General features: G+C 39.6%; 1 protein-coding gene and 2 long non-coding RNA genes across 4 annotated transcripts; 1 reads left to right on the top strand and 2 right to left on the bottom strand.

The window, feature by feature from the left end:
* Nucleotides 1-51,511: 51,511 nt before the first annotated feature.
* Nucleotides 51,512-133,199, bottom strand: SLC39A8 (solute carrier family 39 member 8). Of its 2 annotated transcripts, none has more exons than XM_058721798.1 (9): nucleotides 132,958-133,199; nucleotides 131,732-132,210; nucleotides 104,606-104,768; nucleotides 95,871-96,040; nucleotides 94,657-94,779; nucleotides 94,009-94,176; nucleotides 56,127-56,334; nucleotides 55,522-55,706; nucleotides 51,512-53,024 (listed from the first exon to the last, which is right to left on the bottom strand). In XM_058721798.1, exons 2-9 carry the CDS (start codon nucleotides 131,948-131,950, stop codon nucleotides 52,875-52,877), a joined length of 1,386 nt encoding a protein of 461 aa, XP_058577781.1. In that variant the 5' UTR covers nucleotides 131,951-132,210; nucleotides 132,958-133,199; the 3' UTR covers nucleotides 51,512-52,874. The 2 variants fall into 2 exon arrangements, with proteins under 2 accessions (XP_058577781.1, XP_058577780.1); XM_058721797.1 differs by lacking the exon at nucleotides 132,958-133,199 and adding an exon at nucleotides 132,638-132,773.
* On the bottom strand, nucleotides 68,139-70,940 carry LOC131507267 (uncharacterized). The gene is made up of 2 exons (XR_009259425.1): nucleotides 68,411-70,940; nucleotides 68,139-68,290 (listed from the first exon to the last, which is right to left on the bottom strand). It is a non-coding gene; the product is annotated as an uncharacterized LOC131507267 (long non-coding RNA).
* LOC131507266 (uncharacterized) lies at nucleotides 121,908-127,358 on the top strand. The gene is made up of 3 exons (XR_009259424.1): nucleotides 121,908-122,061; nucleotides 122,162-122,264; nucleotides 127,267-127,358. It is a non-coding gene; the product is annotated as an uncharacterized LOC131507266 (long non-coding RNA).
* Nucleotides 133,200-144,179: the final 10,980 nt, after the last annotated feature.

Here is a 144,179-nt window from a genome sequence, read left to right as displayed (position 1 = left end):
GGGCACCTGGGTGGCTCAGTCGGTTAAGCGTCCAACTTCAGCTCAGGTCACGATCTCACGGACCGTGAGTTCGAGCCCCGCGTCGGACTCTGGGCTGATGGCTCAGAGCCTGGAGCCTGTTTCAGATTCTGTGTCTCCCTCTCTCTGACCCTCCCCCTTTCATGCTCTGTCTCTCTCTGTCTCAAAAATAAATAAACGTTAAAAAAAATTAAGAAAAAAAAAAAAAGAAGAAGACATCCAGATGGCCAACAGGCACATGAAAAGATGCTCAACGTCGCTCCTCATCAGGGAAATACAAATCAAAACCACATTCAGATATCACCTCACGCCAGTCAGAGTGGCCAAAATGAACAAATCAGGAGACTATAGATGCTGGAGAGGATGTGGAGAAATGGGAATCCTCTTGCACTGTTGGTGGGAATGAAAACTGGTGCAGCCATTCTGGAAAACAGTGTGGAGGTTCCTCAAAAAATTAAAAATAGACCTACCCTATGACCCAGCAGTAGCACTGCTAGGAATTTACCCAAGGGATACAGGAGTACTGATGCATAGGGGCACTTGTACCCCAATGTTTATAGCAGCACTCTCAACAATAGCCAAATTGTGGAAAGAGCCTAAATGCCCATCAACTGATGAATGGATAAAGAAATTGTGGTTTATATACACAATGGAATACTACATGGCAATGAGAAAGAATGAAATATGGCCCTTTGTAGCAACGTGGATGGAGCTGGAGAGTGTGATGCTAAGTGAAATAAGCCATACAGAGAAAGACAGATACCATATGGTTTCACTCTTATGTGGATCCTGAGAAACTTAACAGAAACCCATGGGGGAGGGGAAGGAAAAAAAAAAGAGGTTAGAGTGGGAAAGAGCCAAAGCATAAGAGACTCTTAAAAACTGAGAACGAACTGAGGGTTGATGGGGGGTGGGAGGGAGGGGAGGGTAGATGATGGGTATTAAAGAGGGCATCTTTTGGGATGAGCTCTGGGTGTTGTATGGAAACAAATTTGACAATAAATTTCATATATTAAAAAAAAGGAACTAAATAGAAATAAACATCATCATTATCTCCACCCTTTGTAAGCAGCTTTTTTTTTTTGTTCATACTTGAGTAGGGATGCAGTAGAGAGGTCTCAGTTCCTACTCTCTGTGCTGGTAAGGTCCAAGTCTAATTCCCTGCCTCATGTGACCATTGAGTCCGGCTCTTTTAGTCACTTTGGCACCACGAAATTAGCTGTATATTAGTTAATTCTTTGTTTTGGTCATGTTGGTATCACTAAATTTCCTATAAATTCAGCTATACATTCAAAAGAATGTTTATTGTACCCTCACTGTTTTTTTTTTTATTTTTATTTATTTTAGAGAGAGAGAGAACACGCAAAGGTGGGAGGGGCAGAAGGAAAGAGAGACAGAGAAAGAAAGAATCTCATGCAGGCTCTACACTCAGCACGGAGCCTGACGTGGTGCTCTATCCCACGACACTGGGATCATGACCTGAGCCAAAACCAAGAGTCAAACTTTCAACCAACCGAACACCCAGGCACCCCTGTCAATTATACCTTAATTATAATTTCTAATTGTTTTCTTGTAGGCAAGTTTGCAAGTTACACTTTATGAAAATCAAGTTGAAAGTAAAATCAATGGCCATACATGTAACGTTAGCAAATTATAAGAATCTCCTTTACAGTCTTCTCCAATATCGTTTCATTTCTAGCTTTTCAAGATAATGTTATGTGCGTTATTTAGTGACATGGTTTATGTCAGTTTGTGTTAGTTAAATGTATGATTATTTTTAGTTTTCAGTGTGATTCAAAAAAGAGTAACAAAAACACTTTTCAGTTCTAATTCAACCTGTATAATGAATGATTACAAAATAAGGGCACTTTCCTAAGTATACTTACATGTTATTAATAACTTAAATCCTTATATTCCTGTGAGATAAGTGCTGTTATTAGCTTCCATTTTAAACAGAAGGAAACTCACACGCAAAATGGTTAGAGGATTTGCTCAAGGTTACACAGTGTTTTAGCTGAGAATGTTTCTAGTAATTCTGATATCTGATATCAGATATTGATGTAGCAATAACCACATCAATGCATTAGTTAATTAATTACCACATTAAATACAATTAATAACTACATTAAATACAATTTAGTCTTGTAAATTAAGTAACTACAAAAATCGTAGGCTTTGATGAGTCAAGTGAGGAAAAAGTAAATTGCTTTTGGATTTCAGAGAATTTTAGGTTGGAGGAGAGGACCAAGAACAGTAAAACAGTCTCCACGTGATAGTACTTAAAAAACAACAGAATATCTCAGATTCACTAGCATCATTGACCATCAGGTATAACATATTGCTATAATATTAAGTGTGCCATATTATCATATTATGCACTGCATAGACTAAGTTTCTTGCAGCTCTGAACAAATATTTGTTAATGAATTTATTTGCCTCTGTATTTGTCTTCCCTTGATATTACTTCTCAGTCCTTGACAGTAACTTTGCACATAGTAGCCACTTAATAACCTTTTGAATTGAATTCAGTTGAAACAAGCTTAACTACAGTTTCCTTTCCTTGGGCACATAGTCCCTGGATAGTGAGGTGAGGGCAACCTGGAAATTGAGTTTCTAGGAAAACTCATGGGAATCCAAGCAAAGGCTTGCAGTTTTTAATAGCCGGAAGAATTAAAAAGGCAGATCATTGTTTGTTTGTTTGTTTGTTTTTGTTCATCAACAATATTATAGTTTGTATATAAACAAACACACATGTAGTATGTTAAACTATCCCAATTTCTTATTAGTAATAGGAGGACAGATTCAAAATAACATTATCTAATTTTTAGATAGTTCCTGGCAATTAAGAACGCCAAGCTCTTTGATATCAGTATTGTTTGATAGACTTATACAAAACCAACTCTAGTGTTTTGAGATTTAGAACTTACTCTTCCAGGTAAAAATACTGTGATTACCTTACGAAAGTCTCAAGCGTCTATTTCTGATCATCAGGGTACCTTCTTACAATACAACTTATTTCAATATTGGTAAAAATGTTCAATCCTGTATTCTTCAGAACTCTGGGGGTTAAAGGAGTCCACTTCCCTCAGAATGTCTCCTTCTTATTTTAGAGTAAATAATCTGGCTTAAACCTTAAAAATTCTCATTGCTAAAATTTGAACTACTCATCCCAATGATATTGACCAGCATTTGAAAGCGTTAATCCAATCCTGTCAACAATCTTATGAGGCAGGTATTATTACTATCACCATTCCCATAGTATAAATAATAAAACTGAGAAGCATAAATTATCTAATGTGTCCAAGGTTGTACAACCAGTGACCGGTGACTTACAGCTAAACCCAGATAGTTTAGCCCCAGAGATGTCACACTTAATGTCTACATTCACCCTAGCATCACTCATAGGAGAAATGTGTACCAGAGGCCAATTAGGACCTATACCTTTAGTATTTTAAAAGATGGGCTGAGAGCAGCTATGGAAATCATCTTTGGGAAATGCTACCTGCCACTTTACGTAAGTATCAAGAAAATTATTGTCACTTATTTTATGGAGACGCTAAATCTGGCTGAGCAATTGCTCTGTCTTTAATGCTAGGTAGGTCTCCAAAGATGCTCTTGAGTTGGAGAATCAGATCCCAAGTGAAAAGAGAATGTTGCAGCCTGTGCTAAGTCAGCAGGATAGCCACTGGGATGCATAAATGTAAGAGCAGAGGTCATAATTCCTGCCTTTTCCGTGAGTCCTTCGGGCCTGTATTGCTTAATGTATAAAGTATTCTAAAATGGAGGAAGAGTAACTGATGTGCCTAATAGGAGTCCTTTTTCTCTCTCCCTCCTAACTGTTCCTTCAAATTCATTTCCTAAATTTTGGGATCTTCTGTACTTTGCCTTTATTTGTTTGTTTGTTTGTTTGTTTGTTTGTTTATTATTGTGTGGGGGGCCGGGCCCCGGTGCCAGGCTGAGACCGGGTCGAGCAACGTTCCCCGTTGACTCAAGCCAACCCGGTGGTCCCCCCTCCCATTCATGTGGGAGGCCGGGCCCCGGCGCCAGGCTGAGACCGGGTCGAGCAACGTTCCCTGTTGACTCAAGCCAACCCGGTGGTTCCCCCTCCCATTCCCCCACTCTCAAGGGCATACAAAAGCCTTGTCAAGGCTGAGAAAGTTAATTCCCGAAGCCTGTGGTCTGCAGGTGTTGGCAGTAATGCTACCTCCCTTTTTCTACCCCGAGTCAGATAGAAACAAACATGGGAATTGTGTTTTGCTAGCAATCTTATCAACAAGGTCTTGTGACCCGTCTAGAAAATGCAAGAAACACAGAACTAAATGTTTTGGTGGGCAGCAATTATGTGAAACCTGTTTATTCTTAGAATGACCTAACCCATAAGAGTCTGGTTATAAAAGATTGTGTACAGCAACAATAAAGCCGTCACCTGGGCCATCAGCCCAGGGGACCCTCCTGTCCCCAAACTTTCTCTTCTCTCTTTTTTTTCTTGCATTCCCCTACCCTCAGGACCCTGACCTCGGTGTTTGTCACGCCGGCCACGACATTATTGTTTCTATTCCTGAAGGTTTTCTCAGTGGTGTTTTATTTCAGAGGGCCCACGTCATCTTCTTTCTCTCCTTTGATAGATCTCTCTGGAGAAGAGACAAAAAATAGTTAAGGGCCGTCATTGGGGGCAGACAGTGTGTTCTCATCAATATTCTAAGAAACATTATGATTGATTTGGGAAGTTCCAGTGTGCAAGCTGCCATAGCAATTCATTTTGAATATTTCTGTTAAAAAAAAACGAACACCATGAAGAAAACTTTGCAAAGATAGCTAAAGAATAGCAAGGAAATTTTTTCTAGAATATTTATCTCAAACAAATATCCCCAACAGGGTGCAATAAGGAGGAAGAAATTAATCAGAACCAGCAACTAGAAACACAAACTTTTTTAGTAATAAAGAAGCATTCAAGATACTAATGCAAAATCACCGTATCAGTTGATGCAGGAAGTTTGACGTGATCTCTACCCAGGCTGCAAATTTTACTTTTCTCCTTCATTTTTATGGGAGATCAAATTGACAATTTAATCAAAAGAAGTCTTGTCTGTAATTAAAAATTATTTTAGTGTATCAAATTTAGCCTAGTGCTATTACTCTGGTCAGGAAGTATCAGGTATTTGGGATGTATATAAAGGAATGCATAAAATATTTGTGGGTTGATGTCTGCCTGCCTACATAATCAGGATATAGTGCTCCCGGGCTCTTATTCAAACCACTAAAAGTAAGTGTTAATACAGTTTGATAAAGTGAGTATAATCTAAATCCAAGCATATCTGCATCTACCTTGACCAGAAACATATTCAGAACATTTTTGTATTTGGCCAGTCATGGAAAGCAATTTGAAATGCTGCTATAATTTTTAAAGCCAGATGACTTTCCTTTCTTCTTAAAGAATGAAACATCTTAGAAACTAGGATTGAAGAAAGTTTGTACTTGATAGTGCATTTATCCAGGAATCTATAAGGTATATAAAGCATATGATAAAAGTATGAAGATTTTGCCTGCATGTAAAATAGCAGATTCTTCAATTTTGTACACCATGCTTCTGAGTACAGTGTTCCTTATTACAAGACAACCTCCACCAGTGTTATGTAGGTCTTGAGGTCCTGAAAATAGTTTATAGACCAAAGTGATAGCAGTTAAGGTGTTGAGAAGTGACGAAGTCTGAATATATTTTAAAGGCACAGCCACAAGATTTTCCAACAGAAGGGATATGGGGCATGAAGAAAAGAAGAACTCAAGGAAAACTATAAGATTTTTATTCTAAGATCCTGGGATGATACAGTTGACATCAACTGAGATAAAGCAAATCACAAATGGGACAGGTTTCAATGGGAAGACCAGGAATTCAGTTATGAGTATGTTAGCTTTGAAATGTTTGTTAGACTTTCACATAAAGATGTAGAGGAAGTAGCTGGATACAGAAGTCTGGAATTTGAGAGATCTAAATATAGCGATAAAAGTATGGAAATTGTCAGCTTATGAGTGATATTAAAGCCTTAAGAGTCCGTGAGGTTGCCAAGGAAGTGAGTATAAATACTGAAAAGCAGTGGACAAAGAACTCTTTGGGGCACTCTATCATTATGTGCTCAGAGAAAATGGGGACACCCAGCAAGGGAGACTTAGAAGTAGTCCATGAGACAGAGGGACAGCTGTGAGGGTGTAATGCCCTGGAAGCCAGGTGAAGAATGGGCATTAGAGAGAAGTAAATCATTCATGAATCAAAGGTTAAGTTGCGAACTGAGAACTCTCCATTGTACTTTGCCTCATGAAAGTTATTAATTACCTTGATGCAATTACATTTGAAAAACGGAAGAGGGGCACCTGGGTGGCTCAGTCAGTTAAGCGTCGGACTTGGGCTCAGGTCATAATCTCACAGTTTGTGAGTTCAAGCCCCATGTCAGGCTCAGTGCTGACTGCTCAGAACCTAGAGCCTGCTTTGGATTCTGTGTGTCCCTCTCTCTCTGTCCTTCCCACAATTCACATTCTGTCTCTTTCTCTCAAAAATAAACGTTAAAAAAAATTTTTTTTTAAACTTTAAAAATTAAAAAAAAAAAAAAACAGAAGAAAAACCTTGACAATTAAAATGCTGCTTAATGGGATTTCATAAGCCTGGTATTCAGAATAATGATCCACCCACACACCCAAGACACCCATGCCCTAATCCCTGGAATCTGAGTGTGTTATGTAAGTGGCAAATGGGAATTAAGGTTGCAAATGGAATTAAGGTTACTAATACTTAATCTGACCTTAAAATAGAGAGGTTATCATAGACTATTCAACTAGGCCCAATGTAATCACAAGAGTCTGCAAAAATGGGAAGAGGAGAAAGTAGAAGAGGTCAGAGTTATACAGTGGACTTGGCCCACGATTGATGGCTTTGAAGATAGAAGAAGGGGACCTGAGTCAGGAAATACAGGTGTCTCAGTTGGTTGAGTGTCCAACTCTTGATCTAGGCCCAGGTCATGAACTCACGGTTCATGGGTTTGAACTCCACGTTGGGCTTTGTGCTGACAGCGTGGAGCCTGCTTCAGATTCTCTGTCTCCCTCTCTCTCTGCCCCTCTCCTGCTCATGCTCTCCTTCTCTCTCAAAAATAAATGAACATTAAAAAAATAGAAGAAAGAAGAAAGAAAGAAAGAAAGAAAGAAAGAAAGAAAGAAAGAAAGAAAAAAAAAAGAAAGAAGAAAGAAAGAAAGAAAGAAGAAAGAGAAAAGAAAGAAAGAAAGAAAGAAAGAAAGAAAGAAAGAAAGAAAGAAAGAAAGAAAGAAAGAAAGAAAGAAAGAAAGATGGTTTCTAGAAGCTGGAAAAGGAAAAAAAACTAAAACAATAAACTTACGTTGTTTTAAGCCTCTAAATTTGTGGTGATTTGTTAAAGTAGCAATAGGAAACTAACACAATAAGAAAGTTGGTAATTGTGTCAAGGCTTTCACTCAGTTTTCAGCCTTTAAGGCCTCAATGTTGTCACAAGTAAATGACAAGAGTATTTGTGGTTGAGTGTAGCCGATGCTAATCTTTCACAATCAATCTAAAAACAAATTTTCAAGCAACTGATGCATCATGGCAATAAAGAGCTCAATAAGAAGACAATTATTGCTAAGTACCTCAAAGTCCTAAATGGATTAGAAATGCAAATTTAAAGTAGAGATCTGAGAGAGAGCACTGAGGGAGCCGTTGGTAACAGTTTTCTCATGCTCCTGGGGCATCTGAAAACTTACAGAGTTGGGGCTGACAACAAAAATTTTGACCAGCAATATCCTTTAATGAAGTAAAAACAAAACATAGCCCAATAAGGGGCACCTGGGTGGCTCAGTCTGTTGAGCATCCAATTCTTTATTTCAGCTCAGATCATGATCCCAGGGTTGTGGGATCGAGCCCCATATGGGGCTCCACACTGAGCGTGGAGCCTGCTTAGGATTCTCTCTCTCTCTTTCTCTCTCTCTCTCTGTCTCTCTTCCCCTCCCCCCTTCTAAAATTAAATTAAATTGAATTACATTACATTACATTGCAGCAATAAAAGTGGAAACATATCCCAATGAGAGACAGGGAAAATAGACAAAATAATGGGGGAAGTCTTGTAATGAGAATGAAACTGTGGAATGTGAAGGAGGAACAGTAAGAATCCCTGAAATAGAAGGCAGCTCAGGCACAATGGCAAACATACAATGCTGTTTAAAACCTCTCGTGAGATGAAAGGCTCCTTTTGATTTTCCCTGTCTCCAAGAATATCATCATCCACCAGTTGCCCAAATCACAAATTTTGGCAATCAGCTTTAACTTCTCTTTCTTCCCTTATGTCTGACCAGTCATCAACTCCAATCATCCCCTCTCCCTCTCATGTCTCCATTCACTCAACTACTTATATGAATTGAACCACCTCTATTTCTTACCTGGTTTACACTATAGTATCCCAATTTCTGGTCTGGCCCCCCAGGTTCCTCCTTTCCAGGCCATTCTTCAAACTTCTTCCAAAATGACTTTCTTAAAGTGCAAATAACCTTATATCCCTAGTTAACCCCTCCACTGGCTTCTGGAGCCTTTGTCATGAAGTTCAAACTCCCTACCTTGGATTACAGAGTAGTTCTTAATAATATCTCTTTTCTCCCCTTCCTCCAACCTGATGCTCTATTCCTGAATTATAATGAATTCCTTATAGTTGCTTGGATGAACCACAGTGTTTCTAGCAACTGAACCTTGCACAGGCTGTTTTCTCTGCCTGGAATACACTTCCACACCTGCTACCTACCCCCACCAGCCTTCATGCTTTGGATGCTTTGGCTAATCTTTGCATGCTTTGGATTTCAGCTAACAATTGCACTTTTCCAAGCAGCCATCCTTGGTAGCTGCAATTGGGTCAAGTGACACTCCTATGGGCTCCCAAAACATCTTAGAACCATATGCCGTATTGTAATATCCTATTCATTTCCCTGTCTTCACACTAAAATGTTAACTCCTTGAATGACGGGACTTTATTCTAACCAGAGTTAACTAATGCACCAACCAAAATGCCTGACATATACTAGGTTTTTAATAAATACTTTTTAAATGACAAAAAATATATTACACATGTATGTAAAGAAAGAAGATACAGAACTTGCTCTAATTGCTTTCATCTCTGATTTAACACTGATACTGTTTACTAGAAAGAGGCAACCAAAATTTAGCCTAATTAGGAAGCCAGAGCTGTTAGAAATTTTGTAGTTACTTATGAGCAGCCTAATGTCAAGTAAGTGTGCTGCACTTAAAGCTACCATTTTTCAAATAAGTCTCAGCAATATTACCAGTAATCACAAGGTTTCCTGCTGTGTCCTGGGTAAACAATGCTAAAATGCCAGTAGTAGAACAAAGAGGACCTCACTATTGCTCTCCTCCTTCCTATTTTCCTTAAGGTTTAACTCACTGGATGCTCTGCCCTCACCAGCCAATCTATTTCCTCTCTTCAGTCCTTCTCATTGTCCTGGGCTCAATCTAACTCACTATTGGACACAAGATATTGCCTATATAGCTGAATCTAACATATTTGGCTTCCAAATTCTTCTAAGCAGACACAGATAGTATGTCTTTCTTTTGGCATTTTTAGTGCATTAGCCAAAAGGAATAGCTTTATCCAGCTTCTAGTTTAATGTCCTTTGTAAAGCCACCAAAACTAATTTCCTCCCATTTCTCTAGCTATAAATTTTCATGACATTGGAATATTTGGAGGTTTAACAATTTTGTTGTAGAAAACATTTGTAGATGAACAAGATACTGAAATGGTTACTATTACAATACGACTATTCCCTGAATGTTATCATTCTCTCCCATTACCAGTCCAGGTGCAGCAAAGCAGTGGAAATTTTGCAATTCTGCAGTGTAAACATTCTTAGATATTAAACAACATTATGAAGGACCACAGTGGTGATCAATCTCAGTAATATTGTTTAGAATGATTTTTGTTTCACCAACTCCAAAAAAATAGAATGTACCATGTGTATGACTTTACGTTTTGTCACTAAGATGCATTTTTGGAGTAGGTGCTTATTGTTTGTGAAAATTAGTAGTTCTTCTCCAGTCTCATATTACCCATTGTGGGTTTCAATTCTTTTGTGTGATTTTTAATCATAGAAACAGGAGAAAATTTCACTTCCTACCATCTGGAACAAAACTACATCATATTCAGTAGTTTGCAACTTAATGACCCAAAGTTAAACAAAACAGTCAAGTTTACAGAAGAAATCTACCAGTACTTTAAACAAGTAGTCGTGTAATAAAAAAGCTCATTGAATTATAGTTTTTCTGTTCTTCATAATGACCTAGTAAACTTTTATGCAAAATATGTGAGACTGTGAATTTCTTTGTGACGCTGTACACATTTTAATCACCCTTTTTATCACAGCTGACCGTTCTTTTCTGACAAATTTGGTTCCGAGTAAGTTAACCAAAATTGTCAAAATTATGATATTTAGTATTGTTTCATTAAGTTTTATTTTTAGTAAGGCAAATTTTTTCCATGTAAAAGGTTCTCTTGAGAATTATCCTAAAAGTTTTCTTTCTGATCACTAAGTCATGTTAAGACTTTACTAAGCAGAGTCACTGCTGGAACAGATAACTAATTGGAAAGTAAAACATTAGGATGTCTACCTTTGACTCCAGGATATCAGATATTGCTTTGATTCTGAATAATTAACTCAATACAGAAAAAGCACAGTAATAATGATCACTTGACAACTACTATGTCATGTCTGTGTTTCCATGGAGATACAGTCATTTGATTCTCTTGCCTAACAATTGCCATTTTAAAATCTGATCTGAGTATCTGTGTCTTTGGATCAGTTTTTTGCATTTATATTTATTGTAATTATAGCTACATTTGGATGTATTTCTTACAGACTATTTTGCATTTCTATTTACCATACTTTCTGGTTCCCCCTCATTTTCTATCTTCCATTGGATGGATAGACTATTCTTCTGCTGGTCTATTTCCATGCTTCTGGTGGGTATCACTAATTTATTTATAGCATATATCCATTTACTTTCTTCTATTATTTTTAAGCCTATTCATAGCTAGATTTTTCCCTTTTAAAACACCAACTGCTAGCTCAGAGGCAAATTTGTATGAGTTAAGGAAAGACAACACTTCCTCAAAGAAAAAAATCATTTTTAACTAGTCAAGAGGATTTTCTAGAGCCTGCCAGGCAGCAGCCCCACTAGCTGTATGCCCACAGGTGCTGCCCTCTCAATATCTCAGGCATCACAGTGTGGCAACTCATATACTTCTGGCCTCACCCCCACTCCACCCTTCAGCAAGAAAAGTAGGAATGTGAGGGCCGGAATTCAAGTCTTAATGATCTCTCTAGATGTACCTATAATGTAAATGATGCCTCCTTAGGTGTGATGCCATCGTGGAACACAAACCTGAGGACCCTTTTGCTACAGTGCTGCCTGAACAAGCCAAATACTTTAACATCAACTTGCCTTCTCTGGCCTTTCCACAACAGTGTGATCATCAGATAAAACACTTCCGTTCTGGATTGTTTGGGATCTATTCTGGCTTGCTTCCATCCTTTGTTATTTAAACAGTGAACCCAACCAAGTTAGTTACTCATCCTAACTTCTCTATTTTGAAGCAGCCTAGATTTGTTTCTCTCCTTGCTTGAGTACTTTGTCCTAGAGCAAGAGTTGACAAACCTTTTTCAGCAAAGGACCAGAGAGCAAATAGCTTTGGCTTGCGGATTATACAGACTCTTGCAACCACTCAACTCTGCCATCATAGCTGAAAAGAAGCCACAGATACTACATACAAGAAGGAGCAGAACTGTGTTCCAATAAAACGTTATTTACAAAAATATGTGGTGGACCAGTTTGGGCCTATGGTCCATGGTTTCTGACTCTTGTCCTAGAGTGTTTTCAAAAAGGGTCATTATGTGGTGAGTCTTTTGAAGCATTGTGCACATGAGGCTTTTTTTTCCCACACATTTAAATGATAATACAGCTGGAAAAAATTCTAGATTCAAATATCTTTTTATTCAGTATTCTAAAAATAGTGTTCCATTATCCAACATTGCAATTGCACAAACTGATAACAATGAAATTCCTGTTAGATTGAGGCAATCAGCTTTGAATCTCTGGAAGCTATTGGAATTTTTCTTTTACACTTAGATGTTCTTACATGGCATCATAATATGCAGATGTATAAGTTATCATTTACCTATTTTTTTTCACACCACATGAAATCTGTCAATTCATTGCAGGAACATGTTTTGTTAGATTAAATAAATCTTACTCATTATGTTTTCAATTATTTTGTCTCTCTATTTATTGCTTGTCTTGCCATCTGAAATACCTTATTTTCCATAATTCTTAAATTTTTGTCATATGGTCCGTATCTTTATCTCTTTCTGATGCTTCTTGAGAAAGTTCTTGGACCTCCTCTTCTAGCTCTTTAGTTTATTTCCATTGTATCCATTAAGTTCTTTATTTAAGCTGTATTTTTCATACTAAATATTTCCAATGAATTGTCTCACGACTAATTTTTTTCTTATGTCCAATTTCCTATCTGCATCACTTATACATTTAAGTAACAGAAAATCTGAGTAATAGTGTCTTAAACAAATTAAACTGCTTACATTTCTCAAACAGCAAAAGATTCAGAAGTGGTTGCTGGCAGTTCAAAGTGTTAGGGGCAAAGTCTCTCCTCCCCTTATCTTTCCCTTATGGAAGGTATGTGGTGAATGCCCTCCAACCATCTTGCAGCTGGTAGTAAGAAGAAGGGAGGGCAAAAACAAGGAAGAAGAAAAGAAGCAATACATTTATAGGCAAACAAAGAGTTTCCCAGAAATCCTTAACAGACTTCTTATATCTCATGATCTACCATTGTGTCACATATCCAACCAAAGTTCTGCAAGGCCATCTTGATGGTAGGTTTTGAATTCCCACACTCTTATAGTAGATGAAGACAAAGCAAAAGCTGGTTGGCAAGAACATTGAATCAGCCAACCTTCACTGTCTGCCACAATCCTCATTTCTCTGAGATTTTATTTGCTTATTCTAAATTCTTTGTTTGGTTCATGTATCTGTTTATCTAGTATACTTTTTTTTTTTAACTTCATGGTGTTTTTAAACAATGTCAGACTTAAAGTGTCTTATTTTCTGCCTGGAAGAGAGCAGTGTTGGAGAGCTCAGCTAATGATGGATTCCTCCAAGGAGGGTGTGAGCCCAGGGTCTTTACTTAACGGAGAGGGGAAAGATACCCCCTCAGAATGGAAAGCCTCTGGTGTTAAGGACTACATTTCTGTCCTGGCACTGTTCCTTTGCAATAGTGGTTTCTCCCAGTTAAAATCGTGTCACCTTCTTCTTAGAAAGGAGAAAATTGGGAAGAATCCTTAGAGGGTGTCTGCATGTGTTTCTTTCCACCCCAGCTTGGTGTTCTTCACCTATCCATTGGTAATGCTGTCATTAGCAGCAAGCAAGCTAAAGACACGTTACATAGTTAACTCTCTGGAGTTGTTGAAAACCAGCAACCTTCCAATCTTAGAGAAAGTTAGACAGTGATGGGACAGGGAAAATTTTAAATCCACCAAATTCACGGTCCTTACCAAGCTTCTATTGAAAAAATACTTGAATAAATCCTCTTTAGATTGTGGCAAGCTTTTAGTTAATTTTCAGAGTTCTGAAAAAGTCGATCTTGATAATTTTTGCACTGTTCTTATTTATCAGGCAAAGGAAGAGTTTGCTCTTGTTGCTTTTATGGAGGAATGCATTTTTGGAGATCCATTTTTGGTCCAATTTTCTGGAAGTGCTTCTTACTACATCATTTTAAGAATAACTTTATATAAACATAAATGTAAGTGTCACCAAGATAGAAATAATATATCATAACCTATTCTTCTCCATGTCAAATATTATTAGCTTTGTGATTTGAAAATAGTAAAACAAAATAAAGTGATTTACCTATATCCAATAGTAGACATAAAAGGAAAACAAGAAAAACTACATGAGTCAATACACAATGTAGAGTATAATAGCCATCTTTTGATTTTCATTTTTTTAGAACCTTTCAATTTGCTTTTACTAGTGTGCAAGTCATTTTAGAATTATTCAGATTTTATTCAAAATTATTACATCTTTGAGGCAAAAACATATTTCATACAAGTTTCCCCCACTATCTGAAAGGAGAGAATTCCTATGAAAATTTTCATAAGCTGAAATGGCATTAGGCACAGAAGCAATTACCATTAATTTATATGAAAAAAATATTCAAGCATCCTCAGACCCCAAAAATAAATTATCTTAGGATTTTCTGATAGGACACGTTTTTCTAAAGGATGCACAAAATAAATTGAAATAAAGCACAGATGCTCACGACACAGTTCAAAGCTATGGCAGCTTAAAGCTGAGATACTGAGTGCAGTTCCTGGGGAAGGGGCTAGGTGGGGCCACTCTTGCTGCTCTGGGTGAGGGCTGCCTCTATAACCGCTCGCTGCAAATATAACACCGAAAGCTATTTTTCACTTTTCACCTTTCTTTGTAAAAGGAGAAATCCTCTTTGGATTTTTTTCAGTGAAAACAGGTACTAATGTAGGTCTTTCATAAAAGCGAAGTGGCATAATGCAAACTTTTGAAGAGCAGGGAATAACTGAATTAGATTCTAAATACTTAATGGGCGCCTGGGTGGGATGTTTGGTGAACCTTCCAACTCTTGATTTTGGCTCAGGTCATGATCTCACGGTTTGTGAGATCAAACCCCGGGGGGGGGGGTCTTTGTACTAAGCATGGAGACTGCTTAGGATTCTCTCTCTCTATCTCCCTCTGCCCCTCTCCCCCATTCATTCTCTCTCTCCCTCTCTCAAAAATAATAATAATAATAATAATAATTTTTTAAATATTCTAAATACTTAATATGGTAGACACGAAATGCATTTTTAAAAACGTTTTACCAACTGACAGTTGACAAAGGGAAGTGAGTGGGGGGTGAGCTAGATGGGTGATAGGTATTAAGGAGGACACTTGTTATGATGAGCACTGGGTATTGCATATAAGTGATGAATCACTGAATTCTGATCCTGAAACTTATATTACACTGTATGTTAACTAACTAGAATTTAAATAAAAAATTTGAAAAGAAAATAAATAAACAAATAAAATTACTGGAGTACAAACAAAAATATGAAACAAAAACTCTTTACCTTCATTATAAAAGGTATGGAGTTTTGGGATGCCTGGGTGGCTCAGTCAGTTAAGCATCCATCTCTTAATCTCAGCTCAGGTCATGGTCTCATGACTCACTGTACTTACAAGTGACAACTTGAGCCTGTCAATTAAAGAGGAAGAAGCTAGGGGTGCCTTGGTGGCTCAGTTGGTTAAGTGTGTGACTTCAGCTCAGGTCATGATCTCATGGTTTGTGGGTTCAAGCCCCACATCAGGCTCTGTCCTGACAACTCAGAGCTTGGAGCCTGCTTCAGATTCTGTGTTTCCCTCTCTCTTTGCCTCTTCTCTGCTCATGCTCTGTCTCTGTCTCAAAAATAAATATATATTTTTTTAATTTTTAAATTAAAAAAATAAAGAGGAAGAAGCTCTTTGGTCCTCTAGCCTCTCATGCTGACTGCCATCAGAATCAGTGGGGTTGGGGCCCCTGGGAGGCTCAATCGGTTGAACATCCAACTCTTGGTTTCAGCTCAGGTCGTGATCTCATGGTTTGTGAGTTCAAGCCCCACATTAGGCTTTGTGCTGACAGCTGAGCCTGCTTGTGATTCTCTCTCTCTCCCTCTCTCTCTCTCTGCCCCTCCCTCCCCTGCTTTCTCTCATGTGTGCATGCTCTCTCTCTCTCTCTCTCTCTCAAAAATAAACAAAGAGGGCGCCTGGGTGGCGCAGTCGGTTAAGCGTCCGACTTCAGCCAGGTCACGATCTCGCGGTCCGTGAGTTCGAGCCCCGCGTCAGGCTCTGGGCTGATGGCTCGGAGCCTGGAGCCTGTTTCGGATTCTGTGTCTCCCTCTCTCTCTGCCCCTCCCCCGTTCATGCTCTGTCTCTCTCTGTCCCAAAAATAAATAAAAAAAAAAACGTTGAAAAAAAAAAAATAAACAAAGAAACAAACAAAGAATCAGTGGGATTAAGTCATGTAAATTCACACTTTCAGTGTCACATCTGGTCTAATCCAGACTTCTTGGAAGGAATTACCAGATGCTTGGGAAGCCCAGAGGCACTTTGAGCAGGGATTCAGAGCAATCAGTAAGTTCACTGCTGAACTTGTGCTCCCTTCCCAGGCTTTCCTATCACCCTAAGGAGAGGGCCACCCCAGGGACATGGAAGATGAGGGAGGGGAAGCCAACAGGAAATCAATCAACCTATTCTCTAAAAATGTAATGCTTTATCTTTTCAAACTTGTGGAAGGTAAATGGAGACACATTTCATTCTAAAACAGAACGCTGCTTTCAGGCGTCAGAATACATGTGGATTAAATGCTAATTAAGTGATTTCTTATTCCTGTCTAGTTCTCCCAGAGACCCATAAAATCCTTTTCTCTCCTTGACCTACTGTTAAAAACCTCTCCCCACACTCCCTTGTAAGAACTTAGGTATAAGTATGTAATTTTCAATAAGTCACTTGAAGTTGTACATACTCAGAAAAATGACATACTGTCTCATCCTCAATTGGCCCTACTAGAAGCTTCTATCAAAGATACTTTGATCCACTTTATGCTTCCTTCTTTTTTGGTGTTTGCCAGAAGACAGCAAACAACAGCGCATCATCACAATGCAGAACACCTCTAACTCTGCCAACACGCCCAGTAATGAGGATGACCAATCGATAAGTCAACAAAATGGAGTCTTATATTTCAAATGTAAAAGGCACCTTAGAAACATGGAAACTTAAAGGATTCAAGATTCCTCTAAGATGGGCACAAGCACTTTTTAGAAAACATACCACATTATTATCCATTTTAATTACAAAATATTGGGGTGCCTGGGTGGTTCAGTTGGTTGGGCGTCTGACTTCGGCTCAGGTCATGATCTCACGGTCTGTGGGTTCGAGCCCCATGTCGGGTTCTGTGCTGACAGCTCAGAGCCTGGAGCCTGCTTCCGATTCTGTGTCTCCCTCTCTCTCTGACCCTCCCCTGTTCATGCTCTGTCTTTCTCTGTCTCAAAAATAAACATTTTAATTACAAAATAATAAATATTCGCATTTTTATAAATTCTCCAAATTTACATTTGTCCTACTTACAATGTGATAACTTGAGTGAGACATTTATTATAGTTTTATGGAGAGTGTATGTCATTACAGTTACTCACCAATGTAACTGCACACCAATGAATATGATTTCTTTTTGTGGAAGGAATATAATTGTCATTCCCTCTTCAAAAGAAAGACTTCGGGGAAATAATCGAAAGATCCATGTAATAGAGACCAATTATTTCTTAAAGCATTGAATTGATTCTAACCAATTTGGAAGAGAAACTACCTTAGAAATTCAAAGCTCCCTTGAAGCAAAAGTCAGGGAATAAATAAAGAAAAAAAAATTTAATGAATGAATGAACAAAGAAACATTAATTCTAATTCTAGAGCAAGGAGAAGTTTTTCCTTATTTTTAGCACACTAGTATTAAGAAGATCAATATTCTTGTCATTGCTTACAAGATGTAAAATCTTTAACCCTCAAATTCTTTGAAAAGGAATTCGATCATCTTCTTTCTAAAATGGTCTTAGAAAAGCAAATACATGAATCCAGTGAACTAACACTCTCTCTTCTGGGCCTGGGAGTCTACTTATTTTTCACAAAACATAATTCAATTTTTACAATGTGATAATGCACTGCTTTTAATGACACTAGAATCAGTGTCTACATAGCTGTGTATCTCCTACACGAGTAAAATCTAAGCATTAGAAGTTATGATTTTAATAAATATCCAGTCCGATCTACTATCAAAGCTAAAAAAATTTGATGACACAAGTTTTGGGGCGAGCTTGGAAAAACCTGGAAAGATTAAATTATCCAATCAATCAAATTCTCTCCTATATACCACTTTTATGTTCAAGTGTTTCTTTCCTAAGACTCCTTGGAGAAAGATAGGTTGAAGAAAACCTAAATTCAGGATATAATTTTCTCCATTGAAAGGTAAAACTAAAAAAGGGGTCATATTTCAGCTAAAGGAAGATATTCAGTCTCATTTCAACAAACGTTTATAGTACAATTATCATGTATAAAACTCCAGGCAAGGGCACCATGAAGGGTAAAAATATGTACAATATATGGCCCTGCTTCCCAAAAACCCTTGTGTGAGAGAAAGAGTCGTGTGTAAGAACTCCATGGCATACGTAAAATATTGACAAAATATTTAGAGTATAAAAAAAGGAAGAAATTTTCTTCTGAGAATACCTAGGAAAAGATTCTTGCAAGTGGTAGTATCCAAAGTGAATCTCAAAGGATAAGCCAGCAATCAAATGTTAACACTGACATACAATTAAAACACAGCTCCGACAAGTATTGGTGTTTTCAAGCATAAGCTTCTAGAGGCAGGATTTTTTCCTAACACCTTGTCCAATATGATGCACAGATGTGAACTTAAGTTACTTTGAAGATAATCATTTTCAATCATTTCCATCAAGTACCCAACTCCCTATTTTATACTTTCAAGTAGTAGCTAAAAGCAAATGGAAAATATTTTAGTGTATGAATCCCCAGGTTGAAATAATCTTGTATAATGATTAAATCCACAGGATTTGGAGTGAAAGCTGAGTTCAAATCCTTTATATAACCTAGCCATTTGACCTTGGAAAGATGACTAAATAATTTCTATGTCCCAATTTTCCCTTGTATTAAAAAAGTATTAAAAAATGGGATAGGATCTGCTTCATACCTTGTTGTAAATATAAAAGAAATAATATGTGTAATCCCATCCCTGCTTTACAGCTAGTGATTTGTTAACATTTCTCCAAGCACATATATTTTATCGCAATTTTTACACATTACCTGTGTTTGTGGTCTTATACTGGTTATATTTGTTATTTACCTTCCAGTTTATGGTTTCCTAATATAAGGAAATTATACACACGACACTCTGCAGAAGGTTGTAAGAGGCATTTCTGAAAGACACGTAATGAGAAGAGGAAACCAAGAGCTGCTTTTAAAGGAGTTCATTCGTCTCTCTGGGCTCAGAACTGGTTTCCAGTGACATGGCTAAATGCACCAAGAAAGTAGGAATTGTAAATACAGGACCCACTATGGTTCCTCCTTCAGAAAAAAAAATGGTGAAGAAAACTGAAATAACCCAGCATACAGAGCACACTTTCTCCTTCTGTGGCAAAACCAAAGTGAAAAGATGAGCTGTGGGGGTCTGACACTAGGGTGTAGGTGGTGGTGCCTGAGCCTATAACATCACTTCTGCTGTCACTGGAAAATCTGCCATCCGAAGGCTGAAGGAATTGAAAGGGCAGTAGAAGCTCCACCATTTGAAACATTGCTACCCTACAATAAATGGGTTAATTTAGGTAACAATAAATAAGGAAAGGAAGAAAGAAGAAAGAAAGAAAGAAAGAAAGAAAGAAAGAAAGAAAGAAAGAAAGAAAAGAGGAAGGAAGGAAGGAAAGAAGGAAGGAAGGAAGGAAGGGAGTTCATTTGTGAGACAGAAGTAAAAATTAAAACAAAACCCAGCATGGTGGGCAAAAGATGCAGTGGTGCCATCAGCCTAATGAGGAAGTACAAAGAAGTGTTGGACTATGTGGCATCAGTGATTTCAAAGGAACCTGACAAGTCACACCCCCTACGGGACGATTCATAAGTCCCCACTCAAAACCAAGCCCTGAGAATGTCTCCTTTCCCAGAGCCCCTTAACTGTTCTGGTCCTCCTCCCCTTCAATTGCAAAAGCCTCAGGCTTTCTCCCTTAGAACCAGTCACCGGGGAAATGAATATGCAAACGAACTTCAGATGAGATGTACTGTCCACCCAAGTCTGAAAATCTTGAATATTAGAAACCTTCCTTGGTGAGCCAGTATCTCCCCCTTCTTTTGTTTGCCTTTAGGCAGAGTCTCTGTGACAGTTTATTTTTCCCCCCAAGAACATTTTGCAGCTGAAGGGAAGAGGGGAGTAAAGAGACCACAAGATTACTGGTTGATACCTCCAAAGATAAACTTCTGTTTGGGAATAAAGAAAGCATTCATAAGTTTGCTTTTCTTTGCTTTCATTGGTATCTCCACGTAACACTTTATTTACAGTGAAACATAGGTTATTGGGGTGATGAAGGGGAAAGTTATCCCAGATTGGAAGCTATGCTCCAGAGTCCATAGTCTCTTCTTCTTCCTAGGCACCCAGACTGGATTTCCCACTCCCCTCCAATTAGGTGAAGCCACTGAATATGAATGCCTGTGATCCAAGCCTGGCCCATAAAGACAAGCTAAGCCTCTCCTCTTCTGGCTTACTGAAATAGAAACACCCTCAGGATGAACTTGGAAGCCACTCCTTGAAGAAGGTAGGATTTCCATTAGCCTCAAGCCTAAGGATAAGTGGAGAACAGCATCTCTGACCTATCGACCCTTTGAGGCCTATGACATGAGTCAGGAATATTCTTTTATTGTGCTTAAGCCATTACTCATTTGAGAGTGTATTTGTGATAGCAGTTCACCTACCCTAAGTATAGAGAAGGACTAAAGTAAGAAAGCATATTGCAGTGTGTATGACCTTTACCTGTATAAAGCGGTGGTGCTTTGCTTTGGTTTTAACTCCTTTAATACCCATTTCACCTTTATGGCTCTATGCACTTTCAGAAACTGAGGGCCCGAGACCCAATACTATGTTTCTGTTATTTGTATCACTCAAGAAATTCCAAGAGTTTGGGGAACTTTTAAGCCAGGAACCTTGGATGATTTGGTCATCTGAATGACAAATACATATTTCTTATAAATCACAATATTTCACTACCATCTGAGTTACTCTGAGAAGGATATATATGTGGCTATAATTTAACTTCAGAAAACTTTTATGGAGGAAAAACTGCTGCAGGGGGGAAAAAACATTGAGGTTTGGATAAGGGCAGAAACGGAAGACAGAAAGGAGAGGAAGAGGACCCACGTTTAGCACTCCAACCTGAGCTCCCAACAGCACCGTTAGGATTTCTTCCCAGTGGCAGAGGAACTGACACCCAAGTCTTCTATTCTCTTCCAATATATCTCTGGGCTATGTCTTAGCAGAAAAAAAAACAAGTTGCACAAACAAGAGTTCAGGAATCTAGTTCCATTTTAATTACTTACTATTTGTATGACCTTAAACAAATTTGTCTGTGCCTCTGTGCTCTTTGTGATACTGGTGTCGTATGGCCAAGACCGCCTGTCTTATAGAATCAAATGGGTCAGTGAACACAAAACCCCTTGGAAATACGGAAAGAGCAATTCACATGTAAGTCATTATTATTGCCTTCCTCACTACGTCTCCTGTTATTTGCAAAGGCAGAGGAGGGAATCGACGCATAGATGACTTCTATTATCTTCAGGGTCATATAGCTGTCTGTGAAAGATAAGCTTTCTCTTACCCTTACCTAGATTTAGGGCTGCACAGTGGCACAGGGCATCAGCTATGGTTATGCAGCTCACTTATAGTCAGATGGCCTTTGGGGGCAATTTGAAGACTTCCTGGATGAACACATATCTCTTCACTGATTGGTTTTACCACCTGTTTCCATGGCAACTTTAGATCCATTTCACACTCACCCACTTTTGTTCCCATTCACTGTAACATCTCTTTAACAGCAAGAGACAGAAAGTTTAATAAAGTAGAAGCATTTTAATAAATGGAGGTGTAATTTACATAGAAGCTCTTGGCATTTTGGGAGTCTCTAGAGTTCTCTGTATGTTACAGTAGACTCAGAGTTCTTTTGTCTAAGCAGAATGGAAGAAAGCAGATACTTTTTATAAAATTCCTTATAAGAATGTTGAGACAACATAGACTTACAAATCCTCTGCCGTATTTTATAAACAGAGATCACTAGCCAGCATTTAGTTTTCCTTATTCTCCCAAAAAAACAAAATGCATGTTCTGAGTGCTGATTTGTCACATGCACATCTTCATGACTATCTCACGCTCTCCCTCCTTCCCAGCTTAGCATCACCTAATACCTGGTCATGAGGGGTGGGAGTCCACAGGTGGGACAGGGTAACAGCCACACCAAGACTGGTCTGTCAGGGTTCTGAGCAAGCTCACAACAATTCTACAACGTAGTAGTTTTTTTTCCCAGTTTTTCATTTGAGGTTACTGAGGCTCAAAATATCTGATTGACAGTGTTATGAAGTGTATAGTGACAGAGCCAGAATCCAAACACACACACAAGTGTGACTTGAGCACATGGACTTGATCATACTTTGGTTCTATACTCTCCCTATAGCATAATCATCACAATTTTGAACACTGATAAATGACTCTGTTTCTTTGTTTGGGTTCCTTCCAGAAATCAGAACCTGAGACAAAGACTTGGCTGTACATAGTTGATTTAGGAACTGATCCCAGGAAACAGGAGCAAATAAGTGGAGAGAGTGAGACAGGAGATAGAAAAATTATTGTAAGTTGTCTTTTCGAGGTCACAGATGTATTCCTCAAGGATGGATTCCTGTCTCTACCAGGACCTTGGAGAAGCATATAAAATGCCTTGTGGAATTACCCAGCTGTCAATAGGAGGCTGGAGCATTTACGCACTAATCTCCCACCTCCACCCCCATTGTCTAAGAGTTGTCCCTAAGCACATGAACTCTCCTGCAATATCTGGATGCTCTTGTGCACAACATAAGAAGCCCCTAGAGTCAGAGAAGACCCTAGGATAAAGCACAGAAAGACCCATAACTGGGCTCCAGGTGGTGGTTGGCTGGGTTGAGGTGAGACTAAGCTACAGCAGACCTGCCCACCACAACTACCACTGAAATGAGAGCTGGGCCCAGAGGCTGTGGTCCAGGCACCAGGGTGTCAGCTATACCAGAAGTCCAAGATATTTCACAACTTGCTGGAATAACTATTGATTTAGCCTTGTGACTTACACACTCATATCTAACACGAACATGACCTTGGTTACAGTTATAGAGCAGCGCTATCACAATACACACAATGGATTCAGCAGTAGCTTCTCTGGAGCAGTGATCCTAGTCCAAGTGTGGATCCTCTGTGTCCCTTACTCTTCTTCTGGTTTCCTCACTAGAAAGTCTGCATGCACAAGTCCCTTAAACTCCGTGTGTTTCAGCTTCCTCACCTATAAAATGGATATAATAAAATTCACCTCATAGTCTGAGGTAGGGTTAAATGAAATAATACATGTTAAGTACTTGGAAGGGTGCCTGGATATAGTAGTCCTCAAAGGGGTGGATAGAATTTTATCAAATAATTTGCAATTATGAACATAGCCATTTCCTTCTCTCATAGCAGGAGGTGAGTGCTTAAAAGCACTCCACGTCTTCCCACTCATGATTATAATATGCTAACCAAAAGCTTAAAACAAAATAACTACAAGTCCAGAAACCAAACACCATGATGACAGGAAATTTCACCACCCCAAACCCAACATTTTCTTGGCACTTTGTCTCAAAATAATGAAAAGTGATCTGTGGCGTTCCTCTCTCCCTCAAGCTACAGCTAAAGGAAAAGGTTTCAAAGGCTCGTATTTCCACTTGGTAAAAACCTTTTACTCTGGTGAAATAACAGCTGGTTGGAAAGGGGGGGTGGGTGGTGAAACAACCCACATAGGAGCTGAGTAGCTTCTGGTCTCCATGGTAACAGTGTGTCATACTCTGACCCCTTTCATCACCTGATTCCCTTAGGACAAAGAAAGAGCAAGGAGACAAAACCCCAGGACCAAAAAAATGCAGTCATTTGTGGAGTAGATCATGATAAGTCAGCAAACACGGCTAGGAGGTGATTCTAACCACCTACAGTTATGTGACATTTCCTCAGAATTATTTTTTCAGTAAAGGTGATAGGTTACTATTGATCAAGCAGAGCTTAGTTGAAATTACTGCTTTCCCCTTGTATGCCACAGCACGTATGTAAGATGGCACCCTGGGGATTGGGGACAGTTTGCAGACAAGCCACCATTCATAGCAAGATAATTGGTCTCCACAGGTATGAAATTTATGATACTTTTCTTCTTACCATGAACCTTTGCTTGATTTCTAGGAACGACACTAGACATCTTTTGAATGATCAAAGCTGCATATCTCAAAGGCAAGTCCAGGAGCTCCTACATCAGAATCCCTGGGGGCATTGTGCAGATTCCCAGGGCCGGTTGTCAGAAATTCTAGAAGAGCAAGTCTGAAGTGGAACCAGGGAAGTTGTATTGAACGACCAGCCCCAGGGGGTTCCTATGCACCCTACAGTTTGAAACCACTCAGACCTGGAGAATTACTCAAAAACCTAACTTTAGCTAACTTTCCTCTACTCTGCTATCTGTGTTGGCATTCAAAAGATCATTTATAAATGTGACAAATTCCACTTTTCTACAGATGACCTACAGAGATAATCCATTTTTGAGCCAAAAAATATAGGGAAGCATTCAAAACCACTGAAGTGACAGGGAACAAAAATTTATTTTGGAAAAAGAGTTATAAATGAACAATGAAAAGTGTAAACTTTGGCTTGACTAATTTTATTTAATTCCCTATATTGGCTCACCAGTTATAATAATGTCTATCTAATCAATGTGAAGAATACCTTTTACTTTTATAAGATAGAATTCATATGTTAAAAAACAGAAACCTAATGCTCTACAACACTAACTTAGTTCATACCTGCTGGAAAATTGTACAGGTCACATTTAGATGACCATCCAATTTTATTCATACATTCATATATTCAAATATTTACTAAGCACCTATTAAGTGCCAGGCACTGCTCTGTGTGCTGGGTTCAAAGAAGTCAAAACCCCTACCATGACAGAGCTTACATTTTAGAAGAGAGACAGGCAACAAACAATTAAGTAAAATAGCTACCAGGTCAGGAGGTTAAAAGTGCCATGGAAAAATATAAAGCAAGGCATAAGATGGTTGCAGTTTTTTTGTTTTTGGGTTGTTTTGTTTTGTTTTGTTTTGTTTTTAGAGACAGAAAGAACACGAGCACGGGAGAAGGGCAGAGGGAGAGAGAGAGAATCTTAAACAGGCTCCACCTTCAGTGCTGAGCTCAACGCTAGGCTCGATCCCATGACCCTGGGATCATGACCTGAGCCGAAATCAAGAGTTGGGCACTTAACCAACTGAGCCACCCAGGTGCGCCGAGGTGGCAGAAGTTTTAATAACTGATAGGAGAAGGCCTTTAAAAATGACATTTAAATAAAAATCTGAACATGATGAGGGAGCAAGCCTTACAAATATTGGGGAAAAGAATGTTCAAAGCAAGGGAAACACCAACTGCAAAAGCCGGAGGCAGAAACATACTTGGCCTGTCAGAGGAACATCTGAGTCTACTGTGCCAGAAGGAAGTGAATGAGGGAGAAAATAGATGAGGTGACACATAATAATTCCAGCATGGGAGGCACATAACATGACCTTTGACTTTTAGTCCAAATGAGATGGGAAGAAACTATAAGAAAATTTTGCACAGAGAATTACATGAACTGACTTACATCTAAAAGGACCATTCTGGGCGTGCCTGGATGGCTCAGTCAGTTGAGCCTGCGACTTCAGCTTAGGTCATGATCTTGCAGTTCATGAGTTCAAGCCCCGCATCACACTCTCAGCTGTCAGCACGGAGCCCACTTCAAATCCTCTGTCCCCCTGTTTCTCTCTGCCTCTACCCTGCTTGCACACGCTCTCATTTTCTCTCTCAAAAATGAATGGACATTTAATAAAAAAATTTTTGAGTAAATAAAAAGATCATTCCAGCATCTGAATTGAGACTACCGGAGACACAAGAACAGAAAAAGGGATACCAGGTAGAAGGTATTCCAGTATTTCATTGTGAAACAATGTTGGATAAGACTAGACTGGCAGTTGTGATGGTCGTGAGAAATGGTAAGATTCTAGAAAAAAATTTAAAGGCCGAGCCAAAAGAATTTGTGGAAGAATCAGATGTGGGATCAAGAAAGAGAAGAGTCATGACTTTTTATCCAAGAAATTGGAAAGATGGATGTGGAAGAGTAGGAGAAGCAGGTTTGGGGACATTAATATTAAATCATCCGTTAGATACCCAGGTAGCATTGTCCAGTAGAGGCAGTTGGGTCTATGAGTCTGAAATTCAGGAGAGATATCTGGTCTGGAGACAAAAAACTGTGAATCAGCAGTCTCTGTGCTGACAGCTCAGAGCCTGGAGCCTGCTTCAGATTCTGTGTCTCCCTCTTTCTCTGCCCCTCCTCCTCTCACACACTATTTCCCTCTGTCTCTCAAAAATGAATAAATGTTAAAAAAAATTTTTTTGAAGAAAAGAGAAGCTCAATGTCTAAATACTGGAGTACCTCAATATTTAAAGATCAGGGTCTGAGTAGGAATCTTCAAAGAGACTGAGGAGTGGCCAGGGAGGTAATCGGAAAAGACAGATAAGTGGAGTGTCCTTAAAGCCAAGTGATGAGCACATTTCAAAGAGTGGGAATGAACAAGATGACAAATGCTTTGAAGTCAGCAGCATGAGAGTTGGAAATTGACAATTTTATTTAGCAACGTGGAGGTGAATGATGGTCTTCACAAGGGCAGCTACATGTACTGGTGGGATCAAAATCCCGATTTTATTGAATTCCAGACAGAAGAGAAGAAGAATTGGAGAGAACCAATATCAAAATTTCATTTCAAAACCTTAGCTCTAAATAGGAGGTGAGAAATCGTATGAAAATGGAAGGAAATGAGAGGTCATCAGAAGTGACTTCATTTTCCTTCCTTTCTTTTCTTTTTTCCTTTTTTTTTTTTTTTTTTAATATATATGACACTTTAAAGCAAATTTACAGTCGGGGCACCTGGGTGGCTCAGTTGGTTCACTGGCCCACTCTTGGTTTCGGCTCAGGTCATGATCTTGAGGTTTGTGTGTTCAAACCCCACATTGGACTCTGCACTGACAGACTGGGGCCTGTTTGAGATTCTCTCTCTCGCTATCTGTTTCTCTCTCTCTCTCTCTCTGCCCCTCCCCTGCTTCTGGCCTCTCTCTCTCTCTCAAAATAAATAAACTTTTTTTTTTAAAGTATATTTACAGTCTTAGAATATTCAGGTAGAAAGGACCAATTTGATTACAAAGAACAGGAGGGAAGAATTGTTGAGCAGTCTGAATAGACAAGGGGAGGCATTAGAATTTTTTTCCTTTGGTAACATCTATATAACATCAGAAGAGAAAGAAGATGCATACAGCTGTGTAGAAGTGGTTGTGGCACCTTAATGGAAGTTCTCTGTTGTTTTTCTCAGGAAAACAGGAAACAAGCTCATCTAGAAGAAGAGAAAGGGTTTTGGAGGTTTCCGGAGAGGCACAGGCTGAGAACTGTGTGTAGTCTAGGAGCCAGGGAGGGAATGGACTTGAGCATGGTGATGTGGCTGCCAGCAGCCCCAGGGGGCATCTTGATGTTGTAAGGTGAGACTAGCCAGCCTTTGTGGCCTAAATACCCAGGAGAAGCAGGAGTTTAAGAGTCAAATCAAGAAGTCTGAATTAGCCATCATGAAAAGCTTTCCAACTCAGTTAAGAAATTTCTCCAGTTAATCTTGAGAAAAGTCAGTTTGAGTATTTCTCATTCTTTCTTAGAAGTGCTGAGTCATGATTATTACCCCTGCCTGCTAGATGTGAATTTTGGAGAGTTAATTGCTGAATATATTGGTGTTTCCCTTTATAAGATAGTGAGGTATATATATATTTTTAAATACCTCACTGTTTCCAACCCCCTCCTTTATTCTACGGTATAAAAGTCTCTATGGTATGATTTAAGCTGACATACTTTCTAAGTTTATTCCTACCATTACTATGCTAAATGCAACTCAAAGGAAAACATTCTCAATCTCGAACTTTTGAGATTGTATGGGCCAAGGGCAGGATGCTCCAAGATGGTCCACTTTGGCATGCTGATTTATTTTATTTTGTTTTATTTTATTTTTGAGAGAGAGAGAGAAAATGAGACAGTGGGGACAGAGGAAGAGGGAACAGGAGAATGTTAAGCAGGCTCCGTGCCCAGGGCAGAACCCAACACAGGGTTCTATCTCACAACCTTGAGATCATGACCTGAGCCAAAATCAAGAGTTAGATGTTTAACTGACTGAGCCCCCCAGGAACCCCCATATTGATTATTTTAAATAAAAGTTACTTAAAAGACAGCCTGTGCAGAAGGACACTCAGATCCTTCTCTGTCTTCTGGAAAGCAGGAAATAAATCCATGTGATAAGTACACTCCCTGTACCAGGAGGAAAAGAGATGTCCCAATCACCAGAGATGGAAAATTTAGAGCCAAGAAGGATATAAGGATATATAAGGATATATAACAAACAACTCTTGTTACTTTTTACTAGTGTAATACCCCAGCCCAAATTTTGTTTACAATTCCTTACTAATTGAAGCTTCCAACGTTAAGTTTCTTTTGTGCTGTCAATTCCTTACAGATTTATTATCGTTGTCTTTGTCTCCTCTGTCTAAAAAGTATTAAAAACTGCCTGCCTTGATCAATTTATTATTCAATTTCATTATTGGGCCTCTGTATGCACTTAATAAAACTCTGAGTTTTTCCTGTTAATCTTTCTTATGTCAATTTAATTCTTAGTCCAGCTGGAAGACCTTGAAGGATAGAGGAAGAATTTTTCCTTCCACTCAAGGTCTCAGATATTTATACCAAAGAATGATACAAAATTCTTGAAGCTGAATTAATTTTAGTTCCAGACCATATGGCATATTATATATAATTTACTAATGGCAAGAGAAATAAAACTCAAATTAACCAAGAAAGGATTTTATAGCTCAGAAAGTCAGGATGTTTTATATGAATCACAGGAATTCCTACAGTCAGTTCTGCTTCTGATTTCTTCACAAATCATGAGTTTTCATTCATTGCTACTAATTAACACTCTGCTTCACATCTTGCTGCATTTCCCATTCATCCATTGGTTCTGGGCAGTGACTCAAGTAAGCTGTGAGAGAGAGGTATAGCTGGCATTCAGGGAAAAAACCTAGACTTATAGCTGCATTGTAATTTCATAGACACTACGTGTTTTCACCAGGAACGACTGATTCTTCTGCATCTTTTCCATAGTATCCATTATATGCCTGGTACCATCTTTTTGAAATTTAGGGGTGCCTGGGAGGCTCAGTCAGTTAAGCATCCAACTTCAGCTCATGTCATGATCTCACAGTTCATGAGTTTGAGCCCCACAGTGGGCTCTGTAAACATTAAAAGAAATTTAAAAAAAAGAAAGAAAGAAATTTAAAGTTATTAAGAAGGGGAGGAACGATATATCAAAGCCCACTTCATGAGACTTAGACATATATTATTTTTATTTTAAGATATCTTATAAGCATCTGAGCCCCTTGTCCCTAGTTCTTTGGCTCTATACCTAAAAGTTGAATGCTGGATCTTATGGTGAATCTATATGTAACTTGTTGAAGAACAGCAAACTGTTTTCCACAAAGGCTGCAGCATTTTACAATCCCACCAGCAATGTGTGAGTTCCAATTTCTCCACAAGATCACCAAACTTATTTTCCATTTTTAGAGATTATATTCATTCTTGTGAGTGTGAAATTGTACTTCATGGTGGTTTTGATTTGCATTGCCTTGATGACTGATGATGTTGACTACCTCTTCATGTCCTATAGTCCATTTGTATGTCTTCATTGGGTTGAATAATATTCAAGTCCTTTGTCCGTTTTTTAATTGTTTTTTTTTATTTTTTTAACATTTATTTATTTTCAAGAGACCGAGAGAGACAAAGTGCAAGTGGGGGAGGGGCAGATAGAGAGGGAGACACATAATCCAAAGCAAACTCCAGGCTCTGAGCTGTCAGCACAGAGCACCACGCGGGGCTTGAACCCACCAACTGTGAGATCATGACCTGAGCCAAAGTCAGACGCTTAACCAACTGAGCCACCCAGGCCCCCCTAATTGATTTTTTTGTTGTTGTTGAGTTGTAGGTGTTCTTTATATAGTTGCAATATTAATCCATTATCAAATATTTTGTGAATATTTTCTCCCATTCTGTGGGCTCTCTTTTCACTTTTTTTTTCAATTTTTATTTATTTATTTTGAGAGAGAGAAAGAAAGAGTGGGGGAGGGGCAGAGAGAGAGGGAGAGAGAGAATCCCAAGCAGGTTCCATGCTGCACAGAGCCTGACACAGAGCTTAATCTCATGACCATGAGATCATCCTGAACCAAAATCAAGAGTAAGATGCTTAACTGACTGACCCATCCAGGCACCCCTTTTCACTTTCTTGATAGTGTAATTTACATAAAAGTTTTTAATTCTGATGATGTCCAATTTATGCATTTTTTCTTTGAATGCCTATGTCTTGGGTAGTATAATCAATAAACCACAGGCAAATCCAAAAAAAGAGGGGGGAGTTAGTTTCAATATATAAAATTGGGGTGAATACAGTTCAGCCCATAACATTATCCTTCATCTCAGATAATCCAACTACCAAACAAACAAACAATGTAAAGTTGTAGGGGCTTAAATGCTCCCATTAGCACAGCCCAAAGAAATAGATAAGTTTGTGTGTGTACAATAACTTTCTATTCCTGCAATAAACTATAATTTTTTTCCCTTCCCCTACTTCATTTCTTAGATCTTGAAATTTTAGGTAGTGATTCTAAAAATACACCTTAATAAAATCCATGTTAAAAAATATCATTACAATAAAACATTATATATTGAGTCATATGTTTTTAAAATATTTGATTTGTTGTCTATAAATAATGAGCTTGATAAGAAAATTAATAATGTGAAAAAGAATTAGAATACTGTGAGTTGAGAAGAATTTTTAGAAGATATAAGAGTCAAAAAAAATTTTTTACCAGAATTGGTAATATTAACTGGCCAAAAACAACTTTGACAAAAATCAGCAACCATTCTACCCAGCAACCATTCACTCTCCTTTGTGCCAATAGGAGCCAAACTGTGTCCATCCTTCTTCAAGAAGCCTTTGGTCAACAAAGGAAGTTAACTCTCTAGACCTTGGGGGTGAATCATGATTGGCCTAAAAGCCAAACACAGTAATTCCACTCCCCTTTATAGTGATTGGCCTCAGTGTAGGTCAATGAACCTGAAGGGAAGTGTCAAAGAGCTCTGGAGAAAGGAATACAAGAAAGGGCCACATTCCTTCAAATACTGTGATAAGAGGTCATGATTCTTAGAGCTTCTGCAGCCATCTTGTCCTCCAGAATTAATTTCCTTTTCCCCCTCTGAGACTGTGCACAACATAAGAGAGCAAAGTCCCCAAAATCAGACTAATTGTTCCCCAAACAGAAATTATTTTTTCAAGAAATTTATTTTAAAGAACTACTAATTGTTAAATGAATGGGAAGTAAAAAGACATCAGAGCTATGTTTATATACTAGCTCCCTGTATCCTCTACCCCACCTTCAATTACTATACTTACTATTTATTATTCTTTACTGTACAACTTGATTTATGCCTACTCTAAAATGATTCAGAGTGAATAATGACTACTATAAGTTCAATTCAATATCTAGACTTATAATCACTTTTAATTTACCGGTGTTTCAAAATTCCTCATGTATCTCCTGCAATAGTTTTACATGGCCCTATCTGTCTATCTGTGATCTGGCATCATTTCACAATAGGCCATTTCCCCTGCATCTTGCATTCAGTAAATGAAGCTATGGTTCTTCATAACTCCTAAGAAGGATAAATTTACCCATCATCCTATTTTCAAGGAGCTGGGAACAAAAGATGTGACAAAACAGGTCAGGAGAAAAAAATTGATCATGTTGACTGTGCTCTGTAACCCAGTAATCACACAAACCAAAGTGGCAAGATGATCACAGACCTTTGGTGACAGGACTCATTATCTTAAAGAGCAATTTAGCAGGAAAGAACAGTTCATCTTGTTCAGTGAATGGAAAATGTCGGAGTTTAATAGTTATCATTTTTATAACACCGGTGGCCTAGCATACAGAAAAAAAAAAAATCATGAAGTTTGAATCCAGGTGATAATTTATGCCTGATAGACACATTATTAAGTAAGCACTTAAGATGTTAATTTGAATAAGTTAACACTCCCCTCCTGGACTAATGCTGTTCCTATTTGCTTTTGAGGGAATGTAGTGAGGAGGCGGGGAATAGTGAGGAAGTGAGAGGAAGTTTCTTGGTCACCAGGCGACAACTACTCCCACTTCTTGCACTGATTCTAAAAAGCTCTTAGAGTCAGATGGTCTCTTGGAGCAAAGGAATTTACCTTTAGAGTATGGAAGATTATTCTTCATCTTGGAAAAAACAAATTTTTCTTGGCTTGGTTGTAGACTTAGAAGCAGCTGGAGCACCCATTGTTTACGGTAGCTAGAGTAATGACTTCTGTCCTCCAAATCTTCATGGAAGCCCTGAGCCAATGGAACAGACAGGTAGATGGAAATGCCCAGAATCAGCAGTAAAGGAACAAGAAACAGTTAAATGTTCCACATGGCAGTTTGGTGGTTTTAGTGTAATTGCACCCAATGTTCTCATCCTCAATTTTTGTAAAAACAGCACTGATACTTTAGAGCAAGATTAGAAATAGAAATTAGCATGAAGAAAATAAGAGAGTCAGTATGGCATGCGAGACAGTAGTACAAATTCCAGGATCAGACGCCTCTGAGAACAAAACCCAGACCCGTCATTTCCAACTGTGTCAATTGGGGAAGCTACTTAACTTCTCCAAGCCTCAGCATCCCCATGATATTAGAGGATATAAGCATTCCTGTTTCATACCATTGATTTAAAGATTACAAGAGATTATGCATGTGAGGCATTTCCCAGAGTGGCTGCGGTTGCTAAACACCCAAGAAATAGTACTGATTATTGTGCTACTACTAATAATGATCTATATTCTTATCTCACAAATAAGTGCTATTAATGTTTTGGCATGGAGTGTTTCATTTTGTTTTGCATGTATGCTTCACATATTTTCCATTCAATAATGGGATCATACTATGCATAATGTCCATAGCTTACTTTTTGAAAACAATCTTTCCATGTCAATAAAGTTCCACAATGTAATTTCTAGTGGTTGCCTAATAATCTCTTTTATAGCTCTACAATAATTTATTTCACTGATCCTCTTATTGCTGAGCATTTAAGACGCACCCAAATTTTCGCTATGATAAGCAGTACCATGATGAATAACCTTGCCCATAAATTCTTCAATATAATCCTCATTGGATTAAATCCCTAGAAGTTAAATCACCAGATCAAACAAAGTGAATGTGCACTTTTTTAGGTTTTTTGACACATTTTGACAAATTTTATCCTAGATAAGACTCCCACTGAGGAAATGTGAAATTCTCTTTTTCTGACGATCCACAACACTGGATATTGTAATTTCACCTTCAAAGAGAAAAAGCATTGCCAATATGATAGCGGTGAGAAAGTGTTTCATTGCTGTCACTGTAAAATAAAAGCACTTTAATGGCTAACTGAAATCTCCTAATTGCTATTTTCCAGTCGAAGTTTATTCTCAAGAAGGAATCGACAACCTATGGCCCACAGACTAAATCTCACTCGTTGCCTATTTTTGTACATCCACAAGCTAAGAAATGTTTTTACAGATGAACACTTGCAATTGATTTGCTAACTTGATCTCCAATTAAGCAAAATGTTATTTTCAAAAATTCAATTCTTCCCATTAGCCAACCTATATTATAAAAACTTGTGCCCAATAACCATTATTATTATATTTTAAATTTTTCCAAAATATTTTGTGGAAACCCATTTGCTTTCATGTTATATAATTATCTACACAATATTTTTAATGTTACACCCTGGCCCACTAAGCATAAAATCCTTACTATCTGGCTGTTTATCGAAAAAAAAATGCCAACTCCCATTCTAGAGTCCCAATTACAATTATGAAAGTTTAAACGTATTTTTAAGTCTCCCACTTAATATATTAAACTGACAAATTTATCAAGGATATGATGTCAAACCTGGAGCTGTCAGCTTTCCCAGAGATAATCTTGGGAGAAAAAAAATGAGGGCAAGAAGAAGGCAACAAGTCCCCACACTTCAATCAATCTTATTGTCTCTTCTTTCATATCTCGCTTCCAAATTAGATTTCATGTAAATAATTAGTCCTACTGTAAAAAAAAAAAAAAGTGTCTGAAAACTGCTTCCTAACATGGAATGGGGCTTCCCTTATGCCAGAGGCTTCTTTGTGTATCTTCTTCCAGTGACTACTCACAGTAGGCACTTCCCAAGAGACCCCAGCCAACCTGCTTTCAAATCTAACCACTCCACTTTTTAAAAGCTTGTATTTCCAGTTGATGAAAATAGCTAATGACCATTACAAATAAATCCAAACTGGTACTGGTAATTTTTTCTCCTTTCAGGAGGAAACAAACTTGACTCACAAAAGTATTTCACACTTAAAACTCTTCAGCAACTATTCCCACAGTAAGAGAAGCAAAATAAAATTCAAAAGGAAAAATAAGCAATGAACAGAAGATGTAGGCCTAAATTCCTTTCATTTTTCTGGACCATTTATTTAGGTTGTGAGAGTAAACTACACTAAAGCTATTCCTTCACTCTGTGGCAAATGTCATGAAATGGTTAAGAAGGAAAAAATAAACACAGGAATAGGGACCAGGTTGTTTTTACATTAAGTGTGACTTTCTTGATGATTGTGCATTTCCAGAAGGTTTAACATAATTGCCTCTTCTCCCTTCTTGAAGCTGGTTTAGATGCATCCTGACACATTCACACACACATAGTTTTTCTATCCCTGGGTCCAGTTTGGCAGGAAAATTCTTTCAAACAAGCAAGAAGAAAAATTGTTCTTTACTGGGTATAAGAGCTCTCCCAAAAGGGTGGGGGGAGGTGGGAGGGGGGGAAGGCTATGAAGTTTGATAACATGGGGAGAAGCAGGGTCAAAGAGTTACACTGGTTTCTTTACTGAAAGACTGCCAGGGCCTTTGATAAACTCAAGTGAATCTCCATGAGACGACTGTAATAGGCAGCATTTCCTAAGCCTTTCTGAGTGAAACATTCCTTTTTCTTAGGAAAAGATGTTAACATTTTGTAGATTACCCATTTTCCGTAGAACACAGGATGAATGAATTAACCAACCTTTATCCTTCCTCTTTGGTGAAAGCTAACAGAGCGCATTATTGGGGGAAGGTTTTGTGCTGTGGGTCTCAGGTACTCACATCCCCGCACACTTACATGTAACTCAGTATCATAAATCAGCAAAACCAGGCTGCCTTAGCAGGTTCCATGCAATGTGAGCCATAAGTGGACTATTAAAACCAGAGGTTTATGAACTACCTGAATTGGGGAGGGGAGATGAAGTACAGACAATCTGTGCGTGTATGTTTATTTCCACTGTCATGTGGAGAGAGACACCTCATGTTCATCAGAAACTCAAATAACTCCAGCATCCAAAAAAGCTTAAGAACCAACTCTATCTTATGCAGGAAAAATAATCTTAAAAAGGTGATATTAACATTGGATTCTAGATTCTGCTTATAATTTCAGACAAATCACTATTTCTTTGGGGTTTGGTTTCCTCATCTGAATATTCTTGGTCTTGTGTACTGTATAGAGTTAATATGATAATGAAATAATATAATAAAGAAAAACTTTGAAGAGCATCAGGTATTATAATATTATTATTGTAACATAGAAATCATATTTCCTCCCTTCAGAGGCTATATAGGAAAGGAAAAAATCTGTAACACTTTGAGTAACATGTGTCTGAAAACCACCACAACCTACAAAGTAATGGAAATCATCGAAGAACCAAAGCAAAGTTCTCTGTCAGGTAAGGTCAAGATGCCAATTAAGTCATTTGCTGAATCCATCTGAATCAAGGCAGGAATTCTATTGATCTTAAGAACCTATTGCAAAACTCCAACATTTTAAGTGAAAATGGCATTTAAGGATTGCTCTTTTAAAGTTCCTGCTACCCATATAATACTTTCAAGGAAAGCAAATCTAACATGATGGTAGAACCCTAAAAATACCTTCAATTACAATGTTTTAAATAAATGATAACAGCTCTGTGGCCTTGTTACTGTGAAATAGAAACAATTCACTATACCTAAGTGTTAGAGAATAAAGCAGCTTATAAAATAATGAGTCAAGTGTCCACCACTCACCAGATATATTTCACGGATGGTCCATTTAACCCTGTGAAATAGAAATTATTATCCCTGTTTTACAGATAAGGAAACTGAGGTTCAGAGATGTATGACCAAATTCACATAACAAATGCATAACAGAGTTAGGACTAAAAATCTGGCTTCTTTGGTTCCAAAATCCTTTCCCCTTCAGTAAGTCTGCTATTTCTATGTTATTTTTAAAGAAAGAAAATAATTTTAAAAATTAATAAACCAAAAACAGATGTTTTTGGTGATAGAAGGAAAAAAAATCTAGTGTACAAAAGCAGCTGAAAATAAGTTCATAGTAAATTTTTAATACAAAAAATATTTCTATAGTTATCCCCAAACCTCATTTTTATAATTATATACATAAGAGAAATTTCAAAGGGAAAATTACTTTTAACAGAAGTACTACTTAGTAAGTGGTGTGTGTAAATGATATATGAAAGAAATAGTGTAGCTTGTAATTTAAAATAGCAGAAGCAGTTAATGGCTAATATTTATTGATTGATTGACAATAGATCAGCGCTAAAAAAAAAAATACAAGTGTTGTATTTAATAAAATGTTCTCTGCTCAATATTATCTATTTTTATACTGATCTTGAAATAGCAATAGCAAGTTCTGTATTTTAAAACCAGGTTGAAGGATGATCTAGTTTCTTTGCACCCTCTGAGTCTTTTTTAAGAAAGTTTTTATCTTCACAAGTTCCGTGTGGATACCTCACAAATCACTCATTTCAGCTCCGATAAACAAAGTATTCAGGGAAGACACTTCCCACTGTTTACTTTTCTGCAGGAAAATACCCACCTTCAAAAATACCTTTCTCTGCATATCAATCTACCACCATGTTTTCTTTTTTTTTTTTTAATTTTTTTTTTTCAACGTTTTTTATTTATTTTTGGGACAGAGAGAGAGCATGAACGGGGGAGGGGCAGAGAGAGAGGGAGACACAGAATCGGAAACAGGCTCCAGGCTCCGAGCCATCAGCCCAGAGCCTGACGCGGGGCTCGAACTCACGGACCGCGAGATCGTGACCTGGCTGAAGTCGGACGCTTAACCGACTGCGCCACCCAGGCGCCCCACCACCATGTTTTCAATGAACGAGTAAATAAGATGAAAGTCCATACCAACATCCCAGGGTAAAAAATCCAAAGTTTTGTCAGGCTTGCAGGTTAAGATATCATAGTGAGATGTAGGGGGCCACGTCAACTGGTCAGTGCTGGCACTGAGATGCCCCTGGCTCTGCCTGCCCTGGCTCTGTTTGCATGTTACCTGCGCAGGGTGTGGGCATACTGGGCCACTGTGTTACAGGCCTGACAAAAAAAAAAAATGGAGTGGGAGAGAGGACCCGGGCGGGGCAGGGTGTCCATCATCTGATCCCTGGGGCCTGTGAAGATGTCACTTACATGGGACTTGCCGGTGTGATTGAGTTAAGGATCTGGAGATGGGGAGAATACCTTTGATACAATCACAAAAGTCCTTATGAGGGGGCAGGGACGAAAGGAGACTTGACAATGGACACGGATGTCCGGGAGGGTGCCAGGGTCCTGGCCTTTGACGGAGGAAGGGGCCTCCAGCCATGGACTGAGGCAGCCTTTAGAAGCTGGAAAGGAAACGGGATCTCCCCTTGAGCCTCCAGAAGGAACCCAGCCCAGGTGACACCTGGCTTCAGGCCGCCAACACCGACTGGTCTTCCCACTTCCAGGACTGTGTGATAATTTGTTTTTTTTAAGCCAAGTGGGTGGTGATCTGTTACAGTGGCAAGGAAACGAGGACCCAAAGGGGAAGCTGAGGGGACGGAGGCGGCTAGGCACTGGGGGCCGCAGCCCTGCCCGGGTGGGGCCGGCCCATTCACCTTGATCATCTCAGGTACCATCCAGGAGGGGTGGCCCAACACCATGTATTGATTTTTGCGGTCTGGCTTCTTGAGGCTTCGCAGGTCTCTGGGCTATGTCTTCTCTTCTACCATGAGCCGTGCCAGCCCAAAGTCAGCCACCACCACCTTCTTGTTCTGGGGTAAGGATGAAGCAGGGCTACACTAAGAGAGGCTCCTGGTACCACCCGCCCACCCCACTCCTACTCTGCACCAAATGGAAGCTGGACAGCTAACAAGGAGTTCCACATGGAAACCAGGGGCTGGATAGCTTATGTGAGTATCTTCTTCCTCAAAACCCATGTCCCATTTCCCTGTGGAGGTGTGAGTCAGCTGAGCAAGTTAAGGACCTGCGGAAGCCATGTGAAGATGAAGAAGTCATAGGAATCCATCCTGTCAGCAAAAGGCAGAGGGGCTGCTGCACGGTCATGGTCCTGTGGCCCTTGTACCTGTGCAGAGACTGCTAATGTTGGCAGCTAACTGGGCTGTACAGGGAGGGGAGTTCCAACTGGCCGGCATTCAGAAGCAACAGCCCATCTCAAAGACTTCTTTGATTTTCTAGGCACTTTCTTCTCTCTTTTCCTCTTGGAGATTATGTCCAACCACGCAGCTTTCCAAAGCTTCTCTCCACCAGAGCAGTGTATGAAAATAGCTACTTTTCTTCAGTCCTAGAGAGTCCGGCCCAAAAGCCAACTCTAAAAACTGAGGAGCTAGAGCATAGGCTTGAAATTGCTTTTCTTTCTACCTTGCAACAATTGGGCACTGCCTAAAGCATTAAGTAAAGAATGTATAACAATGAAAAATTTGAGAGGCAGGTCTGTTTGGGCTCTCCTCATTAAATGCTGCCGTCTAAATGGAGGAGCAGTGATCATGGCTACACTTGACTCCTACTGGTGGGAAGAGAAAGGTACCACCCTTCCTTCTGGGTTTTTCAGAAGCAGGGCAATCTCAGGGGGGGGAAATGATTTATCCCTCTTTCCTCCTGGATTTTTATTTTATTTTATGGTAAGAACACTAACCATGAGTTCTACCCTCTTAACAAGATTTTAAGTGTGCAATGTAATATTGTTAACTATTGGCACAATGTTTTATCACAGATCTCTAGAACTTACTCCTCTCGCTTAACTGAAACTTTGTGCCTATTGATTACCCACTGCCTATTACCTCCTTCCCCTTGTACCTGACAGCCATAGCTCTACTCTTCAATTCTATGATTCTGACTGTTTTAGATAACTCTAGATAAGATACCTTTAGATAGGTGGAAACAAAATATAAGTGTTGGCAGGGATGTAGAGAAATTGGGGCCTATGTACATTGTTGGTGGGAATGCAAAATGGCGTAGCCACTATGGAAAACAGTATGGAGGTTCCTAAAAAAAAAATTAAAAATAGGGCTAGTATATGATCCAGTGATCCCATTTCTGGGTATTTATTCCAAAGACTTGAAATAAGGATCTTGAAAAGATATTAGCATTCTCATGTACATAGCAGCATGATTTACAGTACCCAAATATGGAAACAACCCAAATGTCCATTGGTGAGTGAATACACAAAGAAAATGTGGTACATAGATACAGTGGAATATTATTCAGCCCTAAAAAATGAATGAAATTCTGCAATATGTGACAACATGAATGAACCTGAAGGACATTATATTAAGTGAAATAATCAAAAGCCACAGAAGGGCAAATATGGCATGATTCCTCCTGAGTCAGGCATATGGAGAGACATCTCGGGGAGCTTGTGGAGAAGGTGGACAGGAGGCAGTGTTGGACATCAAAATTTGGGTTGCAAAAGAGAACACCAGAGAGGGATGAATCAGTTAACTTCCTTTAATTGCTAGTAATTGAAAGCAACTCAGAAGGATTTGCACAACTAGGAAAAGTGATATTGCACACATCAAGAAGTCCCAAGGAAGTGGAACTGCAAGGTGTAGGTTTGTTAATTCAGCTGCCAAGGATAGCACATTGGACGACATTGCACTTTCTACTTCACCTCTACAGCACTCACCTTCACTTTCATGTTATTTCCTCTCAGGGCGCCTGCATTAGTTTGCCGAGGCCACCATAACAGAGTACCACAGACAGGATAGCTTAAACAGCAGAAATGTATTGTCTGACAGTTCTTGAGCTAGGAGTCCAAGATCAAGGTGTGCATAGGTTAGTTCATTCTCAGGGCTGTAAGGGCAAAATCTGTTCCATGCCCCTCCCCTAGATTCTGGAGGTTTGCTGATGATCTCTGGCATTCCTTGGCTCATAGAAGCGTCACCCCAATCTCTCTGCCTTCATTTTTTCATGGCATTCTTCCTGTGTGTATATCTGTATCCACACTTCCCCTTTTGGTAAGAACATCAGGCATACTAGATTAGGAGCCTACGCTACTCCAATATGTCCTTGCTGTAACTAATTATATCTGCAATTATATATATCTGCAATTTTACCCTATTTCCAAATAGGGTCACATTCTAAAGTGCTGGGGTTTAGGACTCCAACATATCTTTTTGGGGGGGAGTGGAGGCAACAGAGACACAATTCGACCTATAACAGTAGAAAAACAGCTTCTCCAGATATCACATCTAGATACAACGTCCCAAAGAAATAGAGCATATCTCTTCCTCATGCCTTTTAAGAAAGTTCTCAGTACACATCCTGTCTTATCTCAGTGGTCAGAGCTGTTCCATATGCCTACGCCTAACCGATCTCTGGTGAAGGGGTTGGAATTGCAGAGATGTGAAGGCAAAATGCTCCAGAGAATGCGATTACTGCCTCAACTGATAGACAAGGAGAAAGAGCATAGCAAGATGTTACACATGTAATATGTATGGACCCGTAAATTTTCCCATCATCTAAGTTGGGAGCATTTCTCTTTTTTTGCTAATTGCATTTATTAGCTTTTTTAGACTAAATGTTCACTGGGGAAATTTAAGAAAGTATTAATAAGGACAAATTTTGAATGATTCAAATTTACAACACCTGAGATTTCTTCTCCTAAAACACTGTTATATACATGTTTATTGAAGGAAACTGAAAAAATTTAATATTTTACAAAGAACCCATTTAAAATGATTCATAATCCCACAGAGATACCCCCTGCTGATGCATTAGAAAATATATTTCTTATCTGTGTATATTATACATATATATGTACATAAACAAAAATTGGGATTATAGAGTGTATACTGCTAAGTAGCCTGCTGTTTTTAGTTAATATTAATTTAATGTTTACATTTACTTTTTCATTAAAGTGTTAGTAGTATTCATCTTATCTGGAGCACTTCACCTCAAATGTATTTACAGTCTACAGGGTAAATGATACTAAAAAATATACATTCAGTATCAATGGATACCATCATCTTATCTGGAACACCTTACCTCCAACATATTTACACTCTGCAGTGCAAATATACCAAAACATATGGGCACCTGGGTGGCTCCCTCAGTTAAGTGTTCGACTTCGGCTCAGGTCATGATCTTATGGTTGGTGAGTTCGAGCCCCATATTGGGCTCTGTGCTGACAGCTCGGAGCCTGGAGCCTGCTTTGGATTCTGTGTCTCCCTCTCTCTCAGCCCCTCCTCTGCTCATGCTCTTATCTCTCTCTGTCCCTCAAAAATAAATAAACATTAAGTAAAAAAATTTTTTAAGTATCAAAATATATACATTTGGTACCAATGGATATCCATCAGGTAGATACAGGATAAGTGATACCAGTGTCATGATACCAAAAAGTATTACTCTGGTGAAACCAAATGTATCATTTGATATCATTGATTGCAAAAGCCTTCCGTCTCAAGTTAAGTCACAGAGTGAAATTCTGGGTTCCAGCCATGGACTGGGAGAGAAAGTCTGTTCAGAAAGGAATTAAGCATTACTCACGAAAGCTGGTCCAATAGTCAAATATTACCTCCTCTGTGAATTATTGCTTATCTGACTCTAAGTCCAGCCTAAGAATTCCCCACTGTGCTTAATTATTATTTGTCTATGTGTCTGCTTATCTGACTGCCCGTGTCTACTATCATAATACCTTGAAAAGTGTTATCATTGTTTGTGTGTGTGTGTGTGTGTGTGTGTGTGTGTGTGTGTGTTGTTGTTGTTGCTGTTTTATGTGACTGCATCCCCATGATCCTCCTGAGAGCAGACATGAGCTCTCATCTTTGTATCCTATGGACCTAGCATCAGTAGACATCAGATATATGTTTTATTAAACAAATGAATGAGTTCATTCATTAACAGGAGAACAAACTCAGATTTTTTTTTCTTATTCCCTGCAATGATTCCCTGCGGTAGTTTACCTTTAAAAAAAAGAGGTAAAGTTTGAATGGTTGGTTTTTAAAGTATCTTTTGGAAGAAAGTGAAATGTAATTATTCCAATATTAACCTGGATATTATGTTTAAGTATTAGAGAGGCATGTGCCTAAAAAAGCCAAGTGTCTATAAAAATCAAGTAAGAACTTGACAACCAGGTGATGGTTGCTAAGAAACTACATTTTTCTGTGAACACATGGTGTATGAAGTATGGCCTAGATTCATATCCTACATAAAACATCTTCCTTGGAGTTACCTAAAAAGTCTGATTTTGCATGGCTTGTCAACGCATATGAGTTATTCCCTCTGTTATCCTGCTCCTGGTATTAAAAATCATAATTCTATACATAGAATATGACTTCAACACCATTATCTCTTCTGAACCTCAGCCTGTTTAGATTACAGACTGAGGGCCCCTGAGTTCCAGAGTTTCGGTGTCATTGAATGCTACCTTCTCCTTGAGTCACTGCTGAGGAAAAGTCATCACTTTTGATGCACTAACAGAGCTAACCACAAAAATTAAAATACCCACAATGTTTCTGTGTTCCAAAGTGAACTAAAAAATAAAGTGGATATTATCTGCACTTTTTGAAAGACCTCAGTTTACCGCTGGTGGAACATAATGGAGATTTGCTATACTCTGCACCAAATAGGAAGTCAACCTCAAACCTTGACAATGGAAGGTCCCAAAAGTACTTAGGGTACGCTAAATGCAAGAGCTAGAAAAGCTAGAAATTGTGCTTGATGTATAAATATTAACTGCTGTATTCTTTTAAAAGTTTTTAAGAAGGTGAGAGAAACTCAAATTACCTAGAGCAAAAAAAAAAAAAAAATGGAGATATTAGAATAGAGAACATTAGACTCGATAGACATTAGACTTGGATAACTCACAGAATCGAAGGAATTGCAGAAGAATGAGGATGTCAGATGCTAGAACCACTGAGGAGGGAATAACTCTCCTTCCACCCTAGTCCCCAGCTCTCCTTCTCTCTGGGCATCAGCCTCAGTCTGCCAAGTTTCTCTGCATGCTGGGGATGTAACCACCAGTGGCTCTGGAGTCATGTCAAGGTGAGAGCTCCGAATCTTCACCCCAGCTGTGGGAAGTCGTGTGGAAAGATTACGATTGACCCAGCCGGGGCCACTTGTCTAGCTCCTGGCACAGAGGTGGGGTAGGTGCTGTGGGTGAAAGACCCTTCAGAGCCCCTGGGGAGGGAGCAACAATAATTTCTAAGACGAAGAGTGAAGCCGTGACCAGAAGAGCTGACGGCAACATCAATAGAAGTCTGTTGCTCTAACTGTGTTGATTTTAGTACCACTTTCACTGGTTTTGCCAATACAAGACTTTAGGGCAACTCTACCCCTATCTTATACAATCTTATCCCTAGTATTCACTATTCTAAAATGTTGTTGGGGCGCCTGGGTGGCTCAGTCGGTTTGTTCATGCTCTGTCTCTCTCTCTCTGTCTCAAAAATAAATGCAAACATTAAAAATAAAATAAAATAAAATAAAATAAAATAAAATAAAATAAAATAAAATAAAATATTGTCAACTTCTTTCACCTTAAAACAGCAAGGGATCACTATGACAATGCAGCTGATTGCTGTCATGTGTATCTACAAAATGCTCACATAGTTTTCTGAAGTTTCTCTTTTTGTACATTAAGACTTTTTTATCGAAAGACAAAGAGCAAAGGTAAAGAAAGATGCATTGGAAGTACTTTCCAGTTTCTAAGATTTCTAAAATCAATGTTTCCAAGTTCATTGACAATTCCTTTTTTAATGACAAGAATCGCAACATTAGGGGTGCCTGGATGCCTCAGTCCGTTAAGCGTCCCGACTTTGGCTCAGGTCATCATCTCACGGTTTGTGAGTTCAAGCCCCGAGATGGGCTCTGTGCTGACAGCTCAGAGCCTGGAGCCTACTTCGGATTCTGTGTCTCTCTCTCACTCTCTGCCCCTCCTTCACTTGCACTCTGTCTCTCTCTCCTTCAAAAATAAACATTAAAAAAAAAAAAAAGAATTGCAACGTTAAAGCTAACAAATATAATGAATCCCATTACAGGTTTCTGTGGAGAATAGGAGGAGCCCCCCATCTGTGGTCATAGGCTGGATTCTCTGGTTTTCTCACTCAGATATGCTTCATAATAATTCACAGTACATTTTCGATGAAGGAATATAATACATCTACATGGGAAAGATTCTCATAAGGCACAAACTGCTTGTTCAGTAAGTATTTATAGAAATGTATTCATTCACTCTTCCCCACCTAGAAATCTATCTTTATTTAAAAAGAAGTGATGCTTACAGTTAAGAAACACTGTCACACAGGTAGTTGGGATTTTTTCATCTATTCAAAAGATATTTATCTGCCAGAAGTGTGGTACATCCACTTCATACCGAATCTCTCAAAACATCCTGGATATTCTTCTCTGTTTGCATAGTCCATCATACAAATTAGTCTCACCCAATTCCACTCTGTTAACCTAAGAACATTAATGCATGTCTTCTAATCATCTTTAGCCTGAAACTGAATTTTCAGTTTGCTTCCAAATTGCACTAATTCTACTCCTATTTTACCAACTTCAGTGTCTTACTCTCTCTCCCTAATTCACAGAGTGGCCTCCTCTTGCAGGCTAAGACATTTACTACTGATCATTCATAATCACAAAGGAAACAAATGGCCCACTAAACCCAGGGTAAGGTGAAGTGGGTTCATTTATTTACAAAGAGTCCAGTTGCAAATATGCAAGTGGGACCGAAGGGCAGCCTGCTGTGGGGATCTGAGGCTTACAACAGCTGAGCTATTACTATCCCCAGACCAAGGGTACAGGGATAGTGCTTGCCAGAAGCAAAGGAGAAAGATCCACAGGTTGTTCTGGCCCAGTAGCTGTTAGATGAAGCAGAAATTGAGGGTAAGCATTTACAAATTCCACTGGCAATTTGATAGAATACTTGTATGTCACCAGTATCTAAGAATAAAAATGGTTTGGATTACCTATGTCTCTATTTTAAATTTGATTTCATTTTTTTGGTAATTCTTTTGCATCTGATTTACAGAAGTACCAACCTGTGACAAAATGGAAATAAGAAAAGCAAATTGGCCCTTCACTGTGGATAATGTAAAAAGCCCTGCTGTGGAGAAGACTGTCTAGAGAGGATCTGCCCCTCGGTTACGCACCACGGACAACTCAAGGGAACCCAGTGGGAAGAGAGTCAAGGAAACTGACAGCCTATCCTCATGCTCCTCTCTCCCTCCAATCTCCTGTTGAAGTTCCCCATGGATGAAGCCCTTTGATGGCCATACAACTCAGTCCCCTGAGACAAAGAGCAGGATACAGAGTGTAGAGTGTGGATCTCCTTTCTGTACAGTTTCCATCCCCAACAACAAATGCACAAAGGACCATCATACAGAGTAATGTCATTTTGGTCATACTCCCTCTGCCACTTACCAATTTATTACCCCTCAGCTCCAGATTCACCCTTCAATACATGCGCTGCCCTAGTGGACAGAATTCTTTACACACCTCTCTGTACACTAAACACCATGCTGAGCTCTCTCAGTAGAAACCCCCGGTGGGCTACTGCAGGGGGAGGGGGCTCTTCTGCTCTTTGCAGCTGCTGCATGGGGTCCGCATTGAATGTGGGAGGACTTCGTTCAGGCTCTGCCCCAACCATGCACCCAGATCATGTGGTCCCTCTGCAAGCTCTCAGCTTCAGCCTGACCTGGTATTAAAAACAGAAATCATTTCAGGGGCACCTGGGTGGCTCAGTCAGTTAAGCATCCAACTCTCAATTTCAGCTCAGGTCATGATCTCGAGGTTTGTGAGTTCAAACCCCGCATTAGGGGCTGTACTGACAGTGAGGAGCCTGCTTGGGATTCTCTCTCTCTCTCCTCTCTCTTTCTTTCTGTCTCTAAATTAATTAATTAATTAACTAAAAATAATTAAACAAATAAATAAATAAACTAAAAAAAAAATAGAATTCATTTCCCAGGGTTGTTGTGAATACTAATTTTTCCAGTGCTTATGTAATCGTTATATTGACATGCTATTCTCACAGGGCAAATCAAAAACAACTTTGATTTTATTCCCCACCTGCTGGAACCTGGGGCTTGGGGTCTGGGCAGCCCTTCTACACCTGAGTGAAACCAGGGCTGGCAAAATGACTGTTATGACACAGGACCTGGGGGTGGGGGACATCAAGTCCTACAATCATGCAGTCTCAGGTCAATCATGGAAAGAATCTAGTACAATATACGAGTCAGTACTTCCATCTTTATTCAGATAAGACACGTAGGAAGAAACCATTGTCTTTTACCTCTCTTACTCCCCCTGTCCTCTCACTGTGGCTTCTGGCCCCTACCAAGTTAAGTGTTTGGATGGAGAAGAGAAAAAGAGGCATAGAAAGTTCTTATTTGGTGGGTACAAAACGTGTGGCTTCGTGCCATCGGGACTGGCAGGTACTTAAGGTTAACCCTTTCTCTTGTTGGTGTTTTAGGATTCTTCAGAGGGGCTCCTCCCCAAAGACATGTTCTAGTTCTCCAGCTGTCCCACCAAAGTCTCGGTTTTCTGGAAGCCCACCCAGTACTAACCTTCTCTGTTCTCGGGATGCTACCCCTCTTACTCGTGACCTTAAATTGTTCCAGATCAAAAGGATCTCTTACCTACCACGTGGTTCACACTAGGTCAAGGGAATATTCATGTATCTTTTGTCCAAAACCCTGTAGGACTGAAGGTCTAGCTGAATGCAGCAGCAACTCTCCTCACATGGCCTCCAAAGCCACTTGCCAGCAAACTCTCAGCCTCTCTGTTCCCTGGGGGGTGTCACACTCCAGTCCCCCGGGTTCATCATGACTGCAGCTAGTTCATGCCCAGCATTCTGCAGGGCCCGCTGGTGCAGCTTGCCACAAAATACAGAAAGACACAGGTTTTCTACACGTCCTCAGTGTTTTGAGGGAAGGAGCCATTTCTGACTTGAACTCTTCCTACAGGAGACTTTCCCCTGTAATTCATAACTTTACATCTTTATTTTTCTTTTTCATGACCCTGCTCAACATCCCTTTGGTGACCACAAACATGGTCATAAATTACCTACCTGTTGCCTTACTGGAGTTTTACCAGATTGTTCTATACAGTTGGGGGGATAATGTGCACAGTCACTGCAGTAGGAATTAAGCCATCATATGAAGTTTAACACGTGCAAGCCCTACCATTAACATTGTTCTTTGGTAATCTTGCTGTGCACATCCAAGCTAAATAACCTTGAGATTTGAGGTCTGCAGTGGCCCATCTAATTATCTACAAAATCAAGTAACAGATAACATTTTTGTTCCAAATTTGCTTATGTTAAATAGCTGTGAGGACCTGGGTGGAGGAGAGAATACATAAATGATTTTTTTATTTTATTTTTTCCCAAATCTGCTAATAGTATTTAGTTTCATAGTTTTGGATATAAGCATGGTAATGAGGCTTAATCAGTCTGGTAATCAAGGGTTTTAAATATCAAAGTCCATATTAAAAGAGTTTTGTTTCAGTTTCCTTAGAATTTAGACCATCCTGTAAAAGACCTAGGATGTCTTCAAGGTAAATAAATAGTACTCACAATAGACTGAGACAGAGGAACTATGAAGGGAAGTACAAATGTGTATGAACAATACTGTTTGTAAGGTAAGACCCATCAGGGGCACCTGGGTGGCTCAGTCAGTTGAGCGTCCAACTTTGGCTTAGGTCATGATCTCATGGTTCGTGAGTTTGAGCCCCGCATTGGGCTCTGTGCTGACAGCTCAGAGCCTGGAGCCTTCTTCAGATTCTGTGTGTGTCTCTATCTCTCTCTGCCCCTCCCCTGCTCATCCTCTGTCTCTCTCTGTCTCAAAATAAATAAAAATATTTTTTAAAACTTTTTAATAAAAAAAAAGGTAAGACGCATCAGGTGGGCCAGAAAATGGTCAGGGTGACAGGGAATTAATCTGAAAGAAGTCATGAGAATCCCTAAAAGAACGATTTCCCCAAACTGGTTGTGTCAGAACCATCTAGAATATTAAGTTCTCCAAGACACAAACCTGTCTATACCTGAGATGGTCTCTAGTCTACCCAACATCCCTCTTTGCTTCTTCTTGGTAACAGACCCTGATCTTATTGGTTATAGTGTATCCAGCTAAAAGCAATGTTTCCCAGCTTCTCCTGTAAGCTAATGTGGCCAGTGACTAATTCTGACCAGTGAATGTGAGTAGAAATTGTTGTATGTTCTGAGAAAGCTCGTTTAAGGGGAATGAAGAGCTAGGTGTGAATTTTTTGGTTTTCTACCTATTCTTCCTCCTGCTATGTGGACTTTAGAATTTAAGACTGGATTTCTCTAGCAAATATCTTAGAACATGAAGTCATCTTGAAGTCAGAAGCCACAGATGACAGATTGGATTCCCAACGACCAGGGAACTGCCACGTTAGCCCCGCACTGCTTCTTCTGCGTTCTATAGAAAGGAAAGTAAACCTGACATGTGTAAGACGCCTATTATTATTACTACGGTTCTGGCATTTTTGTGGCCTTACCAGATCCCAACAGATGATTTTCATTTTCACTCAACTCTATCTCAACAATGCCACCTGGTTGCCAGCCACAGTGGCATGGCATTTGGAAACATTAAAATATAGAGGGAAATGCCCCTCTTAAGAATTAATGAATGGGGGGCGCCTGGGTGGTTCGGTTGGTTAAGCGTCCGAATTCAGCTCAGGTCATGATCTCACGGTTCGTGAGTTCGAGCCCCGCGTCGGGCTCTGTGCTGATGGCTCAGAGCCTGGAGCCTGCTTCCGATTCTGTGTCTCCCTCCTCTCTCTGCCCCTCCCCTGTTCATGCTCTGTCTCTCTCTGTCTCAAAAATAAATAAACGTTAAAAAAAATTAAAATAAAAAAAAAGAATTAATGGATGGGTATTTGGGGTTTTTAGTTCATCCTGCTGCCGTAGCTCACCTAAAATTTTACTAGTAAAGTTGCCGATTATGAGATATACAGAGGTGGGGAGCCTCCCATATAGGAAGTGAAATGGCCATGAGAGAATGTCTTGAGTGTGTTCAGCACAGAGAGGCAGCTAAGGGAAATGCAATTTAGCACAGTTATTGCAACACACACACAGCTGGGGAAGGCAGAGCGTCAGTGAGAAAGCAGCTATAGCAACATCAGTGTTAGGGACCTGATTTATTGCAGGGTTAAGAACCTTTTGTCCTGTAATGAACCTTAAATAAACACGGAGTCTGGAAATCACGGTAGCCCACTGAAGAAGACCAAGGGGAGACCCAAAGGAAGGCAATGCCAATCAGAGCATGGAGAGCAGACTGGCGATTCTTCCCCCGGCACAGGCCATCAGTAATTAGCTCTGTTAATACACCTACGCTAATTGCCTGGTAAACCCATCGTGTTGTCTTGGTTCTTGTCAATTAATTCATTTTTTAAAAATTTGAGCTCCAGTTGCAGAAACTTTTAGGCGTGGTGGGGTTTACTAAGCATCTCCAGATCATTGTAAAATGCCTTTCAGGGACTGTTACATAACTGGACTCTCGTGTTGGTTATGCTAAGCAGCTGCCCATAGAAATGAGCATGGCAGGATTCGACTCACAAACTGAAGAAAAACAAATTATCTTGACTTGGGGTAAAGCAGTGTTGCATCCACACATTTACACATAATAACACTGAAGGGAAAGAAAATAATATTCTCCTAGAAGGAATAATATTCTCAAAAAAGTAATTCTGGGAGCTTTGGGTGAATTAGTATTGATATAAGCTGTTTTCTACCAGGTAAAATAACAGTCTCTGGAGAGCACTTAAAGCAAATTGAAACCGTTTGTACTTCTCCAGTCTCCTGTACCAGAACGGCACGTCTGTGCCCTCTGCCACATGACTGCAGCACCTCCCGCCACGGGGGCCCAACCTAGACGACCCCCAGTCTGAAATTGAGCCGTCCAGCAGAGCCCGGGCTGGACCAGCTGAACGTCACCGGCAGACCTGTGAGCATGAGAATAACCTGTTGTGAGACTCGGGTTCTTCGGTGGGTTGTTTCTCCACATCGGCATGGTAATAGGGGTCTACCTTGTCCCCCAAATATTTATATGTTGAAATCCTAACCCCTAAAGATGAGGGCAGGAGGAGGCAGAGGCTCTGAGAGATGCTTAGGTCATCAGGGTGGAGCACCTCATGAATGAGATTAGTACTCTAAACAAAAGGCTCCAGAGAGTTCCTTTACCCTTCCACCACGTGAGGACACCAAACCTGAGGGTGCCTTGGACCTGGACTTCCAGGGGCCAGGACGGTGAGAAATACCTTTCTGCTGTTTATAACCCCCCCACACACAAACACACAGTCTGGTAGCCTGGAAGTACTAAGACAGGGTCTGATTCGGTACTCAAAAAATGCCAGCTATTGGTAGGCATTTTTAAAAGTTCAGTTATGCAAAAGTCAAAGTACATAACCCCAAATATAATGCGTTGAAATCATCTTTGGTGTGCCATAGTAGCATCTTTAAGGTTTAAAAATTATAGAATATTCAAGGAGTATAATGAATGCCTCAGTATAAGATATGTTAACTGATTTTTTGAATTGTTCCCTGGGATTTAAATTTACTCACAGCTTTCTATATATCCTACCTTCTACCTGCAACCATAACCTCAAGTAAGTAGCAATTTTCTTTTTGCTTTTTGGGCCTTCCTGCCCTATTGCCTCTGTTCTCCTCATAGTTGAGGAAAACGGCCAAAAGATAAACACACGGAAAGTGTAATATAAAGCACCCGGATAACCCACATGCAACAAATGAGAGTTTGTTAAACTATCTTGTTTTAATTATCGTGTTGTAAATAGCTTCTTAACCCAGACACACAGTCTGTGCTTTAAAAAGGTAACGATTATTCTTAAGACTGAATGTAAACAGATTAAATGATAAAAACAGATTCTATGTTTACTGATTAATCTTTCCGTATTTATTTGCTGAATATCTTTGCAATAAACACATCACCAATTTCCTATTTTTCTCTCTCCCCTGTAACACCAGGTACAGGGAAGTCACTCAAAAAAAGATATATATTAAAATGAATAACAAACAACACAATGCATGGCTTCAAAGGTGTTTACTATTTGGTCAAACAAACATTTTTTTAATTGTCAGTTATAAAGAGAAATCTACATTAACATACATGTTAAATATTCATCTACTCTGCATTATTGCTAGGTGACACCATCGCATGGTCTGTGGGAAAATGTTAATTCCTGAGATCATTGTTGGCTTTTATCAATCACTTTCCTCACTGTCAGTCATCTTTCCTGAAGTGACTTGGGAGTGTGAATTGGGGTTAGGATGTTCAAGTGCAGACCAACTTTCTCCATCTGCTAAATGAGCAAGCAGGCTGTCTCACCTCCAACAGGCACAAAAAGAACTGCGGTGTGTGGAATTTTTTTTCAAGGTATGCCATGGAGGAAAAATGTGGACTGAGCACAGAAGAGGAATGTTATGATTGCTCTCAATTGCCCAGAAGGAATGTGTGTTTTCTAGTTAATCAGTCCTTGAAGTACAGCAGTCCAGCTATTATTTTGCATCTATTTAAAATACACTCTGCTAAACAGTTATGTTGAATTTTAAAAGTAAATTGCTTAAACTTGCATTCATTTTCTTCCTATAAACCAACATAGTCTTTCCCTTCACGATGCAAATACATGATACGTTGTAGCTGAGTGGTCCCCGGCCCCACGCTTTCTGCCCTGGGTTGCGGTGCAATTACACCTGAGCCATAAAAAAAGCAATTCTGCATTTGTGTGGGAGCAGGGAGAGCTTCCACTTGGAGATGAGGTGTCAGATAAAGTCTGAACTTTAGTAGGGCTAACAAAACTTTACTGATTGCATAACTCATATTATTTTAGGCTAATTTTTTAAAACGAGCCTACAAATCCCTAACTGAGATATAAAACAGAAAAAAAGCTATGAGCAATCTTTCTTTCCTGGGTTCATTAAGGCCTTGGAATCATTTAGATCCGTGTTGCATGCATTTTGCTTCTCTTCCACATTTTAATGTACTTGCCTGTGAAAGCACTAGGACAAATTAACTGAAAGAAAACCACTCTGAAACCACTTGAGCTTTTGAGCCTGCCACAGAGGTTTAAAGGCTTATACAACCTAGCCTGTGTTTCTCTCTCTGGATCTTCATGTCTAAATGATTGTCGAATGCATAAAACATGAAGAAGTGGGTACTGACCAAAGATCTCGTGTACCTGCCTTTTCAGACTGGAACCGAAAACCCTTTGAAGCATCTTTGACAACAAATAATGGCCTATTTCACAGATCTGAAAACAATAATCAGTTTTCCTGACCTACAGTTGAAAACAAAATTATCTTTTAACTAAATAGGATCAGCTTCAAAATCCCTTTGGAGATGTTTTTATTTATTAAATGCCTTCCTTGACAACAGCATCTTTCATTTCCTATTACTCCAATTCAATTTCTCCTGCATACAAAGTAATGAGAAGAATGGCTGTGAATCCAGTTAACATTCCAGCATTCTGAATCATGAAGTAAGTAAAATCGGTTTTTCTTCCAGTTACCTTTTCTCTCAGCATATCGTTCATCTCTGGAAACTAAGAGAAAGATACATTGTTAGATAACTGTCGCCATCTGGTGGTAAAACATAAAACAGCCGCCTAGAGATTTCTGCGGGGTTGGGGCAGTGATGACATAATTCAGATGTTTAAATGTTTTATTTAGCATAGCATATACATATAGCATAGCATAGATAGCATAAAAGGGATATCTAGCCCTATCAGACAGCAACAAGAATAAAAGTATAGAAGTAGTGCTCCCCACCTGAGTTAATCAGTGGGACAGGATTTACCTCATTTTATGCCTTGTGCTTCTCTTTGTCCGCCTGTCTCTCTCTCTCCCGCCTTACTCTCTATGCTCCATTCACACCCACCATTCTTTCAGGATCTCAAATGCATCCAAACTTTTTCTGTCCTCAAACTCATCACACCCACCCAAACCGCTATCTGACCTCTTCCCCCTCTAATTTCTCAATAAGCTCCATCCTTCAGGTTCCAGCTTCAAATCATACTTTCCAACAAGGCTTCCCTTAGCCCCTCCTAACTTACACTAGAGTCCCCTAACTTCATCTCTCGCCACATGTACTGCTTTTCTCCTTAGCTCACGGATTTTTTTTTATTTGTAATTATTTAGTCATGTGTATGATTTTATTCATTGAATTTCTGGTTTCCTGTCTTTAAAGACAGAATGCCCCACAGATGCAGGGAGTGTGCCTCTTTTTGCTCACTCCAGTGTCCCCAGCACCTTGCAAATTCCAGGCCAGGCACAGAAATATCAATCAATAGTGGCTGATTAAGTAAATCTTTGGGAATCGCTATACATTTAATTCTGTTCTCTTTAATTTGTGTCTTTCTGCTTGCTCTACCCCTCACAAAATCATAACGTTTTCAAATAAATTATGTACTGTTCCAGGATTGAAGGCTGTAACAATCTCATTACAGTGAGTGCAATTAAAACTCCAGCTTCTGTTCTTAAAATCTACCCTTTCTCAGCAGATAAGCTCTACTGAAAAGGCTCCAATAGATCTGTAAATGCCAGCTTTTCAAAATGTATTACAAAATTATATATATATATGTATATATATATACACATATATATGTGTGTGTGTATATATATATATATATACACACACATACATACACACACACACGCACACACACGCACACACACACACACACGGACATGCACACACCATGGTGCATTGTACCAAAGCATCCAGGAGGCCTCCAGAACCCAATCAATCCATGTGCCTGATTTAAGAAAGTTGTTTTACCAGGATAAAATGAGTGAAAGCTGTCAAACTATTCTGAAAAAAGCAAACTGTTGTAGGACATACAATGTCACATATGAGTATCCTTTCCTTGAATGGAACAATTCTGATATTCTGTTCTTCTAACAAAGAACAGAAAAGTGATGGCCTGGCACAAATACAGTATGAGACACGAATTGTGTGAAGAACAATATAATGCAGTGATGGTTCTGAGGGATGACGTTCTTGCTCTGATGAGGGCCTGCACAGAACAGTGAGCAGAGCAAGAGGGTTATCATGTGGAGCTGAGAATGCAGATGAAGGAAACTAAATTATTAAATTATGTGTGTGATACATATTCAGTTCCAAACACAAAGGAAATGCTCCTTGAATTGCATATATGTAGCACATTCTCATTTTCTAGAAAGCTGTCCATGATACATTTGAAAATGCACAGGGCACAGGTTCATTGATATTCTCTCTTTTACACACACCACACACACACACACACACACACACACACATAAATAAAGACACAGACACAGCATAAACACAGATACAAATATATACCAACCCCTGTAAATATTGTCCAATTTCAATTTACCAGTTTTAGTTTAATCCAAAAGACTCCCACTGTTTAAAACTCTGAAATAACAAAATGCTATTTATTCTAACAAGTTATTCCCTTCCAAATGTGATATCCTGGGGTGCCTGTGTGGCTCAGTCGGTTAAGCATCTAACTTCAGCTCAGGTCATGATCTCACGGTTCATGGGTTTGAGCCTCTCATTGGGCCCTGTGCTAACAGCTCAGAGCCTGGAGCCTGCTTTGGACTCTGTGTCTCCCTCTCTTTCAATGCCTCTCCCCTGCTTGCACTCTGTCTCTCTCTCTTTCTCTCTCTCTCTCTCAAAAATAAACATTAAAAAAAATTTTTAAACAATAAAAATGTGACATCCTCACAAAAGAGGGGGAGAAGGTCCAATGGGGACATACTATAATAGAGTACAAGGCTTACCTACCACAAGGCAAAAAACCTGGGCCAATACCTCTACTTCAGCAAAAGTAAATCATTTCATCTTTTATCAATTAGATCATAGATCAAACGATCAATGAGAATCACTTTCAAGTTACTATTAGTACAAGAAGAATGATCTGTTGAGCCAGGAATGTTTTAATGACAGAATTTCCACACTGTGGAAAGGAGAAGGTCACCCTTAGTCAACTCACAACCCAGATGCTTATTTCTAAATTTTAAATTAAAACAAGATAAAAAATTTTAATTTCTTACCATATCCGCTAGAGAAATATAGAGGAACATGCCTCCAGCAAGAGCAAATATAATATTTGGAGCAAAATTGTTGCCCACCAAAATGCCAAAAGCCAGCCCAACATAGCAGGAGCATGCAGAAAGGAAATTGAATAACAAGGCTTGCCGAGTGCTCATTCCTGCACTGAGTAGGATCACAAAGTCCCCTAGAAAAAGAAGAAAATACCAAATAGTTTTTGCTATTTTTGGATGAGAGAAGATAAGCATCAATATCCAACAAGGGCTCCTTCATTTAGATGCATCAGTGGGATTTTTAAGTGTGTCGCCTAAAATGTTTCACTCCAGGGGTGCCTGGGTTGCTTAGTCGGTAAAACGTCCAACTTCAGCTCAGGTCATGATCATGGGTTCGAGCCCTGCCTCGGGCTCTGTGCTGACAGCTCAGAGCCTGGAGCCTGCTTCGGATTCTGTGTCTCCCTCTCTCTCTGCCCCTCCCCAACTCACGCGCGTGCACTCTCTCTCTCTCAAAAATAAATAAATGCTAAAAATTTTTTTAAATAAAATAAAATGTCTCACTCCACTGAAATCAAGAAGTAACCAACTTTTACAGTATGATCAGAGCCCCTTACCTAACTCATGAGGAAATTCTTCACACAGAATTGCTATAGAGGTACTGAGTCCCTGAAGAAGAGACAAGGTACAGGAAGCCCCAATTGCCAGGCCATCGATGAAATTGTGGAGGGCGTCACTGAGGGTTACCATCCAGGCAATTGTCCCTATTTTTGACAGTTTGGGTCCCTTCAAACAGGTACATGAACTCGACTCTGTTTTTCCATCCTGTAAAATAACAGAAAATCAACCAACAAATTAAGCTACATTTCTTGAAAGTCTGAGAGTTACACAGAAAGGAGTAGGAGATGTGTTATGTATTGAGAAAGACAAATGGTTCCAACAGAAAGTCTTCATGGTGGCTAAGAACTCCTAATCATTTATAACAACAAAAACTTACCGTAGGGAGAAAGGAAATGAATAGACTGACAGGCCTTGAATGAGCTACCCAAAAAACATTTTACTTTGGTTTCCCCTTAAAAAATCCTTTTGATTTGTACAAACAGTTCTTACTATTGCCTTCCTAAAATGCAACAGATACTAACTGAAGAATTTGATTCATTTGCATACTTTAAAATAAAGGAAGTTTTTCACAGACCAAATGTAAAGTCTTTTTCCACGCTACAATGTAAATGTGAAACCCACATTTAAAGCACAATGACATCAAAGAACATTTATGGTAATCCGTCCTACATTATCTGAGCAGGTTATCTGGGCCTCAATTTCTTCAACTGTGAAATGAAGATAACATACTACATGATTCATTTACTTTTCAATGACTTATTAAGTTTCTGCTGTGTTCCAGGTAGTGTATGTTGGGTGATTAAACTGTAATAATGCATTCCCTACTATCTCTAAATTTCAACGATTCTTTTAACATCTCAGGAAGTGTGATTGGAACAGGCGTGCCTTTGCACTAACACCTCTGTCCGTTTTGAAACAAGAATAAAAACAGAAAAGCCTACAACAAAACCTTTGAAAGAATTTAGACTTCCATAAAATTTACAAAGTTGCATAAAACCAGATGCCAAACACCAACTCGAGCCATTTTCCAGAAACGGTAGAAAAAGAAACTAAAATGCAAATTTACTTTTAAGTAGGGATGCAATTTGCAATTAACTGGAGAGCGTTTTATTCCTAATTCTCCTCCCCTCAACTCTACCTCAACAGCTAATCAACACATTTATTGAGCGGTGTCCTGGATGCTATGGGAAGGGCACACAAGTGGAAAATGCAACTTCTATCTTCAAGAAGCGCATTTGTATTAGAGAAACGTGATGTAAAGTATATGATTGACTTTGTAAAAAACATTCATTATACGTCCGGCTGAGAGGAGCTGCCTTCAGAGCCATCATCTGCAAGGTTTCAGATTTGTTTCGATGCCACTTCATTGCTCAAAACACTTTGGGGACTGGCTCTTTCAGAGCTGACTTTAGATCTTGCAATTTACATCCTTTCACCGTGTCGTTAGTGGCAAATTTTCATCTTTGGGGAATGTTTTTGTTTGTACACACAGCCAAAAGTCATTTGGAGCCACTATGTTCTTAAATGAACATGCAAAGGGCAAGGGCGGGGGTGGGGGGGGTGGCGGGGGTTGTTACTGGTAGCAGCAGTGGTTGTAGTAGTAGCCTGAGCCGTGATCGTAGTAGGAATAGACACAGTAAAGGCATAAAGTATTTATCATGTGCCAGGCCCTGCTCTAAGCACTTGAGATATTTAATTCCTTTGGAACAGCTCTGTGAATTAAGGACTACTATTATCATCATTTTAGAGTTGAAGAAACTAAAAATACAGAAATGTTGCTGAACTTATCCAAGGATGCAAGGGAAATACGTGGACTATTTTAGTAACTGTTTTACTACTTCAAATTTGTGGGAGGGTGGGGAGGGGACCACTTCTTGTCCAAAATAGGTTCTGAAGGCAATTCACAAGAAGAATACCCCCTTCTCTCAAAAAACTCATTTTTCTATTATTTTTTAATGTTTATTTATTTTTGAGAGAGGCAGACAGAGTGCAAGCAGGGGAGGGACAGAGAGAGAAGGAGACACAGAATCTGAAGCAGGCTCCAGGCTCTGAGCAGTCAGCACAGAGCCCGATGCAGGGCTCGAACCCATGGACCTGAGATCATGACCTGAGCCGAAGTCGGACACTTAACTGACAGAGCCACCTCCCAAAAAACTCTTCTAAACACTTAAACCTCCCAAAAAACTCTTCTAAACACTTAAACCTCCCAAAAAACTCTTCTAAACACTTAAACCTCCCCAAAAAACTCTTCTAAACACTTGAGTGTTCAGTCTCCCTTTGTTTTAAAGGTAAATCTCAGTGGCATAAAAAGAATTCCATCTGGTCTTCAAATGTGGTCTTTTTACTTTACAATGTTAAAAGATAAACTGAGGTAAATTTAAAACTCAAAGAATTTGAGCGAAAATTGATTCAAATTGGGCATTGTCAAGCCAGGTGTGGTTAGGAGTGCTCCATGGACAAGAGCGCAAGGGAGAGACTGTTACAGAGACAAGGCAGAAGCAATGCAAGAAAAGTACTGATTGGCTATAACTTAAAGACCCATTGGCTTTTTGTGACCAATTGTCTTTACGTTTCGACTTCATAACCTTGAGACATTTACAGGCTTAGATTTTGGTTTGATTACATAGGCTGCCAAGGCATTAGAGCCACCTCAGTCTAATGGCCTCCTTGTTTACTTACTTTAATAGTCAATATATCTTAAATGGACAACATACTAAACAATCACAATTTAGTATAGGTCATATGGGTGACTTGGGTAAGAAATGCCCCTGAACAGGAAGCAATAATTGCCAAAGAAAACAGAAGTGGTCATGAGAAAAGCCATTGAGGAAGAGACCTTGGCTTTACAAAAACTTAGTGCCAAGAGACACTTAATAAGACCACTTGTTTTCATCTTCCAACTTGGTTTACCTAATCAAATATTTATATTTCTTTATTTACTTGTGAGGATTTAAGGAAACGAATAAAAGACTAAAATTTGACTACCTGATATTATGTACAAAGTCGGTATACAAACTCCTTTAATTCTGAAAAAGAAATTAAATTAATATATCAGGCATGATTCTCTTACCTCTAAGTACAGATATTACTATGTTTATCATGCTTCCTTCTAGCTCTATAAACTTAGGTTTCAAATGACACTGTTGGGTAGGCTAACAGCCATACATTTTTAATAATTTTGGAACAAACATAAGTAGGCATACATTCACAAAGAGCTTATTTTTAATTCACCAAGTACTAAGTTACTGAGCAGAGGAAACACTAAATTCAAGTTCTTCTGGTTAAGTTACTGAGTATTCTTCTCTCTCTTTTATTTTTGTTTACTGTTTTCATTGCTTGCTTGCTTGCTTGCTTGCTTCCTTGTGTGACTTAAACAATAAATCTGAGGCTATTTCTAAGTTCACCCATGATGAGGCAACTCAATCTAGTGGAAAGATCTTAGGTCTAAAGCCCAGGAGAACCAAGTCCTAGCTTGGCTTTGACAAGAATTACTGTGGAATCATCAGTAAGGTTCTTAACATCTCTCATCTTAGTTATTAATGAAAATAAAAGTCAAAGCAAAGTGCACACTAATCAGAACTGAGGGAGAAAGAATATCATGGACCAAAGTTATAAAAGCAGAGGAGAGACTACAATCCCAACATAAGTATATTGGGGAAGAAACAAAAAGGGAAAAAAAGTACTAAAAAATCAAAATGAAAAAATCAAGTAGACTTATTGCAGAACCCTTTACATTTAAACAAAGAGAAGGGCCATCAAAAAGAGGAGGAGGGCACAAGGGGGGAGAAAAAGAAGAAGACGCAGAGGTGTGGCATGAGGAGGGAAGAGGAGGAAGACAAATAGAAGGAAGAGGAAGATATGAAGGATGGAAAAAAAGAATAAAAAGGAGGAAGTAGAGAAGAACAAGGGGGTAAGGAGAAAAATGAAGAAAGAAAAAAGGACTTAGTTATCTTTCAGTAGGATATGAATCATATTAATACATCTTATGTGTGCAGTGAAGTATTATGCAGAGTAGTGGGGATGATGAATGTCTATTCCACATGTAAAAATGTCCAAAACACAGTGTTGAGGTAAATATATATATCTCGGCATGGCCAATCTTTTATTAAAATAAATAAAAATTTGGGGCGCCTGGGTGGCTCAGTCGGTTGAGCGTCCGACTTCAGCTCAGGTCACGATCTCGCGGTTTGTGAGTTCGAGCCCCGCGTCAGGTTCTGGGCTGATGGCTCAGAGCCTGGAACCTGCTTCCGATTCTGTGTCTCCCTCTCTCTCTGCCCCTCCCCCATTCATGCTCTGTCTCTCTCTGTCTCAAAAATAAATAAACATTAAAAAAAATTTTTTTAAATAAATAAAAATTTAAATAAATATAATATTTTTGTTAAATATTTTGTCAAAATAAATTAAATAAATAAGTAAAATACATCTTATTGTAATTCCATGATGGTCTAAGTGCAAACATATTTGGAAGGATATTTACAAAATTGGTAATCACACATATCCTTGGGAGATAGCACCATTATAGATAATCCTTGAGGGTTCTTTTTCTTGTTATCTCTTATGGGTGTCCTGGATTTTTTTTGCACTTATTGTATATCATTTTAATACTTGGAAAACAAAACATTCAAGCCACAGGATGAGAACTAGCAAGAGGGAAAAGTGAACTTGTCATTATTCAGGAATTATCATCAGCAAACAAGGTAAAGCTGGAAAAACAGGCTGCCTGCCAGATTTTATCTGCATTGAAAAAAAGCATGTGCTATCCCACTAAAATGAAACTTTTTTGTTGGATTAATGGCTGCAAAGTCCAGCATGAGCACAGTCAGACCTCATTCTTCACTGGGAGAGTCAAGGTGAACCATGATTAACAAAAACGTTCTTATAGTTTATTGTCTATATGTTTCATTGATAAGAAGGTAAAAGTAAACAACTATTGCAGGTAAAAGTTAAATTCCAAATTCTAAATCCCATGCTGAAAGAATTTTTCAGAGGAAGCGCTCTGATAAAAATAAAACCAAACCAAGAGGAAAGGAACAACCTACTAAAAAGCATAATGAAGATGGCAAAAGGAAGTATAAATGACAACAAACAACAGATGAAACTTATATGCAAAGAAATATATAAACTCTGTGCCCATGAAACAAAAGTTAACGTAATGTAAATAAAAATGATACAATATCGTTTTAAGAAGCTGTAAAGAAGGGAGAGGGTTGATATTTAAGGAAAGGAGCACTGAATGCAAGCTAGCTTAAAGATTGAAAGATCTGTGTCTTGGCATCAAATGGGCATGGCTACTTCATAGCTTTGTGTCCTGTAGAAAGTTACTTGGGTCTTAGTTAATGCAATAAGACAAGAAAAGGAAATAAAAGGCATACACATACTGGGAAGAAATAAATAAAACTCTCTTGTTGGCAAATGACATGACTGTTTACATGGAAAATCCAAAAGAATAGATGAAAAATGTCCAAGAACTAATAAGCAATTATAGAAAGGTTGTACAACAAGACTAATGTACAAAATCGAGTTATTTCCTACATGCCAGCAATGAGTAAGTGGAGTTTGAATTTAAAATCACAAAACCATTTACTGGCACCACCCCCAAAATGAAATAGGCATAAGTCTAACAAAATATGTACACAGTCTATATGAAGAAAAGCACAAAACTATGATAAAAGATATCAAAGAAAAACTAAATGGAGAGATATTCTATGTTTGTGGATTGGAAGATTCATTATTATCAAGATGTCAGTTCTTCCCAATGTGACCTAAAGATTCAATGCCACCCCAATCAAAATCCAAGCAAGTTATTTTGTGGGTATTTTGTGATTCTAAAGTTTATACGGAAAGGCCAAAGACCTAGAATAGCCAATACAACTTTGAAGGAATGGAACAAAGTTGGAGGAATCACATTACATGACTTCAAGACTTACTAATATAGCTACAGTAATCAAAACAGTGTGATAATGGTGAAAGAACAGACAAATAGATCAAGAAAATAGAAGTATTAAGCTGTGAAAAGACATGAGGAATCTCAAAATGCATATTACTAAGTGAAAGAAGCCAATCTGAAAAAGCTACTTGTTGTATGATTACAACAATATGACAGTGTGGAAAAGGCAAAACTATGTAGACAGTAAAAAGATCAGTGGTTGCCAGGGCAGTGAAAATACTCTACATGATACCACATTGATGGATATATGTCATCACACATTTGTCCAAACTCACAGAATGTACAACACCAAGAGTGAACTGCATACTATGGACTTTGGATGATCATGATGTGTCAGTGTAGGTTCATAAGTTGTAATAAATGTACTGACCTGGTGGGGGATGTTGATAATATGGGAGGCTATGCATGTGTGGAGGCAGAGGGTACATGAAAAATCTCTATACTTTCTTCTCAATTTTGCTATGAACCTAAAACAGTTTACAAAGCACCCATATGTTAATGTCTTTGTTTTTTTGACCTTTACAACATCCTCATGAGGGAAACAGAACAGACACTGGTACTCTTAAAGATAATGAAAATGACGATCAAGAATACAAATGATTTAGTCAAAGCCACACAACACAGGAGCTGTTGGGATTAGGCTACTTAATTATTTACTGAGCACCTATTTTATAGCAGGCAAGAACTGTGCTGAGAACTGTGCTAAGAACTGTGGACAGAAATATAAATCAGAGAATCTCTGTCTTGTTGGAATTCATAATCCAGAAAGGAACAACCAAGATTCAAACTCCAGGCCTGTAATACATAACTCTTATCTGCCCTTCCAGAATAACTCTCTACCCTCTCACCCTGCTCTGTCCTGAATGAGCCATCTCTACAGGCTCTTCGTCCTCCGGTTTTCATTTGAGATTGACCATTGGGTAGCTCTAGAGAGAGTTCAGTGGGAGAAAGGAGGGAGAACTTAGGGTATTTATTTTTCTGATACCCATTTGTTTGGTCATCTAAGGCTGTCCATGATCCTCAAATGAAGGCCACAACTCTCTTTGCAGATTTTAGTAACTGCTCTCTGAACTGGGTGTTATCTGGGCCAGTAAGTCATAAAATCAGCTGTTCACATCAGCATTCCATTATTAAATTGTATATATAAGAACAGCCCCACACCAGTCTTGAAGATACAAACAAATTGCAATGGCAGGTGACTTAGAACTCCGTGGTATCTGAACCTTATGCTTCATTTCTTTTCCTTCAACAACAATAGGCTTCATGGGGAGTTCCCTAAAGCCAGTTAACTATGGAGAGATCTGTAAGTGCTGCAGCACCAGCCAGCTATACAATTTTACTCACAATAAACTTAAAATACAGTGATAAAGGAGAATTCTTCACATGGGCAGAACTTTTGAGTGTAGTGTTAAACTTCACATAGAAGAAATGACTGAGATATAGATCTATACTAACTAGTGAGTTGGGGCTAAAAAGTTGGCTAGGTGGTCAGAAACTTCCAAAAACCAAAATTGGAAATTGGTAGACAGGAGATCTGGACAGAAACATACAGATGGACCTCTTGTAAAAGGCGCAGAGTGTGAAGATAATTCTATTCCGTTAAATCTCATAAGAGGCTATCATAAGGGTAGTCTCGATAACAAAGTGAATAAGAAGATCTGACTGTAGGGGTTCCTGGGTGGCTCAGTCGTTTAAGCATCTGACTCTTGGCTTCGGTTTAGGTTACGATCTCATGGTTCATGACGTTGAGCCCCACATTGGGCTTAGCCCTGACAGTGTGGAGCCTGCTTGGAATTCTCTCTCTCTCCCTCTCTCTCTACCCCTCCCCTCCCCACACTCTCTCTTTCTCTCTCAAAATAAATCAGTAAACTCTAAAAAAAAATAATCTAACTGTAAACTTCACTTGGTATCTTTCATCAGCCATCTCAATATTTGTTTAATGGGCCCATAAACAAAAGGGTCAGAATAGTAGGGATGGAGACTATTCACAGCTCAGCATTCTCTTCCTCTAGCCAAAGTGATTTGGCTTGCCAACACTGAAGAATGTCCAACCTGTCAAAAACCAGGATTAATGCTGACCCCCTCAAAAAAGGCATCATTGCCCAATGGGGCAGGAAAGCCCAGCTGGCTACACACAGAGGCAGGATGATTGCATCGATGATTCTTCATCATACAGGGGTACTCTTTGGACTCACAAATATAGGCATATATAATACGCCTTCCTTGCTTTCAGTGTTTCTGCTAGCACCATCATTCATGGACTTATGGTACACCTGATAAATAGCCAAGATAACCTTTATAAATGGTCTCCAAACCATTTTATAGCAAAAGAAATGAGACAATGGGCTCAATCCTTAGAATTCACAAGTCATATCACTTGTCTCTTCATCGAAGACACCAGCTGGATATAAATATGGAATGACCTGCTGAGGGCTCAGCTAGAGTGTAAGCTAAGAGAAAAACCCTGAGAGATTGGAGTTCTGCCCATAGGCTGTAGATACATGGATGACACTAGCAGCGGAATATATGGGGCTATCACTGCTATAGAGGATGCACAGATCCAGAAAACTTAAGGTGGCCCACTGCATGTTTACACCTAATAACCCACCTGAAGAATTGCTTCCTGTCCCCAACACCTTAGACTTGGTGAGTTTGAAGGTCCTCATGTCCAAGGGAATAATTCTTCCACCAGGAAACATGGTCATCATTTTCTGATTCATTGGAAGTAGAGATTAACTCCAGGAAATTTAAAGTTCTTTGTATCCCTAAACCAATAGGTAGATGAGGAAGTCACTATGTTGCCTAAGATGATGACACACCGTGATCAGGAAAACCTGAGTTTCTGCTACAAAATAAAGATAAGAATAATGTTTGGAACTCAGGAAATTCAGTGGGGCACTTCTTAATATTCCTTTTCCAGTGATCCTGGTCGAGGAAGAACAGCAACAACCCAGTAAGGACAAGACCACCCAGGATTCAGATCTTGCAGGAATGAAGATCTGGGTCACTTCAGTTGGAAAAGGACCTCATCAGTCAAGGTGATGCCAGACAGTGAGGTAAATACAGAAGGTTTAGTGGAAGGAGGCAGCTATAATTACCGACCTAGGCCTTATAACCATCTACAGAAGTGAGAATCAGCTGTAACTTAAATTCATATTCCTTAATTGCATCTCTCCCCCCATCTCCCTCCCCTGGTATTTTATATGAAGAATACTGGTGGTAGCCAACATTTTAGTTCTAGATTGCATATTGAATTGTTATCACAGAAGGATGATACAGCACACAGTAGTTGATGGGGATTTATGCAGTTTCTGTGCTGGGTACACGCATTTTTCACCCAGATGAAGGGCAAGAGTAGAGGCTGAGAGAAAAAAAGGGGTGGAGTATACCAGATATCTTTCAATTCCCACTCCAGACCTACTTTCTACCCTTCTTTTTCCAGTTCTTTGTTCTATGAGACCAGTACCAACTGCATCAAAGGGCTCCCATGTGCCTGGCTTCTAGCTGGTTCCAAACAGAGAGCTCTAACACAAAATGGGAGGGAAAGAGGAGAGGGAGACCAAGGTACTTATTCCATGGGCTCCTTCCTTGAGGGGTAACTTGAGCTGGTTACGTACCTCAGTAAAGATCACTGTTCCACACACAGTGTTTTTCTGTACAAGACTACCTCTTAGATTCTACCTTCCTTCCTTAATTTCTTCCTTCCCTTTTCCCTTTCATTATTCATAGTTGGTAAGATTACTCATAGCTCCATGATTTCAAGTCCCACTTTTACTGCGCTGTCCTTTGTGGTTCACCTATACCTTGCTCAGAGTTTTCTAAAGTGTCCCTTTCATACTTATTATTTATCCTTATTTGAATGTGCCACCTCTTTCTGGAAAGAACATGACTGCTATAAAAAGTCTAATGCTCTTTCTACACTGACTTCTCACAGACTCTACATAAACCACAAAATATATTTTAATGGGAAAATTTACAAAAAGGATTAAATAGATATAAATATATCATAAAGAGTTAGTGCCATACAATATCACACTTTAGTGGGCTTTACTTTAAGACTGTATTTTCTAGTAGTCTTAATGTATTTTATAGTTGGTGGTTCCTTTGTCCTTCCTCCATCCCAGAAAAGTCAGTCTCAGATCACTATAACCAAAATGAAACTTCATATTGGAAAGAAGAAATCAATTTTATCTTTAATGTGTTTCACAAAAATATAATTCAAATGTGCTCAGTCTTTAGTCATTTGGTTTTAGGAAAATCTCATAACTATTTCCAAAACTCTCCTTGCTAATGAAAATAGCCATTAACAGGAAAATAACAATTTTCAGAAACCTTGAAAATTGTTTCCCTTCCCTCCATCCCTTCAGGGGAATGTGAGTAAAGTTGTTTTGGTCTTTAGGAGTTGAAATAATTGCCTTTCATGTTCAGTTTGGGACCATATCATTTTACTGTCTTAGACAAAAATAACTTAGGAGAAATCTGACAGGTTTTCAAGAAATATGCTACTATTTTGCCAATGGAATTGAAAGTATACACTAATTAAGTATTTGCAGTTACCTAATGGACTATTTACACCACTCTAAAAGGCTGCCTACTGCTACTACAGATAGAGATAGCATTAATGCTCTGGTACATTCGGGAAGCAGGATATCATTTCTTATAAAAAGCCTGCATAATGTGTGCCCGGGCCAGCACAACTCTCACTGTTACTGAGAAGTCTTAAAGGGAGTCAGGAGGCACCAGGAAACTGGTTAAGTTTTAATGTAAGCTGGAGAATGTTGCTAGGCTCTTGAAAAGTAGTGTTCCCAAAATACATGAATATCTACATTGCTCAGCATCAAAGCTTCCAGAATAGTTCAAACAAGGACAGAGGGTTAGGATGGGGTGTGGTAGAGGAACCAGCCCCATGTGGCAATTGCCTGTTGTGTAACTACCATTTGACATGAGTTATGTCAAAAGAACTAAAATGTTGGGGCACCTGGGTGGCTCAGTCGGTTGAGCGACCGACTTCACCTCAGGTCATGATCTCACAGTTTGTGGGTTTGAGCCCTGAGTCAGGCTCTGTGCTGACAGCTCAGAGCCTGGAGCCTGTTTCGGATTCTGTGTCTCCCTCTCTCTCTGCCCCTCCCCCACTCATGCTCTGTCTCTGTCTCAGAAATAAATAAACATTAAAAAAAAAAGAACTGAAATGTAGAAGATCCCACCCAATGTACAACAAATTATTGATTAACCAACCTTCGGCAGCTGAAGGAGTGCTCTCTGATTGGCAGAGGAGATTTAGAAATGCAAGCCCCTTAGAGCAAGAAGCTTGGGAAACATGAAAAGAGGCAAGAAAGGAGAGATGACAGAAGGGACAAGAGCAAGGACTAACTGCAGTCACTGTGATGAAGCAGGTAACTAGGACACTAGGGGAGGTGTTAAGAAATAAACAATCTGCTGAGAGAGATCAAAATGAGCAACAGAGAGTTAGAAATAAAAACCCTGAGACACCAGGGTGGCTCAGTCGGTTGAGCGTCCAACTTCGGCTCAGGTCATCAGCTCGTGGTTTCGAGCCCCACGTCGGGCTCTGTGCTAACAGCTCAGAGCCTGGAGCCTGCTTCGGATTCTGTGTCTCCCTCTCTTTGCCCCTAACCCACTCTCATTCTGTCTCTGTCTCTCTCAAAAACAAACATTAAAAAAAAATTTTAAGAAATAAAAAGCTGTTCTCTGTGAGGGGGCAGCTAGCAGGCTGGTCTATATTTCAGTATAGACATCAGAGCTCATCTCTACTTCATATTTGGAAAGTGAGGAGTAGAAATGTACAGGAGATAAGGGCACCAGGACCTCGTTCCTCTTAACGATGTCACTACGACACTCTGAAGATTTGTTCCCCAGTTTAGGAAGTTTTATAGTGGAGAACTGAGCATGGAAGGCACAGGACATACTCATTAGCACAGAACAGTAAGAATGATAACATCAATAGTATAAGTTATTTAATCTTCCCCACAGCCCTATGTGGTTCCTATTCCCATTTTACAGGTGAGAAAACTAAGGTATAAAGAGGTTAAATAACTATGCTCAGTCCTACCTCTAGAGAGGAGCAGAGACAGGATTTAAATGCCTATGCCAAACAAGCACACCATGATCTCTAGGAGAAGTGGAATTTTGTTCTCTTTCTTGTTCGCCCCTATTCATCCAACATTTAGTACTGCAGGCACTCTGAATGTTTGTTGTCTGAAGAAATGAAGGCATAATAATAGTAAAGTACATTTTCTCTCATGACAGGCTCACAAATCACTGTCACATGAAGCATCTATTCCAATCTCTCCAAAGAGCAAACATACGGGCACTTACGTACAACGTGAGAAGGGTGTGCATAGAAGAATGTTCGTTAATCAATTCCAAATTGGTTCATCTATATTAAAAAACTCTAAAAGTGCAGAAGTTTTTTTGTTGTCCTTTGTTGTTTTTTTTTTTTTTCCTTGCCATTTCTTTGTGAATGAAAGTTGTGGAGCCAGACCAAAAGCTCCTGGAAGACAAGGATTTGTTTTCATTTCAGCCCAGAGTTTAACATTAGTAGGTGCTTAATAAATGTTTTCTTTTAAAAAAAAAAAAAAAAAGGATGGGGAAATGGGCCTTGTTTTTGCTAAAGCGAGTAGAGGAGTGGAATGTGGAAATTACATTGTAGTGGACAGATCTCAGAGTCCTCCCACCCCCATCCCAGTGACCATTAAAGGGCAGAAGACTTTTATCAGCAGCCACCCTGCATCTAACTTTAGGAGACAACACACTTTCAGAAGATTGTTGGAGAAAGGGGCATAAAAATAAGAATAGTGGCAACAAACACAACTAACACTTGTTGAGTGCTTACTGTTTTCAAGGCATTCTCCTGAATGCCATGGGATGAGTACTTCTAACACCCTAATTACAGACGAAGTAATAAGGATACTAGAGATAAGGCCCTGACCAAAACCATACAGCTAAAAATGGGAAAGCCAGGACTTGAACCCACAGGATTTGCCTCCTAGGCCCATGCAATAAAAGCCAGCGACTGCTCAAAAGAACTGAGTTTTTCAAACAAGAAATTCTGAGTTCAGTAGTTTCTTATTACAGGAATGGATTAGTTTATTGCTGCCACCAGCCTCTATCCTGTTAGGTACCATGATTCAAGAATCTCTGGTTTTGAGTAAAATACACCAAGCTGATGTTCTGAGGTTTGCCAACACTTGATACACACCGAAAATACTTCCAATCATAGAGGGGAAAAGACACCATCCTTGGACTTTCAAATCCATATAATCTGTTGTTTACAGACCACATTATGGATGGAAAAATACAGTTGCTTTCTTGACTGCCCCTTCCTAAGTTTGTTACATTTCACAAAATGTAATTTTAGGACCAGAAGCTCATTTGAGGTTATGGATGTATTTAAAGATTAGAACACAGTAACACTTTGTAGAAAGATTTACATCTCGATTTTTCTCCAATATCATTTTATACCAGCATCTGCTGTGCCCCAGCTACTCTGACCTTCTTTCTATTCCTAAAACCCACCAAACTCTTTCCCACCCTGCAGACCTAGGACTGGTGGTTTCCTCAGCCATGACCTTCTTCTCCCTCATCTTTGCATGGATAGTTGCTTCTTATCATTCAAATTTTAGCTTAAATATGTCCCTCACCACACAAACTAAAGTAGCCACTCAGACATCATCACATCACCAACTTTTAATTTCCTCAATATCATATGCAACCCTAGGACACTGAGCTGTGAGTCCCATTGGAACAAAAAGAGTGCCAGAAAGCAGGAACATATTCTAATTTGCCACAACGTATTTCCAAAAACATAGAACAGAGCCTGGCACTGGGCAGGTGATCACAGGATACATGACAAGTGAGTGAATGACAGAATGAATAAATGAATGTCAGCCTCTTGCCTTTTAATGTAGCTTCACTGATTTGACTTATAGACTAGAACGTCAATCAGAACATGAAATGTTATCACAAAAGAAGTCCCAATTTAAGATTGCCATTATTGTTTTAATATATAAGTTACATGACTCTGAAATTTTTGTCAAAGTCACTAAAACTACAAAGAATCCAGAGAAGATGTGGACTGTTTCTTCCCAGGAATGGATTTTTGCCATTTTACTTCCCAAAAGTAAAACAATCTCTGGGTCTCTGGGGCACCTGAGTGGCTCAGTTGGTTAAGCATCTGACTCTTGGTTCTGGCTCAGGTCATGACCTCATGGTTCAGGAGATTGAGCCTGGCATTAGGCTCCACGTGGACAACATGGAGCCTGCTGGGGATTCTCTCTCTCTCTCTCTCTCTCTCTCTCTCTCTCTCTCTCAATAAATAAATACGCATTTTTAAAGGAAAAAAAAGGTAAAACAATCTCTAGATTTAGGTGTTTGTTTTGCAGCCTAGAAAACTATTAATGATGATCCCTCACTTCAGTTTTTCTGATATGCACCTTATTACCCACTAATTAAAGCAGATGAACTAGAAAGTATCAGACCAGAGACCTGCAAGGTTTACTGAACCTACAAAGATAATCTTTATTGGTGCTTTCTCAGCTATGGAACTTTTTTTGACTATAATCTACTTTCACTAAGTTGTTCTAAAGGTTAAAAAAAAGTCATTTTCTTTTTTTTATAATTTATTTATTTTTTAATTGACATCCAAGTTAGTTAGCCTACAGTGTAACAATGATTTCAGGGGTAGATTCGTTAATGCCCCTTACCCATTTAGCCCATCCTCCCTCCCACAACCCCTCCAGAAACCCTCTGTTTGTTCTCCATATTTAAGAGACTCTTATGTTTTGTCCCCCTCCCAATAAGGTTTTTTTCATTAAGCAATTCAATACTCCTAAGTAGAAGATTCAATGAAATACCATTTTAAAAATAACTGGGCTCACACATTGGGCTCTTTCTTTTCTACTGATAAGAACTCAAAATTTATAATACATCTGAATAGATTGGTCCACTGACTAATATGGCAAGCAAAGGTAAAAACAGGAGAAAGTCACTACTTAAAGAAAATAAATGAGTTATTAACTTAATTGGAATGAGAGCCTCAGAAAAGGTCTGAAATTCCCTACCTAAAAAGCAGGCATATTGTAAAATCAAATTTCACCACCCAATCAATGCTCTGACTCTAATTTGTTGGTACATTTGTTACAGGGTGCCTGGGTGGCTCAGTCGGTTAAGCATCCGACTCAGTTTTGGCTCAGGTCATGATCTCACAGCTTTTGTGGGCCAGCACATAAGGCTCCAGCATGGAGGCTGCTTGGGATCCTCTCTCTCCCTCTCTAGCTGCCCTTCCCCCACTCATGCTGTCTCTGTCTCTCTCAAAATAAATAAACTTAAAAAAAATTCTTTTTTAAAGTGAGCATCTAATTTGGTCTTCAGACACCCTCAATTATTTTTTTTATTGACTAAGATTATCAGTGACGTATTAATAGTTTTAAAAGTGGTATTCTTGATCTGGACACGTGCCTGAGACATAAAAATGAATATATATGAATAGAGAGACAGATAAATATCTACAGATAAGTGTGTGTGTGTGTGTGTATGACAATCTGCTAATACTCTACTATATAGTATAATACTACCAAACTCAAAAAACATCTTGGCAAGTCCACACGTCATTTGCAAGATGCTTTCACTTTGTGATCTTTCTAATTTAGGATCTTTATCTTAAAATATATGGAGTAAATATAACCCGGAATAACCGAATATAGAATAAATTCTATCTCCCCAAGCACTTCTCCCTGGGACATAAATTCCATTTATTACAATAAAACAACTCAAGCTTTGACATATTTTCCATCATGAAATCTACTGAGTAAAGATTACTTACCAGGTCTTGATCCATTATTCCCAAACTGCAAGATGGAGCATGTAAAGAATATAGCACTTTATAAGTATTTTCAAATGATAGCAGAAGTCAAAGAAAAGACAGAGGCCTATTTTGGCAAGTCCAGTATTTATGACATTGAACATCCTTTATAATGCAATCTTTAAAAATTTTGAAAAAAACTGATGTTAAAGACACACCAGGAATAGAACGTGTATTTAAATTCTTCCATTGCTTATGCTGGTTTGCAACTGGGCTTTCTTTACAATAGAATTAAGCAACTTTCTGATGTCCAGAATAATATACTTGAACCTCTTAAATTTCTTCCTCCTTCATCAAAAGAAAAATGTGTTGACATCCATTCTCATTTTTTTTTTTTTACCAATCAGCATGCATGACAGAGCAACACAGAAATTTTTCATTATACTAATAGGGGGAAAATTAACTTGACATCAAGCTTAATTGAGTAAAACCTCACTAATTCTTCTAAATAGGGATAAGTCCTGCTTGATTAGTGAAAGCAATTTAGTACAGAACATGTTTAGATAAATACACTTTTATTGCTTTCTACAACTCACACCAGCAAATGGCTCCCACAGCAAGTGTGGTGGGGGGTGGGTAGAGGTCCTGAAGAAAACCTGCCACATTGTAGGGATAAAACTAATGTAGCGTATTAATTACCTAATCACAACTCAGTTATTATTTCTTTAGGTCACTTAAAAACCTTAGGAGCACCTTGCCTTATGAGAATTATTCAAAACAATTCTTACAGACACTACCAAGATAGTCTACAGCCCAGCATGTAGCCCAGCATATAAACAAAATATAACAAGTCATAATTCATCAGCTACGACAGATTGGTAGAGTCAAAATTAAGGAGGTTTCACTGTGCAGGCAATCCTCAACTCACTACAAGTTGTATTTCAGAAATTCACTTGTAAATTCATTGTTAGACATCGGAACTGATTATAGCAATGTTCCCCCAGCCCTTAGGATGTTAGTGTCATGAGTACCGAAAGGAATATGGAATTGGGAATCAGGACCCCAGAAGTCCGGATTTCATCATAGCTTCGCCATTTATCATCTGGGTGAACTTGAGTGAGTGACTTAAGCGTCTTTAGTTACTCATCTGTAAATAAATTTAATACCTATTTCACAGGCCTGTTGTAAGAATCCAACATAATAAGAGCTGTAAAGTACCTACTATTCAGTGCTACCTACTTTCACCCCTAAGCATTTCTTTTCTTCTTTCAAGTATCCCTCTACATCAGAGGGATTATCTAGGAGGTTCTAGAAGCACTTCAATGGGTTCATGAACCCCTTTATATTGTACATAATAATTGGTGGGCATGTATATTCTTCTGTTGCAAAAGTTAATGTGCTTCATCAAAAAGCTTCCTGAGGGGAATGATTAAGAATACTCTATAGGCACATTTCCCTAAATTTTTCAAAATTTTAAATGGCCAAATGTTTAAAAATAATAATTGGAAGTATCCTCTGCATCTCGGTTACCATTTCACCAAATCTTATTTACCTAGCAGCCTCCCACCCACCCTTTGAGTTGGGTACAAGCATCGGGGCGCCTGGGTGGCTCAGTCAATTAAGTATCTGAGCCTTGATTTCAGCTCAGGTCATGATCCCATGGTTCATGAGATTGACCCCTGCATCAGGCTCTACACTGACCAGCACGGAGCCTGCTTGTGATTCTCTCTCCCTCTCTCTCTCTGCCCCTCCCTCGTGCATGCTCTCTCTCTCATTTTGTCTCTCAAAATAAAGTAAACTCTAAAAAAAAAGATGGGTACAAGCATCACCTTCTCAGGAGAGTACCCATGCCGACTTCACTTGGATTGCCACCCACCTTAATGTGTGCCACATCTTTCTTGGCAACTGTGCGTACCTCTACTACAGTACTCATCACACTACAGTACAATTTTTTTAATGTTTATTTATTTTTGAGAGACAGCATGAGCTGGGGAGGAACAGAGAGTGAGGGAGACATAAAACATGAAGCAGGCTCCAGGCTCTGAGCTGTCAACACACAGCCCGACGCGGGGCTTGAACTCATGAGCTGTGAGATCATAACCTGAGCCGCTTAACCAACTGAGCCACCCAGGCGCCCCTACAATTTTTTTTTTACATGTCTATAAGTACCTTTAAGGAGTACCAAGTACATGATAGATGTTTGCTTGTCAAGTAGGCAAGAATTTTTTTCTCACATTTTTGTGATTTCGATTTCTCACATTTTTGTGATGTTTGGATTTCATTAAAAGTATTCATTTTATGGGCAGAAAACATGAATAGACACTTCTCTGAAGAAGACATCCGGATGGCCAACAGGCACATGAAAAGATGTTCAACGTCGCTCCTCATCAGGGAAATACAAATCAAAACCACACTCAGATATCACCTCACGCCAGTCAGAGTGGCCAAAATGAACAAATCAGGAGACTATAGATGCTGACGAGGATGTGGAAAAACAGGAAACCTCTTGCACTGTTGGTGGGAATGCAAATTGGTGCAGCCACTCTGGAAAGCAGTGTGGAGGTTCCTCAGAAAATTAAAAATAGACCTACCCTATGACCCAGCAATAGCACTGCTAGGAATTTACCCAAAGGATACAGGAGTACTGATGCATGGGGGCACTTGTACCCCAATGTTTATAGCAGCACTCTCAACAATAGCCAAATGATGGAAAGAGCCTAAATGTCCATCAACTGATGAATGGATAAAGAAATTGTGGTTTATATACACAGTGGAGTACTACAGGGCAATGAGAAAGAATGAAATATGGCCCTTTGTAGCAACGTGGATGGAGCTGGAGAGTGTGATGCTAAGTGAAATAAGCCATATAGAGAAAGATAGATACCATATGGTTTCACTCTTATGTGGATCCTGAGAAACTTAACAGAAACCCATGGGGGAGGGGAAGGAAAAAAAAAAAAAAGGAGGTTAGAGTGGGAGAGAGCCAAAGCATAAGAGACTCTTAAAGAACAAACTGAGGGTTGATGGGGCGTGGGAGGGAAGGGAGGGTGGGTGATGGGTATTGAGGAGGGCACCTTTTGGGATGAGCACTGGGTGTTGTATGGAAACCAATTTGACAATAAATTTCATATATTGAAAAAAAAAAGTATTCATTTTAGCTGATGAGAAGCATGCAAATCGGGAAGTAATTTAACTGTGTTAAAAGCACTCTGCATATGACTGCTCTAAGTTCAAATTAACCCTGACCTCTCTGAAACTCAGTTTCCTCATCTGTGAAATGGACATAATCCTGCCTACCAGTCAAGGTTGTGCATGATAGTGTTTGTTAAGTACTGAGTATATTCCCTGCACGTGCTGGGTACCACCGTCGTCACACACCAACTACCACCATCACCAGCACTGCTGTCAATTATTCAGGAGTGACAAGTAATAGAAATCTGACATGTACTTGACACTGACTATGTTTTAGAGACTAGAGAAAAGAAACTGTGCAGAAACAGCTTTCCAGGAAGGAGAATGCAAAATCATGTTTCTGGAACTTCAGCATAGGAGCAAGCTACTTCCATATGTGACGGCCTGGTTCCTTGCACTTTCCATCCTCTAAAGGTAGCAGGCATGCCATTCTCTCTGTCTGCAACAGTCTGGAACTCTACCCCGATGGACTATTGCTCTCTCTGTCTCACAACTGTGCAGAGCGGTGCCCACATCTGTGGGCCCTGGGCTATAAAGTTCAACATGTTCAACCCTGAAAGTAAAGACACAAGCTCAGGGCTAAGAATTCTGCCTTTCTGCCCAGCAATCTGTTATGATCTCTAGTCACCTCCCCCATATCAACAGAGTCCAATCCAAACCCTTTCCATTGTTCCCCAACCCCACGCTCGTTCACTGCTACTTCCCCTTTGCCTGAGATGGAAGCCATCTGACACATATTCCTTCTCCTCTAACCACAGACATGTTCTCCACCTTCTACTCCATCTTGGAATAGAATTCTAATAGAATACAAATCGCTCCAGCATTGAATTCCATCTTAGAACTCTCCTTTTCATGATTAACAGCTCCATCTGTTTACGAAGTCCCTCTTTGTTTCTTTTCTAGGAATTTGCTCCAACAGACATTCTTACCGTGACTTCCACTCTATTCTGTATCTTCAAGCTTTACCTGTCCACTCTAATTTCCTCCTTGTATGAAATCTCCCTTGGATTTCCCAAATCTTGTTTTTCCCTTCATTGAAATAGCTCATTCTCCTAGTCTTTTTCTGTACTTATCAAGTCTAGCTTTTCCTCTCCTTATATCCTCTCCTTACATGTATTGCAGGATAATACCTCCAACAGTAGCTATATCTGGCTTCAGAAGCATTGAAAATGTATGTATTATTTACCAAAGCCTTTTCTGAAACACTGAGGGAAGAGTTATCTAGCACACACTTTTAATATCCCTCTGTCTTTTCTCCTCACAGTTTTGGCCATCAGGCCAGATCCTCCCAATCTCCTCTTTCTTAAAAACTCTTCCAAAATTTTCTCTCCCACCCCACACCAGTTTTCCATCTTCAAATAAACTCATTATTGTGTAAGCTGATCTATTATTTTCATTCATTACCCTGTGCTTGGGCAATGTAAACAAAGACACATCATATCAAGTAGAATCTACTATATACCGGGGACCCACAGGGTTTCCTCTATTCACAGTTGGAAACACAGCACCACCCCATCTGCCAACCCCCCCAGACCCTGGCCATTTTCTTCCACTTTTTCTCTTTATTGTTCCTGTAGATAGCATTGCCTCGTGTACAGGACTCTGTCCACCAAAGCGCACCTAACAAACCACCAAAGTGGTCCACTTAATGAACCTTGACATTAGGATATTTCTTTTGAAAAGTAAGCAAATCAACATTACAATTCAATTCAACTGCCATCAGATCCTTTATTCAAACTTGCTATTTGGTTTTGTTCTCTGCAAACTGCCATGAAAGCTCTGTTCTCCTCCATTATTCTAGAAACCTTCATTAATACAGCTCTTAGCTGTAAATTGGTCCCCGCGTTGAAATACGTCATCCATTTTTAAACCTTTAAAATGTTTTCCACCATATCTTCACAAGAGATAATGTGCATAAAATGCTCTCCTCTTTTCAGTTGACATGTGCTTATAAACCTGACATGTGATGCCACAACTGTCTACCAAATCTCCTGTCAAGAGTGGCTCGATTCTGCCATTGAAAGAGTGGACTTTGTGGCTTTGAGTCCATACACAATCCTGTCCACTGTTATCCTCACTTAACCCGCCATTGCTTCTCAGGAATATGGTGATGTTTGACAGCATGGTGGTAGTAGTAATACGATTTAATATTTACTGCATACCTATGCTTATTTATTACTTCTAAAATATTTCATTTAATCCTACTAATAATCATGACTGGTAGAGATTTTTTCAATTTACAGAGGAAGTAAGTTTTAGAAAAGTAAAGGAACCTGATTAGTTGTCAGAATCCAAATTTAAACTCAAATCCATCTGACTCAAGTTCTTTGATGAAGCAGTTTTTAAAGTTACTAATCAATTACCTCTAATGAACAACACTGTAGTCTAGAAATGACACAATTTTTGTGAGAAAAAATAACTTCTTTATTCATTTAGTCTTTCACCCTGATTGAACAGTCCTCAATTCTAAAAGCAAAAAAAAATTCACTATTATAGATAATCCATATTTGGTTATAGTATAGAAAAAGAAAAAAAATCCAATAAAATCTAACACTGAGAACAACATTTAGTAAATTATGAATATGAAGGAACTTTCTTAATCTAATTTAAAATATCTATTAAAAAAATAAACTAAAGCAAGCAACCTACTGAATTTAAAAGCATTCCCATCAAACTCAAAAACAAGACATAAGGGGCACCTGGGTGGCTCAGTTGGTTAAGCGTCCGACTTCGGCTCAGGTCATGATCTCACGGTCCGTGAGTTCAAGGCCCGCGTCGGGGTCTGTGCTGACTGCTCAGAGCCTGGAGCCTGTTTCAGATTCTGTGTCTCCCTCTCTCTCTGACCCTCCCCCGTTCATGCTCTGTCTCTCTCTGTCTCAAAAATAAATAAACATTAAAAAGAAAAAAATTATAAAAAAAAAGACATCATTGCCAAAAAATTTAAAAAAAAAAAGATATAATACTAACCATCACAATTTCTACTCAGCATTATCTCATGAATCCTTACCAATGTAATGAGGCAAGAAAAATAAGAGTTTTTTGGACAATTAGAAAAGAAGGAAAAAATGTGCTTATTTGCTCTTCAATGTTTACATACAGAACCAAAAAAAGTAAGCAAATAAAACTCAAAAAATAGTAACAGAATTCAGCAATGCTACAGGATACAGTTACTTTTCAAGATCTGTCACTTCTGCATACAAGCAATAGCCAATTAGAAAGTATAGTAGAGGAACACCTGGCTGGATCAGTCGGTAGAACATGAGACTCTTGATTTCGGGGTTGTTAAGTTTGAGCCCCACGTTGGGTGTGGAGATTACTTGAAAATAAAAATATCTAGGGGCTGCTGGGTGGCTCAGTCAGTTAATTGTCCAACTCCTGATTTCAGCTCAGGTCATGATCTCATGGTTCATGGAATTGAGCCCCACTTCAGGCTCTGCACGGGCAGCACAGAGCCTGTTTGGGATTCTCTCTCTCCTTCTCTTTCTGACCCTCCCCCACTTGCGCTCTCTCTCTCGCTCTCTCAAAATAAATAAACATTAAAAAATAACAATAAAATAAAAACCTTTAAAAAATAAAAAGAAAATACAGTAGGAAGAAGATACCACTTAGAATATCTGCAAAGCTACAAAATAATTAGGAATAAATATATCTGAAAATCACAAAACAAGAAAAATCTGAAATATTATAAAGATGTCAGCTGTCCCTCAATTGATCTCTCAGTTCAATGCAATGTCAATAAAAATCAAAAAAAATCATATTGATATGGAAGAACAAAGATAAGTTTCAATGAAAAAAAATAGGGTGCAGAGTCTTATTTTCGAAAATTCAACTCTTACTAAAAACTATAACAATTAAGGTAATGTGGTATTGGGCCAGGAACTTTTTTAATATACAGATAAACAAAAAAGAATAGAAAACCCACATACAGACATGTTGATAAATAGAAACATCATATATAGCAGAGATAAAAATGATCTATTCAATAAAAGAAGCTAAGATAAATGCCTATCTATACAGAAAAAAAAGTAGATTTTTTCTTATATCATATAGAAAAATAAATTCCACATGACAAATTAAACTTAAAACTTTTAGTAAATAGTATGGAAAGGGACACCTGGGTGGCTCAGTTGGTTAAGCATCCATCTCTGGATTTCTGTTCAGATCATGATCTCACAGTTCCTGAGATCCAGCCCCATGTCAAATTCTGTGCAAACAGCATGGATCTTATTTAGGATTCTCTCTCTCTCTCTCTCTCTCTCTCTCTCTCTGCCCCTCCCTTGCATGCTCTCTCACAGTCTCTCTCTCAAAATAAATAGATAAACATTTTTTTAAAGTATGGAAACATATCTTCTTTACTTTGACAAAGGGAAAGTTTCTTAAACAAAACTCAGTGTAAAAAGCCTGAAGAAAGTATTAATATATTGGCATTAAAATTAAAACTTTCTGAAAACAAAATATAAACTAAGTGAAAAAAGAAATCACAGACTTCAAGAATATATTTGTAGCCCATTTACTCAAAGAAGATTAGGATGTGGAATATATGTAAAACTCCTACAAATGACAAAGACTCTCTGATCAAGCTTTGGTCAGGCTCCTCTGAGCCCTCTTCTCAACGAGGCCTCAATCTTAGGCTTTTGTATGTGTTCTTGCAGGGTCCAGTTGTAACAGGAATCCTGTTAAGTCAGTTTTATAAGGACTCCCCTACCCGTGATGTCTCTTCTTTACAATTTCCTATCCACTGACCCTTTCACTCTGCTTGTTGGTTACAAATCCTCAGCTGCCTTTGCTGTATTCCAGGTTGAGTCCAATCCCTATCCTCTGCAGAGTCGACCCTAGTCTGGACTAAAGTTCTTTCACCATTTTAACAAGCATCAGAATAATTTTTTCTTTAATATAAATCAATAAAAAAAACTCAACTAAAAGTATGGGAAATAGATGAACAGGAACACAAAAGTAAGCTTATGATCAATTAACAGATAAAGAGACTCCACTTCACCAGTAATCAGAAATATACAAAGGCAAATCACAAAATCACAAAAAGATATCATTTTAATCACAAAAAACTCATTAAAATTGGCAATAAATTTTTTTACTTAGTTAATTTTTAGAAGGGGGGCGCATGAGTAGGGAAGAAGAGCAGAGTGAGACAAAGAGAGAGGTAGAAAGGGAAAATCTCAAACAGGCTCCACAATCAGCACAGACCCCATTGTGGGGCTCAATCCCACGACCCTGGGATCATGACCTGAGCTGAAATCAAGAGTCAGATGCTCAACCTACTGAGCCACCCAGGTGCTCCAGCAATAAATTTTTTTAAGTATTGCTAAAGAAAATGTGAACTCTCTTCTGCTGTTAACAAGAATGTAAAAAGCATAATAGTTTGGAGAGCAATTTATTGCTATTCAGTAAAATTATCTGTGAGCATACCCTATGACCCATTTCTTCTGAGTTTAGCTATACACCCCAATCTCTCTCACAGAGGTTCTGCAAGACAATCAAGTCTTAATGCCTTAAAGTATCCATCATGTCTAATAAATTATTTTCTCTTCTGTGTATGTAGAATGATACTCTGTACCATCCTCAAAAGATGAGAGAAAACAGTCATTTTTAAATCATTTTCTTGTCTCACAAAGTTGCAGTTGAAGAAAGCTCTAGGTCAATGACTCTGAATCAGAATGTCATCCAAGGGCATTTAGAAGTGTGAAGGTAATGGGGACTGTTTTTCCGTTGTCATTAAGGACTGGAGTGCATGTCTGACAAATAGCACCCCGAGAGCCTTAAATGTTTAATATCCTTCAATGCACAGGGTGCTTTAACACAAAGAATTGTTCTACACGAAATGCCACTAGCATGCACCTCAGCCCTAGACAAACTCTACACCCAGGCACAATGAGACATGGATAAGAATGCACATTGCAGCATTGTTGTTATAGCAAAAAGCTAAAAGAGAAAAACGCAACGTTAGAGGAAATGGATCAACAAGGAGCGGTAACATCACGCAGTTAAAATGAATGAAGTAGAAATAGAAGTACTAAAATCTGGGCAAAAAAAAGGAAGTTGCACAATGAAATGTCCAAAATACTATTTTTCTCAGTTTTAAAAATGAGAAATACATTACTTGTGGATATATAGATACATAATAAAAATATAAGAGCATGAATAGATATGGTAAGGTTAAATTCATGATGATACTGATACAATTCATGTATGTATATGATAGAATACTATAAAGCAGTGAAAATGAATGAACCACTATTCAAGCAACAATATAAATGAACTTCACAAAAATGCTATTGAGCAAAAGAAGCCAGATACAAAAGATTACATACTCTATGAAAAACTCCTATATGACATTAGAGCTCATAGGGGCAGTTTCCTTCGGATGGAAAGGTATAACCACAAGAGAAGGGAAAAAAAGGGTTCTGAATTGCCAGTGATATCCTGTTTCATGGTATAGGTAGTGGTTCCAGGAACAAATTTACTTTGTAAAACTTTGCAGAGGGGCGCCTGGGTGGCTCAGTCGGTTGAGCTTCCGACTTCAGCTCAGCTCATGACCTTGCAGTCTGTGAGTTCGAGCCCCGCATTAGGCTCTGTGCTGACAGCTCAGAGCCTGGAGCCCGCTTCAGATTCTGTGTCTCCCCTCTCTCTGCCCCTCCCCTGTTCATGTTCTGTCTCTCTCTGTCTCAAAAATAAATAAACATTAAAAAATTTTTTTAAAAACTTCATAGAACTGTACAGTGATGACCTATCTACTTTTCTGTATGTTTTGTCTCAATAAAAATGTTTATTTAGAGAAAATTTAATCATCTTTCCTCCTTTCTGCTGTCCCACCCCCACCCAGCTCTCTTCCAAGCATCTCTTCCTAACTGCCTAATTTGGGTCAATCACACAATAATTTTTTCTATAACCCAGGCTCATATGCTCATTTTTGGTCTTTCAAGCCTAGAAGACCCAATTCTTGCCAAGACTGACCAATACTACTGGAACTTTTATCATATTTGTCTTTCCCTCTTTCCCACCAACATCAAACAGAATTGTTTTTTATCTTACTCTGCATTTTATAAATCAAGTTCAAAACCAAAACATTTTTGGCATCTTATCCTGATAACTCATAAAAGGCTTCTGTCTACTCTGAGTAGGATCCTTTGAGGATATTTTAAAAGATTCTTTGGATAGGAATAATAGGATAGGAATTAGTCAACATATCTATGTCAATTTCTAGGGAGACTGAAAAAATTTTTCGTGGGAAGTCTTGTCTTTGAATATCTTTTCTCTTTTCTTTTTTATTCTCAGATATTTATTCATTCAACAGAAATTAAATAGAATGTGTATGTACATATATACGGAGGGAAAAGAATGCCCTAAAAGTCTACAAGTTATACACAAGAGTCAAATTCCATAACACTTTAATTGTGTTTGCATGGACCTGATAGTATATATCAATTGATTAAAATTTTAAACTCCACAAAAATAGTAACCATATAATGTTTATCAGGAGATTAGCTAATATCTTCCCCTTTCATTTGGATATCGTAGCAGTCCCTGACTGAAACCCTTAAGCAACTGTCTGTCCTTAAGCAAATAGACAGAGTAGTACAGATTTGACTACCTTGAAAAGCACTTTCATATACATTAACTATTGGATTCTCCCAGCTGTCTAGTAGTTGGTAGTACCAAAGTTCTTTCGTTAAGATATAATGCGTCAGTGGTAACACCAGTCTCCCTGCGTGAAGTCAGGGATGTCCTAGTTGCCCAAATGATTGGTTAATTTAAGGAGTCATAGCAGATAACCCTAAGTCCCTCCTTAGGGATTTCCCTTAGGAACATCTTTAGGAATGTCCTTTCAACTGAACTGAATGTGTCAGAGTGTGACAGAAACGCACTTAGAAGTGCATAGCTGAACAACTCTGATAGAGAATCTGGGGCACAAAAACTGATAATGTCATTCAAATGGAAAATTAAATTAGACTTTAAAGTTTTGTTTCATTAAGTAAGAGTAAATATTTCAAATTCTTTTAGTCTATTTAACAAAGTCAATGTCAGACTCGCAAGCATTTACATTCGGAAGGTTGTCTTTATTACCAGATGGCCTTCAAGTTTTAAAAATCAAACTTTAGTTTTTAGGAAAAGTACTCAAATTGTAAAAAAGGTAAATAAAGGAGATAAGAAACCGTGAAATTTTGTATTTTATCCTCTCAATGTGTTACTCTCTGTTTCACTGCATTTCCCAGTGGAAAAATACAAAGAGATTCAAAAGCCTTTGTGGCTTAGTACAAAAAGCCCTCTCATAAAGGATGTTGTGTAAAAAATTAAGCATATAGATTTAGAAGTTATTCCCGGAGGAATGAAGATTCAGTTGATAGGATTTGATGAGATTACTATGATTAAAAACTAAAGAAAGATAAAAACTGGCAAATGGAAGAAGAGAAATATGTATTTATCATATGCATACAATGTATCAGACACACAATTACATAAGTAACTCAAAACAAATTATTTAATTTAAAAAAAAAAATCATTAGCTTAAGGATTTTTGCTCATCATTTAACAGAAGAGCAAACAAAGGCTCAGAGACATTAATTGATTTTCCCCAAATCATACAACTAACATTTTACTGCTGAGACGTGAACATAGGCCCTGTGTAACGCCACAACCCTTGCTTCCTCCTCCACATCCAGTTGCCCTGCAAGGGAAAGGAGATTCAGAGACAACACCAGGGAAGTAGTAACTAACGTGACAGGTGAAGGTTATTACAGCATCACAGAAGCCACCTAAGAAGCAATTCCAAGAGGGAAGGAATGGCTTTCGGTGAAGAACCTGCCTTTATATTCCTAGCATCCAGCCAATAAGAAGTACTCAAGTGTGTGCTAAACTACAGGTATGTCTCAAAAAGAATGAGAATGCATGTTAAGAATACGGCGTGTGGGGTCCCCCGAGTGGCTTAGTCGGTTAAGCGTTTAACTCTGGATTTCGGCTCAGGTCATGATCTCACAGTTCATGAGTTCGAGCCCTGCGTCAAGCTCTGCGCTGACAGAGCAGAGCCTGCTTGGAATTCTCTCTCTCTCTCCCTCTCTCTGCACCACCCCTGCTCTCGCTCTCTCTCTCCCTAAAAATAAACATTTATAAAAAAAGAATATAGTGTGCCACTTAGAAAAATCACTTGTATCACCGAATAAGAAATTTCAGAGAACAGGTAGTAATTTTTTTTAAATCAGACATGATTAAACATTTGAGGAAATGATTAAAAAGAGGAAGGCACACATAAAGACTAGTTAGCAAGTGAAAATAATGGGCAGGGTAGCACAGGGTAAGGGTTAACAGATGGGCCTATGATCAGGGTGTCTGGGTTTAATCCTAACCTAATACCTGTGTGACTTAGGTTAAGTTACTTAACGTCTCTGTACATCAGTTCCCACATTGTTAACATGGAGATAATAACTGTACGGACCTCATAGGGTTGTTTCTATGAGGAATAAATGAATTAATATACATAAAGTACTTAAGAAAGTATCTGACACAGAGTCTTCGGTATTAGTTTTTCAAGAAGCTGGACAGTGTAGGGAGAGGGAGGGTTGAAAAATCTTGGGGAGTAGCAGAGTCAGGAAGAAAGAATAAGGTAAAAAGACCTGAACCCATGTTTGTAGACATGGGGAGAAGGAGAGATTCAGGAAAGATAAATGGAAACAGGAAAAAGCCATGGGAAAGATGATCACATTTGGAGGAACTTGCTTTAAAAAGAGAAAGGAGGGATGTCTGGGTGGGTGGCCTGGTCGGTTAAGCGTCCACATCTGACTCTTGATTTCGGCTCAGGTCATGATCTCATGGTTCATGAGACTGAGCCCCATGTCAGACTCTGTGCTGACAGCCCAGAGCCTGCTTGGAATTCTCTCTCTCCCTCTCTCTCTCTCTCAAAATAAACTTAAAAAAAAAAAAAACTTAAAGAAAAATAAAAAAGAGAGAGAAAGGATACAAGTCCTGACACAAATATGAAGGTGGAGAGCAGATAAGGAGACAGAGAAGTTTTCAGGACATAAGAGATGACATGAGACAGCCAAGTTCACAGATTCCAAATAACGATCTCCATCTCACTAAAGAAGCAAAGGTAAGAGTGGGTATTTTGCAGAGTAATGAGAAGATTTTAGAACAGATATTCTTAAAAATTTGAAAAGGTTCACTAGAAATGAATAAAAATGTAGTTAGTATTAGAGAAGTGGGCTAAATTCAGAGAGGAATCAGGTATCAAGTTTTGTGACTTTCTAGCACAAAGACTAGAGCCAGATAAAATGGCCTGCAGGGCAAGGAAGTGTTGAGATCCAGTGAGAGCAAATTTTCCTGATGTTGGATCTCTACCCAGAACTCCTCTTCACTACTGTCCAGGGACATCATCTGCTTTTCCATAAATACCAGTCAATCAAGAAATATGAAAATAACTTCTTACATAATCTTATTACTTACACAGTTTTCAGTTTTAACTAGTGCCTGATATAACCACATATAGGAAAGAAGCCGTTTTCTGTTTTCCAAATATTGTGATTTTATTTTTTTAATATGAAATTTATTGTCAAATTGGTTTCCATACAACACCCAGTGTTCATCCCAACAGGTGCCCTCCTCAATGCCCATCACACCCTCCCCTCCCTCCCACCCCCCATCAACCCTCAGTTTGTTCTCAGTTTTTAAGAGTCTCTTATGGTTTGGCTCCCTCTCTCTCTAACTTTTTTTTTAATTCCTTCCCCTCCCCCATGGTCTTCTGTTAAGTTTCTGAGGATCCACATAAGAGTGAAAACATATGGTACCTATATTTCTCTGTATGACTTCAAATATTGTGATTTTAAACAATCAGTAGGCTTTGAGTGAAATATAGCAGAATGGATATATATATATATATATATATTTATCTGTAGTCCCTCCTGAAACTCCTTAAAATAAAGAAATAAAAGGGTCATAATGTCACAGGACAGAAAGCATGGCAGATGATATGACAACATTGAGATATTTATTTTGGAAGATGAAAAGTGGAGGATCATTCTAACTGACTTCATACAAGAAAAAAGTCAACAAGAAACAAGGTGATGTGGGGCCAAGAATCTCAGAGAACTTTAGGAAATGGAGGCACCAAGTACTTCTCAAGGTGATGGAAGAAGAGTGGAACTAAAAATAAGAGAATTCAGGAGCACCTGGGTGGCTCAGTTGGTTAAGCGCCCAGCTCTGAATTTCAGCTCAGGTCATGATCTCACGGTTCATGGGATAGAGCCCTGAGCCAGGCCCTGCGCTGACAGCATAGAACCTGCTTGGGATTCTCTCTCTTTCTGTCTCTCAAATAAATAAACATTAAAAGGAAAAAGAAGAGAATTCACTGTAAGTTTATTAAGGGAGCAATCAGAACCCCAGATCTTTGCTCCCAAGACCATGCATCAAGGCAACCACCCCAAATGATGACTAAAGACTCACACTTTGAGAAAATTGAAGCAGAGAGACCTTTCCTTTAAGGACCCAAAGAAAACTGAAAGCTGAAATGAAGTGTGGTGTTGAAGACAGGGGTATGAAGTCAGATAGGCCCAGTGCCCAGTCCCCTTCTCTTCCCACACGACTCCCAACATGGACAGCCAGGAATGCACACCTGCCTTCCCACCTCTGGGCAGGAATGGGGAAAAACCAAGCACCCAAGAGAAAAGACCTATATAAGCCCCACACATATAGACAGGGCTTCTCATCAGTTTTTTGTTTTTTTTTTTTCTATCTCATACTTTAAAAAAAAGAATGTAGGGGTGCTGGCTGGCTCAGTCAGTAGAGCACACAACTCTTGATCTTGGGGTTGTGAGTTCGAGCCCCACGTGTAGTGTGGAGTTTACTTTTTTTTTTAGTGTTTATTTATTTTCGAGACAGAGAGAGACAGAGCATGAATGGGGGAGGGGCAGAGAGAGAGGGAGACACAGAATCGGAAGCAGGCTCCAGGCTCTGAGCCGTCAGCCCAGAGCCTGACTCGGGGCTCGAACTCATGAACCGTGAGATCGTGACCTGAGCTGAAGTTGGACGCTCAACTGACTGAGCCACCCAGGCGCCCCTGGAGTTTACTTTTAAAAAGAAGAATGCTTTCCACATTCTGGTATATTTCAGTTAGGTTATGAAAGGGCAGAAAGTTTATTCTATCCTATTGATGTATACTCAGTACTTAGAATAGTGCCAAGCACATATTAGGCACTCAGTAAATACTTGATGAATGAATTAAGTGTATTTAACATCTACTGGACTCACATGAAGACCCAAGCACCTCAAAAATGTAATCTCTCAATTTGGAGATTATCGCTTCATGTCGGTTATTGACAAAGTAAGTGCCTCTAACATCACCACATTTTGCAGCTAAATTCTACTTCATTGCACCTCAGTTTTTTAAAGTATTTATTTATTTATTTATTTATTTATTTATTTATTTACTTACTTATTTACAGAGAGTGACAGAGACAGCACAAGTGGGGAGGAGCAGAGAGAGGGAGAGAGAATCCCAAGCAGGCTCTGCACTACCAGCACAGAGCCCAATGTGGGGCTCACACTCACAAATCATGACCTGAGCTGAAATCAAGAGTCAGATGCTTAACCGACTGAGCCACCCAGGCACCCCTTTTGCACCTCAATTTTAAACATAAAATTCACTATAGTTAACTTCTAAAAATGGCTGATAATAATTGTTCTTTTATTAGGGGAAAAAAAGGTGACTCATCCCTTTGTCTTTATTGGCATCAATTCCCCAATGAAAGCACAAAAGGTTTCCTTTAGAAAAAAGACTGATTACAGACTACAGGAGAAATAAGTCACATGGTCCCTCTAGTGGCCCAGAAAAAGCTAACACTCTCCAGAGTACCTGACATTTCTAGGAAGCCAACACCTAACAAATACAGTCCTTCTAAAGCTATCGATTCCCAGGGAAAAGACTCATCTGGCTGTACAGATACTTACATGATTTCACAGGGTTATATAATAGAAAGAGAAAAGAAGAAAACAGCAAGTGTCACTGGGAGAGCTGTGAAACATCACCTAGTGGCAATAACTGAATAAGGCACACACACATACACCTGTGCATTACATGGATTATGGTGCCTAACATTTACAGGATCTGGAGCAAGGGTACTAAGGAAGTCTTACTAATTTGTCTAAATATTTAAAATATTTAGCCTGGGTGGCTCAGTTGCTTAAGCGTCCAACTTCAGTTCAGGTCATGATCTCGCGGTTCCTGAGGTCGAGCCCCACGTCGGACTCTGTGCTGACAGCTCAGAGACTGGAGCCTGCCTCAGATTCTGTGTCTCCCTCTCTCTCTCTGCCCCTCCCCCACTCACACTCTGTCTCTCTCTGCCTCTAAAAAATGAATAAATGTTAAAAAATGTTAAAGATAAAGTTATAATCAAGCTAATAAACTGTTAAATAAAATATCTTCTATCCTCTTACTGTAATAAATATACTTTCATGCCAATACATTTTTTTTTAATGGGTAGAGCTCTGGTTTTTATATGACTGAACACAGACAAAATACCAAAGGCAACTAAATGCATAGCTGAGTATTCTATGATGGACCAGAATTGTTTGGATGAATATTTATAAAGACATCCCTAAGACATGCATTTTAATTATTCTGTAACAATGCTTTTGTTCTTCCTATGTTCTAGCAAAATCTAGAATCACACTATTATCTAGATTGTCATATAATTTACATTCTATTGATAAAATGTCAAATTAGACTACCTTTCTTAACTCACTCTTAGCTTCTTATTATTTTCAATTTGGAAAAAAAAAACTTTATTGAAGCAATAGCAACAAGAATCATCAACAAAATTCTTAAGGCAATAAATACTTGGACTCAGAAATGAACCATGAATTTTCCATGTCCTGTTCTTCCAATGGGGTCATATAGGTTAAATCCTTTTTATCATATAAAAATTAGAGGAGCACCTGGGTGGTTCAGTTGGTTAAGCATCCAACTCTTGATATCAGCTCAGGTCCTGATCTCACCATCGTAGGATCCAGCCCTGCATCAGACTCTGTGCTGAGAGCCTGCTTGGGATTTTCTCTGTCTCTGCCCCTTCCCCACTTCCTCTCTCTCAAAAATAAATAAACATTTTAAAAAGTTAGAAAATGTTTAAAAAATGGTTTTAATGTTTGTTTATTTTTAAGAGAGAGACAGAAACAAAGGGTGAGTGTGGGAGGGACAGAGAGAGAGGGAGACACAGGATCCAAAGCAGGCTTCAGGCTCTGAGGTGTCAGCACAGAACTTGACGTGGGGCTCAAACCCATGAACCGTGACTCAAACCCATGAACCGTGATATCATGACCTGAGCTGAAGTCGGCTGCTTAACTGATTGAGCCACCCAGGTGCCCCAAATTAGAAAATATTTTAATTTTATTATTAAAATCACTATCATATATATTACTCTATTATCTCTTAAAGCAATATCTTAGCTCTTAGGGTATTTCTAAAATTCTACTGCTTTCAATTTTGTGTGTGTGTGTTTTATTTATTTTATTTTTTTAATGTTTTTATTTATTTTAGAAGGAGAGAGAGAGAGAGCACCAGCCAGGGAGGGGCAGAGAGAGAAGGAGACACAGAATCCAAAGCAGGTTCCAGGCTCTGAACTGTCAGCACAGAGCTCGATGCAGGGCTCGAATTCGTGAACCACGAGACCATGACCTGAGTCAAAGTCAGACGCTTAACCGACTGAACCACCCAGGTGCCTGTTGTGTGTGTGTTTTAAAAGCAATTTTACTTTATTTTATTTTTATTTATTTAAATCCAAGTTACTTAGCATATAGTGTAGTATTGGTTTCAAGAACAGAATTTAGTGATTCCTCACTTACATATGACACCCAGTGGTCATCACAAGTGCCCTCCTGAATGCCCATCACCCATCTAGCCCATCCCCCCACTCACCTCCCCTCCAGCAACCCTCAGTTTGTTCTCTATGTAAAAGAGTCTCTTATGATTTGCCTACTTCTTTGTCTTTATCTTATTTTTCCTTCTCTTTCCCTATGTTCACCTGTTCTGTTTCTTAAATTCCACATATGAATGAAATCATAAGATATTTGTCTTTCTCTGACTGGCCTATTTCGCTAGCATAATACACTCTAGTTCTATCCACATTGTTGCAAATGGCAAGATTGCATTCTCTTTGATCACCAAGTAATATTCCATTTACATACATACATACATACACACACACACACACACACACACACACACACACCACTTCGTCTTTATCCATTCATCAGTTGATGGGCATTTAGGGTCTTTCTATAATTTGGCTATTGTTGATAGTGCTGCCAAAGACACTGGAGTGCATGTGCTCCTTCAAATCACCATTTTTGTATCCTTTGGATAAATACCTAGTAGTGCAATTGCTGGTTCTATTTTTAATTTTTTGAGGAACCTCCAGACTGTTTTCCAGAGTGGCTGCACCAGTTTGCATTCCCACCAACAATGTACAAGTATTGCCCTTTCTCCACATCTTTGCCAGCATCTGTTGTTTCCTGACTTGTTAGTTTTAGCCATTCTGACAGGTGTGAGGTGGTATCTCATTGTGGTTTGATTTATATTTCCCTGATGCTGAGTGATGCTGAATATCTTTTCGTGTGTCTGTTAGCCATCTCTATGACTTCTTTGGAAAAGTGTCTGTTCATGTGTTCTGCCCATTTCTTCACTGGATTATTTGTTTTTTGAGTGTTGAGTTTGATAAGTTCTCCATTGATTTTGGATAGTAACACTTTATCCAACATGTCATTTGCAAATACCTTCTCCCATTCTGTCAGTTGCCTTTTAGTTTTGTTGATTGTTTCCTTCCCTGTGCAGAAGATTTTAATCTTGATAAAGTCCCAATAGCTCATTTTTGCTTTTGTTCCCTTTCCTCCAGAGACATGTCTAGTAAGAATGTGCTGTGGCTGAGGTCAAAGCGGTTGCTGCTGGTTTTCCCCTATAGGATTTTTTGAATGCGATATAAAAAGAAAACTGAAAATAATGGGTCTCCTAGGTGGCTCAAGCGGTTAAGCGACGGACTCTTGATTTCAGCTCAGGTCAGGATCTCATGGTTCATGGAATTGAGCTGTCAGTGCAGAGTCTGCCTGGGATTCTCTCTCTCCTCCCCCACCTCTCTCTGCCTCTACCCATGCTGGCACTCTCCCTCTCTCAAAATAAATACATAAACATTTTTAAAAAAGAAAATTGAAAATAATAGACATTACTCAGTACTTAAGTCTATCTTCATTTAAGACTATACCTTCAACCAGATGGCCAGAAAATAGTCCCCATAAGAAGTTAGTGTCAGGACTATTTGTATGGCTCATCTCAAAGCCTGGTGCATGGCTGTCATCCTGGAACACATCTTCTCTGACTGGAGTTGGACTTCTAATTCCTGGAAGTATATTTCCAGAATCCCAGCTTCATTGCACCCTCTCACTAGATTGGTAGTTTACCTTGGTTTACAATTCCACAGTTGTTTCTATTCAGAATACCAAAGGAATAGTGTCACTGGTCTCCAGAATTGGTATCAGAAGTCCAATACCATTTCAATTCCAGTTCCCTTGTATATAAGCCATTTGATCACTCTCAAAGATTTTAGAACAGTTTTTTCTCAGACATTTGCATAGCTGGTTCTTCTTTCTCATTATCCAATTCTCTGCTGATCTGTGGAGGGACCTTTGTTGCTGATCTGTGGAGGGACCTTTGTTGATCAAAGAAGCCCCCACGTGTCACCCCACATCACCATATTGTATTTTCACCAAAGTATTGCTACATGAAATTTTCTTGTTCTACTCTTTTCTATATTGTCTACTGAATAAACTATGGCTTCACAAGAATTCATTTGCTTCTGAATCCCCAGGGCCCAGGACAGTGAGCAGGTACTCAATAAATGTTTATTGAGTAAATGAATGAAATCCTGTGTACTAGCACTACCAGAAATAGAGTAAGAATAACTTTTCAACTGATATTTCTAAATTATGTGAAACAGGATCATGTGTAGGATTCCATTTTTGTCAGGGTGCTAATATTTATACAAACATGTCTTCTGGCCATAGTAAATCATAAATCAGGATCCCAAAAACTTTAAAACTAAAATCAAACTTTTGATCAGTTCAATTTATTTGCCCTCAGAAAGCAACAGCCTAGGGTCAAATTATCTTCTTCCTCTAAGAAAATTAATATTTATCAAGTCAAGAGTTAATGTCATCATCTTGATTCTAGTAGAGAATTTGTGACCTGAGGAAGGCAATCCAGCAAGAGTGCAGGCTTCATCATCAGATGGCCTCAATCCTGATCCAGGCTTTGCCACGCAGGAGCTGTGTGTCCTTGGGGTGGTTAACCTTTCTAAGCTACAATCTCTGAATTATGACACTTCCTATCTCCTAGACTATGATGAGGGTCCAAGGAGGCCATTCACTTAAAATTCTAGGCAGAGTCCCTGAGCATTAATAAATGTTAGCTATAATTATTGTGAGAAACTATCTACTTGAACATTTCATATTCTTTGCAAAATCTTGGCTGAAAACATCATTCATTACATTGCATGAAATAATTTCCTCTCTTAGTTTAGTGCTAACACAAAACTGCCTCTTCAAACACACTTGAGATTTTCCTTAATCAGGTGGGGCAAAGTATATGATGGATCATCATGTTTTCTTTCCAGAAGGAAACTCAGGTCATTTGCCATAACAACCTCTTCCAGATATCTTTTTTTCTACTTAATTGTTTTTTCCTAGCAGACTTTCCTTGATTCAATGTTTCTTTTCTATATTATGTTTAACCTTGTAGCTTCTGGATCTACTATTTACTAGCTGAGTGACCCTGCAGAAGTTATTCAATATCTAAAGTCCCATTTTCTTCATCTGTCAAATGAGAATTATTATGAACACAAATGACACTGTTACCCGAGCACCCCTTTTTCCTAAACACTCCTCTACTCCATCCATACGCCCTGGCAGTCAAACAAGGGGCCCAACTCTCTCTATTAGTCTAGAAGTGGACATCTAATGCAAGCCGGACCAAGGAGACACTTGCCAGGAATTTTGTATTTAGAACTGAAAGAGTCAGGTTAAATTTCCTTCTAGTGGCTGAAATTGTAAGACATAAATCTCAGGAGTTGCTGGTGGCTGTGTTTCCCACCTATGGAAGGAGTCACCACACAGTGAAAGAATGGCTCTAAGATACAGGAAGGAGGAGAGGGCAAAGGAGTTCTAACAGTCCTAATGGTTCCTAGGTTCTCACTCTTCCTATAGCCTGGCTGTTCCATTAGACAGCCCACTGTCTTTCCAATAAACTCTCCTTTCTGCATGCATAATTTGTGTTTGATTCCCATCATTTGAAACTGAAACAGTTCTAATATGTAGAAAATAAACCCTACTTTGAATAATTGCTATAAAAAGTAAATGAGACAAAACAATTAAGTGCCTACCATATTACCTGGCACATAATACTCACTCAAGAAATGATTCCTATTAACATTATTTAGAAGATGGAGATACAAATCCTAAATCAATTAATTAATGAACATGACTTTAATAGCTTACAAATTTTGTTTCTTGCAGTTTCAAAATTACTCAAAGGGATTCTTTGGTTTTGGATCTTGAAAGAATTGCAAAATAAGAGAAATGCTCTCATTAAGTTTGCTACATAGCACTAAATCTAAGTTACTCATACATACAGTTAAATGATCTTAGGGAACAGTGAAGTCTCAGATCCAGTAACCCACAATTTCTTGCTTAACTCACTTTTTTAGAGTAAATATAGGGAGGAAAATTGGAAAAAGAATACAGACTCACATTCCACTTACTTCCACATATACAAGAATAAGTGAGACGCACTTCAGTGTATAAATATTGACTTGGCTGCATTCACAGAAGTCTTCACATTGTATAAAGGATGTAATATAGTAAAGTGAAAATGCCATACCTGGAGAGATACCACACTGACATTATCAAAATGGATGTGTCCGTTAGGTTCTGTGACAGCTGGATTTGCATAACATGTGACACCATTGATTGCAGGTAACGTTTTAGGTTGATGAGTTTTCTCACGAGAAGGACCAAAATCATCATTTGAAAAGTGGGTATGATCATTCTACATGAAACAATGTTTAAAGGAAGAAGAAGTTATAAGAAGGAAACATGGTACCTCACACATCCAAGAAAGCAGGGAGTCTAGTGCTTTTTATTTGTAAGAGAAAATCTGTATGACTATTCAATATGTAATCTTTTTAGATTTATAAACGTATCTTCATTTATTAGATTTTGTTTTTTCTGTTTGTTCACGTTAGGGTACATATGCCTCCTTATTTTGATGAACATGAATGAGTACAAATTGTGCACATTTTTTGACATTTAATTGTTGGTACTCATTCCAAATTCCACAGTATGAATCAAGTGTTTCTCTTACCCTTATTAATATATGGACTCTTTTCTTTCTCCTCACATTCACCAGCCTAATAACTGAGTAGTTCATAGAATTATAAGGATAAAATTCCTGCCTTTATATGCCTATAAAGCTAATAAGTAGATGTAGGGGGTCAAACATCATATATTTTAAATAAAGTCCATTTACCTGACCATACGCCTTTAATAACATCTTAAGCACTCTTTCAAAAAAGAAAAGTATGTAAAAGCCACCAAACACAGCAACCGCCTTCTCAACATAGTTGTCACTTTTGGGATTGAATCCAAAAGCCTAAAAGAGAAAAAAGTTCAGGTAAAACTAAGTACTTTAACTTGATTTTTAGAAAATAATACCAAAATTTTTCAGTATACAATTTTTACCAAAGTTCTAAGTCCATCTTCAGATGAGGTAATATTGGGAAATACCCACAAAAATTACAAAACAAAAACTCTGAAATTTAAGTAACCAAACTGTAAGAGATCACACAGTGGTCTTATAACCAAAGTTTTGTTAATTAAAGACCCAGAATATCTTCTAGTCTCTTGGCTATATCGTTCAGAAATATTTGCCTTGAGAGAGGAATTTTTAGTAGTAAAGAAGAAGCACTGATTCTCATCTTTATAGATAATATTAGATCTGAGTAATAAAAAAGTGAGACATTGATAATCCATTTTCTCTTAAAAGTAATGTATTTGTCCATCATATCCAGACTCAAATTTTTAAAGCAAACATGGCAAATCCACTTGGATTACTGTTTTCCCAAGAGAGGCCTTCTTAAACCTAGAGGGTCCTGGTAGGTCCTAAAGAGATAAAGAACTCAAGGGCTGAGCCCAAGAAAGATTTTCACACACACCACACACACACACACACACATACACACACACGAGAATGAAATAATCCACTGTCTAAAGGACCCATGGCAAGAGCTGGAGTTTCAAACTATAAAGAATCGAGGTGTTCCTAACAGACAAGAAACACAAACTTAAGTAAAAGCTATTGTAAATATATAAGGACATTTTGTGGTATATCTTCAGTAAGTTTGACATTGCATGCTCTTTAGAAAAATCAATAAATAATAAAAGTATGTGGAAAAATTAAAGCTGCCAAATGCAAGACAAAAAAAGTTTTAAGGCCCTCAGAGGTGTCCCAATGCTGTCTGGGCACGTCCTGGTGGCTAGCCTCCTAGAATATTAATTTTATCTCCAACACTGACATCTCCTGTAGCTTGAGACAAGCTTTTTCTTCTGCTGTGATTCAGCTTTGTCTCATCCAACACTATCAACCAGACCATAAAATGCTGTGAGAATTATGGAGCCTTAAAATGTACAAAGTGCTGAAACATTTAGAAGAAACAATTACTCACAAAGAGCCAACATCCTTACCTCTGGAATAAGCTGGAAAATGGCATTTGAAAATAGAGTCCCAATAGCCAGACCCACAAAAAATGTCAAAATCTTAGGGAAATAAGATTTCTTTATCAATGGAGTCAAAACCAATCCGAGGAGAGATGCCAGATTAATAATGGTCACTGACAGGAATCCATATCCCCAAACTGTAGATGAGAGGAAAAGAGTAGCAATTAATCAAAGCAAAGGGGCCAAAAATGAAGTCTTACTGTACATTAAGTTTGAAACAACTTGTTTCTTCAAAAGCTCGAATCAGATATCTTCTTTAAAACAAGATCTTCTCAATGAAAATTATACAGAAAGCTGTCAACATTACTATAGAATAATAAATATTCACAGTTACAGTGCTTAAGCCTTCATCAGCCCTAAAGCATCCTTATGGGCTCAAAGAACGTTATACCTTGGGGGGGGGCGGGGGGGGGAGTGGGCGGGGGGGATCTGGACAAGGACAACATCTAGAATAATGACAAACCATGTGAGGCCCACAGGCTCCAAGTCACCTACTTTCATCTGTAGCTTGAAGCCTGGTTTAAAATTCACCCTTTCAGAGCACCTGGGTGGCTCAGTCAGTTAAGCATCTGACTTCAGCTCAGGTCATCATGATCTCACAGTTCCTGAGTTCAAGCCCTGCTTTAGGTGAGCACGAGCCCCGCATTGGGTGAGTACCCCATAGGTGAGCCCTGCCTCTCTCTCTCTCTCTCTCTCTCTCTCTCTCTCTCTCTCTCTCTCTCCTCTCCTTTTCTCTCTCTGCCCCTCATGGGATTCTCCCTCCCTCCCTCTCTCTCTCTCTCTCTGCCCCTCACTCACTTGCACCCTCTCTCTCTCAATAAATAAATAAATAAATAAAACTATTGAATCTTTAAAAAAATAAAATAAAATAAAATAAAATAAAATAAAATAAAATAAAATAGAGTCTTTCAGAGGAATACAGAGGCAGTGTGACTTTCAGGGAAAAGGTTCAAGGTTCAAGGTGGAGGGTAGGGGTGGAAACGGGTGGGTACGGGTTAGCTTCAAAGTAACCATAGTTGCTGACACTGAGCTTGTCATAATCACTTGTCTGCAGGTGCCTGTGGAGAGCACCTCCTTGGAAAGACAGCACCTGGGCCCTCCAGCTGGGGCCTCCAGGACCCGGACTCAGCCAAGTGCAGTGAGCACTCAGGAGGGCAGCACATGGGAGCCAGAGAGAAGCTGCATTGCACAACTGGCCCTGCCAACCTCAGAGTAAGGTGAAAATATCTTGTAAAGTGAAGACTCTGGTGACAGAAGGAGATGATGCGTCTTTGACCTCTATCTCTAAGGCCTGGTACCCAATAGGTGCTTAATAAATGTTGCTTACGATGAAATGAACGAATGTGATCAGCTAATGGCATATGTGACCTCAATTTCTTCCGGATTATCCTAGAGGGGTTGGTTTCAGGACACACTCAGAGTGCAGGTGAAGAGCGCTGTGTGACCCCAAGACAGTCACGGATGGCAGTGCAGGCTGACATACAAATGGGCCCCTGGAACTGTGCGACACGTGGCTTTGCCTATGCCTCACACGCTGTGCACAAAGGACATGAAAGGTTAGAAAGCTGCCTCTGCATTGCCACTTCTTCAAAATCCCCAGAAAGCATTTTTAAATGTTAGACCCCCTTTTCTCACCGACACCCTCAGTAGAGTACCATAGTAACACCTAATGCTTATGAGTGTTCACCATTGCCAGGTACTAAGCCAAGAAACTGACATGTATTAATTAATTTAATCCTCACAAAACCCTGTGAGGTAAGTACTCCTATTACCTCCTTCAAACAGTTGAGGAAACCAAACCATATGGAGTTCAAATGAGCTGCCTGAGTCATGCAGATGGCAAGCCGAATTTTGAGCCCAGGGAGTCTGGCTCCAGGACCAACATATTTTAGCAATATGCTTCCTTACTCCTGTGAAGGTATTCTAATTTTTAAAAGACCAAGGAACTGAACAAAACTGTAAAAATTTTACATTGTGCTTCATAAATACAAGATTGCTCACCATTATTCTAGTTCAAGCGATTCTACCTACAAACAATCTTTGCAAATGTTTATGGAGCCTAGGATACAGACCAAACCATGGTTCCTGCCAACGAGGAACATGGATCTTCTGCTTGTGGAACTGGGAAATGGTGTAGGCACAGACACACACAAAGCAATACAAGTTAGTTTGTTCGGCATACCAAATGAAATGAACAGAAAATAAATGTTACTGTTACCACAAGACTCATCACAGCACTGACCATGACTTTATCTTCTCCAGATGCTTTCCTATCGGTTCCAGACCCCTGACCAGGCCCTGCAAAGTCATCTCATCGGAACTACAAAGGCCCACCTCATTCCCATTTACTACTTTATCACCTAACACAAGCTACCTACTCTCCTTAGACTTTCCACGTGGAGAAAGCCTTCCGTCCCATATCTCCCGCCGTGGTATATTGATGTGTGGTTCCCCTTAATACAAATAGCCTTCTACCCTTCACAAGCCTGTATGCATGCATTCATTCAACAAACATTTATAATCTCATTGGGTAAACAGGAAAGACACATGCTGAAACTAAAATAAAAATGCACAGTTTTTGAGTACCAAACTAAGGCAAAAACCACATACACATACTAAACATATCACCTTCCCCTGAGAAATCTGTGATTTCCATAGATAGCACAAATGTTAGCATCAATTTCAATTTCTCACCCCAACCAGTCCATTTCATAGATGATTGGCGACCAAACTCTATCAATTTTTCTTGAGGCCTCTCTCACTCCAGCTTCTCCATCCTCATTGCCAGTGCCTTGAGTTGAGGCCCTCAGCCTCTCTTACTTCCTCTTCTGATGCATTATGAGTCTTCTGTCTGGTCTTCCTCCCCCTACTTGACATGGCCTCCAGACTTACATCCTAAAACACAACTGGTCATCTCATGCCCCTATTCAAAACTGCTGTTCATAAACTGACTCCCCCACAACTTCTCCAGTGTTATTTACATGCTTCTCAACACGGCCTTTATGCTAACACAATGCTTTCCAAGTAAGGCATTACCTTTACTTGTGGTTGTTTACCTGAAAACATCCTTCTATCTTTCATGGCCTAAGAAACTCACACAAGTTTCTCTAAGCCAACTCCAAAACCTCTTCTATTAAACTTTCCTAGCTCCTCCAGGCAGCTGTTCCCATGGCTCTTTGATTAAAGATAATTGGGCTATATACCATATCTTGTGTGCTAAAGTAGTTTTATCACTTTTATATTTGTCTACACGATACAAATTAAGACATTTTCAACGTTTTTTGTTTTTTTTTTTTATTTTTTTTTATTTTTGGGACAGAGAGAGACAGAGCATGAACGGGGGAGGGGCAGAGAGAGAGGGAGACGCAGAATCGGAAACAGGCTCCAGGCTCCGAGCCATCGGCCCAGAGCCTGACGCGGGGCTCGAACTCACGGACCGCGAGATCGTGACCTGGCTGAAGTCGGACGCTTAACCGACTGCGCCACCCAGGCGCCCCACAAATTAAGACATTTTCAAGGAGATAAGCTATGTTTTTTCATCCTTAGTGCCTAAAGTATTGCCCAGAAAATAGCACACATTCTTTAATGAATGAACTAGTGGCATATTTCATGACATACATATTTCATGACATTCATTCACATACAGCCCAGAACTCTTGCCAAAAAAAAAAAAAAATGCCTATTTAATCTTTCCAACCTTAGTTACTATTGTATATATTTATCAGAATTACTTGGGGAAGTTGGGGAGTATGAATCATCATCTTCTAAGCATACTACATAACTTCCTCTTCTTGTATTGTCAGGACATTACTGAAGAAAAAAATTCCATTCATCCACTCAACTGGGGCACCAAAGAATAAATTACTATAAGAAAACTACTTGGACCTCTCCGTATATACAAAGGACCCCTTCTAATGATCTGATTCAAAGAGGATCCTTTCTCTCTCTTCTTAGCGAACTCTGAAAGATTTTGATAAATTTCCAAGGAAAATTAGTAACAATAGCTAACATTTATTGAAAGACCACTATTTGTTAAGATTCTTCTAAAAATTGCATCTACTCTAACTCATTTAATTCTCCTATTTCATAGAATTTTTACAAAAATAAAATAAGCCAGTTAATGTTGTCCCTAGTATATATAGTAAGCCTCCAGTACATGCCCTTATAATTTAAAAATGATAAATTAGTTAGTAGACCACCATATAAATTTCAGTTCATTTAGCTCATTGTTATATAAAGAACTAGGAGTGAGGAGCCCTGTGCTCTCATCCTTCCTCAGATATCCTACCTGGAGGAAGCCATTCAACATCTCTGGAGCTTAACTTATCTTACCAATTCTACTACAGAATTGGACAATGTGATCTCCAGGGATGTGCAAGTAAAATTCTATTGTTCTTACTTATTATTTGCATTAAACAGCATCCTGTGGCCCCATCAAAAAAAATGCACAATTTTGGATCATTAAATTATTGTTAAAACAATTAATCTATCTCAAGAATTTGATTTACTATCAGTTTATGGTATTCATTAATAAGAGCTTAGAAAAGCACCTGAAAGGCAATTTCAAAATCACAAAATATGAGGTCTCTGATAAATGAGAATATTTTATCTGCCTACTGAAATATCAGTGTAAACATGTGTATAAAATCCTTATATCACGACTCCTTTGGATTAGTTTTATTTTGGTTTTTTCATTTTTTGAATGAGCTCAGAATTGACTCTACATTAGGTAAACAGTTACATCAAGAATCAAGTGCATTTCATTACTTAAAAGAATAGGCTTACACAAGGAGCACGGAATGGAGTGAACTTATGAACAAATTTATACGAGGAATGAATACAGACTTCCTTCTCTGTGCCAGGCACTGTTCTAGGCACTTGCATATATTAACTCATTTGATACCCTCAACAATTCTAGAAGGAAGGTAGTATAATTATTTCCATTTTATAGATGAGATGTCTGAGGCACAGAGGTATTAAATAAATTGCTCAACACAGAAGCACACACAGTTGCACTAAAATAAAACAAGACAGTGCACCAAATAAAGGCAATATAGTGTCAAATTAAACATCTTAGAGTACTCTACCAGTTACCCTAATTCTCCAGAAATTTTTCTCTATCTTCTCCCACTCCATCCCACCCACTCCAGCCCCATTTCAATTCCTAAGATTATGTATCCCCTAAGAGCCAGTTCTGTCTTTCTTGGGCCTCTGTCCAAATATTTGATGCCTGCCTAATCTTGTAACTTAGAACTATTGATTTTCCATTTTATGACTTTGTAGTGTTGACCCTGGAATCCCCTCACTTCCTGCTTCCCAATTCCCTGTTCCTACCTCCTGGTTCCTGGGATAGAGGAAACTTGGGAATTAGGGTTAAAAACACTTTTGAATGCAGTCACTAACATGCAGAGTAGAGGACTTGCTTTTTCTGAAGTTTCATCTCCTATACCCAGAATTATGTACATGGTGGATATATTTTATTTAACAGACATATATATATATATATATATTATATATATATATATAATATATATATAATATATATATAGTGCCTAAGCAAATGCTATATTATATTCTACATGCTTTACAAATATTATTTAGTCTTTATAGCAACACTATAAGAAAGGTACTGTTTTAGATAAGAAAACTGAGGCAGAAAGGCATAGTCATGTGCCCAAAATAGCTGGAAAGTTACAGAGCTGGGATTTGAGTCCAGGTGGACTGGCTTCAGAATCTATGTTTTTATTATGTTACGCTATTATTAAAAGTTAATATATAAAGCATTCCTGAATTTGCTTTTGAATACAAAATGCAAATTATATTAGACAAACTTGTAGAAATACAAACATATTCCTATTTAGTATATAATCTAGAAAAAATATTTGCTTAAACAATTCGCTGTGAAATTATTGTTATTCACAAAATTGCTAATTATATTGATAAAGTATATTTGGGGTCTTTACATGAATGTAAATACAGAATATAAAAGAGAACATGGATCATGAAGCTGAGACAGCTGGGTTTGAAAAAGGCTCTATCACGTGCAAGTTGTGTACTCTTGAGCAAATGACTTTATACTCTCCATACATACGTTTCCTTGGCTGTAAAATGGGAGCAGTAGTTCCCACATCATATAGTTGAATGAAGATTAAATGAGTTAACATAGGTCAAGTATTTGGAACAGTACTCACCCACATAGTAAATACTGCATAACAGTCGACTATTAATCATTATTTTTGCCATTGTTACCACTCTTGTTACTAAGATAGAGAGAGATCAAAGTACATACATATTCACAAAGGAATAAATCAGTAGAATCAGAACTTCCTTTGTTGAGGTGTCCCTTTTCTTCTCTATCTTCTCTCTCTTTATATTCTTTTATACTCAAGTTAGATGTGCTCTCTCAGACCAGTGGCTTCAAATGCCACCTCTAAGGTGGCAAATTTCTGGCCTTGACCTGTTGTCTGAACACCAAATGTGTGCATGTCACTGACTACTGTACAACTTTCCTTGGTGGTCTACATCAGTGTCTCACACTGATCATGTGAAAAATTATACCCAATCCTCACCACTTGCTTCCTCCATAAGAAACTAGGAAATGGCACAAACATCTCTCCAGCTTCTGTGGTTCAAATCTTGACTCATCTTTCCCAACCCCCACATCTAATACAGAAGCAAATCCATTTTAGCACAGTTTCCAAAATCCATCGTGGATCTGATCACTGTTCCCTTCTACCTCTCCCATCTCAGCCCAAGTCCCCTTCATCCTTAGCACCAACCCTGGGAAACTGCCTCCTGACTAATTCCCTTGCATCCACTCATACTACATTACAATTTATTCTTCAAACCGCAGGTAGAATAATCTTGTACAAATTCAAACAAAATCATGTCACTCCCCCATTTATAACCCTACAGTGTCTTCATACCACATTCAGAGCAAAACCCAGTCAATTTACTGCATTCTACACGGCCCAGGGCATCATTTCCTTCCAGTCTCCCTCTTGCTTCCTATGCTCCAGACACACAGGCTTTCTTGCAGTTCCTTATATACGCCAAGCTCATTGTCAAGCTTATGGTGACTGTTCCCTTGACCAAGAATGTTCTTTTCCCAGAGAACATCTTGCCGTGGTCCTCTCCTTACCTTCAGTCAGGACCCTGCTCAAATGTAATCTCATCAGAAAGGCCTTCTCTGATGTATTGAAAATCACACTCACTCACTATCTCCTTCTATCCCTTACCTACTACTTAATTTCTTCATGGCATTTAGCACTCTGAAATTACATTACTTGCTTGTTTGTATAAATGTTTATTATTTCTCTTCTCCATTATACTGTAAGCCCTGAAAGGGCAGGAAATTTTTCTTCTTTGCTACTGAATCCTCAATGCCCAGAACAGCATTTGGCATGTCATTCAAAAAACATTTATTGGGGCACCTGGGTGGCTCAGTCAGTTAAGTGTCCGACTTCGGCTCAGGCCATGATCTCACGGTTTGTGGGTTTGGGCCCCATATCGGGCTTTGTGCTGACAGCTCGGAGCCTGGAGCCTGCTTTGGATTCTGTGTCTCCCTCTCTCTCTCTGCCCCTACCCCACTTGCACCCTCTGTCTCTCAAAAATAAATAAACATTAAAAAAATTAAAATAAAAACATTTATTGAATGAACAATGTTAAAAAAAAAAATGAGAATTAAAATATCCATGTGGGTCAGGTTAAGGATTTGAGGGTACCAAGAAATTGCACATAGCTGGAAAACAGACCCGTGGAAGAAATAGTTTATTTTATTTGGAAAAGAATTCTTCTACATGGTTAAGTAGGTGAACTATACAGTAAGCATGCACTTGTTTTCTCGGATTTTAGAATTTCTTTGCAGCGGGTTGTTCCTTTGAAATGTGGTACGTATGGCAATACTATTACAGGCACTTAAAGAAGAGTCGCTGGCATTTTCTTTTGTTAATGAAAATTAAAACAGTCATAACTCGTAACCTTAATATTTAATCTAAATGGGATATTCCTTTATCCCTTTACTGAAAATTACAGATAAATTGATAAGCTCTTAAATAATAAGATAAGCACAAGGTTAGGGAAATCACCTTATCAGTTATGAGCCAAATAGTTAACATACAATCCAACAAGTACAGTATAAGGCATCTATTGTTTAAAATCAAGAATTGAGTTTTACAAAGTTTTTTTTTTTTTTTTAACGTTTATTTATTTTTGAGACAGAGACAGAGCATGAACGGGGGAGGGTCAGAGAGAGGGAGACACAGAATCCGAAACAGGCTCCAGGCTCTGAGCTGTCAGCACAGAGCCCGATGCGGGGCTCGAACTCACGGACTGCGAGATCGTGACCTGAGCCGAAGTCGGCCGCCCAACCAACTGAGCCACCCAGGCGCCCCGAGTTTTACAAAGTTTTTAAGTGGTACCAAGTATAACTCTGACTCCACAAATGTCTTATAAAGGTTTTAATTGGTACCAAATATAACTTTGACTCCACAAATAGGAGAGCACAACTTATGAAGCTTAAATGAGTTCTAATTATTCTTATTCTAAACACTTTCAGAATATAAGCATTTTGCCAACAGCTTCTAGGTAGATTAAATAAAAGCAATAAAGCAGAGAAAGAAGCATGTTGATTTAATTTCAAACTAGCCTATAGGCTTTTCAAACAAACAGGAGAAGAAAAAAAAAAAAAACTTCCAACGTACCTTCCGAAATATTTGGTTTTGTTTTGTGTTTGGGCCGATCCTCACAAGGATGAAAGTTCAGTTGTTGTAAGACTGCTGGACAGATGACAGAGAAGTTGGAGCTGCTTATCTGGGTAGTATTTGAAAAGCCATGAAGGGAAAAGATCTCTTCAGCTGATAGACACTGAAACAGGAGAAACAAAGTAAACATATGTGTTAGCATAGTAAAAGCATGCAAGCAAAGATACTCTAAGGAGACCCAGGATATTTTATCTAGATACACAGCCCAAACTTTACACAGAAGCCCTATATTTTTAAAACAGCCCACAACTCTTTAAACCTAGAAACAAGAAAAAGATAGCAAAACAAGGGGGAAAATAACTCTTCTTGTCTACCTATAGCAGCCAAAAAGGTAAGAACTAGTTTGGGGATTTCCAAGGACTTTAAAAATATTAAAAGTGGACCAACAGGTTTCAAATGAAAAGTTTTAAAACTATTCTATATTCTCAATCTCCCCTCTCTGTTTTTCTTTAGATAGAATGGATATTTCATGTAGGCGATTGGGGTAGCTCTCTGCAACATTTCTTGTAGACAAACACCTGGCTCCTTTACAGTTTCTTAGTTAAGAAACTCATCCATGCTCCTAGGCAGCAATAATAATTCCAATACACAAAAGTTGTTTTAAAGCATATCTTTAGTACATATGGTAGTTTGCTAAAATATGTATTGTTCTCACTGATAGTGGGTAGCTGTTCTATACTATATAAAGTTTTAAAAACAGTGCTAGGCTGCATAGAAATTAACTATCGATGAGGAATAAAGTCTGCATTAGGAAAAAAATTCTTTATGAAAATAACTTTTTAAAGGTATCATTTTACTTACTCTTCACTCTTGGGCATATTTTAACTGTAAACTATAGCCCACATACTTGCATTACCAGGAATATAAAAGAAAGTAAATGTGTTACTATTGTTAATAATTGTTGTAAGAATTATAGAGTGTGAAAAATATCCATTCACTCAAACAGAAGAGTCTATCTTTAATAAGTACAATTGAGAAAAGTTCTTTACATGCTTCAGCCAATATTCAAACTAAGATCTTAGCTTTGTACTATAGTCCAGACTCTGTTCTCCCAAAATTCACATATTGAAGCCCTAACTCTTAATATAATATTTAAAGTTGGGGCTTTTGAGCCCCACATTGGGCTCTGTGCTGACAGCTCAGAGCCTGGAGCCTGCTTTGGATTCTCTCTCTCTCTCTCTCTCTCTCTGCCCCTTCCCTGCTCACAACGTGTCTCTCTCTGTCTCTCAAAAATAAATAAACTTGAAAGAAAGAAAGAAAGAAAGAAAGAAAGAAAGAAAGAAAGAAGAAAAAAGAAAGAAAGAAAGAAAGAAAGAAAGAGAAAGAAAGAAAGAAAGAGAAAAGAAAAGAAAAGAAAAGAAAAGAAAAGAAAAAAGGAAGAAAGAAAGAAAGAAAGAAAGGAAGAAAGAAAGAAAGAAAGAAAGAAAGAAAGAAAGAAAGAAAGAAAGAAAGAAAGAAAGAAAGATAGTTGGGGCCTTTGGGAGATAATTAAGGTTAGATGAGGTCATGAGCGTGGTGTCTTAGTCCAGCTAGATTAGTTGTCTTAAAGACACCAGAGAACTTGCTTGCCCTCTCTCCACCATGTGAGTAGACAGCCAGAAGGCAGCCATTTGCAATCCAGACATTACCAGACAGAGGCCCTTCTGACATCTCAGTTTTGGACTTGCCGTCTCCAGAACTGTAAGAAAACTAACTTCTTTTTTTCTTTAATTTTTTTAATGTTTATTTGTTTTTGAGAGAAAGAAAGACACACAGAGTGCGAGTGGGGGAGGGTCAGAGACAGAAAGAGACACAGAATCCGAAGCAGGCTCCAGGCTCTGAGCTGTCAGCACAGAGCCTGACGCGGGGCTTGAACTCATAAACAGTGAGATCAGACCTGAGCCGAAGTCAGACACTTAACCAACTGAGCTACCCAGCGCCCCAGAAAACTAACTTCTATTGTTCAAGCTATCCAGTTTATGGTAGTCTGTTATGGCAGCCCAAACTGATCAACACTCTATGAATGGTATTTGAGAACTCAAAAGTTGATGTGAATTGTTTGACCATGAAGCCTTTTCCTTCACAATAGAAATAATGCCACTAAAAATGTAAGATGTGAGTATGAGGATATCACTACTAAGTATTAAGAAATGATGAAAAAACATCAAATATACCAAGATGTATGCAGCTGTCAAAACTGAAACTGCAATTGCCTTAAAGAAAATGCACATTTGGACTTCTGTTTTGTTTTTTTACTGCCTAAGTATGTGCCTAAGTCTGTTCCTTGTTCAACCCATGACAATGGGTTTGGCTTCATGACAATGATAGCTGTGTGCCATCCCTAGAACAGGGGGTACCAATGCAACGTTCTGTTAGCAGTCTTCCCTTAGGCAGAGATTAGGGGGGTAATAAACTAATGGAGGGAGAAAATAGCTCCATAGGAGGAAGGAAAGTGGGAATACTTTGTTCGTTACCATGAAACCACCCAGGAGCAAAATTCCTAGCCTCAAAAATTAGATTTCATGTGGTTAAACTGCATGATTCCAGGACTAAATGTGGGTAATAGCAGCTAAGACAGCACTGTTTCCCCACAAGAAGTCTTCACCTACTTGGACTTCAAGTTCCTCTAAGTATGAAATAGGATGAAAAGGGAAGCCGCCCATAGATAATTTCCAAAGTCTTCTCAGAATTAGCATCCTAGACTTCCTAAAACTTGATGACTGTTAGGCAGTTCTTTTCAGGCTCAAATTGTGACTCATTAGTGGGTCAGAAAATCCACTTACAAGGTCACAGTCAGCATTTTGTAAGCAGGCAAAAACTATAATAGAAACTATGGAGTGTATCATTCATAACAAGATATTATTTAGTGACACTTTTGCTTCAGTTACACATTATACAAACCATGTATATATACACTGGATCACAATGTCACATTCACTTTTTTACAGTAAATGACAGTTAACAGTTTGAAAATCACTACCCTCAAAAATGCGTTAATTGCCCACCGTGCATCATTAAAGACACTCTCCTACATACAGTTAGAAAAAAATAGCCGAAGGACTACAATAGTGTAAGACAGCTTCAAGTCTTGCTGGTCTGTGCAGTGTCTGTGTAGAAATTGGGGGGGGGGGGGCAGGTGGTCACGGATAATCACACTTTGACAGTAGCAACTACTCAATGCCCGAAAGAACGAGGAGGTGGAGAGATAACAAAACTCTAGGCCTTGCCTAACCAAGAAACACTCTTCACTATAGACAACACACTGATAGTTACCAGAGGGGTGTGTGGGGGGGGGGGGGTGAAATGGGCGATGGGGATTAAGGAGTGGACCTGTTGTGATGAGTACTGAGTGTTGCATGGAAGGGTTGAATCACTAAATTTAAACCTGAAACTAATATCACACTGTATGTTAACTGACGGAAATTTAAAGAAAAACTTAAATAAAAAAAAAAAAAACCACAACTCTAGGCCTTGCCTTATAATGAGAACGAGGACAGAGTACTAGCAGAACCCTAGCAGTGTGGCAAAACTGAATTAATGGCAGGCCTGATTTATTTAAAATAGCTATCTACCGGCAAGTAGGATGCAAATAACTTTACACAACCGCCTATTTGGCTTTACAATCTAGATTTCCATAATGCTTTGATTTAACAAAGTTGAACCTGAAACAAAGAAAGCAGTTGTCTAAGAAAGGGCGGTGTTTCCCAGAGCAGGGATAAACAGGATGAGAGCCCAATGCCAGAGCAGTGAGGTGACAACAGAACTGGTTGAACCGTTAAGGAAGGTCAAACATCCTCTCAAACACACCCCTTCACCTCCAAAACAAACAATGAATAAATTATGAAAGCAGCGGGAGGCACCAGGGCTCTTCATAGAACAATCCAGGATGATGAGCCTGAATCCTACGCGTCTTGATAAAACTTCCTGAGCTTTTTTGCCATCTTGCTTTACAGTTATGCACTGAGCTTTCCTCCTTGGCATCTATTTGTTTTTACAACACCGCTATTGTCAAGGGTAGCACCGGAAGCTCGCCGGCCCTTTGAGCTTTGTGCTATCAGAGGCAAACTCCAACCACCTGCCACCCTAATGTTCAATGGGTTGACTTGTTTTCTCAAAGCATTTTCTCCAATTTTTTTTTAACTCCTTTGGTCTCTTGGCCACGTGAAGGCGATCTCAAACGGGTCTTATTCAGATGAAGCACCCAAGTAAGGAAGATGTAGAGGTAAAGGGGTTTAGATGCATATCATAAATGAGATCTCAAATTATATCCAGAATCATTTAACCAAATAGTTCCATGCATTTCTTCTTCTACTTCCCCTACTCCTTCTTCCTCACCAATTCTGGCTAGACAGAAATTTTTGGGTTTGGTTTCTTTTTGTTGGTGTGGTTTTTTGTGGGTTTTTTTTTTTTTTTTTTTTTTTTTGGCGGGTGGGGGGGTTGTTCGTTTCTTTGTTTTGTTTTGTTTTGTTTTTGCATATTTTTCAGGACACATCTTTGTGGAAATGCTGATGCAGGGAGGGACAGGGACAGGGTTGAATGATTAGGGCACTTCCTCCCCAACATTTTGTACAGTTAAAACTTGCTAATAATAAATGCCAACGAGTTAGGCAAGATTTGAAATCACACAGCATAGATAATGACACAGGCCCTGTACTTGGCTAAACTTTGGTCAGGTTCCTCTAATCCTTTGAGGCCTCTGCCTTGCATCCATTCTCACAGGGTCTGCATTGTCCCATTTTAGCAAGAATCCTGCTAAAATCCTTGGGATCTGATCACTCCTGCCTGCCTTCAGTAAGGATCCTATTAAGTAGGATCCTCCTCCTCCCCAAATCCCTAATGTTTCCTCTTAGTAATTTTCCATTCCTTGACCCCACCTTGCTCCTTGGTTATAAATCACCACTTGTCCATGATGTATTTGGAAATGAGCCCAGTTCTACACTGAGGTCCCTTCTCCCCTATTGCAACAGTTCTTGAATACAATCTGTTTTTATAGCTTCAACTACTGTTGTACTATATTACAAGTATAATAACCATGTAATTGTACTACATGTTGCATAAATTATTTTCTTCATTTAACAAAATTTCTAGAATCATAGAAGTCTGGGTATAATACCGGTGGGAGAAGAGGAAGGTGGGGGAAGTTGAAGTTTGACAACCAAGAAAGAAATAACACAAAGGGAAGTCCTAACACCCTCCATTAAGAAATCTAATAATTGTGGCAGAAATAAATCACACACCAATGTTTATAAAACCTGAGAAAAAGTGATAAATTCATGAGACAGAATGATAAAGAGCTAGGAATGTTCCCGTAAGGGAGAAATGATATGCAGAGGAAACAGTCAAAAACAACTCTGAGGTTAGGCCTTTGAGAAAGTAGACAGCGGCTGTTGCCACAGATGTGACTGGGGGACGTAGGAAAAGAAATACATTTGGGAGGGTGGTGGCCAGTTTGGTTTGAGACATTTTAAGTTATAAGGCCTGTGAAATACCAGATGGAAATGATGAGTGAGCTTTTTCCAAGAAAGGTAGAGGCCAGAGATAAGGACGTGACTGTCTTCCGAGAGGAGATAAGAGCATGGGGGGGGGGTGGGGGGGGAGGGAGGGGGGGATCGACAGAGTTCAGAAAGAAGAGAAAAGCTTTGGAGTTTAGGAACACATATATAATTTGTGCAAAAGCAGCAGGAGAAACCAGAGAACAAGAAAGAGCGAGAAAAGCCCAAAACATAAGAAGTCCTCTAGGCCAGTAAAATGTAGTGAATGCCTGTTGTTTTTGCCTGCCTGAGATCCACATCATCCAGTAACTCCTGCCATGGCAGTACTTCCTGCCATGGGAGCCTCCTTCTATGTGATGTAGTTGGGGCTGATCAGAGAACACGTGACCCAGACCAGTCCACTGTCTCGTAGAGCTTTTGAAAAAAATCTTTTTTGACTAGGATTGCTATGAGCCTGGGGTTCCCTTAGGCCACGTTTCCAGCATGTGAAAGAAGGTGAACTAATGCGTAGAGATGACAGGTTTCCAACACAGTTGCTAAGCCCCTGGTTAGAGCTGTGCCTAAAGCTGGTTCTGCCCCTTGACTCTTCAGTGACCTGAGACAATGAATTCCCTTTGTGACTTAAGCTAATTAAAATTAAGGTTTTTTTCACTTACAAATGAAAGACTACCGATTGATCTATAAAGTAATCATTCTAAAAGACATTTTTAAAGCTAGGAAATGAAGGGGCGCCTGGGTGGCTCAGTCGGTTAAGCGTCCGACTTCGGCTCAGGTCATGATCTCGCGGTCCGTGAGTTCGAGCCCCGCGTCGGGCTCTGTGCTGACAGCTCGGAGCCTGGAGCCTGTTTCAGATTCTGTGTCTCCCTCTCTCTCTGGCCTTCCCCCGTTCATGCTCTGTCTCTCTCTGTCTCAAACATAAAATAAACGTTAAAAAAAAAGAAAAAGAAAGGAAAAAAATAAAATTAAAAAAAGCTAGGAAATGAAGCTATGTCCAGAACCTATGGGAAAACAAAACGACAAGCTTTTCCACTCCTTAAACCTTCTCCATTCTTCCTTTTCTCAACACATAGGCAGCTCTCTCTACTTGGCTGTCTCGTCAAATGGCACAGATTAAACAATAAAGAACAATAGGAACATCTGATCCTGTGCCCACTATGCCAAGGCTTTCACACCACACTGAAAGTGAAATATCATTCTATTCAAAAGTCACCCCAAAAATTATTTCAGATTCTGCTTTTCCATGAACTGTGCTTCTGTGCAAGCTGAACGGTTCACGAACCCAATCAGGACACTGCTAGTTGTGCCATGTTTTCTCTTATGAAGGTAAACGTAGGAAGAGGGAGCACTTTGTGATTCATTTAGACTCAATGACGGTCAGAGTTAGAATGAAACATCTAGTCCAGTCAGTTTTTTTAGGATGTCAAGTAACTGAGCCACACAAACTTTAAATTTCATTACCAAGCCCCAAGGGAGCCCGAGGTAGAACTGGGATTAGAATCCAAGTCTGAGGAGCCTGTGTGGCTCAGTCAGTTGAGCGTCCAACTGTTGATTTTGGCTCAGGTCTTGACCCAGAGTTGTGGGATCGAGCCCCTGCATCAGGCTCTGCATTGAACATAAAGCCTGCTTGGGATTCTCTCTCTCCCTCTCGCCCTCTGCCCCTCTTCCCAACTCACATGCATGCACACTCACTCTCTCTCCCTCTCTAAAATAAAATTAAAAAAAAAAAAAAAAAAAGAATCCAAGTCTGAAAAAGAACCTTGTCTACCTCTTTTTCTTTTAGTGACTTCTCTACCCTGCCCTGCAATGCCACACCTGTTGTTTTACAGCAGGAACTATGGCTACCTTCTGGAATTTGCCATGTATGTAGCTGAGATGAAAACCAAACAACTCCTCCTTCCCTTTACCCCAAGTGAATGACTCATCTCCCATTCTTTGAAGAGATGTGACAGGTAAGAGTCTGAATAAGAATCCATCCAAAATCTTTATCACTTCTACTCTCATCAAAGCCAATCCTACTTTTCCCTCACTGCCACTGGTGAATATTCACTCACCAAATACAGGTCGATAACATTTTCTCTGGGCCAAGTGTTCTGATGGATGCTGAGAAAAAGACATGGTTCCATCTTCAATAAGCTCATCATTCAGTAGATAAAACATATATATATAAATGATATAGCTATAGTACAACGTGGGAAGGGGAATAGTAAAGATATATGCAAGGTATTATGAGGAAAGAGGTCTAGGAAGGCTTCTTGGAAGACTAGATACATGTGCTGAGTCTGAAATGCTAAGTCAGTGCGTTTGTTGGCTGGAGAGATAAGATATGAGCCACAAAAACTTCCGTCGGCAGAAATCAGTAACACAAGTAAGTATGTGATTAGTTGGCAAATGAATTTTATAAGCAATAGTTATTATAGGAGTACTGAGAAGCACATAAAAGATATATGCTCAATCTATACCATTTCTTTTAATTCCCAGACCAATTACTAAAGTAGGCTATAGGAGAAATCTGGGATAAAGAAATGATATCTTAGAAAAGTAAGCTGTCCAAGATGAAACAACTCATAAATGTTAAAAACAGAATTCAAACCAATGTCTTCTTGCATTTTCTGACTTCTAAGCCAATACTCTTGCTGAAATACCCCTATGTTTTTTTGGCTGAACACTGAGAATGAGAAGAACACAAATAATGAAAGAGAGAACCATTCAGACCCTGGCAAGGAGTATATTTGTTGCCCCTAAAGTGACATGAGGGGCGCCTGGGTGGCGCAGTCGGTTAAGCGTCCGACTTCAGCCAGGTCACGATCTCGCGGTCCGTGAGTTCGAGCCCCGCGTCAGGCTCTGGGCTGACGGCTCGGAGCCTGGAGCCTGTTTCCGATTCTGTGTCTCCCTCTCTCTCTGCCCCTCCCCCGTTCATGCTCTGTCTCTCTCTGTCCCAAAAATAAATAAAAAACGTTGAAAAAAAAAAAATAAAAAAAAAAATAAAGTGACATGAGTCATAGAGTTAAATTACTCTTAGATCATATTTAGCGTTCTACCCAAGGAGAAACCTGGCGAACAATCAAACATCAACCAGGTTTTCTCACCACCGTGAGAATTAAGGAGGAAATGCAAGATGGCTGTGATTCTTTGCCCCTCAAATAGCCCTCCTACCGGTCACCCAAACAAGAATGTTGGGCACACTCACACAGCAGACAGCCCAGAACCTGGTACAATACCCTCAGCCACACATCCATGGTTGCTACATTGCCATGAGCTACTCTTGTAACAGGATCATCAAATCTGGAATACCTGGATGTGTGCCATTTTGAATGCTTTGCATCCGTGTTACTATTTTCAATTCCATGTTTTTGCAGCTCAAGCAGAGGAGTCACCAGGTTGGTTCATCCACCTGAGCTACCATCACATAACCATATGACTGTGAGACCAGCACGACTGGCCATAGATTGTTAGGAATGTATTGAGAGGAGGAAAAGGTGAAGATCCAAAATAATTATTTAATGAGAACAAAACCTCTGGAATCCTTGAGATCACATTTACCGCGGTATTTACAAATGCTAATACTAACAATTTTGCCATTATATATATATATATATATATATATATATATATATATATATAAAACATTGTGCGCCTGGCACACAGTAGGGCTCAGTAAATACTTGTGGAATGAATGGATGAGTAAATGAATACATGAACCCCTCACTTGTCTTCACAGTATTTTTAAAAGACAACTGCAGGGGCGCCTGGGTAGCGCAGTCGGTTAAGCGTCCGACTTCAGCCAGGTCACGATCTCGCGGTCTGTGAGTTCGAGCCCCGCGTCAGGCTCTGGGCTGATGGCTCGGAGCCTGGAGCCTGTTTCCGATTCTGTGTCTCCCTCTCTCTCTGCCCCTCCCCCGTTCATGCTCAGTCTCTCTCTGTCCCAAAAATAAATTAAAAACATTGAAAAAAAATTAAAAAAAAAAAAAGACAACTGCAAAACATTTTAAGTTCACAGTAGTAACCTAAAGAAAATTATGAAAAAACAAACAAGCCCAGAAAGTACGGTATACATTAGAGTGGTTCCAAGTGGCGACTAGCCAAAGCTCCCAAAAGAACAACTTAAATACTGAAATGTTGAAAAGGTGGTTTGAGTTTAACAACTGGGAGGCCCTTTCTGACCATGAAACAAGTGGACAGTACCTGTTCATCCTTTCAGGGGTAACTGCACAATGTCATGGAACCAGGGATTTCGATGCTCCACCCTGGCAGCAGGCGTGTTCAAAGTCAGAATGACTGAAAACACCACTTCCAGAGTTGCTGCTGATGCAATAATGGAACTACCAAGCCTTAGTCACAAGGAGCGTTGAGTACCTCTTCCAAACCCCCTTGGTATTGCTCAATATATATATGACACTGAGTCACACTAAGCAACATTCTCTTGAACTTTTTCTCTCTTCATTTCCTCTTCAACGTCTTCTCAATACAATTTTACCAAGATAAAAGGGACTTTTTTCTAAGGTTTGCGCAAAGAACATTCTAGACACGTGATCTCTAGGTTCAAGAGGTGGCTAATTGAGCGATCCCAGCTCTGTTTTCCCAATTCATTTTTCCATCGTTCCCTCAACTCTTCTCACACCTCTTACTGAAGCCACTAGAGTGCTGATGCATTTCCACGCAGAATACACACATACACACACACTCAAACACATGTGCGCACACGCATTCACATTCACTCTCAAAACTGCTCCTAAAGAAGAGACATAAAGGGCCTTCGGTATATTATTTAAAGAAAATAGCTTGCTTTATGATACATTGTTCGGGGAAATAATATTACCGTGAAACAGTATGTATCAAATGGCATCATTCTATAAATAAGGTTCAATCCAATCTGGAAATGTATGCTTCAAAATATTAACAGTGTTTCTCTCTCGGTGATGAAATTATGGGTGATTTTTATTTTTTCCTCTCTGCTTCTCTATATTTGCCAAGTTTTAGACAATGTATGTGTATTCCTGTTCCAATTAGAAAAATAAAGTTAAATCATGGGGAGTTTCTTCAATCTCTTTTTCTAGGTTCCTCCAAACACAATTAAGACAAGCTGGAATTTTTTTTATTTTACTAGAGAAAAAGAAACTTTAAAAGCTACGATACACTTTTTAAAAGAGGTTTAAAGACTTTTCTGATTTTACCATAGCTGTTGACACATGTCTCAGACCTGTCCCATCCACATTCAGTTTCTCAAGGCGTCCTTGCCCCTGAAAGCTGGCATGGTATCAGAGCACAGACATTCAGTGTGGATTCTTGACTTTCTGACCCTGACCTGCCTCCAGCTAGCAGGAACCCCCTTACTTTCCATCACCTGTGAGGACAGCCTTCTCCCATTTGCTGCCAGGATCAAAAGGTCTTTGGGTCTTGCTGCTCACCAAGGGCCTTCCACTCAGCCCCTTCAGAGATAAGGTGTAGAAGATACGACTGCTCTCCAGTCAGGACTGGGGCAAATGTCACAAGGGTGAGCTCATCCTTCAAAGTCATCTCACCTCTGCATACAAGGAATGACTTCATCCACCCCAGCCCCAATATTATGAAAAATCCTTTAGGACAGTAGGTCTCAAGACGTCATCCAGGCACCTCTACAGATTACCAAAACCCTTTCAGAGAATGTGTAAGGTAAAACTTATTTTTATAATAATATCAAGACTGCATTTTCATTTTTTTATGAGTGAACAATGGGTATTCCAGAAGCTATGTGACATATGTCACAACAAATTGAATACAGGAGCATATATCAGAATATACCTGTCTTCTAAGCCACATGTTAAAGAGATTTACAAAAATGTAAAACAATGCCATTCTTCTCACAATTTTTTGTTATGAAAAATACAATTATGTTTTCATTAAAAACTGCTAATATAGTATGGGCTTATTAATGTTATTTTTAATATATTAAATATTTAAAATTCTTCTCAACATTAATTTCTATAATGGTATATATCAATAGATATAAACCACATATACTGAAGGTCTTTGGTGTTCTCAATAATTTTTAAGGGTACAAAAGAGTACAAACTTGAGTCTGGCACATAAGACTGACACATAGGCCTCCAGATACCACTTAATTGACAAGTAAGTTGGGAGCTTCTAACTGATCTTAACTAATATACCTCTCACCCTATTTATCCTACATCCCCATAAGATTGCTTCTATTGAAACACTGCCACTGTCACTCTTCTACTCAAACATCTCCCCACACAAAAATAAAAAACTTTCCTTCTGCCAAGCATCTAAAGTCCTAACATGGAAGAACTTCAATTACCTGTCTCCAATCTTCCTACTGCCTTTACCATCCTCCAAAAGCATACTGGAACTCTCTATTCTGATTTATTTTATTTTATTTTTATTATTTTTTAACATTTTTATTTATTTCTTGAGAAAGAGAAAGAGAGAGAGAGAGAGAGAGAGCACATGAGCAGGGGAGGGGCAGAGAGAGAGGGAGACAGAGGATCCCAAGGGGCTCCGAGCTGTCAGCACAGAGTCTGATGCAGGGCTTGAACCCACAAACCGTGAGATCATGACCTGAGCCGGAGGCAGACACTTAACTGACTGAGCCACTCAGGTGCCCCAAACTCTTTATTCTAAATAAAAAGTTTTAACAAGTCTTGTATTGGGACTTTGCATGCCCCATGTTCCCTACCTAGAGTTCTGATACATATCCTTTCAAAGTATCCAACTCCTATCTGTCCTGACCTTTGGCCCCCACCTCCGCTGATTAATACTGCATGCTCACCAGACTCTTAACGCTGGTGGTATTTTTTGGTTAGCACTTACAGTGTGCTTCTTTGTATTATCATCTGTTCATGAAAATGGGTATCTCTTTAGTAAGATCACATGAAGATCTCGAAAGGATAGATGTAGTCCTTTTACATCTTCTTCAACCCCTAATAAGGCTTTGGACCATGTAAGACACTCAATTTATAACAATCACATATTTGACAGATTAAAGAAAGGGAGGATGGATGAAAAAAATTGGAAACTACTCGCACATAGTATCTGAGTATAATTCTGAGAAATACAACTCAATAACCTGAAAGTCATTTACCAGTTATTCACCTCTGAAGAGCCAAGTTTTCCAATCACAAGTTTCTCTGCTATGCCATGAAACTTTTCCACAATCAGTTCAGGGTGGCCCTGATACCACAAATAAGCTATACTAACACCAACTTTTCCAACTTGCCCTAAGAACTATAACTATAAGCCATGGAGAAAATCCAAGTCTAAATTAGAAAAAAAATTTTTTTTGACAAAATTCAGAAATTAGAAGAAATAAAAGCTTTATTATTTCCTTCTCTGATGATATACAGGTTACACTTTAACATACTATTTCTTCTATACTATTTTAAAAATTTGTCTGCACCAAATAAAGGAATTGCTAGTTTGCCTCGAATCAAATGAGACATTTAGGTTGATTTAAGAAGTTATTTTAAGAGCGCCTGGGTGGCTCAGTTGGTTGGGCATCAGACTTCAGCTCAGGTCATGATCTCACGGTCTGTGAGTTCGAGCCCCACGTCAGGCTCTGTGCTGACAGATCAGAGCCTGGAGCCTGCAGCATATTCTGTGTCCCTCTCTTGCTCCCCACTCATAGTCAGTCTCTCTCTCTCTCTCTCTCTCTCTCTCTCTGTCTCAAGAATAAATAAAACATAACAATTTTTTTAAAAAGTTATTTTAGTATGTTAGTATAAAATTTGGTGTTAAAATGTTGGAGCTATTCATTCATTCAACAAATATTTTCTCAATACCTACTAAATGCCGGATACTATGCTAGTTACAGAAAAAGAGAAAGTGATTGAAATGAACCCGATCCCTAAACTCCGAGGTCTTACAGACTATTGCAGGGCTTACATATAAATATAAATAACTATAGTATGGCCTGGTAAGTGTTAGGGTGTGGAGAAAGGATAATTAACCCACCTGAAAGTATTGGGATTGTCAGAGGCTTCCAAGAGAAAACAATTATCTAAGTTGAGATGTGAAGGAAAAAGGAGAAATAAGGTTGGAGAAACACAGGGGTAGGAATATATACCGCAGGGTCTTGAATATCAGGTGAATTAGATTTTATTCTAACAGTAATGAGAAGCCATTTAAGGAGGGTGCAATGATCAAATTTGCATATTAGAGATGAAATCTGGCAGGAATGTGGAGCATAGGAAGGGACACGGGGCAAGACTGGATGCAGCGGCAGCAAGAGAAACAGGGCAGACATGTATTGAGCACTTGCAGCATGCCAGGCACATGACAGAATGGCAAGATACAATAACTCATTTAATCTCCACAACAATCCCATAAAATAGGTAAAATTATCCCTATCAGACTAAAAAGAACCCTGGAGTTTAGAAAGATTGAGTCAGAACCATGTTGACCTTACTGTGACAGGACTTATGTGCATTTGCAATAAGGGGGTAGGGGTTTCAAGAATAACATCCAGTTTTTCAACTTAGTCAACCAACCAAGCAGATGGTGATGCTGATCACTGAGACTGGCAGAATGGAATTACCAGGAGGCTGTGATGGAGAAAGGATAGAGTTGATGAGCTCCATCTGGATTAGGTTTAGACCTGCTGAGCTGGGGACGGGAGAAGACTGCACATCAATCGGCAACAGGATATGCCAGGCTAAACCTCAAGAGAGAAATCTGGACCCAGCCAACCCCCTTAGGGAGCATCTACGAACAGGTGAAAACTTCAGTCGGAGGACAGATGGACATTATGTGGAGCGAGTGTGTAAAATCAAAAGGAAGAGGACTTGAGGTAGAACCCTGAGGAACATCAATACTTAAAAGACGAGCAAAGAACACTGAAATTGAAAAGAAGCAGAAAGAGAGGTAAGAAAATCAAAGCACACATAGTCACAGGCAAGGAAAGGGTGTGTTTCACCTGGGAAGCGCCCATTGTATTTAGCAGTAAGAAGGTTCTGGGTGATGTCCTGTAGGGTAATTTCATGAAAGCATTAGGGACAGAGCCCACAGTGTGCTGTGGAGTGACTGGAAGGTGAGAAAATGGAATGGCAATTCAAATATTTCCACTGGCCCATTATATACAGAAAGCAGTGCATAAACACCGTGAGATATTCAGGGAATTCACAGCACAGGGGCCCCAGTAACATAGCATATGCCCAAAACCAGCACAGTGGAGAAGAAACAGGCAATCAGACTTGGAATGTCTGTTCTCCAAGACAAATCTGGATACTTGGTGACTTTTGCCAAATGACTTATTTGTGTCTCAGTTTCTGGGCAAACTGGTATGTCTTAATTCTCCCCCAATACTGTTTTGAGTGTCAAATGCCAATAATCAGAAAATAACACTGCAAGGTTGAAAAATAGCTGTGAAGGAATTAACATCAGGTTTTAGAGCTAGCCCTGACTGTTGCAGAGACAACTTCAGCGGGGAAAAATAATAATAATAATAACTTTTTTCTTGTTTTCTGAACAAGAGTAATATCAGCAGAGAACACCTTCCTGCTTCAAACGATTGTACAGTTCCCAGTGACTTCAAGAAGCTCGCATCAATTCTACCTTGACATCCAGGCACATAGATGAAAGTAGGGGACACTTGACATTTCGGAAAATCAAGCAGCTCGTCCGTGGGATGATATTCTTCAGCACGAGGAACAAAATGGAAAGAGCATAGGTTTTGAAGTCCAGTGCCTCTGGAATAGAATCCTCACTCTGCCACTTCTGAGCTCTGACTCTGAGTGATGTATTTATCCTAGCTAAGACTGGCTTTCCTCATGGGAATACCTAGAACTCTTATCCTGTGAGATTAGGAGGGTTAATGGGATGACGTATAAGGAAGTACCGAGCACAGTGCCTGGCACATGATAAGTACTCCATAAATGTTAACCTCATTCCTATTAGAACACAACCTACTTCCTCTCCTAGAGTGAAGGTCCTACCCAGAATATTTCTTTAACTGGCATTCATCCCACGATTAAGAATAGAGCCGGGGCGCCTGGGTGGCTCAGTCGGTTGGGCGTCCTACTTCAGCTCAGGTCATGATGTCGCAGTTTGTGACTTCAAGCCCCGCGTCGGGCTCTGTGCTGACAGCTCAGAGTCTGGAGCCTGTTTCAGATTCTGTGTCTCCTCCTCTCTCTGCCCCTCCCATGCTTGTGCTCTGTCTCTGTCTCTCAATAACAAATAAACGTTAAAAAAAAATTTTTTTTTTAAATAGAGCCAATGTGTAGCTTTTCTTATTAAGGTGTGTAGATGAAGTAAGAAAAGACTATCCCTAAATTCTGAGATCTCTGCTCCTAAAGAAAATGGTAGAGCATCATGATTTGATATATAAATTCAATTGCCTGGTATCATCAATAGCATGCATTTTTTAACAAAAGAGGCTGTGTGTTTTCTAGCACACGTGTTCAACTTCGCACGAAGCAGGATCTGTGACCCAACTCAGAATCAACCTACTGATTTTATCATTCCCTTTCATACGAAGTTTGAGCTAACTCTTGTGCCAAACTTATCCCAGGGAGACCAAAGTAGCCCCTGTTCTCTTACCTGCTTTCCAACTAACAAGGCCAGCTAGACGTGAAGGACCCTGGATTCTGTCCGCTTATAAAACCCATACAGAGATCCTGAGGTAAATCTACACTTAAAACCACAATTAGATCAATTTCTAGAAATACATCATGCACTCCCAACCATTCACATTTCAGTATGATGTAAATGCTGGATAAAAACAATACAACACAGGGGCGCCTGGGTGGCGCAGTCGCTTAAGCGTCCGACTTCAGCCAGGTCACGATCTCGCGGTCCGTGAGTTCGAGCCCCGCGTCAGGCTCTGGGCTGATGGCTCGGAGCCTGGAGCCTGTTTCCGATTCTGTGTCTCCCTCTCTCTCTGCCCCTCCCCCGTTCATGCTCTGTCTCTCTCTGTCCCAAAAATAAATAAAAAATGTTGAAAAAAAAAATTTTTTTTAAAAAATTAAAAAAAAAAAACAATACAACACAGCCTCAGCAGAACTCTGGAGGAGAAGAAATACTCATAACTTCAATGCACATTGAAACACTCAATATTATTTCTTTAGCCTATACACCAAAGGCTTACATTTTTTGGAATTTATCCCCAGTGTTTGATAAAAGGGAAGCAGAAGCAAACAGTCAAAGACTCTCTCAAGGTAAGAGCTGTCATGGAAACTAACACTGAAACCAAAGTCAATGGACTGACATACTTCCTACTGAGTTTTAGGACTGGCATATTTCTCATTGAACTTTTCATTTCGTTAATGCTTACTGTCTTTTTATAGCAGTGCTTTCCTCTGTAAGTTGACCGACACTAGGGTGCTCAGGCCTCCAGCGAAAGACAATTTTGTTAAGAACAGTTATCACTATATCAAGTAACACAGTAGTATAAAGTATGCATTGAGCATATGTTCGAGCCAGGCATGACGCTAAATGTTCTACATGTATTTCTTTATTTGTTATTCATTATTTAGAGTAACATAGGTAATGGGAAAAAATTTTTATTTGAGTTACTACATATAATGCGCTGAAGATAGAAGTGCCTGAAATATAGTAATTGCTCAGTAAATGTTATTATTGTTTTTATATTTTAGCTCAAACAACCATCCTAAGAGTACAGTTCATTCTTTTTTTTCAGTTCACAGATGTAAAAACTAAGGATTAAGGAGGTTAAGGACTTTCCTGTGATTCCCCAGGTAATAAGTGACAAATTAGAATTTCAGCCCAGGTCTGTTTGATTCCAGAGGCCAAATTGTTAACCATTATGTTGTATTCTCTACTATAGTCAGAGATCTAAAAAGCTCACCAAATAAATCGATGACAACTCTGGATTATTTTTGAGCTATGTTCATAGAACTAAAGCCTTAGAGGCCTTATCAAGGCACACCTGTTTTTTGTTTTCTAGCCATTCAGTTAGTCATAAAAAAAGTCAAGGTATTAAATACTTGGACTTGCAAGGCATAATACTACTTTTCAGGTTAACACCTTTGATCTAGATTCACAGATTTTTGTTTTTGTTCTCCTTAAACTCCAGGCCAAGAAAAACAACAGAGGATCTTTGGAAGGAGACAGAAACCAACTGAAACAAGGCTCCATTCTGGAGATTTTCTATGCTCCCAAATCCCTCCATCACAAAGGTAATTCAATGATAGTTTCATTTCTTTATAAATCTCAAGACTCGGCAAACTCATTTGCCCCTGAAATAGACAACTGGGAATAGTTTGAGAATAAATTAATTAGCTTCAATTACAAGCAGGAACCTACTGTTATCTAGAGTTGGGAATGGGAAAACTTTCTGAAAACTATAGTTTCTTCGGTGGTCTACAGTTTAGTAACATTCTTTTTTTAAATAAATTGCATTGTAAATGACCCCAATATTAACTGTTTGCCCTTAGCAATATGGATAGTCCCTTGATGAAATGCCACTCTGAATATAAGTGACTTACAAACTCTTATTACCAACCTCAATAAGCTGCCTTTATATAGGGCTGCTTCTCTTTTCCCTGAGGAATATCAATCCCTCTCAACCTCAGGTCTTATTTTCCATTCTTATGTATATTCCTATTTTTCTCCCCCAGTCTCTACTACTACAACCAAAAGAAACTGATCACATAGAGGACTCAAATGTACATGAAATTTAGTGTACATTAAATTTAAAACCCTTAAGTTTAGAAAACTTAAAACAGTCATAGTTGAAAAACAATGGTTTTTTTTTTAATGTTTATTTATTTTTGAGAGAGAGAGAGAGTACACGAGCGAGGGAGGGGCAGAGACAGAGGGAGACACAGAATCTGAAGCAGGCTCCAGACTCTGAGCTGTCAGCACAGAGCCAGATGCAGGGTTCGAACCCAGGAACCGTGAGATCATGACCTGAGCTGAAGTCAGATGCTTAACTGACTGAGCCACCCAGGCGCCCCAGCAATGGGTTTTTATGACAGGGAAATGAAGTCCCTGCACCTCAGCATATCCCAAGATAGGTATGATCAGGAAGCAGGATATGGCATGAATCCTGGGAAGCATAAAAACTGCAAATCTCGGGGCGCCTGGGTGGCGCAGTCGGTTAAGCGTCCGACTTCAGCCAGGTCACGATCTCGCGGTCCGTGAGTTCGAGCCCCGCGTCAGGCTCTGGGCTGATGGCTCGGAGCCTGGAGCCTGTTTCCGATTCTGTGTCTCCCTCTCTCTCTGCCCCTCCCCCGTTCATGCTGTGTCTCTCTCTGTCCAAAAATAAATAAAAAATGTTAAAAAAATAAAAAAATAAAATAAAAAAAAAAATAAAAAAAAAAATAAAAAAAAAAAAAAAAAAACCTGCAAATCTCCCCACCCAGCTACTCTACTGTGAGCAAGGAATAAAGATCTATCCCCAGTAAGGAAAAAAGTTTACCTCTGCCCTCTCCTGCTAACTGCAGCATTGACCTGCCTACAGCCAGAGTTAATCATTCTGCTCACCTACTCTTCCCTCATTGCTTCAACTCCTTCCTAGCACCTTGGCACAAACCACTTTCTGCAGCACTGTGCAGCCAGCAAGGCAGTTGCTTCACAGGCACCTAAAGGAGGATCTACCCTCTCAACTGCCAGAAGAGAGAGTAAATTCATTGCCAGCATCCTTCTAGAGTAAAAGTGAAAACAGCACTGAAAGTTTTAACAGGAGGCATAGGTGTTTCTCTCCTACTCGGAGTCTATCCCTACAGGAAAACACAAGTTGATTAATATGCCTTTCAGAGGGAAGACTTAAAACTCAGAATTAGGAAAACTATTGCTGCCAAAATATTTTCTCCGAGAAAAACTCATCATATAAGAAAGAATCAAGGACAATTTCATTCTATAAAAGAATTCATGTTGCCCACAGGAAAGTCCATCCTGTAGTTAATAGTACGAGACACATTTGATACAAGCAGATGTTCAATCAACAAATATTTTAGAAACTGAACCAGATATGCAAACTTATCCAAAAGGAGAATTTACTGATTTGTAACTCCTCCCTGAAACGTTTCCCAAAACGATCCTTCACCCTCTCTTTTTTTTTAAATTTTTGTTATTGTTTATTTATTCTTTGAGAGACAGACAGACAGTGCGTGAGCAGGGGAGAGGCAGATAGGGAGGCAGACACAGAATCCGAAGCAGACTCCAGGCTCTGAGCTGTCAGCACAGAGCCCAATGCAGGGCTTGAATTCACGATCGGTGAGATCATGACCTGAGCCGAAGTCGGTCACTCAACCAACTGAGCCACCCAGGCTTCCCCTTCACCCTTTGAAACTAGTAGCACATGCTGGGGCATCTGGGTGGCTCAGTCACCTAAGCACCCAGCTCTTGATTTCAGTTTAAGTCGTGATCTCACATAGTGGGATTGAGCCCTGCATCAGGCTTCACACGGGGCATGGGGCCTGCTTAAGATTCCCTCTCACCTCTCTCTCTGCCCCTCCCCCGCCCATTCTCACTCTCTCTCTCTCTCTCAAAAATTAAAAATAAGAAAAATAAACTAGTAGCACATGCTATCACCAGTCTTCATATGACATTTAACCACAAACAGCCTAGTGATATCTCTCACCATATTTGCCTTAGCAATTACTTAACTACGCAGTTTGCCTTGTATACCTTTCACATCTTATTTAGATTATAAGCTCTCTGAGGAAAAGGACTCATTATCACCACTGTAGTTTCTATACTCTTGGCACAGTTCCCTTCAAGTGACTAAGCAATGGATTAGCTGATAAGTGATCAATGATGAGTAACTTCTACTCACAATTCAAAATCTGAGGTAATAGTGGCCCAGGGTAGAGACAGTATGATTTCCAAGACCATAATTCAAAAAATCCACTATCCCATAGTGTTGAGGATTGCCTGAGGTTCTACCACTTCCCATGTGACACCAGGTGAGTTACTTAATCTTTCTGTACCACGTTTTTCTCATGTGGAAAATGAAGATAATAATGGTGCCATTATCGTAGGGTTGGGAGTATGAAATGTGAAAATACAAATAAACTGGCTAAGAGTTATGGCACATAGTACAAGACAAATAAATTCCTCGACACAATTATTTATGTTTTGTACAAAAGGGTCCATGTGACTCTTAGAGTAGTTAAATATGGAAAGAATGAAGGGCATTTTCCTGGACAGATTCCAATCATACCTGGCAAAGAAGCAAACTAAATTCTTGACATCACAGTCAAATGAATTACGAGTGTCCTTCGTTTTCCCAAAACCTCTAGGAAACAATGATTTAACTGTACTCTGTCAACTTAAATGAGAGTGATGTAATAGATCAGAATAGGTACATTGTCTTAAAGGAAAAGCAACCAGAGACCTAAATGCAACCTTGCCCTCTGTCCCGCCCTTCATTTCTCACCTGAACGAGCAGGCTGGAAGGCATTCCTAGAAGACTTACCCCAGCCATTTCTCAGAACACAAAAGCCAAAAGAACAGATGCTCTTTCTCTCCTCCATTCATGTCAGGGGTTCCCACAACCTCCCTCTAACCTCCATCTAACCTACCACGACCCCCACCCCAGGAAAAAGTACAATAGAACAAACTATGCATACAATACATATGTCATGAACACACACACACACACACACACACACACACACACACACCACACCACTAGCCAGGCCATCCACTGAAATAAAAGGCCTACAGTTACCTCACTGCTTCTCCCTCTGGCATCATTAGGCCAGAAACTAATGAAGGAAAAGATTTAACAATATTTAAATGATACAACAGGCAAAAGATTGAAGTAGAAGATATTTATTTGGGGGCACTTTTATTGCCTGCTTTTCTGCAAGAGGTAGGGTCTTTATGCTACCTCCCAACTGTCTCCAGGCCCACACAGTCATTACATCTCTTGCAAACCACCACAGACTCCTCCTTCATTCTGTCTTGGCCCGACCCAACACATTCCACACTCTCATGCGGAAGGATTTTCTGAAAACACAAGGCTGATCCTGTTACACTTTTGTTTGCAATTCTTAATTACACATGTCATGCTGCGGTGCATTGTGGTTATGTATGCATATGTCATACCTCCCTCAATATACTGTAACGTCATGGGAAAGCCCAAACTATTTTACCTATATTAAACAATCTTCACTCATTCACTCAAAAAATAAGTAATACGTATGTGTTACGTACCAAGCACTACACTAGCCCCTAGAGATGAGTCAGATCCTTCCCTTCAATTTGTTTACAATCATGTGTGTATTGTAACTCATGATGTTATTTACATATTATAATTGCAACATAGAATATATTATGATTGCATAGGCACCGATTAACATAGGATCATAGAAAGGTTCCTACTAAATGCTTGAGCAGATCAAGAAAGGCTTCTCAGAAGCAGTAACGTCTACACCGATACCTGAAGCATCAGCAGATATATAGGGAGAGCGAGGAACTAAGGGAGATCCATTAAAATGAGAATAGCGGCAAAGGACAAGCCTTGAGAAATACACAGGAACCAGATCATAAAACGGGTTAAGCCACATTAAAGTGTTTGAAGTTTATCTTGAAGGAATTTAATTGTTTTAGTAAGATGAGTGATATGATCAGATTTCTACTTTAAACATGACCACCCTAATTAGAGTATAGTAGTCATTCAAGACCTCTGTTAAACACATGAAGAGTTAAATGTAATTAGCATTAAAAAAAAACTATTTCAGGAATTCAAAAAAGAGAGAAATCAGTGAGTCAGTGCTGGCTGTGATGCCCCAGAGAGGTTTTATGGAGGAGTTCAGCTAGGCTTTTAAGAACATATGATTTTGATAGGGTAATTCAAGGAAAAGAAGGACTTCCTAGTTGGAAACAGGAAGGGTACAAGGAAGATAATTAGCTAGGAAGTGGCTGTGCAAAAGTTTCAGGTGAATTCACAGAAGAGTGACTAGTTTAGTTAAGTGAGTGCCAGGTCTGAAGAGGTAGGATGACATCTCAGGGTCAACTTAGAGGCACAGGGCCTTGAATGCCAGGCTCAGGATTTAAACTTCACCAGCAAAGAGAAGGCTCATGGCTGAGTTTTGAAAGGAGAGATGCATACTCCAAGTGTTGCATTAGGAAGATTGTATACGAATTGGAAGAGGTTTAAAAACAAAGTTCAGGGGGGCATCTGGGTGGTTCAGTGGGTTAAGCATCTGACTCTTGATTTCATCTCAGGTCATGATCTCGAAGTCTGCAGAATCTAACCATTGCTAGGAATGGAGCCTGCTTGGGATTCTCTCCCCCTCACTCTCTGTCCCCCCCTCCCCCGCTTGCATGCTGGAGCTCGCTCTCTCTCTCTCTCAAAATAAATAAATAAACATCTAAAATAAAAAACAAGGGGCTTCTGAATGGCTCAGTCTGTTAAGCATCTGATTTCCAGTCTGGTTATGATCTCGTAGTTCATGAATTCAAGCCCCGCATGGGGCTCTGTGCTAACAGCTCGGAGCCTGCAGCCTGCTTCAGATTCTGTGTCTCCCTCTCTCTCTGCCCCTCCCCTGCTCGTACTCTGTCTCTCTCTCTTCCTCAAAAATAAATAAAACATTAAAAAATATTTTTTTTAAAATACAAAAACAAACAAGGTTCAGGCAACTAGGTGTAGGAATGTGAAAGGAAAAATAAAAGTGGGAGTTTTCTGTGAGAAAAAAACAAAAAGTTAAGAGAGAGAAGTAAAACATAAGGTTGAGTGATGTATGAAACAAGTTCACCTCACATGCCAAAGTCCCACACCCACTCCCTCATTTCCAACACTCCTACTATCCCTCCCTGGGTGACTGATTTATCTGAAAAGAGTCATTTCCTGAAGCTTAGTGTTATCATTTGGAGGATGAGAGTCTTCCTTTTTATCATGCTGTTTAGGTAGTATCTACAGCTAAGAACTAGGAGGTGAGGTTTTTTTGAAGAGAAAATTAAAAGAAAAGAACACCTGGAGAATGAGAGTGAACACTGGAACAAAGAAAAGGTCCCACTAAGGCCATTCTTAAATCCCCTAAATCAAATCACCCAGGATATTCATTCAGTTGGGGTGCCCCTGCTTTTTTTGGGCGGGATAGTTTTGTGTATTTTTTTTTTTTTTGAGAGAGAAAGTGAGAGAGAGTGGAGGAGGGGTAGAAGGGAGAGGAAGAGAGAGAGAGAGAGAAGAGAGAGAAAATCCCAAGCAGGCTCCACACCCTGCATGGAGCCAGATATGGGGCTGGATCTCACCAACTGTGAGATCATGACCTGAGCCAAAATCAAGAGTCGGACACTTAACCGACTAAACCACCCAGGCACCCCTTGGGGTGCCCTTGTTTATTGTAAGAACTCCCCGAGATAGATCAGACTTACACCCAGTCATGGAGCCCCAGAGACTCATTCATGTCCCAGGTCCCTCCCCTCACTGTCTGGGTGGCCTATTCCACCTGCTCTTTATACCCCCAGTAACCATAAGCAGCAGAAGGAGAAACTCAATTGTTCCATTGTCTCCAGTTTAAACTCAGATCACTTTGGTCTCCCAAAGCAACAACTTAACTTAATAGTACTTAAGGATGTGGGAAAAAATATTAGAAAACCTTCCAAAATTGTCTAACCAACCTCCAGCATACAGTAGTCTATGACTTGAGAAAAGCCTACCTAAGAAACATCACAGCCCCCATCCAAAGAGCAATGCCACTTGTAAATAAATCTCTTAGAAGACTGAATAAATCCCTGGCTCATCAAAATAAATTCTATTTTCTCAGCCTTTTTCAAAGTCAGAAAGTCAAGCTTCTCACAACAGGCTCATGTATTATTTATTCTACTTCATTGTAGGTGAGGAAACTGAAGATGCATTCTTTTTTTTTTTTTTAATTTTTTTTAACGTTTATTTATTTTTGAGACAGAGAGAGACAGAGCATGAACGGGGGAGGGTCAGAGACAGGGAGACACAGAATCTGAAACAGGCTCCAGGCTCTGAGCTGTCAGCACAGGGCCCGACGCGGGGCTCGAACTCACAGATCGTGAGATCATGACCTGAGCCGAAGTCGGCCGCTTAACCAACTGAGCCACCCAGGCGCCCCTGAAGATGCATTCTTTAAGACAGAGATAGCGGGGCGCCTGGGTGGTGCAGTCGGTTAAGCGTCCGACTTCAGCCAGGTCACGATCTCGCGGTCCGTGAGTTTGAGCCCCGCGTCAGGCTCTGGGCTGATGGCTCGGAGCCTGGAGCCTGTTTCCGATTCTGTGTCTCCCTCTTTCTCTGCCCCTCCCCCGTTCATGCTCTGTCTCTCTCTGTCCCAAAAATAAATAAAAAACGTTGAAAAAAAAATTTTTAAAAAAAAAAAAAAAAAGACAGAGATAGTAATGGCTCTAACTTTTGTTCCAGACTGGATAGTGTCCTGCCAGAATGGATATGAATGCCAGCAGATTAACAGATTCTCAGGAATGGCATTTCATCTGTCACCATTTAACGGATGACTATTGTTTTCTTTAGGACTTTTTAGAACATCAAGTTGATGTGTGTTAGGCCTGACTACATGATAAACCTTCCGCAGCTTCCCTTTGTTTCCAAAGTAATTACGGGCTTCTTCATGTCTCTTTTTGATGCCCACGAAGGCCATAATGAAGGTAGTTAAATATGCAAACATGGAAACAAGAAACAAGGTGTCAATGTGCATATAATTTACTTATTGAGGCATCCGACTTACTCATAAACTGGGATCATACTGCTAATAAAGTTAACTGATTTTCCTAAATAATCTAGGCATATTTTCCAGTGTCTTTGCCAACAGATGGCTCAGGGGTCTTTTGTCACTTTATAATTCATCTACACCTCCAGACACTACAAGATAAGGAGATAATTTAAATCAAAACAATGTGTGGGCCACAGATATGCAGCTGCAAGTGAAATCCTGAAGCTTCTTTCTAAGCATATGACCCACCACTCCTACTCCTACCTAGAAATACTTTAGTCAGCTATTTCCCCTAATTGAAAAGAAGAGACTACAACTAGACAAAAAGTACTGAGGAAGGTGTTTGCTTTATTTTCTGAAATATCTATATACTATGGAGGCATTTCAGTTTTCCAACATGTAAGTTCTCAGACACTAAACCAAATGTAATGTCATGCCAGAAATGGAACTACATATAGTTTACTAAAGAACATAGGTAAACGGACCACAAAACGCTTCACGGTCAAAGGCAGGCCGCCCTCTGATACCCCATGGCACCAGAAAGTTCTACTTCTTGAATATTGTATATTTTAATTGAGGTAAGATATATCTAATAAAAAAGAATGCAAACCTACCTATAGTGGTATTAGCAAGGATTTTACTTGATTAAAGTTTCCGTGTCTGACATCCAAGATTAGATACATTGGAAAATGCTAAATTCCCAAGAGTGGAGAATACATAGTATGCAGTATTTCCTAAACATCTCAGAACACAAAAACTTTTTGTAACACAAACTAACACTGCCCATAAGTGACAAACACTAGGCAAAATACTGCACACTGCTATTCATCCTCAGTTGTTAGTGGAACTAGAGCAGAAGGGGAAAAAAATCAAGGCACTGAGTTAACTGAATTTTTAGAAGTGGGGAGGAGTTTGGGGAGGATGCTAAAAGCACCCTTTGCCTACCTCACGGTTTTAAGAAATAATCATAGAATAGTTATCATGGAAGCGACTAGGAATCTACAACAGCATCCTTTTTGAAATTTACTAATAGGTATGATCTGAAAATTCTCCTAGGTAGCTCATAGCTGTCCTTAAATCGAAGACATTACCAAATGCCTAGCTAATACTGTATATGTACTAAGAAATATATATATATTTTATTTCGAACGAATATTAGAATCAAACGCTTGACCTGACAAATGACTGAAAACTAAGACTCAATCCAGTTCCGGCACCAACTGGGTATCCGATCTTGGTCAAGCCCTCATTGGTTTCCCTTTCTCTGTACAACAGACCCTTCAGCTCTGGAGGCCTCATGAAACCTACACAGGAAAGACAACTACAAAGTATCTCGTCAGCAGTTCTTAGCTGTTAGATGAGGGTGCACCAAGCAACTGTTAATGAGGGTGCCAGGTGAGCCACTATCTTTGCTGGGAAGACTTAAGTACGCCGTTCCAATCTAAAAAGCATCTCATGGGGCGCCTGGGTGGCGCAGCCGGTTAAGCGTCCGACTTCAGCCAGGTCACGATCTCGCGGTCCGTGAGTTCGAGCCCCGCGTCAGGCTCTGAGCTGACGGCTCGGAGCCTGGAGCCTGTTTCCGATTCTGTGTCTCCCTCTCTCTCTGCCCCTCCCCCGTTCATGCTCTGTCTCTCTCTGTCCCAAAAATAAAAAAATTAAAAAAAAAAAAGTTGAAAAAAAAAATAAAAAGCATCTCATAAAGGTGCTCCCCGCCCTCGACTACTTCATAAACTTTTCTATAAAATGTTATGACCACAAGCGTCTGACCTCGCAGCTCCTCAGGCGTAAAACTGCAATTTCTGGCTCCCTCAACAACACCAGCCCTTTAACCCTGGTTCGAGAAGCCCAGGGGGGTGAAAATTAAGTGCCGCCAATCAGATACCGCCCCGCACTTGAAAAATGCCCCGAAAGTCTTCCTCCCTCGCTCTTCCCAAATAAATAGCGTTCCTACACAAATGGAAGTCCATGGGTGTCCGCGGACACTGGAAGGGCCGTACCTGATTGAAGTGCAGCTGCCCGGGCTCCGCGACACCTTCCGCGGGGGCGGCTCCCAGCTGCTCCAGCAGGCGCGCGAGCTGCGCCGCCGACAGGCTGCGATTCGCGCCGAACAGGCTCAGTACATCCTCGCTGAAGGCGAGCCCGGGCCCCGCCGCCGTCCCTCCGATGCCCGCGGCCGCCAGCAGCAGGAGCCCAGCCACCGCCCGGCCCGGGGCCATCCTGGCCGGGGCTGCCTTTCGAGGGCCTGAAACGGGCTGGAGCGCACGGGGACGCGCTGGGCGCACCTGCGCGGGTGCCCAAGAGCCCGCGCGCGGTTCAGTTGTCGGCGCGGGTCCGAGTCAGCCGTGACGCGGGCGCCCCTGGTCCTCCGCCGCCTTGGGAAGAGCCGCAGCCCGCGACCTGCGGGGCATTGAAGTGGCGGTGCAGCCGGGGGGCGGGGAGCGAGAGGCACGGCGGGCCCCCGGGCCTCCTGGAGAGCCTAAGATAAAGAGGACAAAGGGGGACAGAGATAAAGGCCAGCGGGCCACCGCCGGCCAGCCCCGGGAGCACTGCGTGGCCCGAGCCCTCGAAGGCCCGGCCGGGCGTGGGGCCAACTGCCCCGGAGCCGGGTTTGCAAATGTCCCAGGATTTGCATAGTGTGGTGACACGCTCCTCCCGGATATAAAGCCCCAAACCAAGCAATTGCTTAGGAAGAACTAAAACCACTCGCACGGTAGAACCCCACCTCCTCTTCCTGTCTTGCTGCTAAATTCCCGTAGAGGAAACTTGGAAGGGGTGAGACGGGCAGTCCCCAAGGAGCTGCAGGAAACAGCCCCTTCGAAGTCCTGGGCTTTGCGTCTAAACGGGACCCTCCCTCTCCCAGATCTCTTCTCTGGGCTTGGCAAACTAGCCTGCTAACCTCTCACCTCGCCTGTCTGTTTCTGTATCTGCGTCTCTGTGTGTGTCCACGTGAGTCTCAGTCTCTTTCTTTCTCTCTTTCTCTCTCAACACTGTCTCTGGCTAGTCAGCTCTGAAACTCCGAGATCGGCCCTGCGCCCTTTACAGACAGATAAGAGGCGGGCCCTGTCCCCTCCTCTCTAGCACGTGGTGACACACACACACCCTCCCCTAGCCTGAACTCCCGCGCTCGTCCACGCCGGGGCGCAGGGCCGCTGGCCTTTCCTCTTCGTGTGCACTGCTCATTCCTCGTCCGACCCGGCTCCCCACCCGCACCCTGGGGGGTTACCTGAATGCCACGTCCCTGTCGGCGTCCCCAGCCTCCTTTCTGGTCTCGGTGATCTGTTACCTTGATGAAACCGACTTCCTGGAATAGAGTCAAGAGCCCCATGCATTGTCTAAGAGGTTAGCAGGAATTGCTTTTTTGTCTCACTTCGTAAACTCCGGAGGAAAAAAGGAAACCAAATCTCCAGCGTGGTGGCAGGCTAACTGAGCTTGCACTGCCCAAGCCGGCCCTTCCTGACGCCGCACAGGATATCCGCAGATCAGAATGAATGTTTGTTTGTTCAAATGAGGGTTCAAGAAAAGCTGACTTAGGTGTGAGGTCAACAAGTTTGTGCAAAGTGAAGGCGGTGTTTGGGGACAAAGGTTGTGTCTGGTGGATATAACTGTCCAGAAATAAAGTAAACCTTGATTCCCTGCTACATGGCTAAGTACAATAGGAAGAATTCATAGTGTTCTTGCCTTTAACCGGGGGAGTGCACAGCCTCTTAAATCAGATCTTAGGAGACCCTAAGGGCAGAAAAAGGCAAGGAGATGAGGAATGGGACAAAATCTCTTCTCCCATGAGAAACTTAGATGTGAATGAGAAAAACAGAGACGCAGAGAGATGAGTATTTGGGTGGACATAACTGAAGAGCTATCATATGGAAAATGTTTAACTGTATTCTAACTACAGAGAGCAGAAGGCAGCAGTAACAGGGCAAAATTACCAGGAGGACGGTTTCTGTGAAATATAAAGCACAAATGCTTGGGGGGTAGTGATTGCTCCACAACTGAAGGTGTTTCAAACGCACAGGTAAGTGGTAGACAGATTCCTGCCTCAGAGGAATATCAGCAAAATGATCCTGATGCTGTGTCCCTTTCCATTATAAAAATCTAACATTTGTTAGTAATAATTTGTGAAATTACAGAATGGCAAATATTTCACCCAAGGGCCAGAAGTAAATTCATGTCATAGTTAAACTCTTAAATTACACAGATGATGGGATTCTTCAAGATTTTTATCAGATTCTTAAAAAAAAAAAGTTTATTTATTCAGAGAGAGAGTGGGGAGGGGCAGAGAGAGAGAAAGAGAGAATCTCAAGGAGGGTCCTCACTCTCAGCATGAAGCCTTATGTGGGGCTCAAACTCACAAGCCCACGACCTAAGCCACAATCAAGGGTCAGAGGCTTAACCAACTGAGCCACTCAGGTGCTCAATTTTTATTAGGTTCTTAAGTGTAGTTTGCTACCTATTTTTCCCTTTGGCCTCAATGACTCAAGGTGATTCTTAGAAATTAATGAATGCTCTAGATCGTTTATCCACACCCAAGTTGTTCATTCCCAGCTTGAACTGCAACATTGATAAGATGTTGGATTTTCCATAAATATAAATGGGCTTTAAGTAACATAAAATTTAGGGGTGCCTGAGTGGCACAGTTGGTTAAGTGTCCAACCCTTGATTTCAACTCAGGTCATGATCCCAAGGTCGTGGGATCAAACCCCAGGTGGGCTCTATGCTAAGCATGAGGCCTGCTTAAGATTCTCTCTCCTTTTCCTTCAGCCCCTCCCCTACTTACACATGCACATTCTCTCTCTCTCTCTCTCTCTTTCTCTCTCTCTAAAATAATAATAATACAATCTCGCGGTCCGTGAGTTCGAGCCCCGCGTCAGGCTCTGGGCTGATGGCTCGGAGCCTGGAGCCTGTTTCTGATTCTGTGTCTCCCTCTCTCTCTGCCCCTCCCCCGTTCATGCTCTGTCTCTCTCTGTCCCAAAAATAAATAAAAAAAAAAAAAATGTTGAAAAAAATAAAATAAAATAATAATAATACAAATTTTGTATTATGGATTTTTTAAATGAAATTTTTGTATTAGTCATTCATGTCTCTGTACATATATTTTACCTACCCATCAACCCCAAAAGACAATAAATTAAAAAAATAATAATCAACTTGCTTGGCAACTTTACCAAATACAGCTAACATAATTTAGGCATGCAATTAAGACAGGACATTCCGAAAATTACGAGTTACTAACTACCAAATTGGTAAGGCTAATTTCTAGATTTTCCACTCTAATGAAACATAATCACCAAAGTACTACTCAGATAATGTTTTAGGGACCAAAATATGACATTGTATCAGCCATATCATTACTGAAAAAAGGACTTCCAGTTTAAAATATAAAATGGAATGCTATAAACTATAATTTCTTTCAGAAATTTGCCTTAAAGTTTAAATAATTTTAAATGATAATGTTTAGGAGAGAATGCCGGGAACACCAGCCAGGATCTTGAAAGATGCTTTCTCTTCCGGACAATGTCACCTGAGAAACTTGGTGATAGGTTCAATTCCCTCATCTATGAAACAAGAAAGTTAGGACAGAAGAACAAGTATCCATTCCAGCCTTATTTATAAATGTCTAATTTAGGAGTCATCTATCAGAACAAAACATGAAACACCTATAAGAGAAATACAAGTTCAATTCTCCAGTGGAAACAATATTTAAAGTCAAGTCTTACTTTTTCTAATAGCTTCAAATTTTTCTCAGTCCACGTCTTTTGTTACTTTTGCAAATAAGGAGCAAATGGGCATCTTTTAAACTTTCTCATGCATTCATTTCCCCGTGGAAGGACGAATAAGCAAATTGAAGCGATAGCACAACCCTTTCCCTTCTTCCCCTTCCCTTCTCTTCTGCTCCCTCCAGTCTTACAGCCACGAGGTGGAGCATAGCATGGTAAATAGTATCTGTGTGGAGGGCAGTCGCAGTGGCCCAGAGAGGGGTGTTGGAACCTGAACAAGAGAAGAAGGATATCCAAGAAGGAGGGAAACTTAGTGTGAGCAGTTAGAGCCCACGCAGGCTGACACACGTATCCAGATGGTGAAGGGAACGTGGAAAATCAGAAGATGCATCCCTAATGGGGCAAGAATATGTGCATGCACTCCAACACAGAATGTCAGCACCCAGGTATGATGAGGGGAGCATTCGTCCCAGCACAGTTTGTCAGAGCCCAGTCTAGAAGACTGAGTGCATCCACGGTGGCTTAGTGTGGTATCTCAGAGCCAGAGCAAAGACAGGAGGGAATACACGGGTTGAGGGACAGAGAGGCAGCTGAGTGTGGAGAGTCAGAGTCTGGATGGGTGATAAAGTCATCTGTGCTTGATGGTGAGGAGAGAAACCCTGCTGAACAGTAGCGTTAGGTACCAGACGCTGTGGTGAGCAGAGAGCTGCCTCACGTGGCACATGTGATAATGATTTTTTTTTATTCTCCCAGTTAGCTAACATACAGTGTAGTCTTGGCTTCAAGACTAGATTGATAGTGTCATTTAAAATAAGAAATATGTTCTTGGTCTTCATTCCCGTTTCTGGCACACAGCTCCTAAAACCTTGGAATTTCCTAAGTTATGAGAGTGACAAAGGTGTCTCTTGTTATGTTACTGAGGTGACTTTTGGACCCCCACCAGAGGATGGGGGCTGTTTGCCAGGAGTATCAACCATGTGATTAGAAGACTACAACTTTCCATCCCATTCCCCTGACCCCTAGGGTCAGGGACATTGACTCAATCGCCAAAAACCAATGATTTAATCAACCATACCCATGTAATGAAGTTTCCATAAAAACCCAAAAGGACAGGGGCATCTGGGGGTCTTAGTCGCCTGAGCGTCCAACTTTGACTCAGGTTCTGATCTCACAGTTCATGAGTTTGAGCCCTGCATTGAGCTCACTGCTGTCAGCATGGAGCCCACTTCAGATTCTCTGTCTCCCTCTCTCTCTGCCCTTCCCTTCTCGTTCTCCCACTCTCAAAAATAAAAAATAAACATAAAACAACAACAACAACCAAAAGGACTAAGTTTAGAGAGCTTCTGGGTTGGTGAATTCATGGAGATTGATGGAAAGTAGAGACAGAATGCCCCTGGAGAAGGTGTGGAGGCTCCAGTCCTTTTTCTCATAACTTGTCCTGCGCATCTCTTCCATCTGGCTATCCCTGATCCTTTTACAATAAACTGGGGATCTAGTAAGTAAAGTGATTCTCAGAGATCTGTGAATCATTGGACCCTCAAATCTAGTCAGTAGGTCAGTGCACAGGTATCAACCTGGACTTTGTAACTGCCGGAGGCAGGGGGTAATCTTATAGGAACGAGCCGTTAATCTATGGGATCTGGTGCTATCTCCAGATAGATAATGTCAAAACTGAGTTGAATTGTAGGACGCCCAGCTGGTGGCTGAGATTTGCTCAGATATGGGTGGAAATCCCTCTCATACTGAATTTTGGGTGCAGAATCATAGGGTGTTGAACCCAAGCAGGAGAAGGAGAGAACTGGGGAGAAGAAAATAGTAGCAGAAATAAAAAATTAGCTAGACATAAAAAGATTCATTGAACAAGTGAATATATTAAAGAAAGTAGCAGCCAGTTTCCTCACTGTCAAGAAAAGGGTTTGCAAATTTGGAAAGGGAGAAAACGCATGCTGTTGGGTTGGAATTGGAAAAATCATTGCAAATTCATGGTTTTCAGTATAAACAGATAAAAAATAGATATAATTGTAAATAATCCCCAGCTCTGTCCACTGCCAGGTCCTGGGAACAGTGATGCCCCAATAGCAATCGATGAGCATACCTGTGGCACTGAGCTAAGCATGTAAAACCTATTCTCAGGGGGTGGCTGGCTGGCTCAGTCAGCAGAGCATGGCACTCTTGACCTCAGGGTCGTGAGTTCAAGCCCCGTGTTGGGTGTAGAGGATACTTAAGTAAAAATGAAACTTTAAAAAATAAAAAATTAAATAAAAACTATTCTCCTCTCATAGGAACGGGGGCTCCTTAGAGAAAGGGTTGATTCTAAGACCAGGCAGGTGAAGAACAAGACACCCCTGGAATCTCTTGTTGTGCCTGAAAACAAGGAATTTGGTCAAAGAATATAGAAAATACATGTTAAATTTTCCAAGGTAATAGGACATTAGACCAGCAACTTACACTCAAATGGTTCATTGGGGAAAGGTCCTTGCTTGCATCTTTTCTATAAGTTTGTAATTGCTTCAAAGTTTAAAAGATAAAACACAGGATTAAGAAGTAAAGAAGAAAGTTCCCACAACAAATTACGTAGAAACTCAATCTAAGTTTTGCTAAATCCTGACTTCATAATATTCAGTGAAATTAATTTCCTCGTTTCATACGTATTTTTAACATCTGTATCCATGCTGTCTGGGAATACAAGAGTAAAAGGATGCATTTTATCTTCCTTTTAAGAAGATACTGAAGGTTGTACTTCAGTTTAGACAGAAATGAGATGATTGCTATAACGGAGATCTTAAAGGTTGCGGTAGAGAGATAAAAGCACCTATATCTGCAGGAGATGCTGAGAAAATAATTGACAGAGCAAGTAACCCTTGAGCTTGAAGGATAAGTAGACATTTGACAGAAAGACAGAGCAGAAGAAGCACATTTCGAGATGAAGAAATGCAAAATGAAAAGCCCTGGAAGACCTAAAAGAGCAAGGAGAACCACAAGGCAGTCTTTGGAACCGGTGAATCTAGAGCAAAGAAGTAGGATCTAACAGAATCCAGAAACTCTCCAAGTTCCACTGGGTCAAAGGCATCTTTATCTACTGATGCCCCAAAAGATTCTTTATGGTCACTGTGGTATAAAAAAAAGAAAAAAAGCAAAAAAAAAAAAAGCCTCAGTGATTTTAAACTTCCTTTTTCCTGTAAGTATCAAATAATATCCATTCCTTATTATTACAAACATGCCACACTTAAAATTCTCAAATAGAGCAAGGTAATGACTGTCCATATCACGCATGTCTATATGTCTATTCAGCTGTCAGTACTACAGACAATGTAGGTAGGAATCAAATTTCTTCATGTCCTCTGTGAGCTAAATTCCTAATCTACGAAATGGGGATTAAAATAATGTCTGCTCAATCTGTGTCACTGAATAACTGTGAACATCGGATGTGATAAGGTGTGTGAAAACTCTTTATAAACTGTAAAGCAGAATGTCAGTATTATTATTATAAGCTAACATGGTAGGGTAATGTGACCTGTGTAATCAGCCAAGTGAAGTGCCATTGAGAAATGGACAAGAACAACCAAGAATACTCTGGAACAAAGACTACTTTATACCCAACAAAATTCTTGAGGCTCTTTTTTTTTCCCCCAGGAAATTAAAGCACTAATCAGAAATAGAAAGAACCATGGATAACATCGAGTCTAATCTGGTCGTTTTTTAAGGAAAAGAAAGCTCAAGAGAGTCAAGTGAAATGGTGAAGTAACACATTTAGACTAGAGCATAGGTCCAAATCTGCCTCTTTGCATTTTACCACCAGAAAAAAAATACCAGTCAGTGTTGTAATAATACTCAGTGTGACTTCAATTCGATTAAATTAAACAAAATTATATTAGCCTTTGTTTTTCTTCACTCTTCCTTTTCTTTAGTTATTTTCTAAAGGACCCATAGCTCCAAGTCTTTTGCTCCCCTTCAGCTCAGCTCACCCAGCATGACCTCACCATGGTTTTCTGTGCTTTGTAATTCCATACAATTTTTAGTATATTCTTAAAATTTTTGGAAATTTTAAATGTACTAACATGGAAAGGTGTTGAATAAATTAATGAAAACAGTAAGAACAGAATGTATTGTAAAACAATATAAACAGCAGTGTGTGTGTGTGTGTGTGTGTGTGTGTGTGTGTGCACTTAAATTAACAAAGGTCTGGGGGAACATGCACCAAGCTATTTACAATGTTTTCCTCCTAAGGAGCAGGTTTAGAGAACAAAGGGATTCAAAGGGAAGAATAAGATCTTTCTCAAAAGATAAGATTAAAGAAAACATACCTTTTTCTTCATATACTTTTATGGTGTTTGAATTTTTTACAAGGTACATCTTTTATAATTAAAGGAATAGGGGCCCCTGGGTGGCTCAGTGGGTTAAGTGTCTGACTTAAGCTCAGGTCATGATCTCACGGTCCGTGAGTTCGAGCCCTGCATAAGGCTTTGTGCTGACAGCTCAGATCCTGGAACCCGCTTCAGATTCTGTGTCTCCCCCTCTCTCTGCCCCTCCCTTGCTCATGCTCTCTGTCTCAAAAATAAATAAAAATATTTTTTTTAACTTTATAATTAAAGGAATAAAAATGGTCAAACTGCAGATGGTGGTAGAATCCTGAGTGGCCTCTAAAATGGGGAGTTAGAATCAGTCAATGCGTCTCTATGTGCCCAATGGGGACGGTCCTGAGCAGCAGATGCAGAGATCCCAGGCTGTGTGGCTGGCATGCTTCTTTATCACAGAAAGCTAACAAAAATAGGATAGATTTATAAAAATAGCTCCAAAAGGCATCCAACCCTTCATTCTGTGAATCCAGAATAGTACCAGATCTTGGAGGGGGAACGGAGTGAGCTGACCAGCTGGCATGAATAAGTCTCCATGGGAGAGATACTACCCATATCTGTACTCTCCCAACTCTTGAGGGTCAGAGTCCCAAAGCTTCACTGAACTGCTGGGAAGTATAATCATGTAAGAACAATTAAGAATTTTGTTTTCGAGTTAAACTTAGTACAAATCTTAGCCTTAGGCAGAATTACAGAATGAAAACTGTAACAGGGAACCATTTTCTCCTCTGGGCTCTCAACCCCGTAATACCTGAGACCCACACCCTCTTCCTTTGCCTTTCCTTACTTCAAGTCTTCTAGTCCCAGTATCTCCCATTCCCATTAAAATATAAAAGATTAGGAATTAAAACGTGGTAATTGACTGTTTGCTTGTGTGTGTGTGTGTGTGTGTGTGTGTGTGTGTGTGTGTGTGTGCGTGCGCATGCGACAGTGGTATCACTGGCTTATCTAGTTCACAAAACACTTTTAACTTAAGAATTTAAATGAGTCTACTGGAAGTAAGAAAGCAAACAGCAAGTGTTGTCTCCTCAACTTGTATCCCAAGTTTAAATCTACTTAAGGGTCCTTTTGACCAGCTTCACTTCTAGTCTTTTTCCAGAAACTCATTCACACCACATTTTTGCTGGACAAGAAGTGCTCTCACTGTTACTGCGCGTTCATCTATGACTCCTGGTAAAGCAATGAAACCCTGTTTGAGAGAGCTGCATGATCTTATAAGGAATGCACACAGACTCCTCCAACCAAAGGTCTCCTGGCAGCCATGCACTGAGGAAGGAGAAATGAAACAAGCTTCAGAAGACTTGAGTTATTCTAACTGAAACATGAACCGTTTTGTCATCTTTGTAGTTGCATCTGCTTAGCTCTTCCAGGCTGTTACGAGAGTTTATTGAGACAATACAAATTAAAAGATTTTATAAGCTACAAAGCCAAGGAAGACTAAGATTTCAAACTAGCCAAACCAGGTTGAGATGTTATTTTCAGCAAGGCTTACAGCATCGTGACACAATTTATCTCTCTGACACACACAACAACATCAAACAGACTAGGTAGATCATCTTCTCCAGATAGAAAAGTACTTCTGTTCAGACGCCTGGGTGGCTCAGTTGGTTGAGCGTCCGACTTCGGCTCAGATCATGATCTCACAGTTTGTGAGTTTGAGCCCCGAGTCAGGCTCTGTGCTGACAGCTCAGAGCCCACTTTGAATCCTCTCCCCTCTCTTTGCCCCTCCTCTGCTCTCTCTCTCTCTCTCTCTCTCTCTCTCTCTCAAAAATAAATAAACATTAAAAACAAAAAAGAAAAGAAAAGTACTTCTCTATGGGGCCAGAGCATGGTCCAAAGAGCTCACTCTAGCTCACTAGAAAACACAGCTTTCTTTATTTTTATTTTTTTTAACTTGGAGGGAGTTTGTCATTTTATCAAAGAAACTTTAATGTTTTCTAGTTCTATTTCTTGTTTTGATACTTTGTTTGGTACTTTTCAGAAGGAGGAAAATTATTCTTGGCACACAAATGAAAACCCAAGCTTTGATACCTGTGGCTTTACACTTAAATATGATCCATTCTTATGTGAAAGTCTTAATGTAGATAAATGTACTTGGAATAAAGTATGATTTACACAAATATAAAATAAAAGCAGGATAGATATTACAAGGAAAGCTAATGGTTAGAATACGCAGGAAACTTGCCATCTAAAAATAACATATCCTGGGGCGCCTGGCTGGCTCAGCCAGTTGGGCACCTGACTTCAGCTCAGGTCATGATCTCATAGTTCGTAAGTTCGAGTCCCGAGCCTAGAGCCTCCTTCGTATTCTGTCTCCCTCTGTCCCTCCCCCGCTCATGCTCTGTCTCTCTCTGTCTCTCAAAAATAAGTAAACTTTAAAAAATAATTCTTAATAAGATAAAAATAACATATCCTAATAGCCTAAGAACTGTAGAGAAGTGTTCAACTTATATTTGTGATAAAAGAAATGTTCCCTAGGCATAAACTCTGAAGCCACTGAGAGAATTATGGATTTACTAATGTCCAAGGTTTTTTATGTTGCAGGCACAGTCTCTAGAAATGCCTTGTCTCGGGGTGCCTGGGTGGCTCAGTCGGTTAAGTGGCCGACTTCAGCTCAGGTCATGATCACGCAGTTTGTGAGTTCGAGCCCCACGTCCGACTGTGTGCTGACAGCTCAGAGCCTGGAGACTGCTTTGGATTCTGTGTCTCCTCTTCTCTCTGGCCCTCCCATGCTCATGCTCTGTCTCTGTCTGTCTCTCAATAATAAATATGTTTAAAAAATGTTAGAAATGTCTTGTCTGAAGGAAAGCATGGACAACCAATGGACAACTGATGACCCTTGGGTGTCTTCTAGGATCTCCACAGCTTATTTCTTTTTTTTTAATTTTTTTAATTTTTTTTTAACTTTTTTTACTGTTTATTTATTTTTGAGAGAGACAGACAGCGAGAGACAGAGCATGAGCAGGGGAGGGGCAGAGAGAGAAGGAGACACAGAATCCGAAGCAGGCTCCAGGCTCGATGTGGGTTAAACCCACAAACCGTGAGCTCATGACCTGAACTGAAGCCAGACAGCTTAACCAACTGAGCCACTCAGGTGCCCCAATTTTTGAGACAGCACATGTGTGTGTGTATGCACACAGAATAGGGGAGGGACAGAGAAAGAGGGAGACAAAGCAGGCTCCCCGATTTGGGGCTCAAACTCAGGAACTGTGAAATCATGACCTGAGCCAAAGTCCAACGCTCAACCAACTGAGCCACCACCACAGGTACCACAGGCGCCCCACCAGAGCTTATTTCTTAATTCAAGTTATTCAGACCATGTTTGCTCTTTTTCAAGACAGAAAAATATATTTTCCACTGAAGTTTGGTAATTCAACTAGTTATAAGAAAAACTCACGTTAAAAGAAGCCTAAATATTTACCCACACAAAAGCACCATGAGTCTTTAAGCTTATTACAAGAGAAATACATACGTAGGTGTTTTATTCCAAAGTCCCATAACTATTGCCTAGGTTTCTCTCATCTAAAAGAAGAAAGAATTGCTATAATGGTGTTAATTCTCAGAAAATATAGAGTTCAGATTGATTCTTTTGTCATCTTTAATTATCTATCATTTGTGAATTTGGGGGAAGGAAAGGACAATAGAGATGTTCCATAATTGTGTAAGTTTGATAAAATGAGTTTCATATACTGAATTAAGTTCTTATTTCCTTTGACACCTCCCAATTAGTTTTACTATTAAAAATGGAATCTAACCTCCAATCTGTGATTTCTGAACTGTTTTATCTTCAAAGTAACTTAAGCGTTTATTATATATTTGAGTTCTCACCCAACTATTGTGGTTGTTATTTAATTACAGTTTTCAATATTTTAAATGTCATAGGGAAATGTTGCTGACATTGTCTTAATGTTTTTGAAAACATTAAGAGCTTGAATCCATTTTTGTAAAAATTAATAAATGCACAGAGAAGAGACTTGAATGTGTAAATTTATCAACACTGATCATCTCTAGATGGTGGGAATATGAAACTTTTTCTTTATGATTTTTTACATTTTCTGAATCTTCTGAAAGCATTATTTCACAATTAAGTGTTTAATACTAATGGCAACAACAAAATAAAAAATTAGACAATTAAGTAGAATGAGGACATGCACAGCTTTTCATTGAAAAGCCAATGGTAAGGTGGGGTGAAATTTTGCCATTGTGGATTTCATGTCTGTGGGGTTTCCTTTAATTTGAGGAAAGAACTCTTCTTTCTCCTTATTTATAGGGTTAATTAAAGACTCACATTAAGAATGAGAACGGAGTCAGCAGACCCAATACTTAGCGGGGGGGGGGGGGAATCCCCCAAGGCCATAATTTTTATGCTCCATAAA

The sequence above is a fragment of the Neofelis nebulosa genome, chromosome 3 (genome assembly GCF_028018385.1).
Source record: "Neofelis nebulosa isolate mNeoNeb1 chromosome 3, mNeoNeb1.pri, whole genome shotgun sequence".
NCBI classification, from domain to species: domain Eukaryota; kingdom Metazoa; phylum Chordata; class Mammalia; order Carnivora; family Felidae; genus Neofelis; species Neofelis nebulosa.
This window is presented reverse-complemented; position numbering and strand designations above follow the sequence as displayed.

Coding starts and splice junctions, on each gene's coding strand:
- SLC39A8 (XM_058721798.1), bottom strand. CDS start 131,950: ATGGCCCCGGGCCGGGCGGTGGCTGGGCTCCTGCTGCTGGCGGCCGCG. Junction 96,041..104,605: donor AAAACCAAATATTTCGGAAG/GTACGTTGGAAG, acceptor TCTCATCTACAG/TTTGGGGATATGGATTCCTG. Junction 94,177..94,656: donor TATTAAAGGCGTATGGTCAG/GTAAATGGACTT, acceptor TGTTTCATGTAG/AATGATCATACCCACTTTTC.